This window comes from Amblyomma americanum, chromosome 11 (assembly GCF_052857255.1).
Source record: "Amblyomma americanum isolate KBUSLIRL-KWMA chromosome 11, ASM5285725v1, whole genome shotgun sequence".
Taxonomy (NCBI): Eukaryota; Metazoa; Arthropoda; class Arachnida; order Ixodida; family Ixodidae; genus Amblyomma; species Amblyomma americanum.
In genome coordinates this window covers 31,847,570-31,960,819 of record NC_135507.1, presented here as the reverse complement: position 1 = coordinate 31,960,819, position 113,250 = coordinate 31,847,570, and the positions used below count along the sequence as shown (strand labels likewise).

Here is a 113,250-nt window from a genome sequence, read left to right as displayed (position 1 = left end):
ACTTGTACCCTCAGTCTTCCCAAATCATTAACATAAATATACAAGTTATTACAATTATTTGTACTTCCACTACCACTAACGCTCAAGGCAGAAGTATTATGGCATAATGAACAGAAGGTAATAACGAGTGTCAGCATCGTATATTTTTAAAAATAAATTAACACTATACGACGCGGGTGGACACAGTGAGACTTACCTTGAAGGCCATTCGAAGACCGCCGTTGTCGGCTATATTTTCGCCCAATGTGTTTTTGCCATTAAGCTGCATGAGGTGAGAGAAAATGCATCCTTTACTTTGTGTGCGCATTGATTGGAAGAATTAACCTAGGTACGCAGAGAGAACAGCGGCAGAAGCACCGGCTCCCTAGCGTTCTACCTAGAAGTTGTTCCTACGTTGTTCGGTGCATAGTAAATAAGAAATTCTTGAGAATCTACCCTCTGTAATAATTCCACGTCGGCCAGAAAATACTGTCTATGTCTACTGTCTAAGCTTGGACTACCAAATATTGTACGGCAAAACGTGTTTGTGTAAAAATAATTTATATAATTATATGACTGGGTCGATGCGAGGAGACAACCTAAACTAAGCCTTAGAGTAGACGCGCACGCATGCCAAGTTTACTCGTGTAAACACATCATTTATTCACCGGACGCCTCAAGAAGTGGTTCAGGTGTTCTGTGTAGTATTTCTACAATGCATTCTATCTTTACCTAAGGCTTCCACATCGCGTAAACAAAACATAAGCAATGGGCCCATCCATTCACACGCATGCAGTTTCCTCAGAATGCACGTGCAGTGCATACGTCATGAACGTGTATACGGACAGCAAACGTCGCGAACCCTCACCGTCATGTTGGCCTCTGGGTCAGTGATGTTTCCGTACTGGTATTCGAAGCATTTAGCCTTCTTCTCAAAATGGGTGCGGGTAGAATTTGTCCACCACTCTTGAAGTGCACCATCAGCGTCGAACTGGCTCCCTTCAAGGGCGGATGTCAGATAAAGTGACGTTAACGAAGCTCAAATGATCATAACTGAATTTACTTCGAATACATAGTGGACATCTCTGCTCTGTGTTTCGCTTAGAATCACATGACAAGTTTAGGTCGAACCTACTCATAACAGCACTTAAGCCGTGTAGACACATCGCACGATAGCTACATCATACATGATTACAGAATGTTTCTTATGTTTTCATATAAAAATTGATCACACGCACTGATAAGTTCTGCTAAATTGCTAATGCTTTCGCCAAAGAATGTTTTTAAGCTTCGGTTCCTGCATAAAAACAGCTTACATGATTTCTCTTAACGTACAGCGAACCCAAATGACGCCTTTGTGGCAAGTGTGCGAAAAAAAAGTTCCAATGGACAAGCGATTGGTGTGACGTACTCGACAACGGCTTTTCATGGAATAACGGAAACACGTGAGAAAACTCTCATTGTACTTTCTCATACCACTCACCCAAGTCGTCGAAGCCGTGTGTCATTTCGTGCCCAACCACCATGCCAATGGCTCCAAAGTTAAGTGAGCTGTGGGCGAAATTAGGGTACCGTTTACATAAGCGTCACGATTTACTGACGTCTATCCTCAGGGCGCTCAGTTCATGATTTTGGAAGAATTTTGCTTCACTAAGTCATGGTGCATGCGCGATGCTCCGCCGTGACGTCCGCGTTCGGCGTATTGCGATGCTGCAGACGTGAACGCATGAAGGAGGACTCTCACAGCATTTAATACCTATAGCGTTACCTAAAATCTCTGGATGAAAGATGTTTTAACGCGAAAGCATTGTTCATCCCATCAGCCCAGAAGCCGCCGTCCGTCACCGTCCGTGGTGCGAAATTCTTCAGTGACGTCACCAGGCTCTCGATCGACGTCATCGCTAGGCCATAAGAGTCTTCTGATTGAGAGGCGAGTGCGCAAACCATATGCTACAAAACCACTTTTTTAAAGCATGTATTTGTTATAATAAAATAATGTTCTATTCACAGAGTTTTCAGGAAACAACACGAAGTACATCTAAAAAGAGTCAGAGCAAAAGAATCCTTGAACAGCGTTATTTCTTGGAGAATAAAAGTGAACCTGCATGTAGTGTACGTTTTTCCTTTTATGATTGTGCGCGAATGAGTAGGTCTGCCGTTTGAAAGGCAAGAATAATTAGATTAACCTCGCAACAAAGCTCACAATAAGACAGTGCTTTCGTATTCAAACCACGTAAGCAGTCTTAAACGCCCTTCTTTTTTTCCAGGTTATTTTTATTTGTGCACCTTGCCATTTGGCACTTGTTTAATCCACCACCGCTATGAAATATGCAGTTGCCAAGTCCAGAGGAGAACATTTTGTTATCATGCAATCATTGCTACAGTCTGTGCTGTTTAGGGAGATCAATTAAATCTCAAGGTTTGAGCAGAATAGCGGCACCTTTAGTTATAGAGTATTAGCTGCATCTATAGGCTATTATCCGCATCAAAGAATACTGTGGCTTACCGCGGCAGTCCGTGCTGGTAGAAGACGCCTTGAAGAATTCCGGCAGGGTAAACTGCAAAGCAAATGGCGAATAGCGCGAATGTCTTATTTGTCCAGTTTATAGCCCGCCATGCATCCGTCTTTTCCATCCATTTTGTACCCCCGTTTTTGCCTTTTATGCATACAGTAACGCTTTGCGGTTACCACTGTTGCAGTGCTTGCATGGCCACAATATGCGTACGGTCGTTAGTTACCGCTGATGGCGTATTTTACTTCACGACATTTCTTAATCACTCTGACATGATTACCGGAAACGAACGTTCTATAACACAAGACATTTCGCGGTGATCTGTACCTCTGCTTTCGCAGTGTCGTTATTAGACGTTTCTAGCATACCGGAGTCGTATTAGCGGAGACGTATACCGGTTTACCGGACGCCTCCGGCGCGCACAGTCACCCCGCCTGGCCACACCCATGTTACTGTGCATGCGCAGAAGCCACGAAGGAGGGAAGCGACAGGAAGAAATGACAGGGATTGGATGACTCTGTACATAGTATATAAAAATTCATAGGTTGAAGTGAAGTGCAGAGAAGTGCGGCACCCGCGCGCGTTTGTAGAAAGGTTTCTGCGCGCGGAGTTCTACAGTGGTTTAAGGGTACCACGCCCGGATCATTACCCAAGGGTCAGCGGGTCGAGTCCGGGCTCGATCATTGTTTTTTTCAACGTAACGGCTGTCCTTTCCTCAAGAGGCACTTTAAGTATAATGGCGGTGGAATGAGGTCATGACCCTTTCGACCAATGAGAAATTGTGTACCAACGTCACCACTGTTGAGCAATGTGTTAGTCATTAGGCGAATGATTTCCCGATCGAGGTCATGCGATTGTGACGTCACGACCCTCTGAACCAATCCTGATTGGGATTCTTAACGCTGTCACGTTAAGGAAACTTTGAGGCTCTTCTGCTTCTTTGGAGGGAAGTACAGGGAGTAGCAGCAGTAATGGATAAAATGCGTTTTGTTCGCTGTAGAAGACGCACCGTCACATGTGCACTCCGCACGGGATCATCAACATCATCATCGTCATCGTCATCCTCAATATCATCGTCATCAGCCTGACTACGCCCACTGGAAGGCAAAGGTCTCTCCCACGTCTCTCCAATTAACCCTGTCCTTAGCCTGCTGCGCGCACCCTATGTCTGCAAACTTCTTAACCTCATCCGCCTACCTAACTTTATGCCGCTCCCTGCTACGCTTGCCTTCTCTTGGAATCCACTCCGTTACCCATAAGGACCACCAGTTATCTTGCCTTCGCATTGCATGCCCTGCCAAAGCCCATTTCTTCCTTCTGATTTCGACTAGGATGTCATGAACCCGCGTTGGTTCCCTCACCCACTCTGCCCGCTTCCGGTCTCTTAACGTTACACCTATCATTCCTTCCACAGCTCCCTGCGCTGTCCTTAAGCTGAACCCCTTTGTTAGCCTCCATATTTCTGCCCCATAGCTGAGTACTGGTAAGATAGAAATGTTTATACTTTTCTGTTCAGGGATGTTGCTAAACTGCCATTCGTGGTCTGAGAGAACCTGCCATATGAGCTCCCCTCCATTCTTATTCTAGTTATTTCGCTCTCGTGATTCAGATCAGAAATTAGGACAATGGTATATAAGAAATGCTTTAGTGCACTGCAACATGCCCCAGCACATTTGAAACTTACGCATTTCATTAGTGCTTGGGTTGTAAAAGGCGTTCACGACAGCGGTACCGACGGTCCAACTGTAATGAACAATAAGAGAAGGGTTCATGAATGCAGTGTAGCAAAAAACCAGCGGCAGAGGTATCGGTGGCGTTATTTGCCCAGTTCAACCTTCCCTAGCTAAGAATAACATTTTTACCCACTAATCACCTAACTCTCAAACCGCAGCTTCTTATTTATTTATTTACTCATACTGTTAATACCCTTATGAGGGTCGTACAGTAAGGGAAACAAATACAAATATGATTGCAAATGCACTTAGAACTCACAATGCTAACAAAATACGTTCAAGAAAACAGGTTAAGAAATTCGTCTAACATTCCCGCTAAAATGACTCTTTACCTATGTAACTGAAAAAATTCAACCATATCACTTGGCAATTTCTGCCACATTTCAATCGCACCAGGGAAAAGGAATACCGTGCACATCACATTGTGTAATAATGATTTGTATTTGCCCATGTTGATTTTTTTCTTGGACAAAGGTTCACTGGAGATTTAACATGGTATTCCTTATAATTTTTAATTTCTCGTGCCTTATTTGAATAAAAAATCTTTTAGTCTGTGTTTTAGTCTCCTTATTTCTTGTTCGTTTAATTCACATTGTTTTAGCATTTGTGTGGCCGAGTAAGCGCCGCGATATTTAGAGCATATAGAACAGACTGAAATACACTATGCCTTCTCCTGAATAAACAAAGCTACCGCACAACCGCACAACTGATATATATATATATATATATATATATATATATATATATATATATATATATATATATATATATATATATATATATATATATATATATTAATACCTGCTGATATTGATTGTTACAGTGAATTTGCACAATATATAAAAAATGTGATTATAAACTCCTTCCCGTTAAATATACTTTGTCTAGTGTTGTTGGGCGTGTGAAGGAATTCGGTCGGTATTTCTTGGAAGCCGCTAGATGTTTTTGAGTCCAAAGTAAGCATCTGCTGAAGCAGGCCCTCCCTATTGATTTCAAGATCTGGTGGAAAGTAAATATTCACTCTATCAAGCTTATCCCTGTAGAAGACTAACTGAAAGAAATGATCAAACTGCTTCACAATATAACTTTTTTATAGCATGACTTCTTCCTCATTCTTGATCAGTTTGACTGAGTCCTAATCTGTAAAATACTGCCAGAACTTTTTCACAACGATATCAGAAAATTAGACAGCGTTTTACTGAAGAACATTTCTTTTGGATCTAATAACTCAGTTTTCAGCTTTGTTTTGACATTTTAAAGTCATGCCAGCTCAGTATTACTGATTACATATGAGAAGTAACTAGCTTTGTAAGAGGGCTCTTCTGTAATTACAATACCTAGTTAGTTACGAAGGGGGGGGGAGAAGGAAACTTTTATTTTCATTTCGAATAAGTGCTTCTGGGGAGTGGTTAAGGGCAGATGTGCTTTTGCTCTATGTCCGAGATTTTTGCGCAAGAAAAATTGTAACGTCTTACTCGGCGTCTTTGTCGTACGGCTTTCGGAGCTTGAGCATTTGCTGCACCCAGCGATTCTGATATATCCAGTGCATCATTTGTGCGAATGAACAGTTCGGACATAGATCCGGTACCTGCAGGAACGAGAAGTTTTCTACTACGCTTAAGAAAGGACGCAGATTTCATCAGTTTTGTTTTGTAGCGATAGCTACATTACGGTAGCATTTCGAGCGTTCAACGTGGCGTCGCAGCCACGGGGTGGCGGCGACGCCACGCTGTCACGTGGTTGGTCACGTGGTGCGGAGCAGCTGCCAGCGGCGCGGCACCGTGATTAATCACGTGGTTCATCACGTGGTTGGTCATGTGACCAACCACGTGATGAACCACGTGACCAACCACCAATGGCCAACCACCATTGGTTGGTCACGTGACCAACCACATGGTGCGGAGCAGCTGCTACTGTCGGCGGCGCACCGAGCTGCCACAGCTGTGTGCATGCGCCGTGTCAAGTGGGACGAAGATGAAGAATGAACGGCCAGCGAAACGGAGCGGCAAGACTGACTGCAATTCGACTGAGCAAGTTCCACTCGGCCAGTTGTAGCTATCGCGTCACTCCAGGCTTAACCAGAGCTAAACCACAGGTTTTTTTTGGTTTATGTATTTGCTTGAAATTTTTCTGCAGATTATAAATGATTGTAGCACTGCTCTCAAAAAATTTCACAGTTACATCTTCAGAAAATTTTCTTCTATTATTCCTCAGACTTGCAAAAAGACTAGATATTTTCAAAAATCCGGCGGAAGGCCGGTTCAACACTCATTGCTTTCCTGCTGGTGTTCCACAGAAGAAGATATTAAAAATTAGTTTCGCAAAGCGCAAATTTTGATTTTGGATTTTTGCGATGCAGTGTCCCGCATTATGTCCCACTTGAAACAGCAAAACACAGTGGTAGTCGGGATGTGTAGTAAACTGCCAAATACTCACATATTGGTAAATACGTTCCAGATAAGTCACATTGTATAGCCACTCCGGGTATCCAATTTTTGTTCCCATTTTATATAGCTGAAAAATGGCCAACGTAATGTGTTTATGAACTACGTTCCTTGCTTTGTTAACTTAGTTAAATGCTTCGCAAACTTTCTTGTGACATTGTTCGCGAACTGCAGTTCACACACAACACATGTGTTAGAATCACCGTTTAACGAACGTTTCGAAGTGGCAGCATGACTGTGCTGTAGAGCTTAAATATCCTGAAAGCATTGGAGAGTGAACTCTAGCTGTATTTCTCAAAATTTCGCAAAAGAAAAGCCGGCACAACACCTTTTCTTCTGCAGCTATCCTCGTTTTATTGTCCATCCAATTGGCCTTCTGCAGCGTTTCGTTAAAGACTACCACGAGTCGCTGGACAAGATCTTCGACCTGAAACATGCAAGTGGGCGGGTTTTCGTTAGCCGTATCTGTATTACATCAAGTCTAAAAACACAACAGAAAATTTTTTGTCGTAACAACAAATTTTCTGTAATGTTTTTGACCAGGAACGAGTAGTAACAACAGAAATGTTTATAATAACAACAGAATTTTATGTATTTACCGCAGACAAGTGCCACAGAACTACACACTACAGAACAGCAGAAAAAAAAACCACAATGGTGCAGAAAAATTCTACAGAAAAACACAAAATCTGTCGTTACGACAAACTACAGAACAACTTGTCGTATGTTTGAAACCGCTCTGTTGTTTATTTAGATTGAATAATTTTTATTACTGGCACTCGAAGTGACTCAGATGGCAGAGTACCTTTCAGCTACTAATCGGAAAGACGTAAGACAGTCTTGATAGACGTCGTAAGCGTACGGGTAGATTGCATTCTCTCGACCCTCTCCCCAGCAAGCCGAACGCACTTAACCCACCGCTATTAGGAAACAATTCCTGGCTGTCTCTATTCATTGCTCCTTATTTTAATGTAAATGGCGCAGGGAACGAGAGTCCAGGAGACTTGGCGAATACCTCTGCTTTGGCTTCTTTGCTGAACTTGTGCTGTACATAGAGGAGACCGACAATCTCGGGCATAGCCTCGTTCACGATGCGAACACACGTTTCCCACCTCGGCTTTTCGGCGACGACTCCCGTAATTACTTTCGAGAGCTCGAATGAAGCATTTCGGAATTGGTCAGATACTTGAGCTCCGAAACCTAGCATGACTTTAAGGCCGGCGTAGTTGTAGAGCGTCTTTCTGGAAAGAGAATTTGAAACAGGCCGATGCGTTTACGGCAGAGAATAGGGTTATACAAGCATGCCGGTAGCGCACAAACATTTCAAGCTCTGTAAAAGTGGGGAAGTCATGAAACTTCAGAGTATTTTACTATGCTACAAACGGAAGATTTTCATTATTGAATTTTTAAGGTCCGAAGTGCGTCTTATTTCTCAGCTTCATCAACCTGAAGCCCCGTTAGCAATCGTACTCGGATCTTCTTAATTGTGAACAACCTCAGCTTTGTTGGCGTTTTGTGTAGTCGGCATTAAAACTGTTTAGAGCTTTCGAGCGGCCCGTTGGGATGGATGGATTTTATTGGCATCCCCTTGGATTTGGGCCGGCAGCTGACGCCACCTTGCCTAGTGGATTTATGCTCTGTGCAGACAAAGCGCACCGTGTGGTAGCTGCAAGAGTCTAAGGCAACGCTTGCGCAAAAGCAGAGCCCAAAAGTTCTCCGAACTAGGTTTGCACAAAGATGGGCCCTGAAAACATTGAACTGCTGTCTAATTTTAGCGCTTTATCTTCAGCAGCTCACTCGGATGGTTGGCTCCGACAGTACGTCAATTTTCAATGGAAAGATGGGAATGTTTTTCATGATCTCAAATAACAAGGCCTTTGCAAAGGGTTGTTGTCTCCATCTTTTGTTTCTATTAGAAACAAAACCGCTACGCGGTGCACCTATGACAGGAAACAATGAATGCAGCATGATAACTTTAGTATATGGAGAGCGTTTTCTCTCTCACACACACACACACACACACACACACACACACACACACACACACACACACACATATATATATATATATATATATATATATATATATATATATATATATATATATATATATATATATATATATATATATATATATATATATATATATATATATACACGAAACTATTAGGCAACGGATAACTTGTGCTAAAACAGTCATGTGCTGAAACAGTCAGTGTTTGCGGCATGCCTCCTCCTAGATAATGCGTAGACATTTTCTCTTGTTCTAGATGAATATACGCGTTAAAGTTTCTTTTCTGGTCGTAGTTTTTTTATTCGACTGTCCTTCGCCAGCAATGACCGTAAGCACTGCTTTTCGCTATGTTTATTTATGTATATATTTATTTATTCATTCATTTCAGACTACAACTCAAAGGCCCCATATATGGGGTATTAAAGCATAGGTATGACAAATGTATCCGTATTGGTCATACCATGCTGAAAGGACATCTCAAGAACTTTTACTTAAACGAGAAAGTGTATCCTGGGGGAACAATTCTGTACTAAGACAAAAATTTCAATATTGGAAAACTGTAAGGTACTCTTGTGGAAATATTGAAGGCAATGGTTCATTCTTCCAATGTGTAGGAAGATGTTTCTTTTAAAATTTTTCCATCGCTCACAGCAAGACTGCATAAAAAAAGTAATAGGGAGCGCTTTCGACGATAACAAAAAACGTTAATAAAAAGAAAAAAATACAAGCATGTCGACGGGAGATCCGCAGGTATATTCTTTTGTTACAGTGAAATCTTAGAATATATGAAAAATTGTGTGCATAAAGTCTTTCCCGTTTGAAAATGGTTTCGTCTACAGTTGTTGGGCATGGGGATGCTCTGTCGTTTCTAACAAAGCTTAAAACCAAAAAGTTGCTTGAATGTGTTCATTAAAAGTTGCTGCGTTACTTACGGGTCAGCGCTTGCGAGAAAATTATTGAGTCCGCTGTAGTAATCCAAGGCGTACAACTCTACAGTCTCGTTGTCACTTAGCGTAATATTTGCCGTGGAGAATTGTTTCTTTAGTAAATCGAGGAGTCGAACCTGTAAACAAGAGAAGAACCGCGAATTCGGATGATTTTAAGCGCAGTTTTTTTTTAACATCGCTCAGCTGACAGCACCGTGTCTTCGAATGGTGGACGTGTTCCCTCTAACACACACGTTGCGGCGGTACGTTTCCGCATGTTATAGAGTTTCTTAATATTAACTAGAGGGAAAGCTGGTGGCGCTGCACCTCCGCCACCATGGGCGCTCAAAGCATCATGGGGCGATGAGCTACTTGGTGTTGGACAGTCGATTTTTTTCAGAAACACAGAGTGGCGTTACTGAGATGTACCATTCCCTATCCACGGCGTGCCCCGCGCACAGACGACTTCGGCGTAGAAGTAGTGCGCAAAAGCCATAGTAGCGAAAACGCAACAGCACATGACACCAGTAAAAGGTTTTTGCTTTCCTTAGTGCCATTAAGAAACCTCTTGAAGTTTTGAAGTGACATTTTTTTTTTAACATATTTCGTTTTAAAGATGCGCCCATTAAGCACGAAATATTGGGTGTTGTGGTCTGCAATACATGGCTGATAGGAGAGCAAGCCATCGCTTAGTTTGGCCAAACTTTATATTTACCTGCTTTCCTGGTCATTTGTTGCTGTTTCTAGACAGGATATTGAATGTTAGTGAACTCTTGATTACCGAACAACGTTTGTTTTTTCATTAGTTTTTGGCCAAAAGTTGTGGTTCTGCAGTCGGTAGCTCTCCGCCCCATGATGCTTAGAGCGTCCATGGTGGCTGAGGTGGTCTCCAGGAAGCTCCATGCAAACTCCCATAGGCGGGGCGCCAGCTTTCCCTCTAGTTAATAGTAAGAAACTCTATGCCGCATATCCCTCACTTCATGTGCGGAAAATGAGGCTAATGCTATTTGTAGTGATGTGAGTGTGAAGCTGACCGCAGTGCTGAGAGAGCGCTCGAAGATGGTAGGAGCTTTCAACTCCCCCTATGTTTACCGCTTTCGACATAGCTGTGTGGTCTTCATAATTACGCTCTTTATGGAAGAATCATGTGCTTCCCACGCTCAATGCAGAAAGGAGTAAAAAGGGGAAGTCAGCTGTCCCCTAGCGTACTGCCTTTTATAAAAGGGACAACTGACTTCCCTTTTTACTCCCTTATAGCCCTATTAGTGTTTACAGTGCACGATTTTGCCATGCTGGCGTACAATGTGACCCATTGAAAACAGGCTACTTTTTTTTATGAGGAGTGCTTGAAAGCAATTATCGCTTCCGGCCTGCTTCTCTTAGTGTTCAGCACAGTTACCCAAGCACGAAGTGCCCTATTGTAAACATGTTCAGCCTTCTTAACGGCTGTGTTGACGCCAAACTGAAGCAGGCATCTGCTTCCAGACCGTAACGCTAGCGCGAAGTTCTGTTGCGTGGCTTTGTTCGTTATGGCAAGTGTTCGGTATGATTATCAGTTTTCTGCACATGAGGCTAGCTCTTTATATGTGTAAGTACATAGAGCCACGAGCACGCTCAACTGGCGCGCTAAAGCAGTGCGCCGTAGAAAAAATAATGCAAAGTGTTACCGCAGTTCCCCTCTTATGAGCACTGCTCTTCCACCCTTGTAGCTTCCATTCCTACACTGCTGTGTTCGAGCGCAAGCACTCTGTATGATACCCACCACCTGACTCAAGTATTAGTTTCCTCGAAGCTTCACGAAGCCCCTATCGAGCGTTCTAGAGAATTTTAGAAACCTCCCTCCGACAGAAGTGATTGCCTTCCACAGTCTTGCGTCTTCCAGTGTCCTGTCCTGTGTCTTCCACAGCGAAACGGCGGGCAATTTTCCGCTGCTAAAGCTTTCAACTTACGAAGCAACTACAGTCCAACTGAAAGTTCAGCTTGTTTACGAATGTTGTGCTTTTGTACCGACCGTGGGTATTTACGCGGACCCAGCTGTCGTCGACACCACATGACAACACAGCCGTGAACAGTTCGGTCGCATAATTACTTACATTCGTGAAATTTTTTTCCAGGTCCTGAATGGCCATTCTGTGATAAAGTTTCAAGACGTCGTGCCTCTCTTCGGGAGGCGCCGTCATCTGGAAGCAAAGAAGGTCCATTTAAAACCAAGTGACGCAAAAATGTCGGCTCAGTGTCTCGGCCACACCTGTGAAACAGTTAAATTTTTCTTTTGAACGTGCTTTGTATATTCCAGAATGCCCTCCGCTCCACCGCAGTGGACCTGTGGCTTTGGCGTTAGGTTGCTGATGCCAAGACCGCCAAATGAAATCCCGACCGCGGCGGCCGCAATTCGATGAAGGCGAAGTGCAAAAAAATTCTCTGTGCTCTCTGAATTAATCCAGAGCCCTTTACTACAGTGCCTGCCGTAGTGGACGGCGTGAACGCTCGCAATGGTGACCTTCAGGTTAGTTGTAGTGCGCACGTCTACTGCATGTTCAGCTAAGCCATTTCACGAAGTTACAGGGTGCTGAATTTCGACTACTCATTATATAGTGAGGCAAGGAAGGTGTTTACAATGGCGCAACGCGCGCGCCTCGCTCAGAGGCGGCGTGATGACGTCATCTTTTTGGGGACCATTTCTCGGCCTCAACAACGAAGGTCACCGAAGGAATTCCGACTAATGGGGCTAATAATTTTTTCGCATTAAACGGACAGGCAGAAGAGTGGAAACGCATATGGACGAAAATCTAGCCTGAATAAAGGCATAAATACAATATTACATTTTACAATAATCATATTATTACTACGGAGATTCGTTGTTCTCTAAAGTGAAAAGCGGTCGGTTCTCACATTGGCCAGCTGTCCTTCGAAGCTCACGAGCGCGTCCGAAAGTTCCGTCAGCTCCTCTTCAGTGAGGTTGGGTCTCACGAAACTCAGAGCTGTTTTGATAAGCTTCTTGTAGGCAGCAATTATCCCCTTGTTTCCTTCTTTCTCTGGGTGTATGAGCTGGTTTCTGCCCACTATCTTGAATTCTAATTGGTCGAGCTGAAAAAAGTCAAATCGAAAATCAGTAAGTGCGAACAAAAATTCGAGACGACAGTTAAGCTCCTTCTGAAGTGTATGGCGCGATAGCGTAATGGGTTTTTTCCCATATATGCAGAAGGTCATTCTCTACATTTATAGACCCGCGGGAGTCCTCCTACCCCTCATGACGCAGTGGTGCAGCGGTTAAGCGGTGCGCAACTCCCCTGCGATGGCAGGGGCTGCCACCGGTGGGGCTTGTGCTACCAAGGTTGCTCTTCCCGACCGACCAGTCATTGATTTAACTGCCACGTTCCACGGTGGGCAGTTTGTTCACTATCTGGTGGGCAGTTTGCGATGACGCTGCAGGGTCACGTGAGCTAAGCACCCACCTGCCTTCTAGGTTGCTCTATGGGGACCACCTTCCAGAGCCATGCCCGTTACTTTTTGCTCACAACGCCGACGCTGACAACGCCGACGCCGGATTTTCTGCGTAACGAGGACTCTAACGCTATCGCGTTAAAAGAGCTGCCCTCAGCCGCTTGGGCTGCTACGAACGCGAGTGCACATTCTGAACGATTAGAGGCGTGCGTTTGGCTGGAAACGTTCTTGCCCAGCTTCTCTCGGCGTAGCCCAGCATTCATAAAAATGGTCTATAGATAGCCTATAGACTTCTTATAGACTCTATTGCCTTCCTATAGATATCTCTTTTTCTCTATTCATAGTCTACAGACTGCCTATAGACAAATGTCTACTAAAAGTGTATGGCCATAAATCCACAGATTGTCTATAGGATTTGTATTGCCATAACTATTCTCTAGCATTTGTCTATAGACAGTCTATAGCCTTTATAGAGAGAAGTCTATGGACAATCTATAGACTGTCTAAAGAAATTTTCGTGAGGGAGATAGCTGACGCACGGCACATGTGACTTCGACAGAGCGCAGAAGCTCACGCCAATAAGCGCATGAAGGTGGCATGGAAAAGCACTACGAGTGCACTTAAAAGCTGTTTGTTCATTTCACTAGGCTGTGTGTTACGGAGCTGCAATCAGAGCGGCAAACTTCCGCGCAGGTTCCCCATAGGGAGGAAGGCTGACGCGCGGATACAGTGCCGCAATTCGAGCTGAGGAAGAAAACAGCATGGATGTCGGCTAATGCGTATCAATAGTTGTAGCAAATATCGAAGAATTGAGATGCGGCTTTAACTGCATTTACCTGCTCAAGGGACTGCGAGCTTCACTGTTGTTGAACAACGTGAGCACTGCCATGCTCCCTCTGCAAGCTTCCACTGCGCGCCATTGCTGGCTAAGAGTTTCACTGATATAAACAAACTGTGGTCGTTCAAATTTGACATGCAATTACAAAGCACCTTCTGGGGCTTTCTTCTGTACGCCTGAAGAAGTTGAGAGATGCTTCTTTGAATAAGCTAAATGTGTCCGCAGTCAGCTTACCATAATGACACTAGAATTCAGCTCCTTGGCGTCTCTTGTAACTTGGACGGAGAATATGGTAAATATTCCAGTGCTGTTCAACACCTCCGTGCAATTTTTGAACATGCCTCCTGTGTCGTTCGTTATCGGCCATTGAGCGACTCCAGATGCGTTCATTATTTCCATCATCACATCGCGTCGATCTTCTAATGCTGGGACAGCTGAAAAAAGCGCACATAAATATGCACATGATTACACACACACACACACACACACACACACACACACACACACACACACACACACACACACACACACACACACACACACACACACACACACACACACACACACACACACACACACACACACACACACACACACACACACACACACACACACACACACACACATGCATGTATGCAGGCATGCATACATACATACATACATACATACATACATACATACATACATACATACATACATACATACATACATACATACATACACACACATACATGCATGCATGCGTACATACATACATACGTGACGTGCATACATACGTGCATTTGCATCTACTAACATATATACAACAGTCATTGACAAAAGTTCACGGGATGCTGGTTCGCAAAAAAGAAAATTCCTGCGCTCTGAGCAAAAGCAGGGGGTTAATAGGTGTGTTCATATGGCAGGTGATGGCGAAGTACTACGCTACGGTGGAAAAATCTTATATTGGTAGTATGGTGCGTTAATTCTGGTCACTGGACCTTACACCCTGCCCAAGGCCTGGGGTGGGGCTGGTGCGTTCATGTGGTGACTGAGGACCGGGGTTTTGTGGTGTATTCAAGTAGAAGATGGTGGCCAAGCACTAGACCAGGGTTCCAAAATCTTGAGGGTGCACCGATGGCTCTGGTCGCCATGCCTTACAAGGACCCAAACCTCGGGTGCGCCTGGTGCCCTATTTAATGAGCGTGGGGTGTGTCTGACGCGTTACTGGGGGCTGAGGGCCGGGCTGTAATAGGTATATTGATATGAAAGGAGGTTGCCAAGTACTACAGCAAGGTTGGAAAATCCTATTCTGGTATGAGCTCGTGCTGCCGGCACTGGTCACCGGTCCTTACGAGGCACGAGACCGGGTGCTCCTGATATGGTATTGCGCCAGGGTTTAGCTAAACATCAATGTCTCATCGATAAATGAACGCACACATCGCAGGACGCTCAGGAAGAAGCATGAATGACGGTCGTTGCGTGCGTAAAAAAACGATATTCTGTGCTACTCATATCCGGTGTTGGTGTTTGATGCTGGCCTGAACGTACGGCGCCATGTTACAGACTTGTGTTGTGTGGGAAGTCGTTTTCGAACGGGAGCTATGGAACGAATTTTGTTTCATTTACATTACAGACTTTTTCGCGACTCTCGAAAAAGCTTGCGTTTGGGCAGGAGAGAGACCCAGCTCGAAGTATGTATCCCATTTATTTCGGGTTCTGCGATCAGGTGTTAGCAGGTGTGTCTCACAGCCCAATGTAAAACATATAGCAGCGTTCATAGCCCTATTTTTGAAAATGTGTATACTGAGTACCTTATTTTTTCCAAGCAAGAACAGCAGGTGTACAAAGTGAAAAAAAAGACAACTACTCTATTTTTTACTTTGTTACAAGGTAACCATGTGGGCTAGTTGGTGTATTTCAGACATATCTTCACCAGCGAAAGCACGAGACACCAGGAGAAGAACACAGGACAACGCTGGACTAACAACTGAAGTCTAATCGAGTAGCGGCCAACCTAGGTCACCAGAAGACGCATGCATATCAGACACACTAAAAACACTAAAAAACAACAAAACAAATACATATGTGGCGATTCGCCAAGGAGTGGCTACACGCTCCGTATCTGGCAAACAACAAAAGGCACATGCAATGCCAGTCAAACTTGCACACGCACAATTTTGCTTAGGAAAGTAAATTCCTTGTTATTGGGATATAAAGACGGTGCACTGATGCATGTGTCACTGCCGTGCAACCTAATATGGTAGGCCTCCAGGATTTCCCTCTCCTCCTCGTTTTTACCTTTTTCGATGACTGAGATGTTGCTAAAAGCCGGAACACAGTTTTTACAACTCCTGCAGTGACGTGGGAGATTATTTTGATCACACAAATTTCTCAGGGAATTGCTATGTTCGCGTGCGCGGTCATTAACACATCTGCCAGTTTGGCCCGTGTACACCCTACCACACGACAGGGGTAACTTGCGAACAACATGAGCAACGAACTTGTTGGCATGCTTCACAGTGAAGCTCTTGGATTTCCTCCCCTCACTGGCCTTCGCGATTCGTGAACAAAAACCAGACAGCTTACAAGGTGCAGAGAAGACTGCCGTCACGCCGTGCCATTGTGCCACTTGTGGCACGGCGTGACGGCAAGTGTGCGTGTGCAAGTTTGACAGCCAATGTATGTGCCTTTTGTTGTTTGCCAGATATGGAGCGTGTAGCCACTCCTTGGTGAATCGCCACATATGTTTTTTTTTTATTTTAGTGTTTTTTAGTGAGTCTGATATGCATGCGTCTTCTGGTGAGCTAGGTTGGCCGTTACTCAATTAAACTTCAGTTGTTAGTCCAGCGTTGTCCGGTTGTCTTCTTTTCCTGGTGTCTCGGGCTTTCGCTGGTGAAGTTATGTCTCATTTACTCTGTTTTGTGTTTGTGTTGTAAGACGATTCATATTTTGTTGGTCTGAAGCACTCGAAACATTATGGCGGCGTCAGGGCGCCTAACTTCTAGACACGGTTGCTTCTGCTGATATAAAGATGGTGCGTCGCAATTCTCTGCATTTCGTAGGCCTTTCTAGAGAGTAGGTGTAATGACATAGCGCAAAGGCCCGACCAGTCTCCACCCTGGAGTGAGGGCCATTATACCCCTGGCGTGCACAAAAGAATCTTTCTCAACTGAAGGCAACAGTCGCTGCTATGAAACAAAGAAAATTTGCTTGCTAACTGGTGTTTGTAAGGATGGAGTGTTCACATACCCATGCAGGCGTTGTAAGCAACAGCAGCCTTGTCTGTGACGTTCTGGCACTCATAATTCAGGGTCATGTTTTCCAGTATGCCTAAACAGGAGGAGAGAGAGGGGCGGGAATAGTAGAACACACAAGGAACAGAGCATCAAGTGTCGCAGTAGTTGGAAATATCCCGCAAGGCAGGCCCTCCCACAAAATTGGGTGTAGCATCTTTAATTTCCTCGCGCTGAATCGCCTTGCACCTGCTGCGCTGTTGCGAAGCCACTTTAATAGATGCAAGGCACATTACCGTGATGTGTTGGCAGTAGGTAGACGCCATCGTCTGGAGAGCCTATTTTGAGGGCCTAAGTATGTAGGCACCGTTTCACTGTCGCTGTCAGCTAGCGAACTAGAAATGTGGTGGCTTTCGTTTTCAAAGTGTTGAAATCTGGAATCTATCTTGTTGTTGATTGCATTTCCATCGCTACCATCTTGGTTCCATTGCTTTGGAATTTGCTCTACTGCCTTTTGAAAATATCTATCTTTTTAATTTTTGTATGTTTCTAGTGCCATTTTATTTTAGGCTCCTCTTCATGTCTTTGCTTCTAACCACGTGTAACATGTATTTCTCTGTACAAAAATAGGAAACCTTCGTGACTAAGTAAACAATTGTCAGTTCGCACTCTGTGGGTGATCATTGGTTCCGTGTTCATACCCTGAAGTGCATAGCGAGCTGTGGGCATCACATAGCGTCTTGGCCAAAAGTAACCGGGCACAGGTGGTTTGTTTCTTAGCCACGTAGCGAACAACTTATGGCAGCCCTTAAGCTCCGAATCACTGTAAAGTAAGATCAACCCTTGTCCTCACGTTATAACACCTTTCGGTATTTAGGGGTGCCCTAAAGGCTGCGTTATACGGTTGAAAAGCAAAAACCAGTCGCTCGGTTGCTTTTGGCAAAGAGGGTATATCCAACTAGGGACCGTTCTCGCGCTCTTAGCAGAAGCGTTTTCCTTGAGCCGAAATATGGATCTTTTCTGCAAAGCGTTTCTCGTCGGCTGGTCGCTGTTTTGAAACAGATAAACTAGAACGTAAGTGGTATACTCACGGAATGCATGAAATATTCAATAAAAATTGTCAGGCTAGCTGGTTCTTTTTTATACTTCGTTTGAACTGCGGAAAAAGACTACACTCCTTCTTCCAACTTTCTTCCATATCCCCTCTCCCTTTCTCATTATGCCCAATAGTAAACATCTTGAATAAAAGAAAAACATATACCGCATGCGCAAACGCAAGCTTTCTACTTCATTTCACGAAGGATAACAAGGTGTATTTAAGCATTGTTATCAGCGCAGCGACAGTCTAATCAAACACGTCAGAGCGCTTAGATAAGTGCACAGGAAAGAGAAGGTTTTCGCTTCAAAAACCAACAGTGCGCTGCCAAATGATTTCAACACAATCTGCAAAACTGTTAGCCTATGTTGTCAACAAGGATGGCGAGAACCAAGGCCCCAAGTCTACAAGAACGCGCCAAGTCATGCACCGGTTCAAAAAGTCTATGTCTAGTGAACAACAACACAGTGGAAGAAAGGCACCGAATCAGTGTTGAACGTAAGCATGAAAACAGTAGAAAACTTGTAAGAGTAAAATCACATCGAAAGAAGGCAAGTTTATACTAAAATGTGACAGAAGAAAAACTAAATCCTCCGTGAGAACACCTAGTCATCGTGATATTTAGACAGCAAATGCATAAAGCACCTCAAAGAAGCTCTACGAAAACCTATGCTACTTCGGAAGTCTGAATGAAGCCTTAAAAAAACGAAAATTCCTTTGACGGCAAGAAAATAGAAGGCTTACTTATACAATTGCCAGTCGTGGCAAAATCAAAATGTTCGATAGCTAGACGCTTCCGTTTGTCTTTTGTTCTTGCCAAGAACTCAAAGCGTCGAGGGCAAGAACGTTTCTTGCAATTATTGCAGTACTCACGCAGCCATGAAATCCCCTGAATTCTTCTTTAGTTTTAAACTAGGGTCTTTTGACCATTTATTAAAACACCTCATAGCCTGATCGATGTATACGCTACAACAACTGAGTGAAATACAATGCACAACTCCCGATAAGCAATCGCTGAACTTTTTTCATGTTTAGTGGCCCATTGAATTTTCATTGCATTTTTCATCAGCATGAAAACCTTCCATCGTTTGCATTGGCAGAAAGTGTGTGTGGGGGGGGGTTTGCAGCGGACTGCATGCCAGCGCCAAATTTCACGGCGACTTTTTTACATTGCGTGATAAGTTGAGAATATCAGGAATGACGTCAATCTTGTTTTTGTCTACGGGTTCTTTAACTTTGCAGAAAATCAGCGCACCGAACAATGTTCCAACTGGTCGCTTAATCAATAAAATGTATCTCCAAATTTGGTTGCCAGCTCATACCGACTGCCGAAAACGCCGCCAAGTTTCGGCACCATTTTCCTGACGCGAGTATTTATGGAGCAGATTGAATAAAATATTTAATATAACATAATTTCGGCGACATTAACGAGGGTTGGAGCATTCCCATGTCCTGCACCATGTTGACAGAGAATAAAAACACCACGCTAAATTTACACGGCAGGGCCCCTTCGAAAACAATAATGTGAAAAGAACATCTGGAAAAGTACTCGGAAAGCAGACAGTGCATCATATTAGGGAGACATGGCCAAATGTTAAAAACAAAAGAAAAAAGAAAAAAGCAGTGCATGCCTTACTTCTGAGTGTTCCCTGCAGTTCATCACGCAGGAGGGGGAAAATGCCCGTATAAGACTTGCTTTCAGGAATTGGGTGGTTCTTTTTCCACCCGCCACAGGCGTAGGAGTAGAAATCTTCGCATGGGTCAACACACAAGTCGAGGGATGCGTTGATCAGCTTGGCTAGACGAGAAATAAATAAATCAATCAATGAATCAATCAATCAATAAGTCAATCAATCAATCATCGACTATGTATCTATCGAACGAACGATCAGTCAGTCAATCAGTTAGTCAAAAACATTCACTTTTTCAGTTCCATGCTTTAATTGGGCACGTATCTTTCGCTAAGGCCTTTCCGTATCACAAATTTGTTCTTTATAGTCCTATGATCGGAGTGTGGTCCATTGTCAGTTGTCAGGTGTGGTCTCTTGTCAGTTGTCAAGTGTGGCCAATTACTATAGGCCACAAAAGATTACAGGATGCGTGTTCTAGGAAAATTAAAATTATTGTCCCGCTGCCTTGCGATCTAGCCGCCTGGGAATATTGCCAGCTGACGGAGCAGGCTCGTTCCCGAACACCTTCAGGCAATTGGCTTGCGTGACTGCTTCGAAATATTTTTTTTTCTCGCACACCCGCACCCTGTAAAGATTTGTGGCCGATAGTATGTGCGGAAGGTGTTCATGCGCGTAGGTTAGAGTTTGTTCAAATGCAATGCATTAGCATTGCTACCACTGGAGGAAAAGGGGAAGGAATGTGCGCGCACTATTTCATCGCGGACGCGGCATTTCAGGCCACGGTGCGGGAATGAATGCTTGCTTCGGCGGCAAGGAGAAGCAGGTGTGAGAAGTCTTAGTTGTATCCCATCCCACTGTCTGCAGTCTAAGAAGCGCAGCTCTGGAGGCATTGCAAATTTTGTGCCATGCATTGAAACGACATCTCGCGAGTAGTAAGGCGACATTCATTGTCCAGTTCTCGATAATGACCAGAGAACATAATCTCTGTGAACGATCGCATGACGTTAAGTACTGGCCACAATTACGACTAATGAGTCGAGCGTGCGAGATAGGCAGGAATACTTTACCTCGTTCCTTGCACACTTCGGTTTTACAGACTGTGTAGTTTCCTAGACAAAGGAGTAGAGAAAAAAAGACTTCACTTGAGAAAAACAAACCATGTGGAGGCTGACATCTGTTCGCAACGTTCTTGTAAACATTGCACCGAATAACTGCGTTTTATTTCAGTGGCGTCTTGCGGCGTCCGTGCAGCAACGCGCTTTCTTCAGACATAGTATTTACATCTGAGAATGTGCTTCTGCTTTCAGTGTTGCACAGTTTACCAGCCTACCTTTCTGTGAATATTTTCTGGTAAAGTATTTGTGAACAATGTAATGTAATGTTTCTGGAGATATTGATGTTCGGACGTTACATTATTGGGCGGAAATGCGCCCATTGCTCGAGTTTTAGGTCCTGCCGTCTCCTTAAATGCTTGTATTTTGTACTTAAAATATGCTGGTCAGCAGTTTTTATAATCTATTTATTAAGCTGTTTTTAGCTCTGTTTTGTTTATATTGCAGTCATAGTACATGCCAACATCCGCTTAAAATGGGTCTGTTTGAATTAAGTTCATTACTTGCTCGTTATATATTTGCACTTGAAGTGCAGATTACGATAAGCAACCTACGGACATCCCTCTAGACATACATGTGCTGCTTCTTATACATGTGCCGGGCGCTTGAAGAGTCTCTGGATTGTGCTTACTTTAATAGCTGCGTAATACGTGAGCATTATTTTCGGTATGTATAAGCTGTGTATTTAGTTAGCGATATTTGGAAGCGCAGGTGATAACAAGCACTGGTAACGCATGTAGTCTAGCAATCTGCTTTTAGTCATACTGCTACCTTTACGGCTACAAAGCGGCATGGCCGTATAACCACCCTGGTCAAGCGCTGCATTTATGACTGCTGCTGCTTAGACTGAGTCAAATGTTGTGTCTCAATCTATGAACGCTGAATGTAGCAGTTAGTTACATTGCGCACAATTTTCTTTACCCTGCCTGATGTTATGCATATATGATCTATTGTTGAACGCCATTTGTCAGAAACCAATATAATTCCTTGGTTTCTTTATTCAAACGCGCGAGGCACAGTTGTGGAACTCTGTTAGCCATTCATACTGAGAGCATGCAACTGTAGTTGTGGAACTCTGTTAGCCATTCATACTGAGAGCATGCAACTGTAGTTGTGGAACTCTGTTAGCCATTCATACTGAGAGCATGCAACTGTATAGCTAATATTCGGCCCTCTTCAAATAAAGCGAAAAAAAATCTCGAGTGCTATTCTATTTTTAAGCCTAATAAATTAAAAAAAAAAGCCGAAGTAGCTTGCCTTTCTCGACTTTCACCTGCGTCGGCATTGAAGCTGTTACTGTGGTCCACGCTGAAAGGCAGGCTGCTATGAAGAGTTTTGTGGTCGTCATAGCTTGTATCCAGGGCATTTGTGAAAACAGCGCCACAACTTGAGGAAGAAGATGTAATGCTTGAGAACCATGCCATCCCACGCGCTTATATATCACAGGACCAGTGCGCCATCCTGACGTCAGCAATGACATTTGGTTCAGACAAAACGTCGGTGCCCGGATTACATGGACAAAAAAGCAGAAACAATAGCCCACGTTGACTTATGACCTTTGCTGCCTGCCATAAAAACGCCCTCTTTGCCGTACACTCTCATAAGTGTTTTGTGCACTTACAAAGGACAGCTGAACCAAAAGGCAGCAACGAACTCTAAGGGTCCTAAAATTCCTTCACTAATTGGACACAACACTTAAACGATGGTACACTGAGCACAAACAGGGGGCAAGCAACTTTATTACTTTGCTTTGTCGTTTCGTAAGGAGAGTGTTCTCTTCGTAAACTTCCAGGTTTTGATGAGGTTTTTTCGTTATGCTGTTTCACTAGTTTTTTGCACGACTTTGATAAAGCGGCAAGTTTGACTCACGCTTTAGGCGGTTCTGGAGATGCCATTGTGTGCGCTCGGAGAAAATGTCAAAGAAGTTCCCAGAATAATATTTCTTTCCGAGTACACGCTGCAAATGATCCGTCTATATCTTCTCCCCGTGCTCAGAGAAGATATAATGGCCGCTCATGTTGAGTACATTTTTCGTCCTTGTTTGTGTGTGCGCAGTACCCTTGCAGCCATGTTGATAGTCATGTCCTAAACCACAGTCACTACATCTCTCGTAGGAACGGCCTGACTTTGGACCCTCTATGCAGCCCCCTTTTTTTTCAGGGTGAAGACAACTCAAACAACGCCGGCGCTAGCCAGATTTGCTAGCCAGTCACACTGTATGAGCAGAGGCCGCTAAATTTTGTGAGCCGCCATTTTGTTTCGCATCGTCATTCTTTGGCAGAGGAACTTAGCTCCAGCTCAGGTACAGACTTCGCTCTGCAAAGTTTTGTAGCTTATTTCTTTTCTCAACACGTGCTGAAGTCGTCAAAGCAAGCTTGCCACACTACTTTTTCAAGAACCTTTAGAGTAGTTTATAACAAGGCAAAAACATTAATGTAAATATGGCCCGCGTTCACTGGTTCGTTGCAGCCCTACTGCGTTTGAGCCAGATAGAGTGAGAGAAGGATTATTAAAGAGGGACATATTAAGCGTTAAGGATATCCCAGGCAAGTAGTACCGGATAACGCTGGTGCCCAAGTTGGTCAGACACCAGCCAGGTACCATAGGCATGAGGGGGAGGGGAGAGGGCAGAAGGCAGTTAGGAGGGTTACTGGGCACTGAAAGGCCCAGTGCATTAGCATAGCCAGTTCTGGACAAAAGCATTTCTGAGCGAGAAACCGTTTGTTAACGCAATTTTTTCATATAATGTAAGATTTCTTTACAACAATCAATATATCCCCAGATCACCAGACAGCAGTTTTGCAATTTTTTTCTATTAACGTTCTTTCTATCGTAGAAAGCACTCGTCTTTTGTTTCTATGGCATTACTAACCGTCCGGTGCGATCGATGGAAACAGTTTAAAAGAAAGATATTGCTACATATCAGAAGAATGCTTAAATATTATTTCCGTAAAAGTAAAATATTTCCGTAAAAGTAATTTACAATTTTCCAAATTTCAAAATTTTTGTTCCAAAATGTTGGACATGATTGGTTTAAGGTAATTAAGGGACAGTTAAGGGCAGTCGCTCCCTCCCCGTTACAACCATTTTTTTGCCATATCATAATGATCAGCGCAAGATACTCAGTTGCCATTTCGTCAGTAAGCTGTTTTCATTTAGCGCGAGTTTGTAGGGTTTTTCCCCTGTTGCAGCTTCTAAGCATTCGGGCGCTACGAACGCCCGCTTTCATGTAAGATTCAGTTCAGAGTTAGATACTTAGTTTTAGCAATCCGCGTTTGTTTCCCTTCTACTTTTGAGCTCGTTTTATGTTCATAAGCAACTGACCAAAAAGAAAGCACTGCATGACTGAGAGCGGAATTCGCTATTGCCGGCTTTTTTATACTCAGTTATGCGTAAACACTTTTTTGCACAAAGCCAGAATGGGCGTTGGTATTTTGGATGCCCACGACAAAATAGCTGATTAAATTTTGCCTACCTGCTGATAGGGATTGTGTTGCTGCTTAAAAGACAGAATGAGTAAAGCCAGTGCAAGCCCCTTTGTGACAATGATTTGGTCTGTAGGGATTAAACCGTTTATTAACTGTTTACTCTCCCGACCGGAGTTTTGACTTAAGACTAAATTCACCCCACTCAGAATGTTTACTTGAAAACCCCTATTATGAGGTTTTAGAGAATCTCAGCCTTGATTTTCGTTCCTCGCGTCATATCACTCGCCTAGGTTTTGTTTTACAGTCTATTGCAGAGTACAGAGGGCATACAGATAATTTGTAAAGAAAAAAAACTCTGAAAAGGGTGACTTACTGATTAGCACATTTTTCTCAGAAATTCATTTGCGTTTGCACAGCACCACATCTATTTGGCAGACATAGAAGAACGCATTATATATCAACTCGGCTATCGACTAGAAGAAAAGCGTAAACAGAAGGACATGCTAAAATTTTATTCGCTTTAAATGGAAACGCTCCTGCGCAATACAATGAGTGCACAAAAAGGGTTAAAGTACTGAAAGAAAACAAAAATTGGCTGTGGTTTAGCTTGGCTAACCCCGGAATTGAGCGGAAAGCGAGCACGCTTGCCAAGCGTCTGAGGCTCGCCCATGGCAGCTCCGCTACGCGCTCGCGACAGCTCGCGACGTCGCTCTTTTGTCGGATGTTGAAGGCTTATTCGATCTCCCTGGTCCGTTGATCAAAATAAGACGTGATGACCATCACGTCATCACGTCATATTTTGACCAACGGACCAGGATATTTTACAGGATCCGGGAATATCCATGACCAACAGATATTTTGATCAACGAACCAACGTATGCGTCAGCATACCTTCGATAGCGTTTCGTGACAGCAAAATTGATTATCTGCGTGCGTTGTCTTAATCTTTTACCACGTGTACATCTTAAGTGTTTTTCATGCTTCTGTCCTTTCCTTAGTGTACGAGCGAGATGTATATATTCGACGAACGTGCATTAAAAATATGGTTGTTAGTCAGCGTCGTGTCCCGCCTCTCTCTTCATTGGCTCGCGCTGCGCTGCTCCCGCCACAAGATCACGCACCAACTAGCCCAGCTTTTCACCTTGTTAACAAGACAGTCTTTACTGGATTTTTTTTAGCATGAGCTTTAATTCCAGTTGCGGTAGTGTAGCTGATCATTTCTTTTCCTCTGTGCGCACATATTCCCCAAGACACGCTGTTATCCCAGTGAGCACTTTCTAGGAATTGTGTATGCCTAAGTAATCGCCACTGGCATAGTCGAACTCAATGCTTGGGAGCTCTTTGTTCACGGCGATTGATGTTTTCATAACTGCTGGAAACCTCGCGTCTACTGGAACAAGTGCTGATAAAGGCGTTGAGAAAGCAGTCAGAGGCTTAACATGTTTTCATCTATGCTATCATCTGTTCGAGCATTGTCGCCTGTATTATCAATGCTTGCCATCGTCCTTCCAATCTTCTTAACAGAACGCGCTCAGGCGCTCTAGGAACCCCGCGTTTCAGTGGTAGGCTTTATATACCCACACGACCACGTGGCTATGACGTGGTATCGCATGGTCTTACGACATCCCCATCGGATGTCGTCACGTGGCTTCACATCACCCCATCGGATGTTGTTACGGTCAAAGGTTAACCAAAAGGTCACCCAATGTCAAAGGTCAACATAATTTCATGGGTCAAGGTCAAGGGTTCGATACCATATCTGTACCTCATATCGTCATACACGGCTAACGTGGTTGGGCTGAAGGTCGTTCAAGGTCATCCTCCGGCCTACGCGACGACTGCTTTATCTAGCGTAGTGAAGCTTTGCGCTGCAAAATGGTCGAGCCGGGGACTCGAACCGCTACGCCTCGATCAGTGAGGAACATTCATTGAACTTGTCACTTAATTAAGCCAGAAGAACACATCCAAGTATAAGCGTCACTGGAAAACCGATACAAAGCTGTCGAGGTGAAAAAAGTTAAACATCGAAGAAATTACTGCGCAGTACCTACAACTTCCGCCGCGAGATGCTGTGCGGCCTACTGACCAGCCTGAGCCTTGTGTGTATACGTATAATCAGCGCAACCTGAAAATGCGGTAAAGATGCCCCATGCGAAGCAGTGAAACCACCAAGTCATTTATTTTGGCAAACACAGGCTTCGTGGCTTCCAAGCTGCTGTTATCCTTTTCCCGTCTAGGTCTGTGATTCAGCCTCACCACAGTGTGCAGCGCTCCGTGAAATTCATCGTCGAATTTGCTGCGCAGCCGAAAGTACTGCTGAATGATTCCAGGTTGCCCATTGGTATGTTGACTCTAAAGAAAAAAATAAGGATACGTCTCAGCGCTTACCACTTATGGTGCGCTGAGTAAAGTGCATTATTGCTGCCATGTCCCCATAAGCTATTTTCGTCTTCGCTATCATCTTGACATGCCACAAGAAATGAGGTCCCCATGCAGTGCGTATAAAGAGGGATGCATGACGGTCTAAAATTAGAAGAAGAATAACGGCTTTACCGGAAAAAGAAATGTGGTAGGGTTTTAACGTTGTTAAACCGAGTACACGTGGGAAAGATGTGTGTAGCCTGGTTTGCTCATCGCTTTCCTTTGCCCTGTCGTCTGCACGTCTGGCGAAGATGTGGTTGGATAGTAGCGGAGGATGGTTTATTGGGGGGGGGGGGGGGGGGACGTGGGAAGTGTCGGCGGCGAAGACTCTTGCACAAGTAGTCGATGAGCATCGGGGCAAGAGCCAGGGTCACAAGGAAATATTCAGCAGCACTATTATAGTGTAACCATCCCGCCTCAAGAGCTTAAGCCGATGTCGTTTGTGTCTCCCTATGATCATCTTCTTTATTTCAGTAGTATTAGTTCATGGAGACAGTGATGGGCAGTGCACAGCTCCGGAGTGCGTATATTAGTTCCACAGCAGCATTAGTTTGTGCAAGGCACAGCGCGATATTAAAACGATGCATGGTCGGCTGCGGCAATTGCATATGACTGTCGTGCAGTGGCGAGCGAAGCTGATCTGTTCGCGCCACCGTGGGTTCGAATCCCACTCGCGGCAGTATTTATTACATTTTTTATTTATGGTTTGGCCGAAGTTACCGTCATGGTCAAGCTTCACACTAAATCGGCGAGCCGGGCGCATGCGGATGGACGGAAGTTTTGTCTTCAAGGATGCTGTCCATAGCCTCAAAAAGTAAAGCTAAAAGATTGTTTGGAAAAAGTGAGCGAGTTTTTGGGGGCCACGAGATAAGGAAACCGCCGTACAGATTTTGGAAGAAAAACAAATCACACGAGTCATACGTATTAATTCCATAGCTGTCACTGTCTTGATACAGAGGGGGATTTGTTATTATTTTCCTCGATTAATTTCTTGCTTAAGGGGCATTGTCGTCGACGAGACAACTATTTCTTGTGTCAAACAATGGCCCGTAGCACACGCCGTGGTATGGTGCCCTCAAATGTGCAGAAAAGATAACTGTACTTTCCCTCGCGTGCCTGTATTATATAAGGGCGTCGTCGAGCCTCACCTGTAGTGGTCCGGGCTGTGCGTATCGTACTGGATTTCCTGCTGGAGACTCTCTTTGCGGGTATTGCTGCACCACACCTGCACGAATATGCACGCCCATCACTGTTTGGGTGGAGCCGCATTTCATCTATGCCCTTGGAAAGAGATAATGCTCGCTGAAGTGATGGCCTGAGAAGTCACATGTACCATTGCGTTTGCGAGGAAGAACAGCTGCTGACCGGAAAATTCCTCCAGGCCAGCTAAGCGAGTGTCGTTTTCGGATCCCTCTTCCAGCAGTCTCTCGTACGCCTGCAAAAGGTAACGACAGTTTCATATGTGATAATGTGCTACGTATTAAGTTCACTTATTTCCTGGCAGGATAAGAGTACAGCACTAAACAAAGGCAACAAGCCTTGAGGTGGAGCCTCAATCCAATGATGATGATGAATTTTTATGGCGCAAGGGCGCAAGGACAGTGCCCTCCCTGCATTGTCAATTGGGCGAGAACTGCAGGTTTTGGAAAAAGACACAGTTGATCTGACGGATCAGCGACAAGGTGCGCCGACAACAACGTTAAATCCGCCTCGTGCGGTAGAAGCCCATCTGTGGCCCTTTTTAGATTACTCAAGGTGTGGTCAAAGACCCATTTCCCAAGCATTTCACCCCAAAGAAGCCGAGCACCAGGCAGGGGAAAGCTTGTACCCACTGTATCACCGGTCGGTACCCGGCGGCACTGGGGATCGAACCCCGCACCTCCCGCATGCGAGGCGTATGCACAAACAACCTGGCCACCGCTGCGATGGAGCCTCAATCGGCTGACGACCATTCCCACAAGACTTGTCATCGTCGGGGCAATGAGCGCAGCATAGGCAAGAGTTTAAAATGGTCCCCTATTCGAGGAAGAAGCACAGGTGAGGGGGAGGAAGGTGTGAAGTGGGAACAGTGGTGGAAGTGATGAGCGTCAACTTGAAAAGGCGGCAGGATTTTAACGTATTTAAACCGAGTAGACGTGCAAAAGCATGTGTTTAGCCTGGGTGGCTTATGGTTTTGCTTTGCTGGGTGATAGGCCCGTCTGGCGACGATATTAGTTATATAGTAGTATTAGTTGATGAAGACGACGATGTGGGATGCACAGCCTGATAGTGTGTTGCAGAGGCAACAGCTTCCCACCGTTAAAGACACGGCGAGTGGAGACGGCATTGTCTGTACGGATTTCGCAAAAATGACGTCATACATTGGCTTTTCGGAAACAATGAAAACAGGAAGGGCTTCAGCGGAGCCGACCAAAACCATGCCGCTCGATCATCTTCCTCCTACAGCGACAGCTGAGAATGGGAAGGCGTAGCTGAGTATAGACGCACAACTTATGATCTAGTGTCATAACGGCGCTCTTTCTGTCGGCTAAAAATTGCGTTTTATTAAGACATTCGCACCTGAGCCTCTCACATTGCAACAAGAACATCCGGAGTTATATTAGTGTAGTAAATTTGGTGAATTCTCAACATTAATCACTAGAACACCGCCCCGAACTTAATCGTGAAGTTAAGAGATTGAGGCTTCAATACCCTGATTCGCGTGCTCTCTAAGTCGACTCAGCAAATCCTAGGCGCCTGGATGCTGACGCTGTGAACACAACTGAGCCGTTAATCTCATCGTTTGGGAAATTCGCAGCGCAGCTGTTGTCAGCCTGCTTTAGGTGAGAGCAGCGTGGTTGGCGTATACGTCACCTTACCACGGGCCAATCGCGTGGGTCATAGAAAACATTTAACTGGTTTTCAGATTCATGACGTCATCACTTATGTTACCTCGCAGACACCTCTGGTCCTATCACGTGACCAGCGTGGGTCATGTGACTGCGCCGTGACGTCACCGCGAGCGTGCTGCCGTCCGAGCGCGCTCCCCGTCCACAGATCACGTGACTACTCCACGCGTCTGATTGGTTGAACAAGGAGCGCAAGTTGGTAATGTAAGAACAGCCAGGAGGTAAGAACGGGCTGAAACAGCGGTCGCGTGGCCCAACAGACGCGAGGATGACGTAGGAGAGCCCACGAAATTCACGCCGCCGAGGCACTCAGCGCGAAAGCATGTAATAACTGCGGTTGCCATACGCAATACGCAGAGCGTAAACGTAAAGTAACTCTTTTTCTTGCTAACAATAATGCCAAATAATGCTTACTTAGCGCAAAATAAAAGAGAAATAAATTGAGTGTTAGCACCGTAACGTCTCTGAAATAGTCTTTCTTAAAGACAAATGCTGCAACTTACCTCGAAGGCCAATCGGAGGCCTCCGTTGTCGGCAATGTTTTCGCCCACTGTGTTTTTGCCATTGAGCTGCATGGGGAGAGAGCAAAATGAAGAATTTACTTGTCTTTTAAATTAGCTGCTTGAAATAAACCTGGGTGAGTTTTTTCCTGTTTGGATCTGCACCAAACCCTGGCCAATCCCCCACCGTGGGTATGTGCCATCGTATTTGAGACGACGACAACAACAACAAATTAGCTCACATTATCTGTATACGGAAATATATTGGTGCCGAAAACGCTGATCACAAATGCGCTACCGTTTAAGGTGGGGTGAGATTTTGTTCTGTCAATAAATTCGATTTTGAGGTTTTGCGATCATCTGACTGAGAATTTCATTGGCTTTCAGAAAATATAATATGCGTGGGTACTTCCGATTTCAAAACTTATTTGCGATCCCTTTTAGCCGTCACGACTACTTGAAAAGTTGGCGTTTTCAGTGATTTATTTGGCATTTTTCTCAAAACAGCTATTTTGGAGGTTTGTGTACCTTTTTCTCGGGGACTATAAGGCAGACGCAAACAAAATCTTTTAAAAAATGTTATTTAGTGCCATTTATATGACTAGTACTAGAATCAATAGCCTAAGTTCATTTGTATTTTTCCGACTAAAAAAACATTCGCGTGTAGCAATTCGACAAAAAAAAAATAACACGCAATATCTAGTTATTGCTTGAAGCGCATAATTTTGGTTCAGTTGAGTAGAGAATTGGTTCCTACTCTCCTTTAGAATTTCAACCCTCCGCAGATAGTATGTTGTAAGGAAAAGATACATTAGCAAACATGAAGACAAAGACACAAATAAAAAAATACTAGACAAACTTTCAATCTAGGTTTGAGTTCTAATGCAAGGTGCGCGAATCTTCCATATTCTTTGCAGATTTTGCAGCCATAGCTTTTATTACGACTGCGGTCACTCTAATACTCTATTGCGCTATTACGGCTATTACGACAGCGAACTTTTAAAAGCCATTTTCAAAGTTTCACCCCAACTTAGAACAGTTCATCACTTGAACGCTACTTCAGTTGTGTTAAAATATGAAAAACATGACAGCCTGTCTGCAGCAGTAATAATACTCCATGTAAAACAGCTTATTATCGACTTACATGAATAGCAGGCTATTACTGCAAAGCATTTTAGTCGCTTGTGCTGCTATTCAGTAACTGACTTGGTTATGCATGCCAAACTACCACACCTTGAACACATATGAGCTTACCGTAGACATACACACGCCGTATTTACTCGTGCACATAGCACTCAGGCCAGACGTAGCAGAAACCGCTTGAGGCATGCTGTGTCCTTACTTCAATGCACATCATTGTTGCCTTAGGTTTGGCGTATGCATCGTGAATCTTAACTTGGGTGGATTCCAATGAGTAATTACTCCCTTATTACAAATCTACTCCACCTTCGGGGATTCCCTTAAGTATTTGACCAACTATATTGCCACTGCGAGTTACTGATCAATTCGCTCTCGCCCTACCTTAAGCTTGCCGTCCCGGTTTGCTTAGTTGGTAGAGCGACCGCTCCGGTGAAGCGGTGGTCCCGGGGTCGAACCCCGGACCCGGACGAACTTTACTTCAACTGCGATGTTCCTGATAAAGCTTTATAGCTGTCCTTTTACTCCCTTATTACGAATCTGAAATAGAGGTACTAATGCATTTCCACATAAAATGCCTTGCTAGCAGAATGAATGTGCACTGAAGATAACTAAATTTGAGAGCCAAGAAACACCGCACGCCGCTAGGAAATTTATTTTCGAACCCTCACCGTCATGTTGGCCTCCGGGTCAGTGATGTTTCCGTACTGGTATTCGAAGCATTTAGCCTTCTCCTCAAAGTGGGCGCGTGTATCATTTGTCCACCACTGTTTAAGTGCACCGTCAGCGTCGAACTGGCTTCCTTCGAGGACAGGAGAAACGTAAACATCAATCACTATCCTATTTACATGAAATATTTAAAAATTATTTTAGGAAGCGCCACGAAAGACATCTAAAAAAGACAGAGCAGCAGAGCACAATAGAAGCTAGGTAAGGCTGACGATATCAGCAAGAGAGAGAGAGCGCCACTCGGGTTTAAAGTCGGCCTGTTTATACACTTCCCTCAGATGAGCAATCATTTGGCAGAAATGAGATTTTTTTCGAAACAACTGATATAAAGCGCCGATCCATCATTCTAGCTTTCCATAAGTTTGGTAGTACAAACACAAAGGAAAACACATCAAGATGTTCATCAACATACTGCATTCCGGCGAGGTAGGCCACAAAACCGAGCTGTTTCTTGGCGAATAAAAGTGAGCATAGTGCACGCGTTTTCTTGTGACTGTATGCTAATGAGCAGGTGTGTCATTAGAAAGGAAGGAATCCTAAATGAACCTCGCAACAGAGCTCACGATGAGACCATACTTTAGCATTTAACAAAATAAGTATTTTTAAGTGGCCTCCGTAATTTTTACTGTTGTGCTTGAGTCGCTGAAAGGTTCGTGACATCAGCGCTTATTTTATTCACAACAGTTATAAAGCCATGTAGGTAACAGAATAGCAGAGAACAGTGTACAAGAATTACGTTCACAGGAAGTTCTCTGTAATTCTTTATCAGGCATCCCGAAAACTCTCTGCTTAGTCAGCTCGGAGCAGATGTGTTAACGAAATAATAAGATATCAAAGGCGCAGCTGCACGAAATTCGTATACAATGCTAATGGTATTACTAAACGTTTCTGTTTCAAGCTTTTGCTGGAAGTGTAAATTGCATGCCAGCCAGCGAAAGGTACGAAAATTTCACGCGCTAGTGTCACACACTGCGTGGCTTGACGAACAGAAACCAAATTGAAACAAGCAGCGTAGTACTTGGTGTCAGTAGATGAGACGCTTTGGTCTTGAAGTCGAGACTGTACTTACGTACAGCGGCGCGCGCACTGAAGGGCGCTTTTTCGTCGAAGGAAAGAAACGCGCGTGATAATTTTGAACCTCCTCACCTGTGTCATCGAAACCGTGCGTCATCTCATGACCAACCACCATGCCGATGGCTCCGTAGTTGATTGAGCTGTCGGCAGATTACGATTCTTCTCAGTTAAGCGTTACCATCACAAAAAAAAATGGACGTTACATGTGTAGAGAAAATTCACAGTCTTACCGGGGAAGTCCGTACTCATAGAAGACGCCTTGAAGGATTCCCGAAGGGTACACTGCAATTCGAAAAATACCAGTATCTTATGTAGCGAGATGTTATTGCCCTATAAGCTTGTATTTTCTTTGGACTTCGTGCTACATGTCAAGAAGTCAAGAAGTGTAGACACAACAGGATTAGCCGTATATAAAACACGCCTCCAGTCGATATAATAAACTGATGTTTATCTCAAAAACTCCGACGCACGACCAGTCTGACGAATATGAAACATGGCCCGTGATATGAAAATGGCATATATCGCAAACGGCGTAGCATAGTTGTTCTGGAAACTACGCTTTCAGTCGGTGAAAATGGTAATGCAAATGAAATACATGATTAGAGTTTCTTTCGGGGGTTGTGGTATGCAGACATCTCAGCATGCGTGGTCATGACCTACAAGGGTCATGACCACGCATGCTCCAGTTACTTCTGTCTTTGCATACACGGCCACTGCAGCCGCTATGTTTGTGGTTGAGAGTTTGGTGTTGCAAGCAAGTTGAAACCCTTTCATTTCGTAGAGTTTCTCGGGGTCCATTGAAGTTTCTGGTGAAATACAGTAGTGAAGATTACTGCAGACAGATGACTCTTGCAATGCCATTGGAGTGCACTCCTAGTGTTCTTACATTGATCCAGACTATGGCAACTTGGTGCGGTGTCAGCATGGCGATGAACTTTTTGGTGATGGTGTAGACATGATGCGACCCTAATCTTCGGAATTCAACCCCTATCAGAGTTTCCACTACAGTGGGTAGAAGTTGTGGACACCACTCTTGTTGGTGATGTAGAACCTGTCGATGCTGGTGACTCATATGAACGCGACGTATACCAACTTCTGCGAATCTGCCTTTGCGTCTTTCTTTCATTTTTCTTTCTCTTACAGGGAATTTCGTCCGTGACATCACCGAGGTTCGGGTGTGAGGACAACCCTAATGCTGTCGCATTAGACGTCGGAGGGACACGTGACCTCTCTTGACCAACCATTAATATCATTGCCACCTGCCACGGTGGGCAGGTTGTGGAGACGTCACCACGACACGTGACTTCTCTTAAACAATCAGGGAGGCCCGTCAGGGCAGGTTATGATGATGTCGCAATATCATGAAACTTCTCACGACCAATCATCTAATTTCGTCTCGCACATCGGCGGTGTTTTGATGTGGCAGCTCTAATGCAATCGCATTAATGACGCATCCGCACAGGGTCATGTGACCACACGCACTCGACTGAAGCGCCAACCGTACCCCCCTCACCTCCGGTCGCTAGGCTAACACTCTGAATGGCGGTTAGCGGACCACATCTTGCTGTCAAAACTTGGTGCGTGCACGGTGTTGGCGATGTCCTTTATTATAACTTCATTTATTATAACTTTTTAAACAGTCACAATGGAGTATCCCCGTGTTCACCTACAGGTCAATGACAAAGTGATACACGTGATGCCAAATAGGTGACACTATCGTGCTTTTAGAGCAAAGGCTCTATTCCCGACGTACAAATACAGAGAACGGCTGATTCCGTCAGTTTCACCTCCAAGCTCAGCCAAGGTCAGGCCTCCGCTCGGGGCGAACCGCGCAAGAAAGAAGGAGCAATAAAATTGTGCGGCCAATGGCACACCTTTCACGTCTGAAGGAGCGAACCACGCCTCTCAATAGATGGCGCTGGCGCCCACGCCGTGGGCTCACGGAAACTGGCGCGAACAGCGTTGACGAATAAAAGGCAAAATGTCAGCAAACCAAGGGTGTCATCCTTTGACAAACCACACAAAACCTAGATATCGGTCGGCAAACTCGATTGAACCATGTTCAACCATTGGTAATTTTTTTTACAGAAGGCACACTGTTGCGACCAATGCACGAACTTCGCTGCAAGCTCATCGGAATTTGCCGACACATTTGTGGGCGTGAGCTGGCTTGCATTTGAAAATAAACACAGCCAATAGAGAATTAAATTTGCCTGCAGGAACTAGAAGAATGGTATTTTAGGATTGGGCGAGTACGCTGTAGCACTCTGCAGTGTATTTGCAAGTTCTCACGCATTGAGTGCGGGAATAGACGCGGGAAATGAAGAACAAATAGTAAATTTCGGAATTGTAAGACTGCTACTTTAGGAACGCGCAAGTACGTACGCTGCAGCATTGTTCAGCGTATTTAGATGACCTCACCCATTTCGTTGCTGGTGGGGTTATAAAAGGCGTTCACGATAGCGGGACCAACCAGCCATCTGCAATGAACAAGAAAAGACAAGTACTTATGAATGCACTTCAAAAAAATGGCCAGGCTTAGCTTGGTTAAGCCAAGAATGCGTTGCATATCTCGATGGAGTTCCGTGCTGCTCCATTGACTCGATAGGCTATTGACTCGATCTCCATTGAAACTGCCCGTGTAGCAGCGCTCGATCACCTTTGAGTCGATAGACTATCGGTTCGAGGGCCCTCGAAATGCCCGTGTGACAGGGGTATAAGACTGTCCCGGCGAAGGAGCGCAGCTCTTTTATACATATGCCGTGACGTCAATCATAGCGCAGCGACCCTAGCGGGAGGAGTGGGAGTCAGGTGGTGGCTGCGGCCGCGCGCGACCGCGCCAGTTGGGGTCCAGCTTTTCCTCCGTGACGTCACGCGCCGGCGCAGCGCCCCTAGCGGGAGGAACAGGAGTCAGGTGGTGGCTGCGACCGCGCGAGTTGGGGCCCAGCTTTTCCTCCGGCTGTCGTGACGTCACGTCACGTGGTTTGGTGGCTGCCCTGCCGCGCCCAAGGGCTGAACTGAGTGATTGCAATATGCAACGCATAAAATCCTGCCCGGCGAAACATCGACTTCCTCACTTGCACCGGCTCACGCGGGAGTCCGGCTGCGTGAGTTAGGAGCAATATTATTACCTTCAAATTACTCACCCCTACAACAAAATGTGGCCACATTGGTGTGGAAACACTCCGGAATGCTATTTTTGCTCGAGCGATTTGAACGTTCAAACATAAACGATCGCCTATGGCGCGGTAGCAAAAGAGCGGCACTGGCTGAAAGACAGCGTTCAACACCCTCGTCTGTTCATTCATCGCGCCAAGGCAGCCGCACACATGCACACAGTATTAACTGCATAATTTCCATCTCATTCTCGCGCCGGGCGCGCATCCCCATTGGTCAGGCGCGGAAACCATTTTCCAGAAAGTTTGAGTTCTTTCTTCCAATCCGCCGTTGCCAACGCGCGAGCGGGGAGATGAGGGCATTACTCTGCACGCTCAAGGCTACACCCTCTCCGTCGCCAATGAGTAGCATTTACTCCAAACATCTGGATTGTTCGGTGGCGAGCTCGGACATGTTCCCTTTGGAGCCGCGCTGGCGAGCGAAGTGGAGAGGGCAGCAATAATGATAATACTTGGTTTTTGGCTAAAGGAAATGGCACAGTATCTGTCTCATATATCGTTGGACACCTGAACCGCGCCGTAAGGCATGGGATAAAGGAGGGAGTGAAAGAAGAAAGGAAGAAAGAGGTGCCTAGTGGAGGGCTCCGGAATAATTTCGACCACCAGCAACACACACAAGGACTCGGAACTTCAACATGAAGACACCCGGGTCCCACTGAATCGACCAATTTTTGGCGCCAATTAAGTTTTTTTTCTTTCTCTCTCCTCCGGTGTTCCAGAATTCTCCACGGTGCGCCCTGGCGAGATTGCTTCCGCGCGGCGCCGGTCTTCCGAATGTGCGCCGATTTTTGTGACAGCCGTTCGGTCATCACAATATATCATCACCATCGTGAACCTAAATACGTCCATTGCCTCTCTCATATACCTCAAATAAACACCTAGTGACCTTAATTAACAAGGCCTTCAAGGGGAGCAAGTTTTCATTATAATCGTTGGGGATGAAAGGAGAGAAGTGGTGTGGATGCTACAAGATTTTGTGAGAGGAAAAAAAAAGCGTTAATGACTTACTCGGCTTCATTGTCGTACGGCTTTCGCAGCTTTAGCATTTCACGTACCCAGCGGTTATTCGATGTCCAGCGCATCATTTCAGCGAAGGAACAATTGATGTGCAGCTCTGGCACCTGTAAGAAGTGATTGTCCGTTGATCACGAAAAGCACGTTAACGGACACTATGCAGGAATATAACGGCAGCAACGAACGACGCTACACTGACAGACTGCCTGTCGAGAGCGCCAGCCGAGTTCTTTTTTTTGCGCAACAAGTTTTTCGTTTTGCTGAGAAAACCGCAATAGAAGTTCTGAATTCGTTTCTATCCGCACCGCACCTCTCCCTGTTGGGTCTATAAAGTTAGATAAAATAGTTATCCAGGAGGAAAACTGGTGAATCAATATCCATATCTTCCTTTTCTTGCTTTCCGTGCAAACCGTTTCAGCGTTCGTTTAATACCAAAAAAAAATATTTTTAAACGATCGAAGTGGTCAACGTACACTGTTTGAAAAGGAGATGTCTCGCTTAAGATTCTTTTAAATGCAGTCGAAGACGGTGATATATTCTAAATCGACTGCATACTCACATATCGGTAAAGATCTTCCAAGTAACTCGTGTTGTACAGCCAGTCCGGATATCCAATTTTTCTTCCCATTTTAATAAGCTGAAAAAAAGCCACAGATGGCGGGTTCATGCGAAGGAAAGTGAGGATAATTACATCTGAATTTCGCCCCTGGCTGACAAACGTAGCTGAAATGAGTCGCGAACTTCTACAGTAATGTGCAAACTGAAATTTCCAAGCAACAAATGTTTTAGTGCCTCTGCCTTGCGAACTCTTAGATGCGTCAGTATAATTTTGCGGTAGAGGTCGCAATATATGCCTCGAACGTAGGGAAATGAATCCCGGTGTAATGCCTAAGGAGGGCTAGAAAAATGCAGCGATCGGCATTTCTCGACACTTCGCAAAAAAAAAAAACAAGTTGACACGAAACCTTCTGCTCTGCAGCTTCCCTCGTATCATTGTTCATCCAATCAGCTTCCTGCAGCGTTTCGTTGAAGACTGCGATGAGTCGCCTGACAAGATCTTCGACCTGAAATAGGGAAGTGGAAGCACTTTAATTAAGAGTATCTTTATTGTTATCCTCATTATTAGCACACGAAGTTACCCAAGAGGAAAATGAGCATTGTGTTGCTTTTGGTGAGACGTGCCGTCCTTGCAAAAGGTAGCGAGGCAACCAGCTTTGTTTCTCAGTGGTATATGGTTGAGCTGGTGTGGACATGGTTATCCTCCTCTCAACATATTTACAGATTGAAGGGCACCTTACCTGCTGCACTACGCAGTTGCCTGGTTGCATTTGTAGAGGGCGGTACTTTAGTCTTTATAGACACCCTGACCGTTCGCTGCCTGTTGGTAATACAAATGTTTACGTTGCAGTTAGCCGCACGCAGGTATTTAATGCTAAATAAAAGGACATTTTTGATGCAGCAGCACGACAAGGCGCACTTTACGGATTATTGAGGCACACGTAAATACGTTCCTGGAGCCTCTGATACACGAATTGAAACTAATTAAGTCATACGACTTCGTAACATAGTTATACCATGTCATTACATGCTACGGTTCGACCTTTGACCTTCGCCTTTCGTCTTGACATGACATCTGATCATGACCTGATGTTCCACCTTGAGATCATTTTGAGATTACCTTGACGTGTGAACTTGAAAGCGGCATGTCTGCATGTTCTGACGATTCGTTACATGATCTTGACTTGACCTTCACAGTAATCAACAATTACCTTGCATGCACGTGTGGCAGAGTGCTATTACATGACCTTGACTTTATCTTCGCCGCAATCAACAATCACCATGCACGCGCACGTGACAAAGTACTATTGCACGATTTTCCGTGCTTAGCCGTGCCGAACCGTTTGTTAACCTTTTTTATATTCCACGTCAAATAGCCACCTGATGCTTTGGTGGAAACGACTAATATCTATTTATGTTTGTCTCAGTATGCGCCGACGTTAAATAAAAGGGGTGGACTGCATTCTGATAGGTGGCGACGGTGATGTTCATGTACAGCCATGGACCGAAGTTGAGGGGATGCGAATTCACGGAAAAGAATTTATTACCGCGCTGCCTTGATACCCAAAGAGATGGCACTGAGTCTGGTGGATAAGCACACGTGCCTTTTCATGCTTCCATGCTTTTCATTCATTTGCTTGGCAACGCAGCGCTACTTTTTTTTTCCCGCAAATCCGCATACCCTATATATTGCCTAGAATATATTCTAGGCACTATAACTTTACCACGGCGGAATTTAGGCTACATTCACCCCCCCCCCCACCTCCCACCCACACCCAGAATGCCAAACGCACTTAAGCCTTTGCTGGAGCAAATAATTTTAATATATGTCCAGCACTCTTGTACAAAAATTTAAAATATTGGAATATTGTAAGCTACTGTTATGAAATTATTCAAGGTGATGGTTCATTCCTCCAAAGCGTAACAAAATCTTTGTAAAATTTTTACGTCGCTCGCATCGAGGAATTAAGACTTCCATAGGAAACCAATGAGAAACGCTAAAACGTTAACGTTAACACGTTAAAAACGTTTGCTATAACGTTAAAACGTTATAGCAAAAACTTTAATAGCGAAAAAAATTCAAGCCTTCTCACGGCAGATCTGCGGATATACAGATAGTTATAGTGCAATCTTCATCATCATTACCATCATCAGCCTGACTACACCCACTGCAGGGCAAAGGCCTCTCCCATGTCTCTCCAATTAACCCTGTCCTTTGCCAGCTGCGCCCACCCTATTCCTGCAAACTTCCTAATCTCATCCGCCCACCTAAGCTTCTGCCGCCCCCTGCTAAGCTTGCCTTCTCTTGGAATCGGCTCCGTTACCCTTATGGACGAAAAAACTGCGTCCGTAGACTCTTTGTTGAAAAGTGCTTTTGTCCAGAATTGTTGGGTAGGATAATTTTAAACGACGCAAAGAATGAGGAAGGAAGGCAGGAAGGCCTCAGACGGTGCTGGAACATACCCACTACGGGGGAGTGGCCAAGACACAGGTGGTTAATTACTGGATACAGGAAAGTTTTGACAGGAAAAGCAGTGGCAATAGTATGTAGTCTGAGAGATTGGAGGAGGGAAGGAAAGGGGTCCTGTTAACTTGAAGATCGAAGACGGGACAATTGGTTAATGTGCATAATAGTACACAATGCCTGTAATGTTGCAATGTCGTACTGACTGAGAACGGGAAAAATAAATTAAAATGGGAGTCGATGAGCCTCCAGGAGTCTGCGAATACCTCTTCTTTGGCTTCTTTGCTGAACTTGTGCTGTACGTAGAGCAGTCCGACGATTTCGGGCATGGCGTCATTCACGATGTCAACACACTTTTCCCACCTTTGCTTGTCTTCGACCACTCCCGTTTTTGCTTTCGAGAGCTCGAATGAAGCATTTCGGATTTCTTTCGATACGTGATTTCCGAAACTTAGCATGACTTTCAGGCCTGCGTAGTTGTACAGTGTGTTTCTGGAACGAAAAGTTAGAACAAGGTGCTGCACTTACGACCAAAGACGGAATAGCAAAAGCATATCGGTAGCATAGAAACACTTCAAACTTTGTAAAATGGGCACAATTGTGAAGCCTGAGAGCGATTTACCTCGGCGCAACTGATACATGTTAACTCGTGTATTTGTATGGCTATGGTATGTTCTGTTGAGGTGACTTCGTCAAGCTCGTTATTCAGCAGCACTCGGTTTAAGTTTATAGTAGTTTTAAAGTCCCGAAGCGACTCAGGCTATGAGGGACGCTGCAGTGAAGCACTCCGGAAATTTCGACCACCTGGAGTTCTTTAACGTGCACTGACAACGCACAGTACACGGGCCTCTAGAATTTCGCCTCCATCGAAATTCCACCGCTGCGGCCTGGATCGAACCGTCGTCTTTCGGGTCAGCATCCGAGCGCCGTAAACACTGAGCCATCTCGGCGGCTTTCAGCAGCATTCGCATTTGAAGCTTCTTAACAGTGAACGATCGCAGCTTTGTTGGCATGTTGTGCAGTCGGCATCGAACGTGTGTACGGCGCTTGAAGGGCGCACTAAGATGGATGGAGGGGTTTTAGGATAGATTCTGTTGGCGTTCTCTTTGCATCGAGGCGATGGCGGTAAGTGTTGAGTTGAGGAAAGCAGGACCAGTTTATTGTCCGGGCCGGAAAACACTGTCCCGGGCCCAGAACGAGCTCGCGCGACACGCACAGCGTGAATCACGTGATCGCTCATCCAGGCGCGTTCTCGGCCTAGCCTCATGGAGTGGCTAGGCTACTGCCTACAACAGAAAGGGTATCATGCTCGAAAGTGTAGCGTCGTAAACTCCTGCAAGCTCTTTGTGTACAAGAACATGCCCTGAAAAACCTTCAACTGCTCCATAATTTTGCCTTTTATTGCCTGCAGCGCACTCGAATTGCTGGCACCGGCAGAACGTCGCGTGGCACGGATAGAAAATATTAGGACTTTTTCTCAAATGGTTGCCGTTGTTATCTTTCGTTTCTGTCAGAAAAAAAAGCGCGATATGATTTATGCGCCTTTTATAGGGAATAAACTATTGCAACAGTAGCAAGAAGTTCCGGTTATGTATGTATGATGCATTTACAGTTCTAGACTGTGCCAATCGATAACATGTATGAAGTACTGATAGCTTGTAATGTGAGTAAAACAGCAAAGTATTCGGCAATCACTGTCCTTTTCAATAAATGTTTCAAGCGCTAAGCTCTTGCGGCGTGCTTTATCATCGCAGTTCACAGTACGTTCCAGTGTTTCAAAAGACTGCAAGTGTTAGAATGTTTGTCGTAGTACTGCTTCTATTTCGCTGTCCTATGATGCCAATGGATGCATGAGCAGCTTTTGTCTAGGCGTGTATACTTGTAATAGCGATGTTAAAATCCCTGCTGACCAGCTTTTGTTTCTTTATTTGATTTTTTTAGTACATACCACTAGCCTCTTGTACGAGGCTGTTGCAGGACTGGGCGAGTAAAAAAATTTACAGAAACAAAAATAAAAAGGCGGAATGTGCATATAACAAACCTTAAAAACACTCTGTAAGCACAGAATAACGTAAAAAGTCAATGTTAAAAACATCAACTCGTAAAATTCACAACCTGCAACAACATTAATAAGCAAGGATAACAGTAGCCGCGACAGATAAATTCACAATAGTAGTAAACAATACATGAAATAACAAGCAATAGAATCGACAATAAAAAGATAAAAGAGTATTATATGATTTCAGTCGTGCACCCTGAGCGAACGATTTTTATTCGATCTTACTGCAGATGTCCTGCCGTTTCCATGTCGGCTTAAAGCCTAAATATAGCTTTAATGTGTCCGTTATTTCGTCACTTACGGGTCGGCACATTCCAGGAAATGATTCAGCTCTTGGTAGTATTTCAAGGCGTACAATTCTACTGTCTCGTTGTCACTTAGCGTAATATTCGCCCTGGAGAATTGTTTCTTCAGTAAATCGAGGAGCCGAACCTGTTGAACAGTTAATAACAGGCCATTCGGAAGATTTTAAAAGCAACATATACTTAGCAAGTGATAGGACTGCGCTTTTGCATTGTACCTGAGCTATGATTACTCTGCACTCCTCTATTTGCACAGGTTCGCGGACACCGGCCTGTTTACGATGACGTCATAGTGAAGTACCGCCTGTGCCGCAAGTAACCAGGCACCATGGTTAACTTATCGCTCTTATGGCGGACGCCTTACGGCTTCCCTAAACCCGAAAGGTCTTGAAAGGTGAGGATAAGGGTTTACCGTACCTTAAACAGCCTTAGAGCTGGGGGGTGGCAGAACTGTCCCTCTGTATGACTGTGAAGCAAAATTGGAAAGCCGGCCAGTTTTCTTTTACTCTGAGGAGTGCTTGAATGCTATCATCACTTCCAGCCTGATTCTCTCATATCTGTCCCCGCCTTCAGTCCAAGTATAAAAGGGTCAAATACGCTTTCCTACAGGTGGTTACATTTCGGAAGGCTGTGTTGACATAAAACCGCTAATACGGCAATAACGGGCTAGTTGGCTGTTCGCTGTAGATAAACCGCGCCTGACGGATGCTAATGACACAAATACTTACGCAAAGAACGACAGACAAACGACCAGCTTCGTCTGTCGTTCCCTGTGTAAGTCCTGTGTTCTTAGTGACCGTCAGGTGCGGTATTTGGAACAACATAAATCCACAACCGACTTCCAGCTTCCTGTCCTAATCTCCCCGCGAAATTTTGTTTCTTACTTTGACTACTCCAGTGCTTTTTTTTTATAGCGGTAGATGTTCGGTTTTATCGTTGGGTGCTTTTCTACATAGGGCTAACTATAGTTTGTTCAAATACGTTGAGTCGTACGCACGTTTGTCAGTGCAGTAGTGCGCGTTGTGGAAGAAATAAACCGAAACCTTAGTCGCTGTTCCTACGTTATGGACACAGTGCTTGCGCATTTGAATGGCTATGCTACTGCGCTGGAGAGTCTGCCTGTGAAACCTATTAGCAGCTTAAAAATTTCTCTTCCTTAGCTCTGCAGGGCTCCGTTCAGGAGCTCTTAGCAAGCTTGGAGACAGACCGAAAGAACTACAGACCTTTCGCGGTGGCCAGTCGTTCGTACGAATAAAGTACGGTATACAGATATATCCAAATGAAAGTTCTCGCGCTAAAGGGCTTAGCGCACCTTGATATTGTCACGTAGTGGTGACGGCAGTCGAAGCAGCGATGAAGACGGACGAAAGGGTCTTCTAAAAGAACTGTTTATTGGGCTGACTTGCACCCACAATGGACTGAATCACTCGGCGGCGGCGAAGCGACACGCGTGCTCGGCGGTCGTCGAACAGAATGCCCGGCGCTGTCGGCCGTGCTCAATTTAAAGCTGATAGCGAACTTTCGAGATAAAGAGCGCAAAGTTACTAGAACATTCAGGAACAACGTAGAATCAGCTCTGCCTGGCTGCGATCAATCGAGATAAATCTAGTCACGTCTTGCGTCGCAAACAAAGCGAGAAAGTGATGTGGCGGTAGATTTGAAAAACGAACAAACACTGCAAATATTCGCGGCAGTATTAATGTGAGGGCATGCGCATTCCCGCCTGTCATCGACGGCAAGCCGTAATGCAGCTATGAACTGTTAAGTCGAATCATTACTTACTTGCGTGAAATTCTTCTGCAGCTCCCCGATGGTGGTTCTGTTGTAAATTTGCATGAGGTCTCGCCTCTCTTCGGGAGGCGCCGTCAGCTGAAAGCAAGGAGGGCTTATTTCAAGTAGGGCGACGCAACAATGTCTGCTCAATGTCAAAGCCGCACTGTGGTACGAAACTGACGCCTTTACTCCGAACCTGCACTATAGCAGGCGCATGCAAAATAAATGGTGGTTGGTTGCGGCGCATGCGCAGAAGACCACGCAGATGTTATGAGGACGAATGTTCATAAATCCAGAATGTCACGTGATGGTCCGCATGCTCGCGTTCGTAAGCCTCCGTTTATCGCAAGCTCTGCTGCATGTTCCGCGAAGCCATTTTGACGAAGTTAGGGAATGTGTAGTTACTTTTTCCAAGAGAAGGCAAGCGTAGCAGGGGCCGGATGAGATCAAGTTTGCCGGGATAGGAAGGCCGCAGCTTGCACACGACAGAGTTAATTGCAGAGATATGGGAGAGGCCTTTGTACTGCAGTGGGCGTAGTCGGGCTGTTGATGATGATGATGATGATGATGATGATGAGTTACTTTTTGCGGCATTATAATGTCAGGCGAGGTACATAATCTCTTTTGTGCTGTTAGCTGCATGCTTATAATATTTGTTTAGAGTGTTACCGTTGGAAGAGCTGGTGATCGCAGCCAATCAAGAACATTTTACTAATTTCACATTCTGTGATGAAGCTGGCGTGCTAAATAACTCGGGAGAGGAATCGCAGCACGTGCTTCTGGGCTTAGACACGCAAAACATGTTAGCACAACGTAATGTTATTATAAAGAAAACAATGAGATGCTCAGAAGTCTGCGAAGGGAAGAGTTTGCGACGGACAATGATGTGTTGGAAGTGCGGTAATTCATATATCCAGGTAAACCCGTGAGAGCATATCCAGAGCATGAGAGCTAGATAGCTAAGAGAAGAGTGGAATGGAATGCATTTGACACTCTCAGATCATGAATAGAAGCTGAGCTATACCCCTAAAAAGGAAGATATATAGCAATTGAATCATGCCAGTGGTCACCAAGAGGGCTTGAACATGGAAACAACGAAAACGGCTACATTGAAATTGATGACAGCGCATAACGACATGGAAAAGAAAACAACAGGGGTGACAATAAGACACAGGAAGGGCGAAGTTTGGGGTAGCTGACAAAGGGGAGTTAATGATATCCTATTTGTGATCAAGAAGATTAAACTTGTACTGTTCGGACGTATATCATTGTTGAATCAAGCTATTATTTGTATTACCTTGGCATTGGTAAAATGTTTATAGGAATCTATAGCTTCCACAAAACTACAAAGTTTCTGTGCAAGCTGCATTACTTTTCTTTGGAGCTACATGGTGCGCTTGAATGGATAATAACGAGTAATTACTCCCTTATTATTGGGCTCACCTTATATCACACGAAAAAAAAGGCGTTTGGTACTTACGTTAGCCAACTGCCCTTCGAAATTTACGAGTTCCTCCGAAAGCTCCGTCAGATTAGTCTCGCTGATGTTGGGTCTCATGAAACGGAGTGCCGTTTTGATGAGCTGCTTGTAGGCATCAATTATTTTCTTGTTTTCTTCTTTCTCTGGATGAATGATTTGGTTTCTTCCCACACCGAAATCTATTTGATCGAGCTGAAAGAGGTCAAATCATAGGTGAATCAGTGCGCATCGAAAAGCACGATCAAAAAATGATTCGTTTCGTTCTTCAGCGCGAATTTTGCTTATAACGTATGATATTATCACAATAACATTTGTAAATTGTTAACGCTCCTGCAGATCCACATACAATGAGCGACCGTGACCGGGGCTGCACCACGTGCTACACATCGGGCCCTTTGTCACCCGCCAGAGAAGAGGCAGCCACGTGCCGTGTGATAGCCACGTGGCGACCAGATGCTGGGCATTCACGGGCCACGTGTGGGCCACGTGCTGGCTATATGATGTCCATGCGGTGACCCCTGTTTCACCCGCGTTGCCGACACGCGCTGGACACTCGTCCGGGTGTATACAGTGGCCGCGCGTTGACCACTCGCTGGTCACATTATGTACTTGAAGCACCTGCTCCGGGTGAAAGTGGCGACAACGTCGCCCTCAAGAGTGAGCTCGACTCCTGCCTAAATTACGGCTACAAGAAGAGAGAAGGTGTGATCGTGCGCCTGTGTGCAGCTGTGTCGAGGGGGAGCGAGTCACGTGATTTGACAGCGGCGAGGAAAGCGAGCACCGTCGACTCAGCGCGCGCAGCAGTGGCGAGGCGTGGAGAGTCATGTGACATGACGTCAGGGTCAAGCCTCTGCTCCTGCTGGTTTGAAGGTCAAATTTCAGAGCCACATGACCTTCAGCTTTACACGGGAAGAGTGGAGCTTTCGCTCTAAAAATGCCGTGTTTCCAATTCGACAAGCAGCCATGAAGGATACCGTCTGGCTTTCTTCGTACGCTCTGTTTCTTAAAGGACTGTAAAATGAAAACACAGCAGCTTCGTTGGCTGCGTTAATTGCGGCCGCCGTCTGCTCACCCCAATGACGTTAGAATTCAGCATCTTGACGTCTCTTCCTACGTTGACGGTAAGGACAGGGAAATATCCGGTCGTGTTCAGCACTTGGGTGCAGTTTTGAAACATCCCTTTAGTGTCGTTTGTTATCGGCCAGTGAGGAACTCCAGACGCGTTCATTATTGCCATCATTACATCGAGTCGATCTCTTGATGTCGGAACAGCTGAAAAAACAAATAAAGGACACATAAATGTGTATATGTACAGTCGTCCATACTCTTGTTTAGAGCGCTAGAACTGCGCGCTCTGCAGTGAGTTTATGACAATTGTCACTGCCTGGTGGATGAGATGCATATTTTAAAGACATCAAGAATTAAAATCGATCTCTGGGAATGTGCATCCCTGGTAATATCTTGTTTCTAACCTTGGCCTACTCATGAATGATGCAAGTGTCATAAGTGACGCTAAGTGTCTCGAGCACTCGAGTGCTGCAAACAGCAAGTACATGGACAACAGCGCGCCCACACAGGCGCACTCACACACACACGCACACGCACATACGCACGCGCACACGCACTCTCTCTCTCTCACACACGAACACACACATGCACACACACACATACACATGCACACGCACACCAACACACTCACACACACACACGCGCGCGCACACGCTCACACGCACGCACGCGCACACACACCCCAACACATATATGCGCACATAAATGCATGCATTCGTGAATAGGTTACATGCAATAATGCTAAAGCGCATACATACAAGGGCAAAGAGCAGGTCATGTGAGCGGGAAACACTGACGATAGTTCTGTTATTAGCCGAGAACAGTATTGTAAAATGAATGTCATGCTCGCGGCATCTGACTTGTGGTAGTTAAGTGAGGCAGTCATTGACAGAGATGGCGCAAGTACGACAAGGTGTGTTTTGGATCTTTTCCACGACAGTACGTACTAAAGGGGACAAAAAAATTCTCTATGATGCTCGGAAAGCGATTTAGGCCCATAGGCCCCACTTTTCTCAGCGATTACATCGTTTAATTAGCACACATTAAAGAACGCGAGTTTGAATTTTCCCTCCACAAGAGTGGTCACGATCCATTGGCTAAAAATAGAACTATCGGCTTCGTTTGCGGCTCACGCGTCCTAGAGACTTTCAGTCCCACCTCTAAAAACCTACAGCCTTCGCCATGAGTAAAGTGCAGAAGAGGTTTGGACCCGACCCCGGCGGCTGCGTTTTTATGGGGGAAAAACGCTAAGGCGCCCGTGTGCTGTGCGATGTCAGTGCACGTTAAAGATCCCCAGGTGGTCGAAATTATTCCGGAGCCCTCCACTACGGCACCTCTTTCTTCCTTTCTTGTTTCACTCCCTCCTTTATCCCTTCCCTTACGGCGCGGTTCAGGTGTCCGCCGATATATGAGACAGATACTGCGCCATTTCCTTTCCCCCAAAACCAATAATAATAATAATAATAATAATAATAATAATAATAATAATAATAATAATAATAATAATAATAATAATAATAATAATAATAATAATAATAATAATAATAATAATAATAATAATAATAATAACAATTGTCATTATTATTATTATTATTATTATTATTATTATTATTATTATTATTATTATTATTATTATTATTATTATTATTATTATTATTATTAGAGGGTTGGATGCTGTGTTGCTTGTTGCACATTCCAAAACGTCGTGAATGTGAAATGAAGTGTTGTCCTCACCACTCTGTAAGATAGAGCTTCCACGGATGCTACCAGAGCCCCAATACACGACCCAAGAGGAAACCCATTTGGAATTTTTAGTTTGGCAAACGTTGTACCTGCCATCGGGTTGAATTCAATCCCGAACACTGCGATTCGGTAATGCTTGAAAGTGTTTAGCTATGCTCGCCGAGTCCAGCGTTCTTGGAGAATTTTAAGTGTGTCGCAACGGTGAAATATTCCAACGTACTCTTATCAAAATAGTGATGGTCCATTCTTCCAGTGCATGGCAAAATATTTTTAAGTTTATCCATCGCTGGCATCGAGTAGTTGAGAGTGCCGCAGTAAACCAATGGGGAACGTTTTCGATGGTAGCGAAAACGTTAATAGCAAAAAAAATTCAAGCCTGCTGAGGGGAGGTTTGCGGATATATTTATTGTTGTAGTTGAATCTTGGGACATGTGAATAAGTTGCGCTCATGATCAACTTACCCCGCTTGTTAAGAATTTCAGGGTATAGATCTGGCATCCGTACAGATGAACGAGCACTTAGCAAGGCACTTTGAGCGGGAACGTGAAGGACGCTTGTTAAGTACTAAATACAGCCGGGCGTAAAAAGCAAATTGTTTTCCTTTCATAACCGATATTCGCGTTTGATTCCAGTCTCATAGCAGAGCTCCATGAAACAGACTTGGCTTTTGTGAGAATTTCCTTATAAAAATGGTCTGTATACAGTCTATAGACTTCTTACACACTCCATTACCTTCCTATAGATATTTTTGTCTATTCGTAGTTTGTAGACTGTCAATGAACAAAAGTTTATTCAAAGTTTGTGGCCATAAATCTATAGATTGTCTAGAGACTGTCTATAGGATTTGTATTGCCTATAGACTGTTCTCTAGGGTTTGCCTATAGACAGTCTATAGACCTTATAGACAGAAGTCTATGGACAGTCTATAGGTACTGAAGAATTCTTTAAGGCAAGTCCAGTTAAGAAAGGGCAGCCAAAGAATATTTTTTCGTTTACAATAATTACCATTTTGCTAATCTGAGGGCAGCTCACTTTTGGTCTGCGGGAAGAGTGTGCATGCAGGAGCTGTAGTCCTCAACTGCAGCTTCTAGTGCTACCAGCACTAAATTAGTAGTAGTAGTAGTAGTAGCAGTAGTAGCAGTAGTAGCAGTAGTAGCAGTAGTAGCAGTAGTAGTAGCAGTAGTAGTAGTTGTTGTTGTAGTAGTAGCAGTAGTAGTAGCAGTAGTAGTAGTAGCTGTAGTAGTAGTAGTAGTAGCAGTAGTAGTAGTAGTAGCAGTAGTAGTAGCAGTAGTAGTAGTAGTAGTAGTACCAGTAGCAGTAGTAGTAGTAGTAGTAGTAGCAGTAGTAGTAGTAGTAGTAGCAGTAGTAGTAGTACTACTAGTAGTAGTAGTAGTAGCAGTAGTAGTAGTAGCAGTAGTAGCAGTAGTAGTGTAGTAGTAGTAGTAGCAGTAGTAGCAGTAGTAGTGTAGTAGTAGTAGCAGTAGCAGTATCAGTAGTAATAGTAGTAGTAGTAGTAGTAGTAGTAGTAGTAGTAGTAGCAGTAGTAGCAGTAGTAGTAGTAGTAGTAGTAGTAGTAGTAGTAGTAGCAGCAGCAGCACTAGAAAAAGAAGTAGTAGCAGAAGTAGTAATATTGGAAGATGTCTCCAACAACACAATGTCCAACATGGTTGTGCCTATCGTCTTTGTTTCGCAAATATCTGTACTGCGAACTTCATGCCGTCCGAGCAGGTACAGCAGGTCTAAAGAGCCCCAAAGAAAACTCCTTGTTTTCTTTTTACTCTGTTTTGCTGCTCTTGAGGTTTTGACCAACTTTTCTGGTGGTCTGAAAGGGTAGAAACATTGGAGCGACTACTAGGGCCCACAGCCTTTAGACACAGCACAATCTCACTTTCTTCTTTACCAGAAGACTTTCTCGAGAGCAGGCATAATGCCTTCCGGAAAGCTCCAACCAACCGCCACCATTGAGCGAGGGCAGAATTCATCGGTGCAGTTTCCTTGAGGATGGAAGGCTCACGTACCCATGCAAGTGTTGTAAACGACTGCAACCTTGTCTGTAATGTTCTGGCACTCGTAAACCATGGTCATATTTTCCAGTAGGCCTAAACGGGCGAAGAAACAGAGGCGATGATATCAGATTAATGGTCGGGAGATAAAGCCCCATGCCTATGCTCCAGCGTCAACTAGCACACATGCGTAAGCATGAGCAGTTGGGGTAGCCTGGTGCACAATAATTTCACCAGAAACAAAGAATCGATTAGCAAAAAGCGGCCGAACTGCCTAAAAGGAGGCCGTTCTACAAATGTGGTTGAGCTATTGTCGTGACGTTGGGGTAAACCGTCTTGCGCCTGGTGTCCCTTTGAGATGCCCCGCTAGCAGGTGTGAGGCATTTGACCTTGACGTTATGATAATATGTCAACCGCATTTGTGAGGGGGCCACTATTGAGGGGCCTTACTCATTCCTTGTTAGTTGTACCCTACTACGGTGCTCCTTTTCAGCTCGAGTCATATGCGAAACGTTTACGGGATTGAGAGAAATACTTTGAAAGTAATATTCCGGGTATAAAATAATGACGTTCTAACAGGACGCCCTAAGAATGAAAAAGACACCATTCAATTTTGTGGCCAACTCATGTTCACTGCCAAAAATAACTGCTACGTTTCGACACTATCGGCCCTAGACGCTCTAATCTGGAACAGATTTATTAAAACATTAAATGTTGCTATTTCTGTAATCTCACCTGGCGATAATGAAACGCCATGTCCCACACAGTGTTAACCAAGAGCAAAAACTGCGTGCTTGATTTGCGTCGCTGGGCGGCTTTAAAGACATGAAATGGAAATAATTTCTTTGCTAAAAAGTTATTCGGAAAACAAACAATACATATGCTTGGAAACTCTAGCGTGATAGTAAATAGAAAAAATATTGGGCGTGCCTTACTTTTAAGCGTCTTCTGCAATTCATCCCTCAGCAGTCGGAAAGTGCCCGTCGAAGACTTGCTGGGTGGTATTTCGTGACTCTCGATCCACCCGCCACAGGCGTACTGGTAGAAGTCTTTGCACGGATCAATGCACCGGTCGAGGGATTCATTGATAAGCTTGGCTATTCAGGGAAATAAATAAGTACATGAAAAGTTCTATAAATCAAATAATCAGAAACGATGAAGATGAAGATAAATTATTATGGCGCAAGGGCAGGTTTGGCCAAGGAGAACCAGGCGCAAAGTAGATTTCATTGCACAAGGTGGGGTCAAAAACCTATTTCCTAAGCGTTTCACCCTAAAGAAGCCTAGAACCAAGCGGGGGAATGCTTTTATCTATTATATCACCGCTAGGTACCTGGCGGCACTGGGGATCTAACCGCGCACCCCACGCATGCGAGGCGGATGCTCAAACCACTAGGCCACCGCTGCGGTGCTTGACCAGGAAAATCGACTTGTTTTAATACCATGCTGTATAGCGGTTACAATCGACAAAACATGATAATTAACAGTTTGAGCATGTATTCATTAATTAGTTCTTAAATATGACTGATAAGTGCAGTTTTTCTTATATTATTTTACTCTTGCGCATAATATCGAAATGTCGCTTTAAAACTTTGTGGATAAATACCTGTAACCAGAAAACTCGCAATTCCGTGCCACACGGATTGTTCCCTCTCATATTTCGTACGACTGTACATCTCTTCCGTTGAGGCCTCTAATTATATCTCATTTCTTCTTCGTGCGGCTATGATCCCATGGCGGTCAGTTGTTACACGCTCGTTTTGTACAATCCAGCATGAAAAAGAATAATTTAATTCTGTGCGTTTGAAAGGGGAGGGGTGTCGTGCGCTGTCGTTGGTAACTAATAAGGCTTTCAGGCGAAAGCCTTTCTTGGTTCAAGAGTGGCGTGGACGGAAGTTGTCAACAGAGGCTGTCCGCAAAAGTGTCCGCACTAACTGCCAATCATAAGAAAGAAAATTGGACTGCAGATAGAAATTGAGCCCGGGCCGTCGGCATGTGAGACGTTGACGCCGCCACCCGCCACGAAGTTTAAAGCCGAATAAAGGCGTGTCTAGTGAATGCACAGTTCTTAACAACGGACCTTAGAGATATGTACCGAGGCATACATGAGTAATTATGAGCACGTTAATTACAGAGGACGAAATCAAGCGAGCAACAAGTTTCCGCCGTTTCCGGTAAGTTTCTTCCGTGCTTGGCGTGCAGTCGTAGCGCCATCATGCGGCACCCACTGAAACCCCCTTCGCAATTTACAACGCTGGCCCAGGAGATTTGCAGGTGTCGGACCGCACAGAGCTTTCGCATTTCCGCACATAGAGAGATTTTTGTGCACCTCCTAATTTTTGCTTTGTACATACAAAGCCATACATCAAAAATGCTTGCGCTTTGAATATGGAGTGTTTACAGGAATGAGTTCACCGTATGCAGACATGAGGTGTACACAAGGTACTTCTGCACGAACAACGGATCTTGTGCAAAATCAATTTATTACGTTGCTACAGCTGGGGCGAGATGTGAAAGAGCATGCGCGCACTGTTGCATCGCCGATGCGGCATTTCACGTCATGGTGCATTGTGGAAAGCTCGCTTCTGCGGCAAGGCGGAGCAGGTGTAAGACATTTGATTTGTACACCTTAACGCCCATTTCCCTGTCTGCCTGAGAGGCACAGTTCTGGGAGAACGGTAAATTTTTTGCCTTGAAAACCTTCTTCGTGGTGGTACGAAGAAGAGGTTTTATTGTAGAGTTCTCAATTACGATCAGAAAGCTTCCTATGTGAGACCTGCAGCTAGACATTAGGGACCGGGAACAACTCTAACCAAAAGTCAAACGCAAGAAATAGCCAGGAATACTTTACCTCGCTGCTGGCACTCTTCGGAATAACAGACTGTGTAGTTTTCTAGAAAGATGCGTCAAAAAGAAGGGGATTCACATGAGAAAAATAAAGTGGAACTTACATTTGTTAGCAGTGATACTATAAATATCGTTCCTACTAACTTTTCTTTCATTGGAATGGCCAAGATCGCTCCAGTATAAACACATCATGAGCTGGTAGGTGAAACCTAAGGTCTACTTCAAGGTTCGTGTCCTCAGGAAATTGTCGCCATAATACTTCCCGCAGACGCTGCCTTGAATTTTAAGTTCGAAGATGAATTCTTGTACTTTGAGGTGCTGCTGTCTTTCTTGATCTCGGCGTCCCACTAGTGGACCTAGATTTAATCGCCCGTCACCAACCACCCGCAAGGGCAACTGTTTTCCGCATTCATGACGGCAAATGCTTTAACTGCAATAATTCGACTTTGTCTTTCTTCATATCAGCTGTCAACATATTCAAAGTAAAAAAGAAACACACCTTGAATGCGCCCTAGGACGTACCGGAGAAAAGAAACCTTTTCTCACCGGTCAGCCCTGCTTGAAATGCCGAAAAAAAGCAGATCGAGATGCACAACAAATAATAATCTGCAAATTCCTGCACTTCGGGCTTCATTGACCCCGTTGAATGCATACCCAGCAATTCTGGACCAAAGTGTTCTTCAACGACGAACAGTTTATGAATGCAACGTTTTTTATATTTATTTATTTATTTATGTGCATACTGCAGACCATGGTTAGGTCCAAGCAGGAAGGGCAGGTGCACAAAAAGCAAAAGTAAAGCAACAAAAATACAATACAGCAAAGATAATGTAGTAAAACAACAATACAGCAATGCAAGACAAAGCAGAAAAAATACATAATACGCAATATCAAAGATGGCTGAGGAACGCGTCTGTTTTTCAGGGTTGATTTGGTTCGGTTAATGAGTTCCAGTCAGATATGGTGCGTGGGAAAAAGGAAAACTTGAATGAGTTAGTCCGGGCAAAATATGGTTTTAAAAGAGCTTTGTGATAGTGTCGTGTATTCCGTGTTGGCATTGGGGAAAGATAAGCAGAAGGGTCAAGTCTGAGTTTATTATTAAGAAGTAATGAAAGAAAATCTAAACGAAAATTTCGTCTTCTTACCTGTAGTTCTTCAATACCGTTAGCACGCATCAAGTCTGAGGGGGAGTCAGTGGGTAGATATTTTGAATATATGAATCTAATTGCTTTCCTTTGAACGTTCTCGAGCTTTCTTATGTTAGACTTAGTATACGGGTCCCAAATTATGCAAGCATATTCAAGCTTGGGTCTAATTAGAGTATTGTAACCTAAGAGCTTAACGTTAGCGGGGGCGTTTCGAAGTTTATGCCTTATATAACAAAGCTTACGGAATGCGAGTGAACAGATGTTATCTATGTGAGAGTTCCAGGAAAGGTTATTAGTAAGTGTTACACCCAAGTACTTTACGGACGCTACTTGTTGCAATGGTGATGATTCTAATTTATATGCATATTGTAGAGCGTTTATCTTGTTAGTTATGCGAAGAGAAACACTTTTATCTGCGTTCAGTGTCATGTCCCAGCGCTTGCACCACTGTACAATATTAGTAAGCGTATTTTGTAGGTCATTCTGATCGTTTTCATTGCTAACATCGCGAAATAAAACACAGTCATCAGCATATAATCGAATATGTACTCCAGTACAAACTTCACCGATGATGTCGTTAATGTATATTAGAAAGAGTAGTGGCCCCAGTACGCTTCCCTGTGGCACACCTGATGGGACTGGGAGACAGCCAGACTGGTGACGACCGATTGAAACATGTTGACTCCGGTTAGTTAGATAATCATTTATCCAGGAAATAAATATAGGCGCAAGTCCAATAGTTTTTAGTTTTAGAATAAGGCTGTGGTGTGGAACTTTGTCAAACGCTTTACTGAAATCTAGAAAGATCGCGTCAATCTGGCTGTTATTGTCAAGTGATGCCGCAAATGAATGGATAACTGAAAGTAGTTGAGTTACTGTGGAAAACCCTTTGCGGAAACCATGCTGGTAATCTGTCAGAATGTTGTTGCGATCTAAGAATTCATTAATGCTAGTTGCGACAATATGTTCCATTAATTTGCAGCAAGATGACGTTAAGGATATAGGTCGATAATTGGTCACCTGAAGGCGGTCGCCTTTTTTAAATACAGGTACGACTCGGGCTATCTTCCAGTCCTCAGGTACACACCCGGTTAACAATGACGCGCGAAATATAATAACCAAAAACCTGGCCAGAGATTCAGCATACCTCCGAAGAAAACCGTTAGGAATATCGTCGGGCCCTGGGGATGATTTAGTTTTCAGGTTTAGTAACATTGAAACGACACCATCATACGAGATGAAGTTAACTTCAGATGGATGTGCTGAAGTTGTGCTTGGTGCATCGTACAGTTTTGGTGTAGAAAAAACACTGTGAAAGTAATTGTTAAAATGGTGAGCAATGGCAGGCTGATTGGTAACCGTTGTACCGTTGATAGTCATTTCTGATATAGGGGCTTTTTTATCGCTAATGTGGCGCCAGAATTTACCCGGGTCGTTTTTTATGAAGTTTGGCAGAGTTGTTTTGAAATAATAATCTTTTGAACGGCGTACAGCAAGGGCGAGGTTTTCTCTTAAATGGTTGATTGTGCTCTGCTGTGCACGATGCTTTTTTAGCCTTTTGATTCGGCGTCTGAGATGAATGATACTGCGTGTCATCCAAGGCGTCTGCTTGCGAATGTTTTTGTATTTTACAGGTATGAAATTTATAAGGCAATAGTGACACATTTTCTTAAACTGATTCCAGAGTGCGCAGGCGTCGGTTCCATCAAATTCGACAATGCATGTTTCAAGATGCTCAATAACTGAGGCGTCATCGGCACGTGTGAAGTCCATGATACGATGTGCTTTACATGTTTTTGTCTTGGCAAGCGGTTTTATGGGAATGAAAACACTAACAAGATGATGATCTGAAAGTCCTGGTGCGACAGACACATTGCAATCATGGAAAACATGGGGAACAAATGCAAGATCCAACACTGAATTACTCATGCGAAATTCGCGGGTTGGCTCGCGAACCACTTGACACAAGTTGTGCGTGAACATAATGTCGAATACAATATCCACGTTTTTTTTGTACCCGGAACATGGCTGCAGACGTTCCCAGTCAACGCCAGGTAAGTTGAAATCACCGAATAGCAATATTTTACTCTTTTTGTAATTTGACATGTGAACTTGTAAATTAGTTAGATAATCTTGCGTTACGTTAGGAGGCCTGTAAACCGCATACAAAATAAAGCAATGTCCCCAGCAAAACAGTTTCATGCAAAGGCACTCAAGATCAGGTACATCTTCTAGCGAAATAGCCTGTATATTATTTTTAATGAGTACTGCAACTCCTCCACCTCTCGAGGGCCTATCCTTGCGAAATACCTTGTACGAGGGTGGAAAGATGAGGTCGTCGGTAATCTCGCTGTGCAGCCAAGTTTCTGTTATAACCGCAACGTGAGGGTCATGTTGTAGGAGAAGGATTTCAAGCTGCTCGGTTTTATTGGCGACGCTTCGAGCGTTAACATTAATTATTCGGAGATGCTTATTCACTGTCACTGTCGCAATTCCTTTGTCACCTCTATTACGTTTATGTTGGGGAAATCAGTATTTAGAAGCAGAGACCTTTTTATGGCTTAGAATTGCGTGATCTATGGAGTTGACTGCACCACTGAAGGCGTTAAGGGTCGTGTCTGTTTCGTACGATAGTTTTTTCGCAAAGGCACCTTGTCGTTCTTTTCATAGTCCCAAACGTAGGCTTGACTGTTGATAAAAATTTTGTCGAAAACTAATGAAACTTTGTCGCCTTTATCGCGGTTCGGCTTGGTACTGTTCCAGAGATTTCTTCTTATGCCTCTTGTTTTATATGAAAAGTCTTCACCGATCGATAGACCACTGTCTTTCAGTTTACGTCCTTGCTTTAGAATTTCGGTTTTTTGACGGGAGTCCAGGAGCTTGAATATAACTGGCCTAGTTTTGTTCTCTGCAGGTTTTCCCAAACGATGAATGCGCTCTATGGTAACTGGTGCGAGATCAAGTTTGTCCTGAATGATCTTTTGGTTAACATCACGCTCCAAGGACTCAGAAGTCTCGTCATCTTCTTCTTTGAAGCCGTAAACAATTAAGTTCGATCTACGGCTGCGGTTTTCCAAGTCATCTATTCTGTTTTCCAGGTTTTGAATTACACGATTCATAGATTCGAGCTGGTCTTGACAGAGAACGATTTTGGCTTCCAGTCTCGATACTGCGTCTAGTTTAGTTTCTATGTCAGTCAACCGTTTTTCTTTTATCTCTTTGATGTCTGCAGCTATATCTTCCAGTTGTTTTGAAAGTTGTGCATTATTGGGACCCGGATTTGTCTCAATATCACCATCCAGCGCTAACAATTCTTTCAAGTACAGAGCAACTCGATAGAAGAACCAACACATCCGTGGGCACGGCAGCAGAAATAGAAAGGGATCACTAGTTTAAGACGTCACTGAAGCAATCAATATTTTCGCAGATATCCACTCGGCAGGCCTACATTTTTTTATTGCGAAGCAATACTACTTTAGGTCGCACTTCAGCCCGTTCCGTGGCGAGGCGGTGGTAGGCACCATTGACCTTTAGCGTGACCTCGCTGCGTGACGTCACACCACGTGACCTAGAGTGACGTCACACCAGCTGTGTAAAAACGAGGCCCCATCTCACGCCGTCGCGAGGCGAGGCGGTAGCCACCAACGGCGGCCTAACTCCCTCTCCTCTCACCAGGGGCGCTACGGTCAGAGTGACGTCACACCAGCTGTATAAAACAGCTCCGCTCCTCTCGCCAAGGCAGTCATACAGCCAGATGTTACGATGGTGACTACGAACAAGGCACCTCGGCAGAATGCAAAGAGGAAGCATCAACGAGCTACGGAGACGGAAGAAGAACGAGAAGCTTCGCAATCACCAGGCTTAACCAAGCTATGCCACGGCCGTTGTTTTTTTTTTTTTTTGCTGTGAACGTTTTTGCTATCGTCAAAAGCAGTTGCCATCAGTTTTATATGGTAGTCTTTACTTGATGCGATCGATGGAAAAACTTTAAATGCATCATTAACTTCGACATTTTCATAAAAGTATCTTACAATATTCCAATATTCAAAATTTTTGTCCACGAATGCTGGACTGCCACACACTCGCGCTGTGCATGCATCTGTGCGCAAAATTCACGAAAGGAAAGCAAGCGCACGAAGCTAGCTGCCTGGTTCAGTGGACACCTCAATCAAGCTTTCACCTACGTGGCGGCAGTGAAAGAGAGAGGTGAACTGTTCGCGTTAGGAATGACAACGTTTTGGCAGAAACGCGGCACAGGAGCAATAGGCCGCCGGCTTTCTTTGGGTTCATTGGCGTTGGCGTTGACGACGTTGTAGACTCCGTTGATTTTGAGGAAAGGAAAGGCGCATAACTTGTTCCCTCGTTTAGTGGACACTTCAATGGCGCTTTTGGGTACGTGGTAGTGGTGTCCATCTGCAAGAAACTGGTTTCACGCAATACTTCGTGCTCTGCAATTCTAAACCACTAGCGATTTTTTTCTTCAGCAGCGAAGTTTCTGTCGAAACTATATAGCTTGCTTTGGTTGCCATCTGACTGCGCTTGAGTGGATGCTATTAATTACTCCCTCATTACCGAGTTAGTTCAATGTTCTGGTCCGCATGTGTGGTCACTTAGGCCTCCTTAAGTAGATTTATTCCCTTACCACTTCAAGAAGTTCACTGCCTGTCGTAAACTTTTTGCTTCCCAGGATGTTCATCATCGCATTAGTTTCCTTCACAATTCTTAAACTAATCATGCTACTTTGCCTTTCTAAGTCTTTAGTCCCGCTGTGCTTAGCTAGATTCTAAGCTAGCTCTTTGCAAGGGAATATCATTAACATTTCTCGGCAGCTCTGCCTAATTCAACCCTCTAAATACTTCTTATACACACTTAGTGAATTATACTGATGGGTGTCTTCTTGCTCTCACCCTTCTGGATTAGGTTTTCATATCCATTATTTTGGACGAAAGTGGTGGCTGTACAGCGCCTACAGATGGTTGCTGGAACACTTATATATGACGCTTCCACATCCTAATTAAGCAATGTGTGCACTACTGGTGTTGTATGGACTGAATGAAACGCTTGGCTGTGATCTATGAAGGCACGTTATAGGGACCCGTTATACCTTGCGCATTTTTCGACAACTCGATCAACGCTCCACGTAACCCTGTCCTGTGTCAGCTGCGACAACCTTATCCCCGCTAACTTCTTATTCTCATCCGCCTTACTAGATTTCTGCCGCACAAAACTACGATTGCCTTCTGCTGGCATCCAGTCCATTATCTTAAAAGACCATCGGTTTTCTTGCCTTGACAGATGCCCTGCTCAAGCCCATTTCTTCTTGATTTCGACTAGGACATCATTACCCGTGTTTGATCCCTGACTCACTCTGCTCTCTTCCTGTCCTTTAATATTACACCTATAATTTTCCTTTCCATAGCGCACTGAGTTGTCCTGAGTTTAAGCAGGAACCTCTTCGTTATCCTCCATGCTTCTGTCCCGTAGGTGACTAGGGGTAATGCACAGCGGTTATATATTTTTCTCTTGAGGCATATATGTAAACTGTCATCCATGAGTTGAGAGAACCGGCCAAATGCGTTCCACCTCATTATTATTCTCCCAGTTATTTCCCTCTCATTATCAGGATCTGCGATCACTACCTGCCATTAGTAATCATATTCGATAACCACTTCCACAGTCTCGCTAAAAATTGTAAACTGCTCTTCCCTTGCGAGACTGTTGACATAACTTTGGTTTTCTGCATATTAATTTTTAGTCCCACCGTTCTGCTCTGCCTGTCTAATTAATAGATCATACTTTGCAGTTCATCGCCTGAGTGACTTAGCAATCAGCAAATCGCATATTACTAAGCCAATCTTCATGCACTCTTATTCCCAACTGTTCCGAATCCAGGCTTCTGAATACCTCCCATAAACAGGCGGTGAATAGAAATGGCGAGATCGTGCCACCCTGTATGACACCGTTCCTTACTCGCATTTTATTGCTGACTTTATAGAGGACTACGGTGGATGTGCTGTCGTTACAGATGTCTTCCAGTATTTTGACATAAGGCTCTACACCCTGGCTCCGCAATGCCTGCATGACTGCTGAGGTCCCGACAGAGTCAAATGGTTTCTGGTAATATATGACGGCTAAGTATAGGGGCTGGTTAGTTATAATCTGCGCGCATTTCTATCACCTAATCGACAGAGTGATTATGGTCTATTGTCAAGTAGCCTTTACGAAAGCATGCCTGATCATTTGGTTGATTGGAGTCTAAGGTTGTCCTGACTCGATTAGCGATGTACTGTACTCCATATACTATATTCAATATTGGGGCGATACCGGTTCTTGTGGGATATGCGCATAGGACCCTTCATTTTCGGGTTTTGTTTGATCCGGAACACGGGGGCGAAATTCGGTTGATATTTTTAAACTTCAAATTCTAGTTCATTGAAAACAAAAATTCATAATTCCAGGTTTTATGCGCCATTTTCTTTTTGCCGCAAAACAGTGTTCTGGTGAACGCTTGTTGCTGTTTTTTATATTTAATGTTATAAATATCCGGAAATAGGCGCAAGCTACCCGCTAAATTTCTTGTGGTTTCTGCAGCTGAGTGACCTGGGAAACTATGTCCTCTGGATGGCGCGTTTTCGAGTAGAAACCTAGTTTAACACTATGTTTAAGAAACATGTTCAGGGTGCAATAACCGAGCAAAACTGGTTTTTTTCCAAAAACAAAGGGACATACATATATCAAAAGGGCATTAGTTGCTGTATTCTCCGTCGAGAATAGCCGTAGCAGCACAGGTAATCAGCCACTACTGTAAATGGCTGGTTTAACTCTGATCCTCTGTTGGACCGGCCTTTACCAACACATTTCCAATACTGGGCTGATTATTGGGCTGTTGGGGAGTGCCACGTCTTCGTTGCTGCAGATTCATTTGACACTTCGGACTTAAAAGACCGAGAATGTAGTGAGAGGCTTATGCAGGGGATATTATCTTTATTGAAATTCGTGGTCTAGCTAGGTAATACTGTTCGCAGCTTATATGGGAACCATAAAAACGGGCGACTAGGCTCCGGGCCCGAGAAAAGCAAGCAAAAAAAAAAACAATTAGCCTCAGTTCACTCGCAACCGCAGTAAATTGGAGAAGAAAGCCCTGCAGCTTGCCTTTCGGACTTTCCGCACACTCCGGCGCTGAAGCTGCCATGGTTGCCCACGTTGACAGGCACGCTGCTATCAATATATTCGTGGCCGCCATAACTTGTATTCAGAGAGTGGACGAAGTTGAAGACAGCTGCTTAGCTTGAATGCGGAGAGTGACTGCGAGCGCACCGGTATATACTGGCCATCAAACGTGCCTTTTAAATGTCACACTAGAGATGAACTCCCGTGACGTCAGCCATGACATTTGGCTCAGCAAGAACATAGATGCCCGCACCGCACTTACAATGACACAGTAACAATAGAGTACACCGGGTGCTATCATTTTCCAGCTGCAAAAAAAAAATGGCTGTCGTTAAGCTCTGGTTAAACCTGGAGTGATGCGATAGCTCCAGCTGGTCGAGTGGAACTCCCACAATCGAACTGCGAAGTCAGTCTTTCGCCGCTCTGTTTGGCTGGGCGTTCCTTCATCTTCGTACCTCGACGTGATTCACTTTCTTCCCCTCTACACTCCCCCCCCCCCCCTCGGTTTCGCCGGCGCGCCGGCGTCCGCACCACGTGACCAAACACATGACCACGTGGCGGCGCCGCCAGTCTGAAATCTCGAAATGGTAGAGTAATGTAGCTATCGCTACAAAGCATCCCGTTTCCTGCTGAGGTTCTCGAGAGCTTGTATTATTTTTTTGAGAGAGTGACATAATGAGAGATGTACCAGAGGTTGCAATGAATTGTAAGGATTCTAAAGTGGGCTCACCAACTAGGCATCCATAATTGCTGGCGCCGCATAAATGCCACGAAATAAATGCACCTTTCGCTGTCGGACAAGCGGCAACCTTGCTTATTGCATGTCATGAGTTTGCTTTTGGTCATAGAAATGCATTGGAACCAGTGAAAGCTCCGACCTTGTGATCTCGCCCCTTATACTAATGCCAAGATGTTGGTGGCCAGTACTCGGAATCCAGTGAAATTCGGGATATGCCGGGACCATCAAGAGCACAATGTGCCTACAATTTTCGACGACCAAACATAGAAAAAGTTATCTTCTATATTCTACTGCATATTTTGCTGGGTTTCTTTTTTAGACGAAGACACGATGGTTGAGGAAGGAAATTGAGCAACAGAACACTGACCAATTGAGGCATTTTGTTTGCAACGTCGCCACTAAGGAAGCCCTGCACTGAAAGCCTGAAAATATAAAAAAAATGTTTATTCCTCCACGTTTCAGATTTTGACCTTTTTGCCTACGGTTTTTTCACTGATTTTTTTGACGACTTTGTTTGAGCGGGAAGTTAGATTTTCGCTTAAGGCGGTTCTGGAGATTCCATTGTGTCTGTTTTGCGGGAATATCACCGGGGTTTTCAGAAGAATGCTTCTCTCCGATGCTGCCTGCCGCAAATCATCCATCAAACTTTTCGCCGTGCACATAAAAGACAACATATCCCGAACAATTCAACAGTCTCTAAAGAGCCAACATACCGGCAAAAAGAAGAAAAGCAGTGTAAACAAGCGACATAAAAAATCAAAGCAAATTTATGAGAAAGCTCAAATCTAGCGGCCATGCGCACGTTTGGAATACCTCCTATAAACAGGCGGTGCATAGCAGTGGCGAGATCGTGTCTCTTTTCCTGACGCCCTTCCTTATTTGAATTTAATGCTGACTTTAAGGAGGACAATGGTAGCTGTGCAGTTGCTATATATCAATCTTCCAGTATTTTGACATAAGGCTCATCTACACCCTGATTCCACATTGCCTGTATGACTGCTGAGGTTTCTACTGAGTCAAATGCTTTCTCGTAGTCAATGAAGGCTGTATTGTCATGTGACTGCAGTCCGGAGAACAGAAAGGCTGCGAAAATGGTGTCTAAACAAAACACTTTATTTGGCCTGACTTGCGCCCACAGTGGACTGAATCACTCGGCGGCGGCGTAGCAACGACCGTGCTCGGCGGTCGTCGAACAAAATGCCCGCCGCTGTCAGCCGTGCTCAATTTAAAACTGATAGCGAACTTTCGAGATAAAGCGTGCAAAGTTACCGTAACATTGTGGAACAACGTAGAATCAGCTCTGCCTGGATGTGATCAATCGAGATAAATCTGGTCGCGTCTTGCATCGAAAACAATGCGATAAAGCGGCGTGGCGGCAGCTTTGAAGAATGAACAAACAAACTGTAAAGATTCGCGGAAATATATAGGGGTTGGTGACCGCAACGGTGGCCAAGTGGTTGGACATCCGCCTCGCATGCAGGGGATGCGGGGTTCGATCCCCAGTGCCGCCGGGTGCCCATCGCTGATACAACCGGTACAAGCTTTCTCTTTGCCTGGTGATCGGCTTATCTGGGGTTAAATGCTTGGAAAAATGGGTATTTGACCCCATCTTGAGTAATCGAAAAAACCTTGTGCCATGGCGCTGTTTGGCCATGGGCACCCTCGCGCCATAAAAATCCGTAATCATCGTCATATAGGAGTTCTTTATATTCTTCGCATTTCTCTATCACCTAATTGATAGTGTGAATATTATCTATTGAGGAATATCCTTTACGAAAGCCTGTCTGATCATTTGGTTGGCTATTTGCAGAAGAGTACGTACATGAAATAAAGCCCTTCATAATAATTCACTGTTCCGAAAGAAATGAATCGGCTGTCTCCTTCACATTCATGTGACTAACAAAATCTATTACTATTCGCCAAGTAAAGACTGCCTCGTAAGTAGGAAGCCATATTGATAAGCGGTGATCATCTTCAGCGCTATTATATTCCTCCTCATAGACTGAAAGTTTCACATATGATGCTCGTATCCTTTTATTTTTTACTAGTCAAAAACAATTGGCTTGCGCGGTAGAGAGAGCATTAGCACTTCGCCCCGTAACAACGTTACTAGAATCAAAATGGCGTACATACATCTACTTTGACTACTGTAGTGTACCAACTGTGACGTGTTCCGCTACCGGCGTGCGCCACGCTGCGCCTGAACACGAAGAAGGTTGCCCCACTCTCTTGCTGCTGGCTACGCCTGAATACGCTGCAAGAGCCGACACAGTGGCTCCGTCTCTCCAGCGACACTTCATAAACTCCCCCCTTACAATTGGTGGAGGTGCTGGGTGCATTCCCTATGTCTACGACCGCCCGTCACCGACCATCATGCCCTGGGTTGGCTGGCCTCTCTGGAAGACCCGCCAGGCCGCCTCGCTCACTGGGCTCTGCGATTGCGGGAGCATGATACTCACGTCATTTACGGCTCTGACCTCAAGCATAGTGACGCGGACGCTCTTTCCCGCTCGCCGCTACACAGTGCACCATAGTCTGACCCGGTGACTTCTTCCGACTTGTCCTCGCTGACTACTGCAGACATGTCCACAGCAGCGGAAAGACATATGGGTCGCCGCTCTTCTAGACTTTCTTTCGAGTCCCGCTACAGATCATTCGTCCAGAGCACTCCTCCGTCGAGCCCATCGCTTTTCTATTCGGGACGGACTGCTCTATCGTCGTAATTACCTGTCCGACGGACGCAAATGACTCCCAGTCACCCCCCCCTCCCTTCCACCCCCCCTGCCACCTTCGCACCGAGATTTGCGCTGCTTTCCATGCGGACCCCTAGTGTGCACACGGCGGCGTATTGAAAACCTACACGCGTCTGCGTCTGCGGTTCTACTGGCGCGGTGTGTACCGCTTTGTTCGCCACTTTGTGCGGTGTTGGTCGTCCTGTCCACCGGGAGTAAAACACCTCCCCACAACTCGCCTGCTTCATTGCAGTCGTTACCCTGTTCTGCCCTCCCTTTTTATCACGCTGGCATAGACCTCTACGGCCCCCTTCCTCCCACTCCCGCTGGTCACCGCTGGATTATCGCGGCCGTCGATCATCTAACCCGTTACACTGAAACGCCACCATTGCGTTTGCATCCGCCCGTGACGTCGCCTCCTTTTTTTCTATAGAGCCTGATTCTTCGTCATGGTGCTCCTCAACAACTGCTCAGCGACCGTGAGACCCTCCTCAAGGAATGCCGTATTATCCACCGAACCGCTTCGTCTTACCACCCTCAGACGAACGGCCGGACAGACCGTTTTATTCTTCCCCTAGTGCCATACTGGCCATGTACGTCAACGCCGACCACTCAAACTGAGACTAAGTTCTTCCATTCGTCCCCCTACGCGTATAACACTCCAACGCAAACCACCACTCACATCTCTTCCTTCTTTCTGCTGTACGGCCGTGAGCCCTAACCCCCCCCCCCCTCCCCTGCACGAGGGATACTCTTCTTCACTACCGTCCCGTCATTTCCGAGTCCACGCCACTCTCCGACGCTGCAACGCACGCCGAAGAATGCCGTCAGTTCGCTCGCTCGATTACCAAGAAGAACCAGTGGCAGCAAAAACATGACCGCGACACCTCCGAGGCCTCTACATCCTATCCCGCCGACTCCCTTGTGTGACTCTGGGTGCCTCCCACAGCTCTCGGCCTTTCTCGGAAACTGCTTCCTCGCTATGGTGGCCCCTACCGGGTTCTCGAGCAAACCTCCGAAACTGGTCTTTAAGCACACCTTTAGCCCCTGTACTACTGCGCAAATGTCCCTTTTTTATTGTCTACGTCGCACCCTGTATACCATTCCGCTTGGGAATGCTCCATTCCTCTATTATAGCCTGATACAACTGAAGAACACAGCGGCTTTTTCCCCTCAAAAAACCCCGCTCCATCAATGGCGTCGGTCGATTCTTATGACCCAGCTAGCGTGACAATGCAAGAAACGGCGCCACATTGAAGAGAAGGGTCCATCCCCGACCATACAAGGAAGGGCATATCCCCTTTCATCCACCACTCCCTGCGGACTTGCGTCGCCGTGGCCGCGAAACCACCCACGTCAACCGACTCAAGCCGTATTACGATCCCTCTGTTCTTTCTTTCCGATAAGTGACAGGGTGGCTACTTTTTCACCAGGGCAAACTGTAGTGTACCAACTGTCACGGGTTCCGCTACCGGCATGCGCCAACACTACGCTCCGCCTGAAGACCAAGAAGTGGCCCCGTTCTCTTGGTGCTGGCTACGCCTGAATAGCTGCAAGATGCGTCACAGCGGCTCGGTCTCTCCGTGGACACATAATAAATGAAGCCCTACACCACGTAATATTTGCGGTGACATTTAACGCTGTTTTTTTTTTGCGCGAATGGTCAAATGTGTCCGAAGTTCTCTCGGGGAAAATGGTCTTGCTGTAGTGGTGCGACGGATGCGCAGTAGCGTTCAAGTTTAACAGCGAAAAATATAAACGCCTTACATGTACTCTCAGCAACGAATGAAACGCGAAGAGAACTAAAATGTCAAAGCATAAGCACAGACGTACTGACCCTTGATGAGGAAATACAAGCGAAGTTCATTAACGCTTTTAAACGACAGTCTTCACGCCTTCTAACTGAAATTACCCTGGTTCTATTATACTACAAGCATCCAAGGTCTTCTCATTTCGCTGTTCGTGTTTCAGTTCTCTTGTTAACGTTTATTTTGTTGCTGATAGTCCTTTTCAAAAGCGATTAGCTTTGCAAGAACCAAATATTCAAACATCATGATCATACTTACAGAGGCAACAAAATAGCACGTTCAAACTGCATTCTGTATGGCAGAAGTCTTCAAGACGTTTTGTATGTTAGTACCTATCGGGCCCCAGACATAACTGATGAGAATATACAATCGCTGGGCGGCTGCATTCAGCTGTAGGAATGGCAGCAGTCTGTTATTTTTGCTTTGACAACGCACTTAACTCTATCTCTGTGTTTGAGGCGCCTCGCGGCAAATACGAAATGCCGAAGGCCGACAGAGGATGCCGATTCATCACGATTTGCTCGATGGGGGCAATTATTACCTTCATTGCAGTCCGGAATGATAGCATGTTCACATTTTTTCCGTAAGAGGCAGTCAAGTAAATAGGAACGCACAGAAACGTTGAAAGAAACAACAGTCACCAGGAGTGTATGCTGCACGGGAGCACGTAAACACTGCTGGCTAGCAGATGACGTGCGTATGTATTTACTCTAAGGAAGGTTCACTGCACTACAGCAAGGGGGATGACTGCTCGATATCGCGTCGTGGCCGATAGGCGGAACGACTTCCCACTGGGAAAGGGAGGGGTGCGGTATGGGGTTTACTATAGTCGGATACAACTGAAGGACTCAGTGGCTTTTTCGCGTCAGAGGACCCCTTCCAGGCAATGGCGTTGGTCGATTTTCACGACCCTGCTAGTGTAACAATGCAAGGAGTGGTGGATGAAAGGGGATCCGCCCTTCCGTGTATGGTCGGGGATAGATCCCTCTCTCCACTGTGGCGCCGTTTCTGGCATTGTCACGCTAGCTGGGTCATAAGAATCGACCAACGCCATTGGCTGGAGGGCGGTCTTTTGAGGGGGAAAAGACCGCTGTGTTCTTCAGTTGTATCAGGCTATAATAGAGGAATGGGACATTAATGGGACATTCCCAAGCGGAATGGTATACAGGGTGGAACGTCGACCATAAAAAGGGACATCTGCACAGTAGTACATGGGCTAAAGGTGTGCTTAAAGACCAGGTCTGTTTCTTTTTAAACATCTTTGAGTTGATAATCAGGTCACATTTTTTACGGCCTCCTTTCTTGTATCCACAGCCGCCGTAGCTACCATTACTGTAGGCTATGGAGGCGTCCGTGTACAGGATTTCTTGGTTTTTGCCATAGATACAATGCAGAGCTTACTTTTTCGTTGGGTCTATCCTTGTAGAACTCGGAAAGGACATTTTTCGGTACGGGGCACCGGTGACACTGACTTTTTGTTCCGGGGCTGTGCCTTTAGATTAAGAAGGTCCGTAATTGGATATCTGGTATCCGAGTTGGTTGCTGTACATTTCTGCCTGTTGGGGTACGTCGGAGGTTTTCATGCTGGTTGATTTTATGGGTTTCACTGGCGTTCTAGGTTGTATTTTGGATTCCTAACTGTAGAACTCTGTTGCGGAGTTGAGAGGTACGCCAGCGGTAATTTTCTCACTGAGCAGATGAGAGTATGCAATTATTTGGATGCCGTTTGGGTTAACCGCTGGTAGGGGGCATGGTATGCAAGCCGGCTGATAATATGAGCGGCGGTTTATTCAAAGGATAGTATTTTATTTAAGACAATGGCGGTAGTTAGTTACTCTTCTTATTTTGTGGACTATCCGGTTTCTCTGTCGTTTACCAAGATCAAAGGTGCATTTTGCTCTGGCATTCACCTGCATATGTAGTCCGAACAACCGGATCCTGTTGGACCCGGTTAGATGCTTGTCCATCGGTACTTACTTCTATGTTTGGTGTATGGTCGGTCTGCCTGTGGTGCTTTCTCAAGATAAACAATTCAGAGTTTTGGGTGGTAAACGCTATGCCTTCAGCTCGGGCATATTAGTCCTTCACAGTGTCCACTACTCTCGGCCGTGCGTCTTTAAACAACCTCTCCTGTATTAGCTTTGCTCAGATAGTGACGTATTCAGCATGGAGCGCGTGTCGTAGTCAAGCCTGTGCAGGCGTGGCAAAAGAAGTCCTAACGTGACAGTCAATCAGGCGTCATCAAGGTGGCTTTTAATTCGGAGCTATTTAGTCTCGTGCCGATGCGACCCGCCATTGCATCTGCGGTCAGTTCGGCCACTGGCGTGAAACCTCCGTGCAAGATGGCCATGAATCGTATGACACCTACGTCTTCGCTATTTGTTTGACACGTATAGCGCGCAAATAATTTGCCCTTTTCTCAGCGGAAACGCACTCTCGGCGCATTTTAATCTTGTAGCCCGAAAGGGCGAAAAATAAATATGATTCGCTCTCAAGTACTCCACGGGACTCGGCAGCAATGATGCAAATGTCAGATGGGAAAGGCTATAAGAACCGCAGCACTGACCGGACAGGGAATTGTGGGAGCAGCAGTTGCTATAGACGGATAGGACATGAGGACAAAACAGCAGATGACCTGGAAACAGATCAAAATAGACAAGCGAAAGACAAGTATTTTTACGTCGCCTTTGTCTTTCTTTTTTTGCGCTCAGTTTCAAAGAACCTCAAGCCAACTAACCGGAACCAAACCTTTGCGAGCATATGCCCTTTAAAACAGACCCGCGAATCAATAACGCCGACATGACTGAGCGTCTCACTTTACCGCCACGAACCTGCTAGGATGACACCGCATCAGGCTGGCGGATGCAAGGTGATCGATCAAGACCTCAGGAGTCCACCATGACTGACTTTTTCTTGCCACATCCCTTTACGGGCAAACAAGAATACTAACAAGCGACCCTAAACACGCTGAATACCCAGCACCAAAGAAAGCAACGGATAAATTTCGTGGCACTCAACGCACGGAAAGCGACGTGAGACGCCAATTGAGCTGTCCAACTGGAAAATAAGCATCTCTTGAAAGCGGCTCATCAAGCAGCGAAAGCTGCCACGAAGGCCGGGAAATCTACCCAGCGCGACGAATACAAGTGGCGAAGGTGGCTACACATCCTGCAGGCAATTAAGGAGGCGTCCTTTAATCTACTACGCCTTTTATACAATGCATTTCAGGTTTTCACCTACTTTCGATCGCGAGAAAGGCCGAACATTTTAAGGCGAAAGCCTTTAATGGCTCATACTGTCGTCTATCCGCTAACAGAGCGTGTCACACATATTAACTCGGGAACTAAAAAAAGATAGGAGAAACCAATGCTGCTTCAGATAGAGGAGTAAAAATGAACCTAGAAGCCACGTTTAATGACTGTAGAGTAATTAGTTAATTATAGTGAAAAATGTCAAAATTGCTTCGAACTAGCGCGGACGTCAATATAGCCACAGGAGCGGTATGACGTCACATACACCGGAGGTCGTCACGGTATAGTGAAAAATGTCACAGAATGGTTGTAAATACGTCCGATTTGCGTCAAATTAGATGAAAAGCGTGATTAATACTTAAGATCCCCAAAAGATGTATAATTGGGGCATCGATATAGCCACGGGAACGGTGTGACGTCACATCTACCGGAAGTCGTCACGGCATAATAAAAATTGTCACAGAATGGTCGGCTTTCTCCTCTCGACACTTTAGTTGCCAAAGTGTCTCGCAATTTTTACAGTAAGAGCTGTTTCTAGGACGTTTCAGCGCCGGAGCCCGCATAGACACATCCGGTTAGGCTCAGCTCAGATATATCTCTGAGCTCTGCGACGTTATCTCCTTACCAAAAGTAAACGAGCACCCGCGACGGCAGCGGGCTGTCCACCGAGAGGCGGCGCTGCGGTCGCCGGCGCTGGGTGCTGCTCCCCGGCTGCGAGTGTGAACTGGGTGCCGTAAACACGAGCTCTCGCCCTCCTTCCTCGGATGATTAGAAGTAACCAGGTAGTATGTGCTGTGAGCAATTTGACGTCTTCGTAGCGCTGCCATAATAACAGAGGGCGCGCATGCTTACGTCATACAATTTACACTCGCAGCCAAAGAGCAGCGGCCAGCGCTGAAGATAGCAGCGCCATCTCTCGGCAGCAAGCCCGCTGCTGCTCGGATACTTTTGACAAAAACGGTACGTTATCCACACTGCGCCACTGTGCGCACCTTATGATCAATCTTGTACGAATCGCGTCAAGGGCGAGCGGAGTTACATCACAGAGCACCGCTTCGCCTAGTTTGACGAGCTGAATATCTCGGGTATTGGTCTTATGCTGCAGCCTGATGTAATGTGACAAGGTCACATCAGGGGATGTCTCTGGGAATCTTTCGCTACCCGGCGCCGTAGTCGCCGGGATTTCCCCTGAATTGGCCCCCGAACGCTATAGCGCTAAAATATTTTGATTTATGTTCAACATTCTTGGTTAAAATTTTGAATATTGAAAACTGTAAGGTAATGGAATAGAAATATTCAAGGTAATGGTCCATCCTTCCGATATGTAGCAAAAGCTTTCGTTTATATTGTTTCCATCGCTCGCATTGAGCAGTAAAGATTGCCATACAAAACCAATGGGGAACGGTTTTGATGGTAGGAAAAACGTTAATAGCAAGAAATGGAAGCCTGTCGACGGGAGATCTGCCGCTATATGGATTATTATAATTAACTTTTACAATATACTATAAAAATTACGCTTATAAACTCGTTCCCATTCATAAATGTTTTTGTTCTGAGTTGTTTCGTATGCTACCAATTATATGTCAACAAACGCTAATCTCGCGGAATTCGAGTCTTAATAATGCCATAGAGTATCTCTCGGAATTCGAGTCTTGTAATAATGCCATTGAGAGTGTAGTTCGGTCCAACCTTGTTCACGAGTACAGCCTTTCAAAAGTTTAGAGCCCCAAGGTTTTGCTTCTTACACGTGTAGTAAGGCTCCTGTAGCGTTGATAGAAGTTCAATTCATTGGCGTGACAAGAAATCTTACCTTCAGAAACATTTGGAATGCTTGAGATGCAATACGAGCCCCAAGGAGTGGCTTAAAAGCAAACCCTCTAGCCGGGCTTTTGGCAAAGGCTGTCACTAATCAATAAGGATTTGAAATCATCCGACATAGACTGGACTAATGGCACCGCTCGCCACTATAACCGCTGTGCCGCTCACAAAGGTGTGTCTGTTTTTATACCGATCTTCGCCATAAAAACACAGGTAAGAGCAACATATAGAACACGCTCGAGCTGTGCTCCTCTAATATTGATTCTGTAGCTATTTCACCATCTGGCATCCACATTGTAATCCTGCTAAAAGTCATCCTCCTCTTAAATATCTGCACATTTGTGGTCTTGCGAATTGTGCGCTGCTGATCAGTCCTCATTGCCTTTTCTTTAATTCGTTTTTGGGGAAAGGAAATGGCGCAGTATCTGTCTCATATATCGTTGGACACCTGAACCACGCCATAAGGGGAGAGATAAAGGAGGGAGTGAAAGAAGAAAGGAAGAACGAGGTGCCGTAGTGGAGGGCTCCGGAATAATTTAGACCACCTGGGGATCTTTAACGTTCACTGACATCGCACAGCACACGGGCGCCTTAGCGTTTTTCCTCCATAAAAACGCAGCCGCCGCGGTCGGGTTCGAATCCGGGAACTCCGGATCAGTAGTCGAACGTCCTAACCACTGAGCCACCGCGGCGGGTCCTCATTGCCTGCAAATAATTTTTTTAGCGCTGATTACATAAGCTTAAATATTTCTCCACGACTGACTGGTCTCAACTCTCCAACTCGAACTACAAGAATGATCAAGTTTGTTTATTCTCATATAATCTCCAGGAGGTTATAGGCCAGTTTATTCCACTCGAGCGTTATAAAAATCGAAGTTTCCTCTGTAGTTCTCGTCTGAGCTCCGAACAGCCTTTTAACAATAATCGCACTAAGTGTGAAGCAAAGCGCACTGTAAAAGAAAAATGGAGACTTCAATAAGCTGTCACTGATCTTTTCATAAATATCTTTACAAGAGTGGTCGCTCGGATTATATTTAAATAGTTGTACATAACTCAACCCACGATGTAAAAAGCTTCTGGAACTTTTCATGTGGACTCATGTGGACTTAGTTGAAAACACCGTGAAAAATAATTAGTACGTTAGTTTGATAGACAACGATGTTCGACTGGTGGTCGATGCTTTCGTGGAACAGTTTAGTTTCTTCTTTTCGTTTTTGAAATGCACAGCTTTCACTCTACTGCTAAGCCTTCTCCTCGCTCGTCTCAATGTTGCGTCCAGCTAATAACTGCCCAGTTGGCACTTAAACTCCAATGGAAGTCTGGATGACGTCTAAAACGTCCTCGGAACGTCCAAGGGAGTTTAAGTGCCCATTGGGTGAGGCTGAACTTCACAGGGCGCCGCGAACTCTGAAACCGACCTTTTCCTGTGGTCCTGATAACAATCTCTCTGCTTTATTAAAACCTATGGTAACAATGTTGCCTGGTTCTCATGAGTACATGTAATAAGAATAACACTATCACTTCTGCTTATCTTCCCAGCCTTTGGAAGACAGCACATATTGTTCTGGTTTTAAAATCTGGCGCAAGAAGTGCAGCAAGCTACAGACCCGTTTCTCTCCACATAAGCTGCAAGCAAGCTCTTCGAATCCGCACTGCACACAATCACTTCCTTTACAGTGAAGAGCACACTGCTCTCTCAACGATATGGTTATACCTGGAAGGTCTGCTACCACCAACCTTGCATTATTTATGTGGAAAAGTGCATAAGGCAACGCATGGCCGGGGGAAACTCGACGCCGCGACCTACAACCTCAGCAAGGCCTTCGACGTGGTCAACCACCAATTGCTAATCCGTAAGCTGTCCTTTGTGGCGCTCCATTAGCGTTTTGTCCAAGCTGAGGAGTTAACCTGAATGTCGCGCTTGTTACATCTGCGTAAGAGCCAGAAGTCCTACAAATACTTTTCCACTAGTGGCATTCCTCAGAGGTGTGTTCTTGGACACCCCTTTTCATCATTTATTAATGACAGAGCTCACTTCTCCTTTCTTCTCTATGCTGATGACATCAAGATCTTTAAGGTGTTACAAGTCGTAGAGATTGTACTGCTCTTCATAATGATATAAACTCGCTGGTCGTATGGTGCACCAGCAACAAACTTTTCAACAGCGCTAAAACGAAACTGTCATCTTACACCCCGCAGAGCTCCCTAAATTAAGCTTCTATATAGAGTTTTTAATGCATGTTTACCTCGTGTCTGTGCAATTATAGACTTCAACAGGGTGAGTTGTTGGGCTAGTTGGTGTTCGGATTTAACAGGCATATTTTTAGCGCAAAGGACGGGACGAGACCGTGCTCGTCTTGTCTGTATCTCGTCCCGTCCTTTGCGCTAAAAATATGCCTGTTAAAAGCAATTATAGACCTCGAGGTGATTTGTGATGGCGCCCTAAACTTACAGGCTCACGTTCGGTTTGTAAAACAACGAGCTCTTCGACAGTTAGGTGTTTTTTTGTCTTCAGTTTTTAACTTCAGTTACTCTAGTTCTTTTTTGAGGTCATACAAAACTATCCGCAGATTGATATAAGCACAGTTATTCTCGCAACCTTCATAACACTCCATCTACCGCGTCCACTTCTAGCCACCTGCCCTTCTCACCTTTACAAAAAAATTCTTTACACAGTCTATACTCTGTCCATAGACTGTGTGTAAAGTTCATGGACTGTCTATAGACAAATCCTACAGACTAGTCTATAAGCAATACAGGTCCTACGGACCTATAGACAATCTAAAGGTTTATGGCCATACATTTTTAGTAGACTTTTGTCTTCAGACAATTCATAAGGACTATACAAGAACAAATATCTATAGTAAGGCCACAGCTTCTGTGAGAAATCTATAGAGAGTCTCGTCTCTTTGTTTAAACTGACGCGAGGTTCCAAAGTTCTAGTCCAGATCTGCTGTCCGAAATCTGACGTAGAACATCGCCGACAACCGCCAGAAAATCTCCCGTTTTCCAGATGTCCACATCATGCAGCAGACACTGCAAAGCACAGCACATGCATGACATTTACTCGCATGACCTCGACCTTTTTCAACACTCACTCTGTTTTTTGCGGACTAAAGTTCAGAGCGCACTTTAACGTGACAGCCTATCACGCTCAACAATTCTAGAGAAAAGAATTTTTGAACAGGGAAAAGTTTTCGAACGCAATTTTTCATAAATCGCAATATTTCACTACAACAATCAATTTATCCGCATATCTCATGTTGGCAGGCCTTCATTTTTTTGTTTTTGCTATTAACGTTTTTGCTATCGTCAAAAGCGCTCCGCATTAGTTTTCTACAGCAGTCTTAACTGCTCGGTGCAAGTAATGGAAACACTTCAAAAGAAAGATTTTGCTGTACATCGGAAGAATGGGCCATTAACTTCAATATTTTCACAACAGCACCTTACATTTCTCCAATATTCAAAATTTTTGTCCAGCAATGTTAGACGTGTCGTTGTACAGGCTTTGTACGTACTGATCTGATTTTTTAACCAATTTTCTTGCTCCGTTGTTCCTGTTAATTGCTTTATTCGCTACTGCTTTGAACTTCCTTCCGTCAGTCTTTGCATATACTGTGTCACTTTTTTTCAGCCCTCTGTTTTTTTTGTATTTTAAATATCGTGAATTTAATATTCCTCCGTCTTCGTTTATTTACCCTGATATTGTGATCAGCGATTCAAGCTCCCATTCGTGTCATATAACTCCCATTATGCATTTTTTCTGTTCATTATTTGTTTTGTAATGCAAGAGTGTTTATTATTTACACTGCATTCCTCTCACATTCTTTCCTCTGTTCCCAATGTGGGCACTATAAATAAACAATGATTGATTGATTAATCATAATTTTCTTCGCGAATTCGGCAGGAAATCAGGTTCTATTTCTCGTCGGAGCCTTTGGGGAACTGTTCATTTCCGTTTTGAAAATGATAGCTTTGACTCCCATCTGTATTCTCGCTCCTCTCTCAGTGTTGCGCCCACTACTGAGTATTACGTTATTAGGGCTCTACAGACTCTGAAATCGGCCTTTTCCGCTGATAATGGCAGCGTATGGGCTCCGGTTCTTACTACAGTATATTTAAGAACTCTATCACTTCTGGCATGTTTCCCAGTATTTGAAAAAAAAAACGCTCGTAGAGTTCCTGTCTATAGATAGGGAGCAAAAAAAAAATACAGCAAACTACATACCTATTTTTCTTCTCGGCGCTGCAAGCTCTCTTCGAATCCATCAAACCTGGCATTTATAGTCATAAGCACGGTACTCCCCCAAACAACGTAGTTTCTTACCTCGCCGGTTTAATACCGCCGACCTTGCATGCTTTAAGTTGAAAACGTTCCAGGCAATACATAAGAAGGCGCCGTGCATAAACTCAGCGCCGTTTCCTGCAACCTAGGCAAGCCGTTTAATGTTGTCAGCCACGTATTGCCAATACAGAAGCTGCCCTTGATGAGAACCCATAAGTGTCCGTCCAAGCTGAATAGCTACCTTGCAGGTCGCTCTTATTACGTCACTTAATTCAACATCATCATCATCCTCCTGACTACGTCCACTGCAGGGCGAAGGCCTCACCCATGTCTTTCCAATTAACCCCTGTCCTGTGCCAGCTGCTGCCACCGTGTGCCCGCATACTTCTTAATCTCATCCGCCCACCTAACCTTCTGCCGCTCCCGGTTACGCTTGCCTTTTCTTGTAATCCACTCCGTTACCCTTAAGGACCATCGGTTATCTTGCCTCCGCATCGCATGCCCTCTTGGGGCCCCCCCTCTTATCATTAGTTGTTTATCACATCGCTTCTGAAATAAATCACCTCGGCTTTCTATTTTATGCTAACGACATCAAGCTCTTTAAAGTGGTTGCCAGTTCTAGTGACCTGACTACTCTTCAGGCCGACATGAGCGCCTTAGTCAATTGGTGCCCCAACAACAAAGTTCTTTTGAACTCCGCTAATACGAAAGTGCCATCCTACACCTGGAAAGATCATTGTATTTTGTTTCCATAAACAGTTTTTAATGCATCTTTAGCTCCTGCCTCTGAAATTATGAAGCTGGGAATGATTATTGATGGCATGCGCACTTTCCCAACTCATGTTCAATCTGTAATACAATGAGCGCTTCGACGACTGAGTGTTTGTCGTGTATGAAAAGACTACAGTCATTCTAGCTCCTTCAGGTTATGCAAGACTATCTGCCGTCCGCTTCTTGGACATGCAGCAGTCATTTGGAACGGTGCGTGCCGATCCATCATAGAGATTATTGATAATGCGCAAGTATACCTATAAGCACCATTCTTGCAGCTGCGCTGATGACCTGCTCTGATGACCCTCCATCCCACTAATCTAGTTGTAACCTTCTCCCCTTTCTGAGCGCCAGACGTGCCCGGGCCGACCTCGTTTCTTTGTTTAAACGTGTGCGTGTATCTATATCTTATCCAGACCTGCTGGCTAAAATCTGTCTTAGAATACTGCTGAAGAAAAAAAAAACACAGAAAATCCCTCATTTTCAACACATCCACATCATGCAACTGACACTGTCTGTCCTTCAGACTACAACACATATATGTACTCACATAACTACGACTTATTCCAGCACTCACTGTATTCTTTCCGGACTGAGCTTCAGAACGCGCTTCAACTTTACTGCCATACAGTCATCGTAAAGCCAATGTGTCTACTGTTCGGATTCAGAGCTGTTGTTTCCTGCAACCTAGTTTCCTTGCTCCATTTCGGTGTAATTTTTTTCTGCTGCTGCAACCATATTTTTGTCAGTCCTTGCACATACGATGTTGCATTTTTGTTGGCGCTTCTCTGCTTCGTCTCTTTTGAAGTGAAAGCTTCACTACGCTAGGTTTTGAAGAGGGCAGCGTGAGTGCAGCCACGTGACAGGTGTCACGTGATGTGACGTGGCAGGTGATGTGACCTACTGACGTCATCACAATCTGCCCACCGTGGCAGCTGGCAACGGCCCCATCCGACATTTCATCGACGCTTTACCGACAATCCGTTCGGCAGTGTGTGTGGCGTTTGTGAACGTATAACCATGCAAAGCAAGCTTTTGCTTCTCACCAGAGTTGATCAAAGACACTATACCTTTGTCCTAATTTCTTTAAACTAATATGGTCATCCGCAATTTAAGGCCCTAATTCATTTTATGCAAATTCAATCGCGTATTTTTCGTCTTCGTTCTATTGTACTGCATTTCTCTGACATGTTTTCTAATCCCAATGTGCGCTAGCGCAGAGGCTGTCTAACAATTAACGATCAATTTATTATTCTACTACTAGGGCTACGCCACTCAGTCCAGATGATGCTCGGCATCGTGCTTTAGCGGCAAAACCAAGCTGACATCTGCAGACTGTTCCAAAGTTATGGCAGCTATAATTTTTTTTTTTACAGAAATTGACGAATGTAATAACGATGTGATACCTGAAAATTTTTACAAGGCCGCCGAGGTGTCTCAGTGGTTATGGTGCTCGGCTGCTGAGTCGAAAGACGCGGGTTCGATCCCGGCCGCAGCGGTCGAATTTCAATGAAGGCGAAATTCTACATGCCCGTGTGCTGCGCGATGTCAGTGCACGTTAAAGAACCCCAGGTGGTCGAAATTTCCGGAGCCCTTCACTACGGCGTCCCTCATAGCCTGAGTCGCTTTGGGACGTTAAACGCCCATAAACCAAAATTTAGGCACATGGAGAACCTAACCTGCGCAGCCAAAGCTGATACTACGATGGTTTAGCCTCTAGGATGTTAGCGTCTTTGAGGTGGACAAAACTTGCGCCTTCAGTTTCATTTCATGCACGTGCATCTGTCGTCATAGACAAGGCTTGAAATATTCGGACATCCTTACTTAAAACAAGACATACTGCCTGATTTTAAGTGAGCATGTTCGCTTTGAACACCCTACTTAGTGTGCTTTATGATATATATTTATTCTCAGTAACAACAAGAAAAGTTTTTGAAGGACGAGATTTCAAATGCATTGACATTTAGTTATTATTTAGAGTTCTCCATCAGAAAACTGTCAGCTTAAATCGAAACTTTGCCCTACTAAAGGTCTCCCTTTCATCTCTGTCTATTTTTGTAAGTTTTTGTTTGTCCAGCCGCCGATGTGCATATAATCGAAAGGAAAATTAAAGTTCAGAAAAAAGGCAGCGCATCAAGACGAATTTAGTTTTGAAAAAATGAGGAGATACTTCTTTTTGTTGGAGTTGTGGGCCTCTGGTGAAATGGGGCATACCCAGAGTGGGGGATTGTCCAGGATTTGGACCATATTGAAATTAGAGGAGCAATAGCGGCACTAAGGTGTAACGGGACAGGAAATATGGCTTAGTAAGCTGGGATGGATTGTGCTAATTTTCGAAAACATTGCATTGTATTATGAATGAGCATTGAAAGGCGAAAAAGAAATTTTGAAATAAGTATCTCGGTTAATGTAGGAGTTTCCCGGTTGCAATGATATACTGTAGCTACGGAGAAACTAGCTTAATGGTTTCAGGGCATGCCCTCTGATCTTTGCCCCGAATCAACGGAGAACTGAAACAGACAGCGAAAGCTCTTGTCTGGCTAGGTAAATCTAAAAATAACTTCTTCACTGAGGTGCAAACGGGTAGGCAAGAATACACCTATGTACCGGAAAGTACCGGTACGAGGTACGTGCCGGTACTTCCGAGGTACGAGGTACCTTCCGTATGAGGACCATACGATATGATGCATGAGGTACCTGCCAGTACCGGTAACCTGAGGTACCGGCAGGTAAGAATATAGTGATCCAAAGAATCGCTCTCATTTCACCCCATGGATCGCGAAAGGTTGATTGTGCGCATCTTGAACGACATAAGCAAAGATTTTGTCGAGGTATTCTACAGCACATGAGGGTCATGAACACTTGGCAAGGCACTGGGCTGCACGAATGAACATGAGAGGGAATGTTACATGCTGGCATTCTGCAGTAGTCAGAAGCTCACGGAGACAGTGAAGATGTTAGTGCCAATCGAAGCGGGCCACTGTCAACAGGATAAGGTTTATAGTACGAACGGTGGAACAGATTCATTAATGGGCGAATATGGTGAAAAATCAGCCAACCCATGTTAATAAACACCGCAGTGTCCTGGTACCCACTGAAACCCCAAATTCTTTAGCATGTATTGGACGGGAAAATAAAAGGGATCGGCTCAGAATTATATTCTTCGAGCTTTAGATCGCTGTTAAAGGGGTACACCCTAACAAAAAATTTCTTTAGACAGTCTATAGATTGTCCATAGACCTCTGTCTATAAAGTCTATAGACTCTTTATAGACAAACACTAGAGAACAGTCTATAGGCAATACAAATTCCATGTCATTCTGTACACAATCTATAGTTTTATAGCCATACACTTTTAGTTGACTTTTGTCTATAGACAATCTATAGACTATGCATAGACAAAAATAAATATCTATAGGAAGTCAATGGAGTCTATAAGAAGTCTATGAACTGTCTATAGATCATTTTTGTGAGGGCAGGCAAAATTTATGGGTGTCCGTTTTTTTTTTCCTTGAGAAAGATCTCCGCTCCTAGTAACCATGAAAATGAGCTCAAAACACCAGTGCGCATCGCTATTTAATAATTACGAACGAATTTCTACCGGCATGTCTCGGTCTCGACCGGCACCAGCGCTGACGTTCACCATGACGTCACGGTCGACAGTCCAACATGGAGTACCACAATACTGATAACGTCTGCGTCGCCGGCACGAACTGCTTCTTCCTGTTAACCAATGGTTTTGGTGACGTCTCATTAAGGGGGCAAGTGCATCTGGACGTCACTGTATGCGGGTGGAACCGTCCTGCGGCTCCTTGGACAATATTAAAAAATCATAATAAATTACTTTCACTCAACGTCTGCGACTGAAACTTTCTAGAAGGCATCTCCTTATGCATATGAAGCAAATCATGTCGTTTGATTACGGTCGAAATTTTGTGGCTTTATCTCTTTAGGACAGAGACGCAGTCAACGAGGAAGAAGATTTACGTGTAGTGTCAAACCAATACCAACATATTCGACTGCGAATATTGGCATATAATCCGGTTACCGAACGGAAAACTGCAAACGGGCGCCTGGGAATAAATGCCAATTGCCGTCTTTTTGTCCTGCTGCGATGTACCGGTCGAAACAACTCTAAGGAAGGCTCGGAATTCATGTCTTCCGCCTCCAGTCGCATTCTTTTTTCTTCTTCTGTGAGTCAACCTCACCACAGAGTGCAGCGGTTCTTTAGGATCATTGTCGAATTTGACGGGCAGTTGAACGCGATGCTGAAGGCTTCCATGTTACCCATTGGTACGTTGACTCTGAAATAAAGCAAGCAGTGATTTCGGCCTCTTAGGATGTACAATGTATAACTGTAGTGCGTTGTGTAGTTTGTTGTTGCCGCAGTGTCTCGAAATGGCATTGCATGTTCGCTGTCATCTCTACACTACACAAGTAAAGAGAGAGCTATGTAAGATCAATAAAGCGACAGAAAGATGGCCAAAAGCTGGCGAAAAATGGCGATTTTGTGAAAAAAAAGTACGCAGCTCATAATTAGTTTTTTTTTTTTTCATCGCCAAGTCGGGCCTTCACACAGCGTACATTTTATGAACAGAAGCTTGCCTCTCTGTATTAAGTGGCAGCAAAGGAGAGAGCCATTTCTCGTTTTACGAGTTAGCTTTTAAGTACCGATTGCAATGCCGTAAAGTTTGTATGGTTTGCTTTATCGTGAATGAAGAGGGTTAAGGAAAAGATAGGAGCTAAGTGCAAAACTCCGCACTCCGGCATTGCTCCCCTCCAACAGAGGACAGCAACAACACTATGCGCCCTGTGATGCGAAAAGAGATTAAGGCGTCGTTAAAACAAGATCATCATACCCTTTTGTTTGTTTTTTCTCGTTAACATCTGAGGTGTATATATTTTTGCTGAATTCGTTTGATGGAGAGAAAATATTTCCAAGAAAGCTCGCCGCCTCCGGCCACTCGATACAGAGCATCCCGAGAGCTCGCAAATCATATAGGCAGATATATATGGTTGAGGATAGACCAATGGACAGGTATCTCAACAGATACGTCATGAACTCGAAGCGTGCAAGGACACCGTATGAAACGAATGCGCTGCAGCAAGTATTCTGAAATAAACATTTTTTGAAAGTACTAAATTATTAAGTTATTAAGAAAGTATTAAATTCACAGCTGTCACTTCATTATTCTGAAGGGGAATTTACTGTTATCTGTCTGGATCTATTTCATGCTTACGCGTATTCTAGCCGTGAATAAATTTTGCGTCGAATAAGGCCGTGAAGCATATGCCATAGACTGGTGCACTCAAACGTTAACAAGAAACTGGACGTAAGTTTCCCTCGCGTGAGTGTATTACGAAATGACGCTGTCGAGTCATACCTGTATCGGTGTGGGCTGTGTGGATCATACTGGATCAGCTGCCTTAGATACTCTGGCCGGCTGTTGCTGCACCATACCTGCGCGAATATCCGCGCCCATTATTATTTAGGTGTTGTCGCATTTCACCTGAAAGATGATCTATAGTCATCCGAAGAGATAGCACTGACTGAAGTGATGGCCTGAAAAAGCATAGGTACCATTCCGTTTGCTATGAAGAACAGCTGTTGCCCGGACAGGTCTTCCAGGCCGGCCAGACGAGTCTCGTTTTCAGCTCCCTCTTTCAGTAGTCTGTTGTACGCCTGCAGAAGGAGATAGTTTCTCATCAGATAATGTGCTACATAAAAATTTGACTGCTACCCTTGACGGTTACAATACAGCGCGAACACACACACACGCACGCACACGCACACGCACACGCACACACACACACACACACACACACATACACACACACACACACACACACACACACACACACACACACACACACGCGCGCGCGCGCGCGCGCACGCTCGCATCTACACACATGCACACACACACGCACGGACGCACACGCGTATATGCTAACAGTGCCAATGATTGTAGACTTACGGCGGAACAAACCAGAAAGCATTGATTGTTAGCATTTTAACCCCGTAAAGAAAACGTTTCTTAATGAACTACGCTGAAACTTACCCGGAAGGCCATTCGGAGGCCGCCGTTGTCGGCAATATTCTCGCCCACTGTGTTTCTGCCGTTCAGCTGTATGCGAGAGAGGAAAAAATGGTGCATTTAATTATCCCTTGAATGGGCGCACACAATGTCCATAGACGTTTGTGCTGCAAACTCAAATCGCTAAGGCGCTACCATTTAAAGCAGTTCAGCTGGTCGAAGCTACTTCAATGCAGTGTTTGAAATATTAGGCAAGAGTGCGAGTCTGTCGCAGTATAAACACTCCATATAAAGTATAGTTTCTAATTATTACCTAGAGGGAAAAGTGGCTCCAACCTCTATGCGAGTTTCTCAAAAAGCACTTCGTCACACTTACCACCTACCAGTCTTATTTGGTGACACCTACCAGTCTTATTTAGAGCCGCTCAGGGTATTGCGAAAAAGGGCAATTCGGTTCATCACACAGTCAAACTACAACGCGCACACTGCTCCTCTTTTTAAGCACATGAACAGTCTACCGCTAAAATCGTTTATTGAATACAGGACTCTACTGACGGTCCATGCATGTCTTGTGGACAATTACCCATTGCACTCATCCATGTTCACTCTGCCATCTAATCGCACCCGTAACGCTACACATGGAAATTTCTTTCTTCCGAAGACGAAAAATATCTACGGAGAAAGGACCAGAGCACATGTGGGGACGAAGCTGTGGAATACTCTTACAGATGGCGTGAAGCGAAGCACACATTTTCTACCCCTGTTAAAAAAATATTATAAATTAGAGTGATGAGAGTGTATTTCCTCTGCAGCTTGTTTTTCCTCTGTATGCTGGATTGTGCATAGACATTGTATTTGTATGTATATACATATTTGTTCAGCTTATGCCTTCTTTGGTCAAGAAGATTTCAACTTTCTATTTGAATGCGAAAGCCTTCATATTGTGTATTGTAAATCGTTTGTTCTGATGCCTGCAGTTAGTACCACTTGATATGTTTTGCATGGATCCCAACTAGCTTTTAGCAAGGGATCCAGATGTTCTTTCAAATATGCGTTGTATAAATGTTCCGAAGTAAGCTTCAATTCAATTCAATCCAATCCACCGGTGGAATGCCGCGAAGACGAGGTTTCTTTCTTTGCTTGCTAAATTACTCCTGTACTGCGTTTTTCACTGCAATACATTTAACGCAAGTGAAAGCTCGGTGTTAGGATACAATGGAACTTTCACTTTCGCAAAATTACTACGAGGTTCGCCTCGAGAAGAGTAGTATGTTTTACAGTGTAATCCACGTAGTATGCCTAACAACAGCCAAGACAAGTGAGAACCGTCGTCTCCCCGGCATCACTGTGTCTCTCTGTGGTGCATTAAGTGTACCACAGCAGCTATCCATCTAGTTATAGTAAGAAACTATATGCCATATAAGACAGCTTATTATTGAATTCATGCCTGTACGTAACAGAGGTTATTTCTGAAAAGCACTGTAGTAGCTTGCGTTGATAATTATTTACTTGGTTGCGAGTTTAACTTCCTCTACCTATGATCGTAGACGCCGAAGGGGTCACTCGAAGCATTACGTATTCTAAAGTTAGGCGCCTTCATCGTGAAAACCCCGCATGCATTTACTCTCCGGATGTAGGCACTGTAGATCATGGGGGTGGGGGATTAGCAAACATTACATGCAATTGTGAGATATATCTGCGAATTCTCACCGACATATTGGCCGCTTGATCAGTGATGTTTCCGTACTGGTATTGGAAACACTTAGCCTTCTCCTCAAAGTGGGCGCGTGTATCGTTTGTCCACCACTGTTTAAGTGCACCGTCAGCGTCGAACTGGCTTCCTTCGAGGACAGGGGAAAGTAAACAACAGGCGCCTTGTCTGTATGTGTCGTTCTTGTCAGTGTAAAACTTGAGTAGCGCAATAACAATGTCGAAGATCAGTCAAAACTCTTGACTTCTCGGAAAATCTTCGCTCTTTGCTGAATTGTATTATTGTGCGGGAGTCGCAGAAAGGTGCTTGACATCTGCTTCTGTCTTTTTAATATAATAATAATAATAATAAATTTATTTCTGCCGCAAAGGTATATGGACAGAGGAGCTGCAGAAAAAGCTGTAAAAAATACAGCTTGACAAAGCCGCAGCCCCCATTTTTACAGGCAGCAGCAGAAGACAAACAAACAACGACTCAACTTCAGGTGTCGTATAAAACGAAACAAAAGAACAAAAATGTAATGCTATACATCGCAAGAGCACTTCAAGCGTACTGAGTAAACACAGGGATAAAAAGATTGTTATTGCATATCACACTCTCATACATAAAATATGAGATACAGAAGCAAATACTTATTTTGGCACAGCTGAGGATGAAAATTGTTCGTAGCTACCTTCTATATACATCCTACGCAATACCTTATGAGTACAGGTGAATAAGTCAAAATGTGCAGATGTATAAGCGTTCAGAAGGGAAGGGAGTGTGAATTGCAAACGTTCTTGCCCGGAGTTTAGGCGTGCTGTTGGCACCATCCATTGTTCGGGTTGTCTGAAAGGGTAATTTGTGGTTTTCTCTTGCAAGTTTGCCAATCGTCGAATATGGTTGGTACCATTTTTTATTTCTGTTTTGTAACAAATGCTCAACCGGTATCGATATAATTCATAGATTTGGACCACACCGGCTGCAAGAAAGAGACCTTTGCTGGGTGACCCATAGCTAACATTGAAGGCGTAGCGAAGGGCCCTTTTCTGCAACATGTGTATTTTGCGAAGACAAGAATGTGTTGCAGTTCCCCATACAAGATGACAATAATTTACGTGAGAATAAAAAGTGCGTTATAATAGTTCTAAAGCTACGTAGGCAGCATAACAACAGAGAGCAGTTGCGTATGGAGAAAGTTCGTTGTATTTCTTTAACGTGCATCACGAACACAGTTTGTTGAGTCCTTTTCTAGTAGCTCTTTGTAAACTAAATATGAAAATAACAAAGACGTGGCAGCGCGAAATTTACCTACTGTGCTAATGGCTTCAATGATGGCTTTTTCCAAAAGTTTCTATGAAAAAAGAAAATTGTTTGCCGGCCAGTGAGAACTACGAAATTTCCGCGCGCAACCATCGCACATTGCGTGGCTTGGAGAACAGGAAATAAACTAAATAAAGTATAACGAACAAAGCACGAGTAACACGGACAAACACCAATAGTGAGACACACACGAGCGCTGGTATTCGTCGCATTTTTGGCGTTTGTCCCCATCGCTCGTGCTGTGTTGTTCGTTATACAGTACCAACTAGCCCGGCACCTCGATCTGGTGGAATAAGTAAAGTAGCACATTGTATCTGTAGATGAGACGTTTTGATTCCTAACATGAGACCCGACCGACATTGGTGTGGGCACGCGAGAACTGCACTGCATCAAATAAGTGAAGGACAAGAATTTTCAGTAGATTTCTTCAGGATACACACCCATGTCATCGAAGCCGTGCGTCATTTCATGGCCAACCACCATGCCAATGGCTCCATAGTTGACCGAGCTGTAGGCAAGATTATGATTATTTCTCAGGCAGGCCTTGTCATTTATTAAAGCATAAGCATTGTATGGCTATGTTAGCGGTTTCGTGTCATCACGAGCTTGTCATCACGATAACGTTCGAACTAATTGAGTTATAAGACAAAAAAATGGTTGCATTAGATAGAGCGTCAAAAAATCTCGCAAGGAGGAAATGAGGTGCATGTGGGGCAGTTAGATAATTAATTAGAGCCAAAAATGTCCGAACAGTGGGCGGGGCCGCAGCAAAAGTGGCGCCAAATTTGAAAACACCGGAAGTGGGCGGAGCTACATCGTGGCGCCAAATTTGAAAAACCGGAAGTGTGGAAGGAGCGAAGCGTGAATAAAGAGAGGCAAAGAGGCGGCAAGGAGGCCTTAACGCTTACGCATTCTTTTAATGCGGGTGCCGCAGTGATGTCACAATTTTTTGCATCTACCCACGGATTCGCCACAAAAATATTTAAGCAGCGCTAATCATCCCTGGGGCGCATGCGCGGTGCTTCGCTATGGCGTCCGCGTTTGGGGCGTTGCGACGCTCCAGACCTGAGCATAGGTGCACAGGACCCGCGCATTTAAGGTGCCTCAATACTTAACGTTGTCTGACTTCTCCGTTAAAGCAGTGCTTTTTCAAAGCTTTTTTAGTGACTTCACATTTATCTAGCGTCGGCTTACGGATGCCCGAAGCAGTATGTGGCTATGGCCTCTGCCTCGATTATTGATTTCCGTCACCTGCTATCCTCTGTCCTGTGACTAGCTCTTGAGACTAACACGTCACCTTTACAGTGAGTTCCAGTGACTATTCTCTACAGAGGCCCTCCCCTTAATCTACGAGCCCACATCGCTTCTTGTTCACATTCAATTTCTAAAGCTACCCGCGCCTAAAGGACAATGAAACCTTTATGCTAAGTTCACTCTTTTGTCCATGTCTGCTTATATGCTCTAGCGAAACCTTTATAGGCGATTAAAGCTGCTTCAAATAAACGTGTTTCGGACTATCTATACAAGGTGCATACAGCTAACCCTGCATATCTGAGGGACTGCGCTGTCAGGATGATTTGTTTGCATAGGCCCTGGTAAGGACACTGTACAAATGCTTTCAGATCCCTGCGCGGGAAAGGCAGTGTAGTGCTACCCGCAAAATTAACTTGAATGTTCGAGCACCTTACTTGGGCTGAGAGAGAAGCTCTTTAAAAATTCACAGGGAAACGTAATTACATTGTGTGTTGGCAATGCGATATCATAAGCAGCTGCTGATGTCTTTACCGGTAGTGACGGCACTTCCGCTCTAGTGGCGTCACTTCCCTTCGACCAATGGAAATGCTCCGGTTCGGCAACTTAACTTCCCCCCGAAGAAAGAACGAACACAAGAAAATATCCTTCTTCAGGGGAAGGGGCAGACGGAGTTTGTGGGTAGGACGAGGGGGCCCCTGCAGATAGGCAAAGGAATCGTGATTTCGCTAGGAATTCCTGACGGCCTTTGTTATTTTCATATGGGTAATCAGTGGTGGAACAAAATTAGTACGTTCGTACTTCTTGTGACCTAGCTGTTAATAATGGCTGTGGTTTAATCTAAAATGCTCTGATAACAACGAGTCGTCCACCGTGTGCTGCTTCTCCACGGACACTGGTGCCCTGAAATTCAAGCCACCTTCCCCCTTGTATTAACTTATCCCCTCCACAACATGTTCTCTGGATGCAGCGAAATGGAATAAACGAGGTATGACCAGCAATTTGTTGTTGCAGAAAACGAAAAAAAACTAACATGACAGTTACGACTAAGTCACGCGATATTCAGCGATAGCTGTTTAGGCGTTTAGTCACATGACCACTGGTGTAGTGGTCACGTGATGCAACTCTGCACTGGCAGGCGGCTGTTCCAAAAAGAGCCAACCGTAGGCTTATGCGACCCAAGTCGACCGGCGCAACAGGTGGGTGCTAGCACACACACCGGTTACGCCAACGGCGACGAGAAAGCCAGGGACGGGCGGCTGACAGCTATCGCTGCAAAACTGTTTACAGTCCGCCACAATAGTTTACGGGATGCGAGTGCTCAGGAACAAATTTACTGTAGTGCTTCCACGGAACTCAGTATTAATGCTGGGTATTGATACCAGGGCACAGTGCACACACTTGCCGATGTACATGCAGGCAACCCATTTGATTCTCTTTCGAGAATGTTCGCTACCGAATGCTGACAGTCACGCGACTATCATGGACTCACGGTCGCGTGTCGTCACGTGATCAGAGCCAGGCACGTGACCACGTCGTCGTTGCAATCACTGAGGTAATTCAGGTTTCCACAAATTCTGTAGGTCTACCCGCCGCGGTGGCTTAGTGGTTAGCGCACTCGGCTACTGACCCGCAGTTCCCGAGTTCTAACCCGACCGCGGTGGCTGCGTCTCGATGGAGGCGAAGCGCTAAGGCGCCCGTGTGCTGTTCGAAGTCAGTGCACGTTAAAGATCCCCAGGTGGTCGAAATTTTTCCGGAGCCCTCCACTGCGGCACCTCTTTCTTCCTTCTTTCACTCCCTCCTTTATCCCTTCCCTTAAGGCGCGGTTTACGTGTCCGCCGATATGTCAGACACTGCGCCATTTCCTTTCCCCAACAACCAATTTTCGATTTTCAATTTTCGGCAGGTATAAGGAATTAGAAAAAGACCAGCAGTAGCAGAGATAGCTTTAGATGAGTTAAACTCGCAACGCATAAGAGCGTATCAATTTTTTCTTCCGCATGCCCGCATACCTTAACATTTTGTGGCCGAACGAACGTGTGTTGCAGTACTGCATGAGCGGCAAATGTCCGGCGCTTAGCGGAAAATTTCCCAACGCATGTTTAACAGTTCAAGATGGAAATGCTTTTTAGTTAATTCACGAATCCTTACTTCAGTCGCTTTGCTGTTATGGGTGGTAAAGTTATTCTATCACTTGAAATAAGATAGCAAAAGTTGTGACGTGAGAGCTACTTATACGGTTAATACCAAGATGAAAAAAATTTAATGGCTTACGACGGAAGTCCACGCTTATAGAGGGCGCCTTGAAGAACTCCCGAAGGGTACACTAAAAGGAGAAAAATACCAGTGTCTTATGTCACGCGACGTTACTGGACTATAACTTTGTGTTCCTTTTTTCAGATTGTACTGCCTGGGGTTCACGCTAATACGCGAAGAAATGCAGAACGAACCGGCCAAACCATGTCTAAAACACCACAAGAATCTATAGCGGCGTGTTGTAGATCTTCAACAAACTTAGGCGCACATCTAGTCTGACCAAAAATTATGGGGAGCACTTCAGTCTCCTTACGTGTGGAAATGCGAACGCTATGTGCTGTTAGTGTTACTGTAAATGCTCCCTGCGGGAGCATATACAGGAACACTATGTGTTGTCTGCCACCTGCGCCATCTGCTGGCCCAGCGCCGTACATTTTGAGGGGGTTTTCACTGGGCGCCGCATGATGGCGCTACGACTGCACGCAGAGCACGGAATTATTTTACCGGAAACTGAGGAAATTTGTTACTCGCTTGATTGCGACATCTATAATTAACATAATCATAATTACTCATGTAGGCCTCAGTGAATATTTCGAAGATACGTTTTTAAGAACTGTGCATTCACTAGACGTACCTTTATTAAACATCAAACGTCGAGCCTCGTCGAAAAAAAAAGTGTTGTGGCGGAGTGGCAACCCACCGTCTGGCACGCCAGCGGCCCAGGTTCGATTCCCAGCTAGAGCCCAATTTTCTTATTATTGTAATTACCATACAAGTGCGGACACTTCTGCGGAAAGCCTTTGCCTGTAACTTCCGTCCGCGCCAACCTACTCATGAGCCAAAAAATGCTTTCGCCTTAATATAAACCTTCCCGCATGAAATGGAAGTTGCATTATTCACAAAAGACATCGTAGTGCTTTTGATAACGCTTGCAACCGGTACAAATAGTGATTCATACCTGTACATGTGGTATGGCTTAACTTTACAGATGGTAAATTTTAAATACAGAAAAGTGACTTCGAGGCCTTTGCTTTTCTTTGGGGTGAAGGAGAGACAGCGGCAGCTATGTCTTCTCTCTCTCCCAACTACTGACTCTAGCTTCTCTATAGGCCTACGTGGGCAAGGCCCACGATAATAACGTCACCGCACTATGTCACGTGACCGCATAATCTCGACAGCCGCAACTGGCTGGTCGCTAGGTGATAGCGTGGGCTAGATTGGTTTCGTCACTGAGCTTGTTTTTACAGAAGGAATACTGTTAGGACCAATGCGACGATGCTGCAAACTTCGTATAACCTTGCTGACGCAGTTGAGTCTTAAAACTCTATCGTTTGAGTGTGGACATAAATGTGGTAATTATAAATTTCCGAGTTGTAAGAAAGCTAGTTTTTGTATGATGCAACATTGTTCATCGTATTTGCGTGATCTCACCCATTTCGTTGTTGCTTGGGTTATAAAAGGCGTTCACGAAAGCGGGACCGACCAGCCATCTGCAATGAACAAGGAGTGGAATGCGCAGACTTGGTCAAAAGTCTTAAGGCGAAAGGCATTTCTCTTCCGCCGCACAACAGAGCCATTACTGCACTATCAAAGACCGAATGGCCTTAAGACTTTTGACCAAGACTGCACCTATGAATGCACGTAAAACAAATCTTAGCAGGTGAAACAACGGTAGCCTGATTGCGCCGGCAAACGAGTGATTCAAACTGTGTGAGTTTTTGCCAGAATAGATTACCCATATTTCTCGAGAAAGCTTTGATTACATTACGGAGGGAACTAGATTTCACAAAGCAACAACTTGAGCATTACAAATTCTAGTGACCTTAACTTAACAAGACCTTGCGTTGATGCTTTGAATGCCATTTTGAGCAAGTATCTTAGTGGGCAGGGGGGGGGGGGGGGGGCGGAGGATGGTTATAAATGTGCTACCGGTGTGAGTCCATGAATGTTGTGTAAGAAAAACGTTGAAGACTCACTCGGCGTCTTTGTCGTACGGCTCTGGCAGCTTAAGAATTTGCTGCACCCAGTGGTTCCTGGCTATAAAGCGCAGCATTTCCGCGAAGGTGCAGTTGCTACCGAGCTGTGGTACCTGTAGGAAGAGGTTGTCTGCAGCTTTTAAACGACACTAAAAGAAAACATAACGGCAACAACTACGTTGCGCAAGTAGATTACCCGACGGGAGCGCTGCTAGGGTTTCTTTTTTTTTGCGTGAAAAAGTCTTGTGTTGTGCAAAAAATGATTATGATGATTGGTTTTTATGGCGCATGGGCATCTATGACCAAGGAGGGCCATGGCAGGAGGTGTTTTCGCTACTCAAGGTGGAGTCAAAGACCCGTTTTTCAAGCATTTCGCCAGAAATGAGGTGAGCACCAGGCCAGGTAAAAGCTTGTCCCATTGTATCACCGGTGGCAGATGCTCAAACACTTGGCCACCGCTGCGGTTGTTGCAGAAAAAGTCTTCAAATGAAGTGTCCGATTTTGTCCGCATTTGCAAACTAACGAAAAGCGTGAAGCATCACGTCATCTTTACAACGCGTATCTCTCTAGAAAAAGGGTAGCGAGCCTCCTGGTCAATCAGCGGAAATTCAAAAAAAAAAACAACTTTTTCCACTTATCGCAAAGCCATTTGTTTAGTATTTTTCAACAGATGGCGCCACCACAGAAGAATAGTGGACCCAACGGTTGTGGCGACAAAGAGGAGACTAACTCATCGAGTGGTGGAGCCCAGTGTGCCGGCTACAATCTAAAGTCTCGGGTTTCTTCTCTTCCTGTTCGTCTTGCATTTCTCTTTTCATTTTTAGTTCTTTCTCTGGGTGGGGCTCCAACCCGGTGCCCACCCACTTTAAGGGAACTATAGTCGTATACAACTCAAGAACGAAGCGGCTTTTCCCCTGTCCAAGGACCCCCTTCCAGCCAATGGCGTCGGCCGATCTTCATGATCCTGCTGGCACAGCAATGCAGGGAGTGGCAGATGAAAAGGGATAGTCCTCTCCCTCCATGTTCCGGGACAGTGCCCTCCCTGCATTGTCCATTGGGCGAGAATTCAGGGTTTGGTGTCCATGACTAACGAGAGAAAAAAACGAAGATGATGAACGAAGAGGACGAAGACGCAACCAAGGCGCCCAATCGCAGCTGAACGCTTATTCTACAAAAACAGCGTCATCTTTCTTCGTCACCACCTATGTGCTATTTGCCCTCGTTAACTATGAATACGTACAAACCAGCCCATCTTGCCACGTTTAGGCTTGATTTTAAACTGCTGTTGCGGTCACTGTAGGCCCTAGATTCGTCCAGAAGCGTGAATATTGTCGGTGCCAGGTATTAACGCCGAAAAAAATTGAAGGGATGCAACAAACAAGGACCTCGTAGGTCAACAGAGTGCTGAAAAACAAGCTATCCAACTTAAGACTCTCTAAAATACATTCGTAGTCATCGATGTGAGGTTAATTGAGCGCATACTCACAAATCGGTAAAGTTCTTCCAGATATGTCGTATTGTGCAGCCAGTCCGGGTATCCAATTTTTGTTCCCATTTTAGCTAGCTGAAAAGAGGCCAAGATGATGAGTTCCTATTGTGCAGCGTGTAGATTGAATCTGAACTGCAAAATGTTCAGCGAACTCTAGTTTGCGTTCAGCAGATGTTCGGAAGTCACCGCCTGGAGAACATTTGGACGTGTCAGTTTAACCGTGCAGTAGAGCTTGCAATACCACAAACGTAAGGATGTAAAGTAGGGCGTAATGCGCAAAGCGGACTAGGCAAACAGAACGAACTGTATTGCACAAAAGTTGCCAAAATAAATGTTTATACAACACCTTCGCCTCTGCAGTCTTTCTCGTTTCATTGTCCATCCATTCAGCGCTTTGCAGCGTTTCGTTGAAAACTGCCATAAGCCGTTTGGCAAGATCTTTAACCTGAAACGGACAAGTATTAACGCTTTGGTTAGCAGTATCTTTTTAAAGAGCACTTGAGGCTACGAATATCCCGTGGAGCATTGGGCTGATCAGTGCTCATTGTAAAGGCATACTTGAGCCTTTATAAATGTGATAACCGTTAGCTGAGCCTTGGTAATACAAAACGTTTAAGTTTCGGTTGGACGCGCCCACGTATTACCTCTAAATGAAACGTAAAAAAATGTGAACATTCCACGTCAAATTGCCGTGGTATACTCATACGGTGGTTTAAAAGCACTTAAGGTTCCACCAATTATTGCACTGGGCCATTACCAAAAAGTTTTCTTTTATTGCCCTCCATCCACCCGCCCCCGACTATACACAGAGCCTTTAATACCTCAGAAGAACAATCCGAACGCCCTATACCCTTGACAATAAGGAAAATTTGTTTCTAAATCGTTATATATTTCGTTTAAATGTTAACGATTTACTGAAACACGTTCATTGTTAATTTCCCCTTAAGCGTTCATTGCTAGGAGCGTCAATGCGAGCGAGTATCCCCCACCGTTGTCAAGGCGGTACTCCTTTTAAAAATACTGTAAACAATTCCTATACAATTCTTTTCGACTATTTTGCCTTCCTTTAGATAATTTATTTTGTCTATTCCTAGCATATATTCATATATTCATAGCATATATTCATAGCATATATTCATAGCCTAAAGAGTAACGTCTACGAAATATATATGGCCATAAACCTATAGACTGTCTACAGGATTAGTATTTTCCGTAGACCGGTCTATAGGATTTCTCAATACACTGACCATTGCCTTTATTGACACAAGTGCGTGGAGAGTCTATAGACTGTATAAACAAATTTTTGCAAAGTCTAGGCTGGTGCTCATTTGGTCCAAAAAGCTACGGTTACCTCTTGTTTGGCTTCTTCGCTGAACTTGTGCTCAACGTAGAGTAGACCCACAATTTCGGGCATCATTGCGTTCACGATGCCAAGGCATTTTTCCCACCGCGGCTTGTCGGCGACTACTCCTGACATTGCTCTTGTGAGTTCGAAAGAAGCGTTCCGGAATCGTTCAGAGACATGTGCTGCCAAACCTAGCATGACTTTCAGGCCGGCGTAGTTGTACAGTGTGTCTCTGGGAAGAAAAAGTTAGAATAGGGCACTGAGCTTAGTACAGAGGATGGAATAGTTAAAGCATTTCGCTAGCAAACAAACATTTCAACTTTTGTAAATACGGCGTAGTTATGAAGCTTGAGAACAGTTTACTATGCGGAAACTGGCAAATTTTAGTTATTTGATTTTTAATGGACGAAGTGTTTACTATTGCGCAACTTATCAAGCTGAAGCTCGGGACGAAATCGCAGCCGGAACTTCTCAATTGTGATAACTGCAGCTCTGTGCAGTCGGCGTCGAATTTGTGTAGAGAGATCGAACCATGGAATCATGGATCCATTTTGTACGGATGTCATAGACATCCCCTTTGAATAGGGACGGTGGCTAGCGCCACCTTGCCGTGTGACTTTGCCGTGTGAAGTGCTGCGCACACACAGCGGCTCCTCGAGGTTGTCGTAACCTTCTGAAGCAAACTCTTTCGAGAAAGCAAAACTTCTAGAATCTACAAACTAGGTGCACACAAGCATGGGTTCTGAAAACCTTCGAACTTTGTCTAAGTTCGTTTTACAAGGGCAGCGAACTTGGATAGATGACTCCTAAAGTACGTCACGTGGCAATGAAGGCTTCAAAGGTTTTTTTGTGATCAAAAATATTACGGCCTTTCAAAGGATTGAAGCCCGCGTCGTCCGTTTCTGCTAGAAACGTAAATTAGTATCAGGTGTACACATTGCAAATAAGCAAATTAATAATGCGAAAGATTACATGGGTGATCGACACGCAAACCGGACGTGGCCCAAGGAGTGGCGGTGTTACAAAACTCGAGATTGGTCAAAGTGGTGTGACGTCATGGACTGGAAAATATGAAATATTAACTAATAATAGCCCGGGTTCGAACCCGACCGCGGCAGCTGCGTTTTTATGGAGGCAAAAAGCTAAGGCGCCCGTGTGCTGTGCGATGTCAGTGCACGTTAAAGATCCCCAGGTGGTCGAAATTATTCCGGAGCCCTCCACTACGGCACCTATTTCTTCCTTTCTTCTTTCACTCCCTCCTTTATCCCTTCTCTTACGGCGCGGTTCAGGTGTCCAACGATATATGAGACAGATACTGCGCCATTTCCTTTCCCCCAAAATCAATTATTACTATAAACTAATAGCACTAACACTTACCACTGCACCAACTGCAAAAGAACAGAATGGAATTAGACTTGAATTGATGTAAAACTAAAATGAAATTGGACTAAAATTGGAATAAGTATGCAATGTTTTGGCATTACTAGTACTTAACTTGCTTAAATTCTAGGGTAATTTTAATAAAGTATGATCAAGTTATTGTGGAATAATTCGGGTTAAATATTTACGATATGACTAGAAATTTGGTGTGGGTCAACAGACATCATGTATTAAATCCAAAATTTTTGTAATCGGTCTGGTATTTTTCAAAGCAAAGGACATTAACATGGCCTCTTTAGAGGGCAGCATAGTAAGTGACAGCCACAGATGTTGTGAATTATTCATTCTTTTGCTGCATGCTTTACCCTCGGTTCTTCATAAATGTTCAGTTGCTGCGAAAGAATACTCGTCTGTTTTTTATGTTGGACTGTTTTTATCTTACTTCCCTTCGCGGAACTGACTGCCACAACATCTTGAAAGAACATGCTAAAATCATGTACGAGTAACTTTTGATAAATTTAACTTCGAGAAATATCCCGAGTGAAGGAGTTTTATTTGACCTCAATGAGAGGTGTCCTGGAGCTGCTAAGTCGGTTTAAAACGTAACTATCTATTGTAATTCTTCTGTGAGAATTTGTTTACTTACGGGTCAGCACATTCGAGAAAAGTGTTTAGTCGGCTGTAGTATTTCAAGGCGTACAATTCTACGGTCTTGTTGACACATAGCGTAATATTTACCCTCGAGAATTGTTTCGTTAGTAAATCGTGGAGCCGCACCTGTCAAAAAAGAGAAGATCATGGAATTCGTAACATATTTCAGCCGGAACAACCAGAACCGGAACTGTGCAAGTAAAAAGGAGTAAGCATTCGCATTCTGCATGTGTTCTTGTTGCATGCGAAACACGTCCAACATTCCTGGACAAAAATTCTGAATATTGAAATGATGTAAGATATTGTTACAGAAATATTGAAGGTAATGGCTCAATCTTCCGATATGTAGCGAAATCTTTGTTTTAGAGTGTTTCCATCACTAGCAACGAGCATTTATGTAGACTTGCATAAAGAACCAATGAGGAACGCTTATGACGATAGCAAAAAACGTTAACACCAAAAATCTTCAAGCCTGCCGACGGGAGATCCGCGGATATATTGGTTGTATTGGTGAAATCTTAGGATATATGAAAAAAACTGCATTCTTAAACTGGTTCTTGTTCAAAAATGCTTTTGTCCAGAATTGTTGGGCATGCAAGGGCCGGAGGTCAGATACCCCAATTCCAGCGCTCCATGTGCAGAGAGGGCAGTGAGTTGAGCTTTGAGTCTATCTCAAGAAGTACAGTCCTGAGCAAGTTTGTCTGGAGTGCTGCAGGGACAATCCGCTAAATAAAGAATGCGAAATCTTAGCACCGCTGCTTTGTTATGGACACATTGCTGGTGCCTTTGTCGTTCGCATGCCTTTGCGTTTGCGCTCCACCGTGCGCGCCATCCTTGCGTATGAAACCTAATGGATGCAATAAGCTGCTTCAACATTAGCTACAAAGACAATCGCTCCAGTGCTCTAAACAAAGGTGGAAACCTGACTCTGAGAGGAGGCAGTCGTGTCTCATTACCGGCCTCAACCACTCTTTTTGGGCTCAATGTTTCTTACATTTTCTACCAGCTACATTGCCAAGTGAAAGTTCTGCTCATACATGGGCGCGATGCCTTTATATCGTGGTTAAAGCAGCGCTGTCTGGGTCCTGTCATCACCTCCGCATCATGAATACAGCCATGAGCTGACCAATCATATAGTTTCTTACATTCGTGAAATTCTCCTGAAGTTCCCTGATGGTGACTCTGTTGTAAATTTTCCGGAAGTCTCGCCTTTCTTCAGGAGGCGCCGTCAGCTGGAAGCAAAGAGGACTCACTTCAAACTGGGTGATAGTGCAATATCCTTTCAAGGCCCCAGCTGCTGCACTGCGGTGCTGCAGCTTTCTTAATGAACTTATTAGAGTTTGCGCATAACAAAGTAAATGGCGGCTTGCAGGGTTCACGCGCAAAGTGCAAAGTAGCGTTTATCAAGTAGACTAGTTTATTACTAGTCTAACAAAGTTTGTCGCACGCTCCCTTAATCCATTTTGCGAACTTACAGTGTTCGTAGTTTCGATTACGAGTTAAGATGCTAGAAGACAGAAAAGCTGGAAAATTCTCTCCGCAGCTATTCACGGCTAGTTATGAGAGGTATTCAATTGGTTAGATAATGAGCAGCTGAAATAAAAGTTAATAGAGATCATCTTAGTAATATTCTGTTTCCTGGTGACACTACCTCACTAATTAACGCAGCAAAAGAACTGCGAAGCGTGATAGGTGGCTTGAACACCCAAAAGAGTATGGTGGAATAGAAAATCGATATGAAGAAAAAATGTAATGTTGAGCAGTCTGTGAAATAGCGAACAGTTCACCACAATCAGCGTTCCATTAGAATACTCGATAGAGTGTATCTATCTACATAAATTGGTGACAGCAGATCCGGACTTTGAGAGAAAACTAGCCAGGATTATGAAAATGTGCTGGGGCGCATTGGGCAAGCACTCTCATTCCAATCGGAAAATACGACACAGCTGGTTCCAAAATAAGACAAAAAATTTATTGTCCTGCAGCTACGACAAGTTTTTTCTGCAGTATTGCAAAAATGTCTGCTGTCACGACAGGAGAGGTTCGGTCGTTACGACAGGAGACTGCACAATACTACATAAAGTTCTGTTGTTACAAGAATTTCTGTCGTCAGGACCAAAAGTACTACAGGAATATCTGTTGTACCACAGAAAATTTCCTGTTATGTATTTCAATATTTTGAATAGCCGGAGTCCCTCATGAGGAAAATAAGCAGCAGCTGCATCTTGCCTGTACTGACTGATTGGATCTGAACTTGCAGGCTGACGAAGCAGTTTGAATTGAGGACAGCGAAGAGTGCCTCGGAAAGGAAGATGATAGGTCTAACATTAGGAGAGAACAGGAAAGCAGCGTTGATTAGAGCAGGTTATCACTAGTAGTAATAAAAAAAGAATAAAACGGACATTGGCAGGCGCGTAACTTTTTGAAATTATTGATTTATTACTATTAATATCGTTTTTACCAATGCGTACTCGTCTTATTGCGCATGAGGAAAAAATAAAAGCATTGGGTTCTCACATTGGCCAACTGTCCTTCGAAGTCTACAATCGTGTCGGAAAGTTCCGTCAGCTCCCAGTCGCTGATGTTGGGTCTCATGAAACTGAGTGCCGCTTTGATGAGCTGTTTGTAGGCAGCAATTATTCCCTTGTTTTCTTCTTTGTCTGGGTGTATCAGCTGGTTTCTTCCCACTGTCAGGAAATCTATCTGGTCGATCTGAAGAAAGTCAAATTTTAATTTAGTCAGCCCACATCAAAAAACTAAACCACGAACTCTGGGATTCCCTACTTCTTTTTTTTTTCATCGGACGGTCGTTACAATAACTGAAAAGGACTACGATATTAGGCAATAACGCTCTCCCTAAATTCAACATACTGTGTTTGAGACTGTCAGCAGGAAACTGAGGGATAAGCAAAAAAACTCATCGAAGAGTTCTTGACTTTACCCATAAACTTCTTGCTCTTAGTCTAAAGCACTATGTTGATACGAAAAATAATAATGATAAGAATACAAACAAACACAAGCTCAAGGCCAAATAAACTTCACTCAATCTACGCAGAAGACAATAAGCCACAATAGAGGCGGACCTATCACACGTGGCATGGGCCTGCTAAAATAACAAAGTAATAGAAAAGATAAAAGAACCGATGATTGAGTGATGGGAGGAAATGCCGTTCAGTTGAGACCAAAAGTTCAGCAGGGAGTTACCAAAAGGGCTTGGTGGGCTACATGATCCAATGTATTTCCGGAATGGGGCTTGAATGACCACCAATTTTTGTTCTAATTAAAATGTTTTCTTCATCGAGTCTAGCAAGGAAACTGTTCCTGACGGCTGAGGCATAATGGTAAAGTTAGCCCAATTCTGACACACGCATCTGAGCTTGCATGCAGGTCAGTGTCAGCTACGAAGGTCCCACATTTTCATCTTCAAAAAAATATTGTTTTCTAAATTCGACACGCAACTACAAGGAACCACATGAGGCCTTCGCCGTGATGTGCTTCACGCAGAACAAAGAAAATAGCTGCTACGTTGGGCTTACCCCAATGATGTTGGAATTTAGCTTCTTGACGTCTCTCCCTACGCTGACGGAAAGGATGGGGAAATGTCCGGTCACATTCAACACCTCGGTGCAGTTCTTGAACAACTTTCCGGTGCAGTCTTCTGTTATCGGCCAGTGAACGAGCCCGGATATGTTCATGATTTTCAGCATCACATCAGGCCGATCTTTTGAAGTTGGAACAGCTGGAAAAAGAGCGTACCTGCATACATAAACGCACATATACACACATGCAGGGAAACACCACCGAGGGCACGTGAGTGGCGAACGAAGATTCATTTAGCAGTTTTAGAATAGCGTATGCACGCTTACGTATACGATAAGCGAAAACATGTTGCTTTACGTCATATCCGCTCTTTTAGTTCGGCGTATGCAGACGGAGCCGCAACGATAATTTCAGCCTAGCGGAGCCATCTGGTTGTTAAAGCAGGCATCATCTCTGTCAACAAACCAACGCATCTTTTTCTTCAAGCAGCAGCAGAATCGTTACTATAAATTTATTGTATTTTATTTAAGAATTCTGTCAATCATGACTGGGGTTATTACAGGAGTGGGCAAAAAGAAAGCACGTACAATGAGAGTCATATTGCATAAAAACAAATCATGAAACACGGGCACTAACAGTACATTGAATAATACATTGATCGCCAAAGTTGCTCTTCACAAACGCTCGCGCCAAGCAAATCTTAACTTTCGGCTACAAGTGTCTCTTCTATAGTCGGATACAACTTAAGTCTGCAGTGAAGCTCCGCCCACATTCAGGACCGGCGCACAGAATTCCTCCACCACAAAATGTAGGCTGTTGTTAAAACTTCTCTTGTCACCTAAACAATAAGCTAACCATGTGAAAAAAGTGATAAGCTCTAGAATTTTGATATCTGGCTTGTTTAATGAAGTCAAATATTGAAAAGCTGATTTCGTTCACTTTTGTGACTGGCTAGCGGAGTAATACAGTACGCCGCGGACCGCGGCCCAGTGTTAACTGGTGTGTTTTTAAGTTGTATCCTACTATAAAGCATTCGTGAATTTTTCTACTGTAGGCTGGGCAGTAACAGCAGAGTGCAGTTTCATTCCCGCACAGCTCGGGGAAAGAACGAAAATAGAAAAGTATTGTTGCAAAAAAAAATCTTCTAGCGTAAAGGCTCGCTTGTTTCGTGTCGGTCTGGCACTTTGATGCTTCACGTAAGGTCAGGGTTGAGCTTTAGCGCATTGCGTAAAATTAAGAAAAACAATTTTAGGCGCTGAACCTTTGCTCTGATCTGGAGAGATGCTAGGCTGGCGCGAGAAAGAAGTTCGGTTTGTGAATCCGTGCGCTTGTAGAGGTTATAAAGCTGACAGTTTTCCTTTTTATTCTTTCAAGCGTGTGACTTTGGTTTTTGGTATAAAATGCAAAGCAAATTTATCGGTCATACGTTTTGTTAAAGGCGACATGAGACGAAGTGAAAGCCCTGTGCCCCGTCTATGGGCAGTGAACGTACTGAAAAACGCTGTAACGATGCCGAATTCACTTTGAAGCGAGGGGTCCTGCTTCGAAGGGCGCCGCAGTACCAGAAACGCTAACTAAGCGTACGCAAGAGTCACGTGGGCTTAACTTGAGTGCATACGGTAAGTCTGCATTAGAAGTAGTTCTTAGCGCATGCTCACTACAAACCACTATTTCTTAGCGCGCGATATCCATCAGCTTACGTCTGAGTACACTGTACTAAATGTACATATTAACCGATGGCTGCAGATTCCATTTGGTGAGGTGTAAGTACCGAAACAGTACAGGTAATTCGCCCAATAACAGCTGGGTGAAATAAAAGACATGTTTTAGGCCCGGGACCGTTCCGTTAGGTTGCAGAGGGGGTTCAGAAAGAGCCGATTCAGTTTCTTTTTCAAAGCAACGCGTCTCTTACGCGGCCCTTTTTTTTAAGAATTATACAAAGCCCGCGGAATATGAAATAAAAGCACGTCATTGCGCTCGTGACCTACTGTATCGTAGCGCCGCCAAGCCCGTTTCGAATGAACGAAACGTTCACGCTCACCGTCGCGAAGTGAGCGGCCGACGCCGCAGTCAGCGTAGTCTTGAAAGTGCGTCAGCACCTTCGTGCGGAACGTGTAAATCGCGCGCCGTGTTCTGGGATAAGCGACAGGCCTGTCAGTGAAATCCACTTCAGCGGAGCGTTCGCTGTGGTTCATTCCATGCCAAACGTATCGGAGTTCGCGCTTGACCCCGTCCCCCGATCTTTTCGATAAAAACTGGACGTCGCTTAAGCTTTGCCTTTAAGAGTGAAACGCGACCACGTGTTGCAGCGCTGCCATGAAGTCTACGGAAAGCTATCGCCCGTACGGCGCGACGACTTGCCCGTTGGACAAATCGCATACTCAGAATTAATCATGTATACGAATTAGTACACGAAGACGCTTCGCGAAGCCAAAGACCACAACGCATTCACTACGTACACTTTTTATTCACTTTGAAGCAAAGAGCGTTCGTAGCGTGCTCTGCGCGTGATCACCTCGCGGTTTGAAAGACCTGACGTCGCTTCAGCTTCATCGTTTACAGACTCTTCCTCCGCGGTCATACTGTCCACTCACAGACAATCGCTCCGCTCCTTCGCCGACAATATCGACCGCGCATCTACCTCCAGGATGCATAATATACACTGATGCATCACACACAGCACTGCAGGGAGTTGCCGCAGTCTTTTTACAGTCCCTCCCATCCTCATCTTAACTACCGCGCTGCATATAGCGCGGATACTTGCACCCCCCTTGGCTTGGAGCTTCAAGCGATACACAGTGCAAGTGCTTCCCTTCCACTCGTACAAAGTTTCGCCACTGCACTGTAGAAGACGGCCGTGGCCTTGGCCGCCGCGGCCAGGATCGAAACCACTTCTGTAGGGTTAGCATGCAGTTGAGCACCATAACCACTCACCTAACATGGCGGCTAGTAGAAAGAGAAAAGGCTTTAAAATACAGTTAGCGCCATTGTGCTCGTGTGTTATCAGAGGAATTTTCAGCATTGATGTAATCAATCAAGATGGCGTACTAGTAGGGTTATACATTCTTGATAATGCGAGGCGACAGAATTTTGAAGCGGTAGCAGAAGATGCTACAATGAAAACGCGCTGTTCTATAGCCAAGGCTCTCGGCTTCGCGGCGTGTGCCACTGGCACATGCGCACCATCGTATACGTCGCGTCGCGTCGCGAGGAGCATAGCCTCATGCAATTCCCGTTTAATGTTTGGTAGACATTACGCTTATAGCCAGATGATAACTGAAATATGGTGGCTCACCTCCTAGCGACATTCAAAGGCCGCAGATTGACTTGCTTGCATAGGCTCTTGTGTTGTCTCCATAACCACTGCCGAAGTAACGAAGTAGCTGACGTCTTACGTACGGCGCGCAGCCTACTGAAGCCACCTTGCTGTCGCTATCACAACCCCGCTTTTGCGCTGCCTAGTCATCGGCAAATGTAGCCGTGGTGACGACAGACTTTCGTTTCCCTATACGTCATGCGTACTCAGCTACTGCGATTAAGCCGTCGCGACAGGAGTCACGGCGCCGTGGACCGATTTAGATTTTCCAGCCGGCCAACACACATGCTTCGTTGACGAGACAGAGCCGCTTGGAGCACTCTTATCTCTTTTTACTGCTTGCTGCAGCGCGCTTCCTGGGCAGCGTATGACTCTGTGGAACCGGCGAAAGCATTCCGAGCAGTGAAGTGGCAGTACGGTGCAACCATGGCTGGAGGTGCAGCGCTGAAATTCAATTTTTTTTCGAGTTTAAAACGCTAAAGCCTACGATAAATAACGCTGAGCAAAACTTCAATGCAACTAGCTGTCAACTATGTTACATTCATGATGTTACTAGGAACGCCTCTGTAGGAAAAATCTGCCCGAAGAGGGTACACAGCTCACTTTTTTTTTAGAAACTATGATGACAGGCTTTTTTACGCGCCGCAGTGGCTCAGTGGTTAAAGCGCTCGGCTGCGGATCTAGAGTACCCGGGTTCGAACCCGGACGCGGCGGCCGCGTTTGGCGGCCGCGTTTCGACGAAGGCGAAACGCAAAAGGCGCCCGTGTGCTGTGCGATTTCAGTGCACGTTAAAGATCCCCATGTGGTCGAAATTATTCCGGAGAACCTTTTTCTTCCTTCCTTCTCTTAGTCCCTCCTTTATCCCTTCCCTACTGCGTGGTTCGGGTGTCCACCGGGACATGTGAGACAGTTACTGCGTCATTTCCTTTCCCCAAAACCAAAAAATAACAATAGAAACACTTTTTAAGTTCGGCATTTTTTTCTGAAATATACTGTATGGTATCCTACTTTAAACCATTCTATGAGATTAATCATGTTATAGATAAGCGGCGAAACATGGGATGTTGCTCGCCAACGTCGTGAAAGAGTATAAAAAAATGCAAAAGAATGTTTTTTTGGGGAAATAATGAAATAAACCACCAAAAAAAATTGCGCTACGAATTTTTGGCGGTGCGAATAGAAACCACAACGGATATTCATTATCTCTGAAAACCTTTCCATCGCAACAGTCAAATATTTGATATTTTTGTAAACTTTTTAGTGGCACCAACTTTTGCATCCGCTGAGAAATTCGAGGGGCTGTAACATGACCAGAAACTTTTTTTTGCCAAAGTTATTACGGGTAATTACTTTAGCCGGTTCAATAAAGAGCCACAAATTCTATCGAGAAGATCGAAGGGGGTCGAGCTTAAACTGTGGTAGGTTTGGCATGGAATGAACCTTGTGACATTACACTGAAGAAACAAAAAAAGAAGCAAAAAGCGAAGTAGCATTGTCTCAAGTAGTCTCTGTTTTAATTATATGTATTTTTGAGTAGCCCGTCGAAGTGAGCAGCGGCCACTAGCCTGGACATGTGAGCACGCACGTTTAGCGCGGTCAAAAGACAGTTGGGAGCGTTGCTATCTGCTAGAAAGAAATGGCAGTCATGTGGTTTTCTTTTTTTTGTAGTGATAGCTACATTACAGTAGAATTTCGATCCTTCAGCGCCGTGACTGATCACGTGGTTCGTCACGTGAGTGGCCACGTGACCAAGTCTTACTCGGCCAGCTGTAGCTATCGCGTCACTCCAGGTTTAACCAGAGCTAAATCACCGCCAATTTTTTTTCATATTTCTCTAGCTTTAGATGCCGAAAAATAGGACCGCGCAGGAGGTACAGGTATAAAAAAACAGCACCGCTTGTTTCTGAACTCCTCACTATTAACAAGATGCACTTGATGCCAGGCTATTACGAATTTTGCATACATTGTTTTGGTTTTTGACTATTTAAGCGGAATATGCAAAACACTCTGACAATGGCCATATTACTGCAGACAATAAGACGTTGATTTTACTCGACTGTGTTCTACTATTTATTTTTAAGCCTGCAATTTATTTTTTACTCCTAAAATAAAGAATGAAAAGAAAAATGTTCCATTCAAATAGTCGAGGTTAGCGTTTGATCCTGGGCTAGTGCAAGGGCATGGATCCGACCTGGGTGGTGCATGAAGTTGCGTTAAGGAGTGGCTGTTGAAGAGCGCTTTTTTTTTAGTTTGCACTTATTACCTGTTTGCGATTCAGACAGCTGCTGGCTTTTAGCCTGTGAGTAGAGCTGGCACGAGCACAGTAATGACATTAACGTCCCAGGGATGTCCCGATCTTCTATGCTGGCGAACATATATCCCTAGAAGCACGAAAATTGTAGTGGTACGTCCTTAGCATGACTTTGACAGCTTACTGCGTGACCCATCAATATCCTTTCTATGTCAGCACTAGAAGTCACAGGGTTCTATCAGGGAGACACTTCATATTAGAGAGAGCCGCAAATTACACTTCTTTTGTGCAGCAAAGTAAGCTACCCTTCGCCCACCGTAGGTGACAGTCATGGTTGAAAAAACCAAAGCAAATTTGGCTCTTCACTGGTGTTAGTAAACAATGTAAAGCTCACCTACCCATACAGGCGTTGTATGCAACAGCAGCCTTGTCTGTAATGTTCTGGCACTCGTAAACCAAGGTCATGCTTTCCAGTATTCCTAATCGTGCAGAGAAACAGAGGTGATGATATTAGATAAATGAGAAAGAAATAAGACTCTCTGCCTAGGCTCTGGCAGCTTTATATAGCACCACATCGAGAAGCATGAAATATTGGCACAGGCCGGCGACGACTATTTTCAAAAGAAACTGAGCACCAATTGGCGAGAAAGCGAGCTTTAAATGAGGCTGTCTAACCAAGAGGTATACCTTTTTTCATGATGTCGTGACAAATCACCTTGCAACTGCTAGCCATTGCGATGCCACGCTACCACTGTGCAATGCAGTTCACCGCGACGTCATGACAATAGGTAGAAGCCATTGGTTAGAGGGTTAGGGGGCTTCTTTTAACCCCTCTGTCATGAGCCGCCATGAGTCATCTCTGGGAACGATAACGAATCCCCGCGAGCCACACTATGGGAATAAAGAATAAATGCCATACGTCTGGTTCGTATCACCGCGTCCCTTTAACGGCAAAGGGAAAGAACAAATTTCTCAAAACAATTACAAAAACACACAACACATTCCCTTCAGAAACGCGGAGGAATCGTAAATAATAATAAAAAAACTGCATGGCTTACCTTTAAGAGTTTCCTGCAGTTCATCGTGCAGGAGGCGGAAAGTGCCCGTTGTAGACTTGCTTTCTGGTACTGGGTGACTTTTTATCCACCCGCCGCAGGCGTAAGAGTAGAAGTCGTCGCACGGGTCAACGGACCGGTCGAGAGACTCGTTGATCAGCTTCGCTAAAGTGAGTGAGTGAGTGAGTGAGTGAGTGAGTGAGTGAGTGAGTGAGTGAGTGAGTGAGTGAGTGAGTGAGTGAGTGAGTGAGTGAGTGAGTGAGTGAGTGAGTGAGTGAGTGAGTCAGTCAGTCAGTCAGTCAGTCAGTTAATCAATCAATCAATCAATCAATCAATCAATCAATCAATCAATCAATCAATCAATCAATCAATCAATCAATCAACCAATCAATCAATCATTCAGAAATAACTTTTTTTCATTATAATGCTCTATTCAGGGCCCAAGTTACACATTAAGGCCCTGCCTAATCACTCAACTTCTCCTAAGAGATCTGCGATACTTTGCGCAGCCCGGGATGAAAAAGGGTAACTCTTAATTAAACTCGTGTTAAGGTGGAGGTACCTTGTCGTGCGCTGTTGTTGAGTGGATCGTGGTGTCGTACACGTGGTTATATACTAGAATTATATGCGTTGCACGTGCAGTATTCAGAAGAATGAACGCTATGTACGCAAGTATGAAATTTAGGCAAATATTTAGCTCACCTAAAGGGATTTTGTGCAATTGCAGTGCATTTACATCACATACACGTCGCTATATATCTCCAACTGCAATGCGCTGGATATGCATTCGACGGCTGGCATTACGAGTCTAAATGTACGAAGAAGCTTTGCATCTCATTAACTCTTTGGGATGATCGTATCAGCACCGAATTTATGCTGGAAAAGACGAGAATACTTGTACAATAAAAAAAAAGGCACGGCAGGTTACATATAAACACACTTCGTTGAGAGTTTTATGGCGTAAGGGCGACTTAGGTGATGAAGCCCGAAAATGTGAAAATACAAATTTAAAGAAAAAGATGAACAATGAAAGAGACAACATGAAACATATTTCTCGATGTCCTAAGTGGAGGAATGATGGTCAGTTGATTAAGTAAAGGTTTGTTTTTCGGCTTTGATTTTTTTAACTTTGGTGGACGTTTTCTAGAGTGTTTCACAATGCACATTTCGGGGTATTTATTTTTGGGAATATTATTTTCTACCATTAAAATAATGCTTTTTTTTTTAGGGGGGGGGGGGGGGGACTAATGTGGTGTTTCTGTGCAGTTGAAAGACAAAGCTTTTATCGTCCTTTTTCCGGTTCGAGCAGTCGAGTTAACCAGAACTAACGCCAAAATGGGAGTACATATATATTTGTTTGTAGAATTAAACGCGGTCAGCACTGAAAAAGTAATGGTAGTTAAATCATGAAACCCTAATATATATAACAAAAATGAAATTTTGCTTTTAAAAACTTAGCTGCCAAATTATTGGATTGCATGGACGAGAAATCACGTGTTTGGAGGCACACAACGTCGCATGACAGCGTGTGGGCAACGTAGTGCAAATGTGAAATCTAAATACGAAATCTCACCACAGATGACATCACTATGAAGCTTCTTCTCATTTCTGCAACCTCTTAAGAAGGCTGAACATCGTCGCTTAATCGCCGATCCCGTCTTGATTTTTACAGCTAGTGCAAAAAAAAATTGCACAATTTACCTAGAAGCTTCATACATTTAACTCTCGGAATTTGATCGAATTCATAAAAATCACTTCAGCTTTACCAATCACGCTGCTTGTCAGGCAGGCATTACAAGTTTTATGCCTCCAGAACATATTTTGGGAAATACTAAGGAGACATTCGACTGACCATTTCTCAAATACGAACAGAAAGGTGTGTCTCTGAGAGTCACCACGAGCCCAGTTTACAACTGTAACGAAGGAGTCGAGTGTAAGAAAAAAGCTAGGAATACTTTACCCCGCTGCTTGCACACTTTGCTTCTGCAGACTGTGTAGTTTCCTAGGTAGAGGCGCAATAAGGAAATCGTTCACGTTACAAAAGCAACCAAAAATGGCATATCGTTTTTATTTCTTTTTTTTCTATTCTTTAGTTTTCCTTTTCATCCGTGATGTCTCAAGCACGCAGAACAAAGACATTTCTCTACAGTTTATTTCTATACTTCTTCCAAGGCAGCTAAGAAGGCTCACGGATGCAGTTATCATTTTCAGTGATAATTAAAAAAGCTTCAAAAATCTCCTGGCTTGACTGCGATACTTACTTCTGCAATAAACTTTAGTTTCTTCCTCTTTCTTCGTTTCCGTCACTTCGAATTCGTACTATGCTTAACCACCCAACTAGACCAGCTGAGTACTCATTTCGATACCCTCGAAAAGTTCTTGATCTGATCCTCCTACCCAATTCTCGGCTGTCCTCTAGCTGCTGCGTTTCACTTGCCTAGGAATTTATTCTGTTGCTCTGAGCCAGCACCAGTTGCCTCCTCTTTGCAAGGCATGCCCTGTTCATGCCAATTTCTTCAGTTCGATCAGGATGCCATTAACCCACGTTTGTTCCCTAATGCACTCTGCTCTCTTCCATTTCTCTTAACTTTACACCCATGAGTTTAATTTTGTTAGTCTTCTTCGATATACTCAGTTTTGATTCGAAGCCTTTTCGATAGCCTTAAACTTTCTGCCCCTTAAGTGAGTATACCTCAAGACACCATTATAATATACTTTCCTCTTGAGGCGCTCCAGTAAGATGCTATTTATGAAATGAAAGTACCTGCTGAATGCACTCTACTCCATTAATTTTTATTCTCTTAGTTGTTGTTTTTTCTCACTCTCGTGCTCCGGATCTGCAGTCACTGCATAACCTCTGTAGTGTTGTATTCCCACTTCGATTGCTTCGTTGCCTATCGTAAACTGTTCTTCCCTTCCAGGATTTAAACACTACTTCATTCTTCAGTTTATTACTTTCTACACCCACCATTATGCTTTGCCTGTCCAAATCCTCAATCTTGGTCTGCAGTTTTGTCTGCTGAGTAACATATCAAGGCAATGTCAGCAGCGAATCCGTGATTACTCATCTGTTTTCCACTAACTTTTATTCGCGAACTGTTAGAAAAATCGCACAGTATATCAAACTCGACTTCCGCCGGTCTTTCCCCATATTTAACTGCGCGTTGCCCCCCCCCCCCCCCCCCCCCCCCCCATGTGCTGCTTCTCCGAACAGCGCTTTTCGATCACTTTTCGTGCACTGCGGCGGGTTGCCTCTCGGACTTGAGCACATGCTGGCAAATATGCTAGCGCTGTGAAACCGTGTGAAGAGGTGTACATTGGGTGTGCTTGTAGATGGCCTTCGATCTCCTGTACTCATTTTCCACGCCACAATGCTGCCATTCGGTGAAGCCAACCAAATGAACTAAAGCCTCTCAGCAAAGCACGCAAACGCCTTCAGCAAAGAAAGCGATAAAACTCATTATCATTACTTCACACGTGCGCTTAGTAAAGGGGATAAGAGACACAAGTAGCTTGCCTTTCGGTCCATCTGCATCCGTTAGCACTGAAGCGGTGAATGTTGCCCACGTTGACAGGCATGCTACTATAACGAGACTTGTAGCCGGCATAACTCGAATCTAGAAAAAATGAGTGAAAAGGAAAACAAATATGCAGGTTGAGAAAAAAGAGCGGCTCCGGGAGCACCGGTTTATAGTACATGCCATCACACGCATTTAAATGTCACAGGATCAGTGGCCAACCGTGACGCAAGCGACAACATTAGGCACTTTTAGAATATGGGGACCCTGTCGTTTAAGGGGATAGGGCCCCCTATTCTAAATGTCTATGTCTCTATTTGATTAAGGACGATCGCATATGTCCTCGCTGCACTGACAATAGCGCAGTAACAACAGATCACGTCGGCTGCTAACTTTTGCCACCAGTCACGAAAACACCTCCCTGCTGCAAACGTTCCAAAGTTACGGTGGCAAAGTGACAGGCGTACTAAGAGGCTGCAGCGAAATGCAAGGACTCTGAAATGTGCTCACTAATTGGACGTGATATCTGAACAATGGTACGTTGACTACAAAGAGATAAAAGCCACGATTTCGGACACCGCTTCTTAGCTACGTACTTACCATGTTACTTCAGTATACGTCCAGATTTTCAGCTAATTTTTTCCCAGTGTTTCACTGATTTGTGTGCCGGCTCTGACAATGCAGCAAATAAGAGTTGCGCTTTAGGTATTTCTGGAGGTGCCATCGTGTGCATTTCACGAAAATACCTCCGAGGTTCCCAGAAGAATATTTCTTCCACAGAAATCATCGATCTAAAACTTATGTCCGCGTTCAGAGAACATGCCGTGTCCTGAACAATAGAACATTTATCTTTGCCACCTGGTCCCCGCAGGTGTAAGGAAACCTTCCTACCTGGTCTATAAAAATGCCATCACAAGCCGAGCAGAAGCAGTAAACAGCTATTCGTGCTGGATTTCCGCGTTAGAGTTTCGTCTGCAGCAATTCCTGCACACAGAAAACGAAGTTTATGAACATACAGCGCTACCCAAATATGGCAAGATTACTTTTGCGAAGTAACGTATTACATTAGTAATTACTATTTGGAAATGGCGAAAATGTGGTGACACTGCGTTCCCAGTTATGCTCACAAGAGCTAATCACAGCGCACTACAACTGCTTCCGAAAAGTAATGCAATTACTTTCTTCTAATTACTCTCTAGTTTTCACACATGCCAAAAAGTGCACTGGCGATATCTGCAAGAATAATTTCATAATTATTAATTTATTGTATATTAGGAGCAGGTAAGTCAAGAAATTGGACGGTCGATCAGACAATCTGGCGCTGGCAACGTGCGCAAACAGTTGCAATTTTTCTTAAGTGCTTATTAGAATAAAGCTTTGCCGAAATACGCTTTTCGTTCAAGAAGGTTCGTAAGCATACTTAATTTTTTTACTCTTGCATTGATAGTAGTGTGTGGCTCTTTATTTATATATTCTGGACTGCATAAGGTAAACTTATGAAGGCGTTATTGAATTTTTCGCATTTGTATGCGTTATATTTTGTGTTCCTGTTTATCTTTTGTGTTCGAACTTTCCTAAACGAGGAAAGGCCTGCACATGTTCCGAAAATTTCATTTATAGTAATGCACTCTAGAAAAATTTACTTTTTGTTATCTGAATTTCGTTATTAAAATTAGATCAAAGCGGAAATAACACCAAAGCACTCTTTCATATTGACGCCTTTTCTTTTGTGTTGAAACTGTATTGTGTCATTTTTAACACAGTGCAAATATATCTGGCATTGACAATGTAAATCATTAAATTGCAACACATGTGCTGTGAAAGCATATATTTGTGCTTTAATGCTCGTGCTTTTGAAGATAGAAAGCATTGTTTGTGGGAAGTTACTGAATCATTTATATTTGTGCTAACAAAGAAAGACTGGCTTCTTTTCTTGACGAGCTTCACGCCATTCTTTTGGGCATGTTTCTATAATGGAACCATTGCCAATCTTTTAAACAAATTTGTATTTTATGCAGAAGTGTCTTTACCACCTTGTCATATCTGACATCACGGATTACAGCTAGTTGTTATGTTGCGTGAGTTCCAGAAAAAAGGTACGCTGGCTATTGCAACCGATGAACCAATTCTTTCGAAGTTGGTACTGTAAAAACCGTTTAATTGGGACTTTATGGGAACGGGAGAAACGTCCAAATAATCCATGGTCTAATTATGCAATTGCATCTAAAAGTTTGGAAATACTGTTAGCATGCATCATGTCAAAGGTTACTTAGTGAATAATTTACGCTTTGTTGTTTGAAGTTCACATAAACAGACTACTGCGTGCCAAAATGTTAGAAGCCTTTGTGGTCTCTTTCACGGTGAGACTCTGTAGCGGTGAGCCTTCCTCACAAACGATGTTACCGCATTAGGAGGCTCCGCTGCACAAATCACAAACAGCACGTGACAAGCGCCCAGTTTTAGCTCACAGGAATAGGGAAATGTGCACAGTCGCCAGAGATAAGAACAGAGATAAGACCAGCGACTTGCCAATCCGCGTCCGAAGCGGCGCGCAGTTCGGCTCGGTTAGCTTGTCGATGTAGGGCCGAGAGCCGCCACAGCCGCGGGCTGGCGGCAAAGCTCAAGAGGTGAAACAACGCAAACGGACCACCCCTATAGGCATAGCGACGCGGGCCACTCGATTGTTACGCATGCCATTGTGCACATGTCAGTGGTGTGCGAGCAACAATGCACAATGTGACTCACGCTTGGGGAGGGATATTCGGACAATTGCTTGCCGTGCCAGTCATACCTCGACACGGATATGGCCCTTCCGGAGACTGTTCGAATTACGCGGTGTCAGAT

General features: G+C 44.5%; 3 protein-coding genes across 5 annotated transcripts in view; all 3 read right to left on the bottom strand.

Moving 5' to 3' along the window:
• LOC144109543 (neprilysin-1-like) overlaps positions 1–22,369 on the bottom strand; it is a 27,693-nt gene extending 5,324 nt beyond the window's left edge. Inside the window, exons 1-17 of the mRNA XM_077642367.1 lie at positions 22,219–22,369; positions 20,901–20,942; positions 19,839–20,000; positions 17,123–17,203; positions 14,126–14,325; positions 12,502–12,696; positions 11,703–11,789; positions 9,616–9,746; positions 7,685–7,910; positions 6,998–7,096; positions 6,662–6,739; positions 5,701–5,813; positions 4,177–4,235; positions 2,486–2,537; positions 1,463–1,530; positions 848–978; positions 197–262 (exon numbers count right to left, since the gene is read on the bottom strand). Of these exons, the coding sequence (XP_077498493.1) occupies positions 197–262; positions 848–978; positions 1,463–1,530; positions 2,486–2,537; positions 4,177–4,235; positions 5,701–5,813; positions 6,662–6,739; positions 6,998–7,096; positions 7,685–7,910; positions 9,616–9,746; positions 11,703–11,789; positions 12,502–12,696; positions 14,126–14,325; positions 17,123–17,203; positions 19,839–20,000; positions 20,901–20,942; positions 22,219–22,369 (1,941 nt within the window). The remainder of the gene's footprint in view (positions 1–196; positions 263–847; positions 979–1,462; positions 1,531–2,485; positions 2,538–4,176; positions 4,236–5,700; positions 5,814–6,661; positions 6,740–6,997; positions 7,097–7,684; positions 7,911–9,615; positions 9,747–11,702; positions 11,790–12,501; positions 12,697–14,125; positions 14,326–17,122; positions 17,204–19,838; positions 20,001–20,900; positions 20,943–22,218) is intronic.
• Positions 22,370–26,516: 4,147 nt separating this feature from the next.
• Positions 26,517–62,113, bottom strand: LOC144111520 (neprilysin-1-like). The gene is made up of 20 exons (XM_077644846.1): positions 61,910–62,113; positions 53,614–53,655; positions 51,698–51,859; positions 50,778–50,858; positions 47,021–47,220; positions 45,949–46,140; positions 44,478–44,564; positions 42,695–42,825; positions 40,601–40,826; positions 38,278–38,376; positions 37,872–37,949; positions 37,307–37,419; positions 35,544–35,602; positions 33,353–33,404; positions 33,195–33,262; positions 31,991–32,121; positions 30,186–30,251; positions 28,128–28,229; positions 27,943–28,019; positions 26,517–26,725 (listed from the first exon to the last, which is right to left on the bottom strand). Exons 1-20 carry the CDS (start codon positions 61,998–62,000, stop codon positions 26,626–26,628), a joined length of 2,157 nt encoding a protein of 718 aa, XP_077500972.1. The 5' UTR covers positions 62,001–62,113; the 3' UTR covers positions 26,517–26,625.
• Positions 62,114–77,097: 14,984 nt separating this feature from the next.
• Positions 77,098–113,043, bottom strand: LOC144111519 (neprilysin-1-like). Of its 3 annotated transcripts, XM_077644843.1 has the most exons (22): positions 112,936–113,043; positions 111,298–111,390; positions 110,406–110,505; positions 108,849–108,890; positions 106,892–107,053; positions 106,232–106,312; positions 100,263–100,465; positions 99,244–99,438; positions 97,872–97,958; positions 96,722–96,852; positions 94,702–94,927; positions 93,697–93,795; positions 93,348–93,425; positions 91,862–91,974; positions 91,317–91,375; positions 89,904–89,955; positions 86,819–86,886; positions 85,076–85,206; positions 83,390–83,455; positions 82,912–83,013; positions 82,715–82,791; positions 77,098–81,634 (listed from the first exon to the last, which is right to left on the bottom strand). In XM_077644843.1, exons 3-22 carry the CDS (start codon positions 110,494–110,496, stop codon positions 81,535–81,537), a joined length of 2,163 nt encoding a protein of 720 aa, XP_077500969.1. In that variant the 5' UTR covers positions 110,497–110,505; positions 111,298–111,390; positions 112,936–113,043; the 3' UTR covers positions 77,098–81,534. The 3 variants fall into 3 exon arrangements, with proteins under 3 accessions (XP_077500969.1, XP_077500970.1, XP_077500971.1); XM_077644844.1 differs by lacking the exon at positions 111,298–111,390 and having other exon boundaries at positions 112,936–113,040; XM_077644845.1 differs by lacking the exons at positions 94,702–94,927; positions 96,722–96,852 and having other exon boundaries at positions 112,936–113,030.
• Positions 113,044–113,250: the final 207 nt, after the last annotated feature.

Coding starts and splice junctions, on each gene's coding strand:
- LOC144111520 (XM_077644846.1), bottom strand. CDS start 62,000: ATGGCGGCCACGAATATATTGATAGCAGCGTGCCTGTCAACGTGGGCA. Junction 51,860..53,613: donor CGAAGAGTGCCAGCAGCGAG/GTAAAGTATTCC, acceptor TTCCCTGAATAG/CCAAGCTTATCAATGAATCC. Junction 38,377..40,600: donor GCAAAGAAGCCAAAGAAGAG/GTATTCGCAGAC, acceptor TCCCTATTTCAG/GTCGAAGATCTTGTCAGGCG.
- LOC144111519 (XM_077644843.1), bottom strand. CDS start 110,496: ATGCCGGCTACAAGTCTCGTTATAGTAGCATGCCTGTCAACGTGGGCA. Junction 99,439..100,262: donor TAAATTCCAACATCATTGGG/GTAAGCCCAACG, acceptor GACTTTCTTCAG/ATCGACCAGATAGATTTCCT. Junction 82,792..82,911: donor TCTTCATAGCAAACGGAATG/GTACCTATGCTT, acceptor ATATTCGCGCAG/GTATGGTGCAGCAACAGCCG.